The sequence below is a fragment of the Sceloporus occidentalis genome, unplaced genomic scaffold (genome assembly GCF_023333645.1).
Source record: "Sceloporus occidentalis isolate IW3139 unplaced genomic scaffold, rSceOcc1.0.p SCAF_14, whole genome shotgun sequence".
Lineage (NCBI taxonomy): Eukaryota > Metazoa > Chordata > Lepidosauria > Squamata > Phrynosomatidae > Sceloporus > Sceloporus occidentalis.
The window spans coordinates 315787-459965 of record NW_028316994.1 but is presented as its reverse complement, the minus strand read 5'-3'; the positions used below and the strand labels follow the sequence as shown (position 1 = coordinate 459965).

General features: G+C 39.6%; 11 protein-coding genes across 13 annotated transcripts in view; 3 read left to right on the top strand and 8 right to left on the bottom strand.

The window, feature by feature from the left end:
• The window catches only part of LOC149303375 (olfactory receptor 10AG1-like), a 3015-nt gene extending 363 nt beyond the window's left edge, over window positions 1–2652 (bottom strand). The window contains exons 1-2 of the mRNA XM_089480294.1: window positions 2570–2652; window positions 1–590 (exon numbers count right to left, since the gene is read on the bottom strand). The exon at window positions 1–590 is cut by the window's left edge and continues 363 nt beyond it. Coding sequence (XP_089336420.1) covers window positions 1–590; window positions 2570–2594 — 615 coding nt within the window. The 5' untranslated portion in view covers window positions 2595–2652. The remainder of the gene's footprint in view (window positions 591–2569) is intronic.
• Window positions 2653–6016: 3364 nt separating this feature from the next.
• On the bottom strand, window positions 6017–7268 carry LOC149303374 (olfactory receptor 10AG1-like). Its single transcript, XM_089480465.1, has 2 exons — window positions 7230–7268; window positions 6017–6958 (listed from the first exon to the last, which is right to left on the bottom strand). The coding sequence occupies exon 2, from the start codon at window positions 6950–6952 to the stop codon at window positions 6017–6019; it is 936 nt and encodes a 311-aa protein (XP_089336591.1). The 5' UTR covers window positions 6953–6958; window positions 7230–7268.
• A 3622-nt stretch (window positions 7269–10890) lies between these two features.
• LOC149303373 (olfactory receptor 5V1-like) lies at window positions 10891–11829 on the bottom strand. The gene has a single exon (XM_089479937.1). It carries the CDS (start codon window positions 11827–11829, stop codon window positions 10891–10893), a length of 939 nt encoding a protein of 312 aa, XP_089336063.1.
• A 4852-nt stretch (window positions 11830–16681) lies between these two features.
• LOC149303372 (olfactory receptor 2AP1-like) lies at window positions 16682–21778 on the top strand. The gene is made up of 2 exons (XM_089480668.1): window positions 16682–16760; window positions 20826–21778. The coding sequence occupies exons 1-2, from the start codon at window positions 16751–16753 to the stop codon at window positions 21776–21778; spliced, it is 963 nt and encodes a 320-aa protein (XP_089336794.1). The 5' UTR covers window positions 16682–16750.
• A 5061-nt stretch (window positions 21779–26839) lies between these two features.
• On the bottom strand, window positions 26840–45034 carry LOC149303371 (cytosolic phospholipase A2 gamma-like). Its single transcript, XM_089480667.1, has 12 exons — window positions 45015–45034; window positions 42914–43025; window positions 41304–41446; window positions 40841–41039; window positions 39572–39689; window positions 38514–38654; window positions 37652–37693; window positions 35690–35728; window positions 33316–33444; window positions 29589–29743; window positions 28471–28642; window positions 26840–26991 (listed from the first exon to the last, which is right to left on the bottom strand). Exons 1-12 carry the CDS (start codon window positions 45032–45034, stop codon window positions 26840–26842), a joined length of 1422 nt encoding a protein of 473 aa, XP_089336793.1.
• A 4996-nt stretch (window positions 45035–50030) lies between these two features.
• Window positions 50031–51002, bottom strand: LOC149303370 (olfactory receptor 6B1-like). The gene has a single exon (XM_089480666.1). It carries the CDS (start codon window positions 51000–51002, stop codon window positions 50031–50033), a length of 972 nt encoding a protein of 323 aa, XP_089336792.1.
• Window positions 51003–61191: 10189 nt separating this feature from the next.
• Window positions 61192–62181, bottom strand: LOC149303369 (olfactory receptor 6B1-like). The gene has a single exon (XM_089480665.1). The coding sequence runs from the start codon at window positions 62179–62181 to the stop codon at window positions 61192–61194; it is 990 nt and encodes a 329-aa protein (XP_089336791.1).
• An 8819-nt stretch (window positions 62182–71000) lies between these two features.
• Window positions 71001–95919, top strand: LOC149303368 (albumin-like). Its single transcript, XM_089481176.1, has 14 exons — window positions 71001–71100; window positions 74745–74802; window positions 76341–76476; window positions 77851–78062; window positions 78647–78779; window positions 80256–80353; window positions 84308–84437; window positions 86311–86525; window positions 89070–89202; window positions 89981–90078; window positions 90629–90767; window positions 92304–92527; window positions 93921–94838; window positions 95736–95919. The coding sequence occupies exons 1-13, from the start codon at window positions 71016–71018 to the stop codon at window positions 94231–94233; spliced, it is 1974 nt and encodes a 657-aa protein (XP_089337302.1). The 5' UTR covers window positions 71001–71015; the 3' UTR covers window positions 94234–94838; window positions 95736–95919.
• An 8570-nt stretch (window positions 95920–104489) lies between these two features.
• On the top strand, window positions 104490–127775 carry LOC149303367 (albumin-like). 3 transcript variants are annotated; one of them, XR_016271958.1, is made up of 16 exons: window positions 104490–104602; window positions 107042–107093; window positions 108579–108714; window positions 110254–110465; window positions 111051–111183; window positions 112375–112472; window positions 114369–114498; window positions 116150–116364; window positions 116647–116779; window positions 117344–117441; window positions 119701–119839; window positions 120558–120781; window positions 121697–121829; window positions 123274–123960; window positions 124030–124110; window positions 127718–127775. XR_016271958.1 is itself a non-coding variant. In XM_089480114.1 (14 exons), exons 1-14 carry the CDS (start codon window positions 104515–104517, stop codon window positions 123319–123321), a joined length of 1839 nt encoding a protein of 612 aa, XP_089336240.1. In that variant the 5' UTR covers window positions 104490–104514; the 3' UTR covers window positions 123322–124009. The 3 variants fall into 3 exon arrangements, 1 of the variants encoding a protein (XP_089336240.1); XR_016271957.1 differs by lacking the exon at window positions 127718–127775 and having other exon boundaries at window positions 124030–124487; XM_089480114.1 differs by lacking the exons at window positions 124030–124110; window positions 127718–127775 and having other exon boundaries at window positions 123274–124009.
• On the bottom strand, window positions 127639–128574 carry LOC149303366 (olfactory receptor 4M1-like). The gene has a single exon (XM_089480664.1). The coding sequence runs from the start codon at window positions 128572–128574 to the stop codon at window positions 127639–127641; it is 936 nt and encodes a 311-aa protein (XP_089336790.1).
• Window positions 128575–134911: 6337 nt separating this feature from the next.
• On the bottom strand, window positions 134912–135868 carry LOC149303365 (olfactory receptor 11A1-like). The gene has a single exon (XM_089480663.1). It carries the CDS (start codon window positions 135866–135868, stop codon window positions 134912–134914), a length of 957 nt encoding a protein of 318 aa, XP_089336789.1.
• Window positions 135869–144179: the final 8311 nt, after the last annotated feature.

Genomic DNA, 144179 nt, shown 5'->3' with positions numbered 1-144179 from the left:
GTCAGCACAAGCCAAATCAAGCAAAGGGGGGACATCACAGAAAAAGTTGTTGATTTCATGAGAGGCACAGAATGGCAAGGAAAACACCATGTATATATGCCCTGCATGCATAGGTATGTTGACAGTCAGTGACCCAGTAATCAGTCCTACACATAATGGTTTCTTCATAATGATCTTGTAGTGCAAGGGATGACATATAGCCACATAGCGGTCATAAGCCATCGCAGCCAGTAGCAAGCACTCAGTCCCTCCTAGTAAAAGCATGAAGTAGATCTGGACAGCACAACCAATGAAGGATATGGTCTGATCTTCCACTACTAAATTGACCAGTATCTTTGGGATAGTGACTGAGGTATAGCAAATCTCCAGAAAAGAGAGACTCTTCAAAAAGAAATACATAGGATTGTCAAGGGCAGGGTCAGTTCCCGTAACATAAATGATCAGTCCATTTCCTAATATGATGCCTGCATAAATGAAGAAGAACAGAGCAAAGAGCAAACCTTGCAGATTGAGAAGCTCTGAGTATCCCAGGAGAGTAAAGCCAGAAAACGCAGTGAAATTTCCCTTGATCATGTTTGGCTCAAATTTATCTACAGAGAAAGCAATAGCAAAGAAGACAAGTTATTCAACTCATAGAAAATTGTTATACAGACAACCAACCCTTCATCCACCCATTTCTGTTATGGAACATATTCATTCCCTTCTGGGTGAATATTCCTTGCCCCCTCTTTGTTTTTGGCTAGATAAAATGAAGACAATGTTGTTGAGAAGGCATTTTCCATCAGTGATGGTATTTTAAACTGATTCTTCTTCACTGGCCAGGTTGATTTTTTTTATTAGTTTAAATTGTTTTGTTTAATTGTTGATGGTTTCCTTTCAATTGTTGATGGTTTCCATGAGTTTCAAATGTTGCTGGCCAACTTTAATACCACTTTATTAAGTGTAAGGCAATATTCTGAAATATGCTACTTCAGATGCTACTAAAATAGTCATTATGACGTAAACTAATATATAGAAATATTCTCATTATGTCTAAAGTGACATAGAACCCAAACAGACAGGCCAAAATGAAGCTGCTTCAGGTCACTTTGGAGGTACGCTGCTTAAATGATGCATGTGTCCTAAGAGACCGAAAGCTATGCCAAAGCCACGCTCCAGACCTAAGAACTGGAGTGCAGCTTTGGCACAGCTTCTGGCCTCTTAAGATGCATTTAAACAGCATACCTCCAAAGTGACCCAAAGCAGCTTTATTTTGGCCTGTCTGTTCGGGCCCATACTCTCTGATGAAGTAGTTCCATGTTTCAACTATCCTGAATCTCACACTCATGCACTGACTGATCCTGGTTCTGATATTATGAAAGGGGGACACTTTTGGTCGTTTCCCCCTCACTCTAGCATGTCACCTTCATATAATAATAATAATAATTTATTTGTGTTTCCCCGCCTCTCCCAAAGGATCGAAGCGGGTTACAGACTACTAAAATCAATACATACAATGCAATACAATACACTATAAAAACACAAAATGGTACATCTATACAAACATCAGTCTTTGCACTTTATACTTATACTGAAGACAATAACCCTTCTATGCTTCTTCATTCATTTTAGAGTAATCCTTTTGGATTTCTTTCTTTCCTCTTTTCGCTTTGCCACTCTAAATAATTTTACATCATCTGACAACTTGGCCATCTATTGCTCACCCTTAGTTCCAGATCATTTACAAAGTTTAAAAACATAGATTTCTTCCTCCCCACTTACATTCTCAGACCATTGTGCAAACTGTTCATGTATATTGTGTGCTAGGGATGTATGAATCTACAAAGACCAGCTTTGTTAAACTTTTCCAACGGAAAGTAAATTTCAGTTTGCATTTAAATATGCTTGCAGTAAAACATAGTAAAGGAAAAGCTCCATGAAAGCATATATGCATTTTTGTTCATGTATTCCCTCACATACGTATTTTTATATCCACTTTTCTAGTGTGCACAAGTTTTGCAAACACTTTCCTCTTATATAATTCATTTCTCTGTGTGCTTTGCTTTAACATATACATGGTGGAAAGTATTTTCTTAAAAAAATACAGAAAAGAGAAATCAGGAAAATGAAGGATTTATAAAATCAGAAGGATCAAATCTGATAGAATTACAGAAAATTAGGATTCCTCTGGCTGTGTCTTGGAGCATAATCCAATGCACAGCAGTAATAGAAAGTTTGTTATGTCTACTGGGTAGACATATGTGGGACTGTACTTTCCATTTTCCCTTTTGTACTCTATTTTCTCCATATCATTTTAACCATGCACATGAGTGAATCAAACATGCAGAGTGGGAAAAGTATGGAACTGCGACAAGCTATGAACAATCTGCTTACAAAAGGAAATTATAGATTTTCTTAAGCCAGAATTTGAGAGGGAAAGATACACATGGCAGAGTGAACACAGAAAACTATAAATGAAAAGAACAGTAGGAATCTACTCAGCCAATTGCATGCACATAAAAAATAGAAGCAAAAAAATGCAACTGTACAGATAGAGAGATCAAAACTGAGATCAAAACTGATATTTTACCAGTGTAGTGAAAGAAGAGATGCATTCAGCCTTTTAGATTTACTTTACATAAGAATACATTGGTCTGTTGTCAGCATTCTCTTGTTCTCAATACTGGAAGGAAACTGTCTCATTCTGAAAGTACCAGTAGCCACTTATGTATCTGAATGCACTGAACAGAGCTTCTTCGGTTTATTCCCAAAGGCTGTTGTTAAAACTAAAGTAATTGTTAAAATTAATTTTATACATTAGAGGCAATGGCATATTTGTATTTGCCCCTGGGAGATTGTTTTACTAGTAACTGACCTTTGCTCCCTTTCCCTCCACATTAAACTTTGACAGACAGTTGTTTAAACAATTTTCTCTGATCCTTTGGTCTGACGATATGAGTGTTTGTGAAATAGGTTGCCCCAAAGTAAGGTGTCTAGAGTCAGCCGCAGCCTTGCATAGTATTAGAGAACTCTCTTAGGTTGGTAGAACAGTGACTAGTAATTCCTTCATTACCCCCTGCTCTGTCCCTTAAAAGATAGGCCTGTGAATGCCATAAAGTCAAACTGGATTATTTCTGCCATGCGGATGCAGCCTGTCTATAGGCAGGACATATTTTTCCCTTGCAAAATTGAATCGCTGTATCTTTTCTACCTCCCCACTCTTGATCATGAAATGTAACCTACAAAAATCAGTGGATACCTCAAGAGCCAAACATCCCAAATACAATCTGGAGTTTTAATGATCAGATATCTAAAAAGAATACTCTTCTTTGCACCTCTCTTATTTTAACTCTATAATTAAAAAGCGTTAGGTTAAAAAAAGCAGGGAGGGGAGAGGAAGGTGGGAGAGAAACACCACAAAAGAAAGAAACGATTATGGATTTGAGGAAAACCTTGTATTTAATTATTCAGGAGCCTAGCACTGTATGAGTGATACCCTAAAATTGCAAAGGGGTTCATTCCAGCCATTCCATAATATGAAATCATATTATGTAATCATTTCATATTATACACAAGATAGAAGTGGAAATAGAGTATTCTCAGTAGAGGAGAAGTTATTGAAGGTAGTAAAAATGTGCCCTCATCTCCCAGAAAGATTCAAAACACTTTCCTCCCAAATAGGACCATGGTGGGAGTTCACTTGACTTTAATGCCTAAAAATTCATGACATTCTGAATGGGCCTAAATAATATGATAAAATAATTATATATTATACAATGATATACAATAGGAAGCAGCTATGAAAGGACTGGGCTGCTTAAGAACTTTTGCCTACTATGTAAACAGCCCATTCTTGTCTCTATTCCCATTCCAATCCAATATGTCCCCCCCCCCCTTAGATCCAAAGCACACTACAGAAATAATCCCGTTTGAGACCACTTTAACTGCCCTGGCTTACTGCTAGGGAATTCTGGGAACTATAGTATTGTGAGACATTTGGCTTTCTCTGTCAGAGAGCTTTGGTGCCACAATAAACTACAATTCCCAGGATCCCCTGACACTGAGCCAGGGCAGTTAAAGTGGTCTTAAACTGGAGTATTTCTGCATTGTGTTTTGGACCCTAGACTTACCTGTTCTTCTGCTCCACACATTCAACTATCCTGATCTGATCTGGGTTCCCAAAAATATTACTCTCCCCATCCCTCCACTCTGTTGTCTTCCCAGATAAATCACACAGACTATGCTTCCAAGCAACACAACCACATGAGGCATTCTATCCAGTTTTAATGTTTATTCTCTTCCACTTGTCTTCTCCTGACAATGAATGAGATTCAAAATGAAACCAATCGGAAAAAGTAATTGCTGTTACCAATATGCTAAAAACAGTGCAAAGATGGCTCCTTAGCCGGAAAGCTGGAAATCAGTGGGGAAACTGTCCAGCCCAAAGTTTCAAGTGATTTCCCATACAAAGCCTGTGAGTTTTTCTTGAAAGAAGGTGACTGACTTCACTCTAAGAGTTAGTGAATGGACAAGTGACCGTGAAATGAAATCCAGAAGTGCCCCAGAAGTGGCAGCTCTTTAAAGTAAAATTCCTCTCATCCAGAGAGATGCAGCAAGCTTTTTTATTTTATTTTATTGATATTTAACAATAAATAATACAGTCTCAGTATTACTACAATTCATCTCCTTGTTACAAACAATCCACTCCCTTCCCATCCAAAATCTGACTTGGTCATTAGGTGGTTTAAATTTACCATTGACACAAAAAGTAACAAATGGTTTCCAAAAATTTTTCTTTCATATCTCCTTTTGCCAGTATTAATGTATAGGTTAACATCTTTGATAGGGCTATGGTCAATATCCTATTTAGCCAATTATTAATTGACAAATTCTCTAATGTTTTCCCATGTTTTGACAATTTCCACTCTTGCTACACATAACTTATATGAGGTCTTTATGAGATAGATCCTTATTCTCCCTTTCAAATTGAGATATCATTAGTAATGGTCCTCTAAAATAGATTTCCTTCCACTATTTCACTTATCCATGAAAGAAATTTTCCCCAGAATCTTTACATCTTTGAGCATAATAGCCACAGATAACTCTAATCCCCTATTTCTCCACACAAGATAACTAGTGATTGTGACCAATACCAAATGTGTATTGGAATGCTTAAAACGAACTGGCTGAAATATGTAAATCTAGAAATGACAAAATGTTAATTGATCTATTGACCAGAAGAAACAGCTACTGACCCTAACCAAAACAAGAGCTCAGCGATCATGACAAGATCAGTTGCTGCAACAATGAATAAAAAGGAGAAAGGATTTTAACAGCACCTTTAACACTAACTTTTTTTTATTTTAGCATGAGATTTTGTGGATGCAAACCGACTTCTTCAGCTGTAGTACAAAGTGATAAAGATTTCAGTTATAAATCATGTTTATACATCTGTAGGAGTTGGACAAAATACAATAGAAAGATGCCAGAAAGATGGCTGGGCAAGGTGATAAAGGTCTGTCAAATGCTTATAGTGCTTAGTTAGTGTTGATGTGTGAAAGCAAGAGATCAACTTACAAAAAGTCATTTCGCCTAGGTTCAAAAGTCTCTCTGAGAAGATTCATTCTGATAAATGTTCATCAATGAGAATTTTTGTATTACAATGTGTAGTACTCCATAAAGCCATTGTCTTTGCTCATATCTTTGATAATGGGTTGGAATTTGTGAATATAATTTGATTCAGCTATTCCTCTTTCTTGTTTTCCTTTGCAATTTCCTTGTTCAAGGTCTATGACCTGTAAATCCCTTACTGAATATCCAGGGAGCTTGAAATGTTCTGCAACTGTTTTTCAAGTATTGCCAAACCATTTGCAGGACGTTGTAGCCTTTACAATTCAGGAGCATGGAAAGGGAGCTATGGTGATAGGAAAGTCCATTTTTGCCAATCCTGTTATACAAACATGAATCCAAACCTTCAGTTCAAAGCTTTTCAATGTGAGAAGGGGGACATCCCATTGTGAATGAAGAATCTGACATTCTACAGAACCATTTTCCTTCTAAACAGCTTTCCTAGTGATACTTTTACTTCTTTATTTCTCAAGCTATATATGATGGGATTGAACATGGGCACTACAATGATATAGAACAAGGAACACAATTTATTAATCTCCACTGATTCCTTTGACCTAGGACTCAAGTAGACAATAGTTGCTGAGCCATAGAAAAGACATACCACAGTGAGATGTGAGGAGCACGTGGAAAACACTTTCTTCCGACCATCCACAGAAGAGATCTTCAAAATAGCTGAGATTATTTTCAAGTAAGATACAAGAATAAGTGAAAATGGGATGATTAGGAGAAACAGGGCAGCTGCAAATATAATTACTTGATTGATGTAGGTGTCAGTACAAGCCAACTCTAGCAAAGGGGGTATATCACAGAATAAGTTGTTGATTTCATGGGAGTCACAAAAGGGTAAAGTAAACAGCAGGTATAGCTGTCCCGCATGCATAGGTATATTGAGAGTCAATGACAGACTAAGCAGTCCTAAACATAGTTGCCTGTTCATGATGGCCTTATAGTACAAGGGGTGACATATTGCCACATAGCGGTCATAAGCCATCGCAGCCAGCAGCAAGCACTCAGTCCCTCCTAGTAAAAGCATAAAGAAAATCTGGACAGCACAGCCAATGAAAGAAATTGTCTGGTTTTCCACCACTAAATTAGCCATTATCTTTGGAATAGTGACTGTGGTATAACAGATCTCCAGAAAGGAAAGACTCTTCAAAAAGAAGTACATAGGATTGTCAAGGGCAGGGTCAGTTAATGTAACATATATGATCAGTCCATTTCCTATTATGATCCCTATATAGATGGACAAGAACAGAGCAAAGAGCAAACCTTGCAGATCGAGGAGCTCTGAGTATCCCAGAAGAATGAAACCAGAAAAGGTGGTGTGATTTTCTTTGACCATATTTGGCTGCAATGTATCTAAAAATACAGCAATGACAGAGAAGACAGGTCAGTCAGCCCAAAGAAAAATTAATAGAGATTTCCCCTCTTCATTCTATAGTTCTGCTAGGGTTTCAAGGGGCCCATACAGACAGGCCAAAATAAAGCTGCTTTGGGTCATTTTGGAGGTATGCTGTTTAAATTATGCATGTGTCCTAAGAGTCCGGAAGCCATGCCAAAGCCAAGCTCCAGACTGGAACGGGGTTTTGGTGTGGCATCTGGACTCTTAGGACACATGCATCATTTAAACAACGTACCTCCAAAGTGACCCAAAGCAGCTTTATTTTGGCCTGTCTGTATGGGGCCATCATTACTTATTCATCCCTGTACTATAGAAACTGAAGCACAAATCTTTTTGTGCATGCAAACAAGGAAGGACACCAGGTGCTTTTAGATTCATAACAGAGTTCTTTTAAATAAACGAATTATTTCATATTGCATTTCCATACAATTGCATATGAACTCAAATTCAGTAAAATGGTTTTTTTAAAAAAAAAATTAAAAGGTGCATACATTTTTGTCACATATTCCCTTGCAGAAGTATTTTTCCATGCATTTTACCTAGTGGGAACAACTTTTGCAAATACATTTCCATTTACATAATTAATGTCTATGTGTGTTTGGCTTTGAGAAACACATTGTTGAATGCATTAAATTACAAATCAGATCAGAAAGTGGAGATTTTTGGCATACAAGTGCATTTTTTGTAGCCTCAGAAAGGCTAAATTTTGCAGTGAGATACAAAAATTACAGACAAATAGGATTCAGCATGCTGTGTCTTGGATTGTAATCCAAATTCACAGTTTGATATGTTTATTAAAGAGACATGTTAAGGAATGGTGTGTAAAAGATAGCCTTTTTGTAATGCATTTTCCTCACATCATTTTATCCATGCACAGTGATGATGAGTGGAAGAAATATGAAAATGAAAACTGAACAGGCTACGTACAGTCAGATCAAAGAAGGAATTCATAGATTTTCTTAAAATGCTCTTTGTTTGGGGGGAAGGAGAGAAATACACAAGGCAGAATAAACCCACAGAATTATACATGAAAAGAACAGTAGAAATCTACTCTACCAAATAAAATGCACACGCACAAAAAGAGACGAGAAATGAAAAAGTCTCATGTTAATTGAAAGCCTTTTTTAAATTCAAATAATATTAAATTGAAAGTAAAAATCTATCAGATCCATTGGATCTTGGGTCAGCCCTGATGAGAGATTGCCAACAAATACCAGGTGCTGCAGGATAAATTTCAGAGGAAGGAACTGGCAAAACCACCTTGAGTTTTCCTCAGACACTAAGTAGAACAAAAGTAATGTCATCCTACCTGGGCAGTGAATGAAGAGATGTACTTCAGCATTTTAGACTGACTTCCTACAAGAATGCATTTCTCTGTTGTCTCTGTTCTCTTGTTCTCAATGCTAGAAGGAAACTCTCATTCTGAAAGTACTTACTACCAGCAGCCACTCACATATTTGCATGCACTGAACAGAGCTTGCTCAGCTTACTCCCAAGGGGTGATATGTAAGAAGAATATAATTGTTAAAATAAATGTAGGTAATGACATATTTGTATACAAATATATATTTCCAATACAATGCTTGTCATTCTCTAGGGAGGTTGTCTCAGGAGTAATGGTCTTTTCTTTCCAGTCTTTTCCTCATCATTACCCTTTGACAATAGACAGCAATTTCTTCAGACAACTATCTCTGCAGCTTTACTCTGATGGTATGAGCAGCAACTAAAATGGGCACCCCAAAATAAGGTGCCCAGAGTTAGCATTAGGGAACCATTTTAGGTTGGTAGATGAGTGATCACTGATTCCTACAGAGCTCCCTAGTCTTCCTCATAAAAACAGGGATGTGTATTTCACAAAGTCAATCCTACACCTTTAAAACATCCTGCTTCCTTTAATGATCTAACTGACAGGCCATTCAGTTATATATGTAGAACAGAGGGAAAGCTTGGCATTTTGTCCTTCATCTCAAGCAAGGCTGTTTCCTTTCCTACCCTGCATTTTTTAAATTGCCTGCCTAGTCAGCTTCAGTATATTGAATGGAGGTGAGCACCAACATACCTTTTGACTCAGGTAGCAAAATATATTGGACTAGGCCTAAATGTGACTTTAATCTATTTACCAAAAAATCATCCCAACCCTTTATGATTGGTTCAAGACATGCATGCAGTGTAAGTATCTAGTCCAAACTAAGTGAGAGCATGTTATCCTGCTAAAGCAGAGGGGAACTCTTTCTTGTTCAGTCCACAAGCTGCAAGCATATCCTGGTTTGTAGATATTTGTACAAGTGGGCCTTTGTATCCCCTGGGATTTGTCTGCCAGACCCCTTCTCTCATGGATACTAAAATCTGTGGATGTTCAAGTCCCAGTATATATAAAGTCAAATGGTGTCCCTTATATAAAATGGCAAAATCAAGGCTTACTTTGAGATTTTTAAAAAATATTTTCAAGCTGTGGATGGTTGAATCTGTGGATACAAAATCAATGGATACAGAGGCATGACTGTATAGACTGAACCACTAGGGTGAAACTTTAGATCTTAATAAATAAATACAAAAAGGAATGGAGATGTGAAAAGATTGAGCAAAAGAGTATATTTTTATACAAAACAGCCCCCCAAATCCATCATGTTTATTACATCTTTACAACAAACAAATTTATTATGACTTAGGTTTTGCTGGGCCCAATCCACTTCAACACATGCAAACTGGAATTGTGTTATGTGTGCAAAATGGATGCCCTTTCTCAGGTGCTGGCACACAATGCAATCAGTGCTGAGATCCACTGCAGACCTCCAGGAGTGTCAGTGCTGCTCTAATCATTGTGTGTCTGGCTATAGAGATGTAGCTGCAGAAGGAGGATCAAATCATAAAATGACATCCTATACAGAAGGCAAGACAAACTCTCTGTTCCAAGACTGTTTTTCTGGTGTCCATTATCCAACATGCTTAGATGTCTCTATTGCCGCAACCACTCCTACTGAAGCTCTGGATGGGAAAAACCGGGCAGGAAAGGGAGATTTCTGAGGCCATAGATCCTCTCTCCCCCTTCTGCTCTAGTTTCCTTCTCTTGAGGTTGAAATGGGTTTGTCAACCAGAATATCCACTCAATCTTCTCATGTGGATAAGAAGATGAACTCCAGGTCATGTTTCAGCCAGATAATAGCGACAACACCATTAATAACATATGGCCCATAGAGAGGGTGTTAGGAAGACTCTGGCCTACCACTGAAAACTGATTCCCCACCACTGCTATACATTTTTATGTGTGAGCAAGTCCTGCTTGTACTCTCTGAGGGTTTGGGAATATCCTTTAAACTGCTTTTCAGTTACACAGAAGTGCTGGTATCAATGCATACATAACAGAAAATGCATTAACATTTATTAAACTCAATATTAATTTTTAAAAAGTATAGCTCAGCAGAACTAACTTTACATTAATAACCTGACAAAATGAATACATTTCTTCCCAGTACTGCTGCAATGCAGATAACCTCAGACAACATATTCATGAGTTTAATTTCCCATATTGGAATGGCTATAAAGTTAAGAAGAGAAAGGGAGCCAATTCAGACAACAGATGCAGGGGATGGCAAGCGGAGCCAACAGGAGCTGGTAGAAACTGCTGCATAAGCCACATAGGGCTGGTTGTTTCCTCTAAGCTAACCTGCTGCCCTTGGATATGATAAAAATGCTTTCCTTCTGCCACTGTTGAAAAAACATTCCATTCTTAGTTTGCAAGATCCAATCAAACAACTTTAACAATACTGAGTTTATACTTTTCTTACACCTCCCTTCCTGGCCATCTTAAAATCTCCACATATTAAATATATGTCACAGTGTAAGAAATGTCCACTTTGAAGAAGCCTAATTTCACTTAGTCAGATGTTGAAATTAAATCCTTTTGAACACATCCTTCTTCTCAGAGCATCATTTATCTCCTTGCTTCTCAAACTGTAAATGATGGGATTGAGTGTTGGGGTGATGATGGAGTACAGCAGAGCTAGAAATTTATCATTTTCGAGACTGTAGCTAGACCGAGGTCTTAGATACATGGTACTTGCAGACCCATAGAACAAAATGATGATGATGAGGTGTGAGGAACAGGTGGAGAAGGCTTTTTGCCTACCCTTGGAAGTTGTGATTTTCAGAATTGTGCTGATTATGTGTATATAGGAACCAAGGATCAGCAGAGATGGAATCAGAGTAATTAGCATCCCAGCCAAAAAGACAGTGATTTCATTTATGGTTATATCTCCACAAGCAAGCCCCAAAAGTGGAGGGATATCACAGAAGAAATAGTTGAGCCGGTTGTCCCCACAGAAAGGCAGAGCAAATATCAAGCTTGTCTGTCCTAGTGAGAGCACCATCCCACTGACCCATGACCCAGCCACCAGCCAAATGCACAGCTGCTTACTCATGATGGACGGATAGCGCAGAGGGTTGCAGATGGCCAAGAAGCGGTCATATGCCATGGCAGCTAGAAGAAAACATTCTGCGGTTCCCAGGAAGAGAAGGAAATACAGTTGGGCAGCACAGCCAATGAAAGAGATGGCTTTGTCTTTAGAAAGAAAGTTCACCAGCATCTTAGGGGCCGTGACAGATGTGTAACAAATATCTACTAAAGAGAGACTGGCAATAAAATAGCACATTGGTGTATGAAGAGCAGAATCAAGCCTGACTGTGACACTTATTAAGGCATTCCCCAGCAGAGACATAGTATACATGATGAAAAATAAAATGAAGAGCACCCCTTGCATCTCTACGTTGCCAGTAAATCCTAGAAGGATAAATCCAATACTTCTGTTCTGACCTTCCATGAGCCTAGGATTCTTTACCTAAAAAAACAACAGCAGCAATGGAGGGAGAGATGACAGGTTTGTAAAAGTGGGTAACTTGGTTATGAATTTATATTAAAAAAATCAACTGATTGTGAACTTTATACATAATGCATAAATTATCTTTTGTTTCAATATATTTATTTTAAAGAAAGAGAAAAAGAAAAAAATCTATCCATCTGCCTATTTATTTCTTGACTGTGAAATCCTTTGAGAATCTTGTTACTGTAAATTCCTATAAAAAAGAACTGGCATGAATTCTTTATTTCTTCTATCTTCCAAAAATGCAGAATACTCTACTTGCTTCTGTCAACCTAGCAGTTCAAAAGCATTTAAAAGTGCAAGGAGATAAATAGCTGCCACTTGGGTGGGAAGGTAGCAGGGTCCCATGTGCCTCGGTGTTTAGTCATGCTGGCCACATGATCATGGAGTCGTCTTTGACAACACTGGCTCCCTCAGCTTAGAAAGAGAGATGAACACCACCTCTTCCAGTTGGCCATGACTAGACAATCACATCAAAGGGAAAACCTTTACCTTTTTACCTATTTGATCACATATTTTCTTTCATAAAAAGAAGTATTAAGGCTAGATGTATGCAGACATAATTTCTCAGTAACTCTCCCCTATCCAGTGTCCACCAAAATCCAACGACAGCTTCCTATATTACATTTCTCCTTCTGTGTGCTTTAGTGTGCTAATACAGAGTATTTCAGCTGTGGATAAACTTTAGAAAGGTTCTTTACAAAGATAAAGCCATCTTAAAGATGAAGCCACCTTTAAGACCATCATCAGAAATCTGGGTGAAAATAAAGTTTATGAAGTTCCTACTGTGGGAGCTTTGAGGAAAAGAAACCACATCCCAGCCCAAATACCAGAAATGACAGACCATCAAAAGGGGCAGATCAAGTGTTGGGAATAGAGAAGGAAAGACAACAGACCAGTAACCCATATGAGCAAAGATACCAGGAGAATGACAGGCACCAACCTATTATTATTATTATTATTATTATTATTATTATTTAAAAGCTTTATAAATTAAATAGTATTTTATTGGCATTTGATACAGTTAATAACTTTAAATATATTAGGTTATTTCTCCTATTATCCCAAACTCCAAATTCTGGCTGTTCAAAAACAGGCCTGTGTAAACTGAAAGAAATTACAAGGAAGTCCATGCTAAGCCTTTCTCATTCTAAGCTAGAAGTGAAGGATGGGAATGAGTGAAGAATCCCTGCCATGAAAGAAGGTTTATTCATCTCAATTTTGAAGACAAGGGGGGCAAGGGGGGGGGACCCTGGAACAACCAAAATTGATTGTTCATAGTTGCCAGCTACCCTAGTCAGATACAACATGCTCCATTCCTCATTGATTAGATTATCAACCATTCACTTGTGTGTTAATTAATAGCTATAGATGGATTTTTTTATCAGTAAACCTCATTTCTAAATGTTTTAATTAATGGCAAATGTCAGAAAGGATGCATGCAAAACTGATAGGCCATCTCTTTTGAAATAAACTTGGTTATCTCTTTTCGGTTTTGAGAAATTCATTTTCAGAGCACTAGAATTTATACATAGAAAACAAATGTTTAATATCTTTCAAAACTATTCCAATGAACAGACAACACTTTCCCTACCTTCTAAGCTTTGTGGAGAATTTCCAACTACATAATCATCGACGACAGCTTGTTGTGAGGAAGTACATAAAGGGAAAAAGTGTTTCTCACAATGCTTTGCATGGTACATTTATTGCAGGCATACTTATTATCTCTGCAAATCTAAAGGGAGGTGAAATTCAGAAGAAGGAGAGGAGAATACTGTCTTGGGGATTACATCATTCTTCTCTCTTTATTGTACAATTGCTCCACTGTAGACTGCTATCAATTTATATCCTGGGTAGGCAACTACGTTACTTCCAGATGTGTTTGATTGTAGGAGGCACCACTCCTATCTGCAAGGTTGGTTGCAAAGAATGGCACTGGGGAATCCTGTTCAGCCTCTTTGATATTGTGCTGAGGGGTGCCACATGGTTCCATTTTGCCTTCCATATCTACTTCTATATCAAGCCATGAGGAGAGGTTATTAGGAGTCTGGGCGCCGAGTACTATCTTTATGCTGATGACACTCAGTTCTACTTCTCCTTGTCATCCAAGTCAGCTGGGGCTGTGAAGGCGCTGCAACAGTAGGCCTGTATGCAGTAAAGGGCTGGATGAAGCTGAATCCCAATAAAATGGAGGCGGTGTGGATTGGAAATTGGGCAGATTATCTACCTGGATGGAGTTATACTTCGGCTAAGAGCAGCTGGGAGACGGGTGGTGGTTCTTTCATACAAGAATGATTCCGAGTATTTTGAGTTCCATGTTGGGAGAAAGGCAGTACATAAACTAAATAAATATCCTCCGTTGATGAAAGACATTATGATCAGTTCAGTGTAGCATAAATATCAACTGGTGGGTTTACATTAAACAACCCATATAGAATTTGAATAAAGCATTATGTAGATGAATCAGTGGGCAATGATCATGGTTGACAATCCATTGCGCAGTTGCAATGCACAAAGGAAAGACATAGAGGCAATGCACCCTGAAACACTACTGTAATGCACTATGACATACACAATGGTCCACAAGTGCAACACAGCTTATGATGCAGTCAGATGGATGCAAACATTTCAAATTGTCAAAAAATTCACTCCTCATACATAGCACAACTCCTATCTACATATATCATCACTAACAGGGTGCTGTCTATGTTTGAGATAATTGGTTTTGTGTAGATTTTCTTGGAAAAAAAGGTCAAATTGGGAGCTGGACAATCACAACATCAACAGTTTCCCCAGTGTGATATCTCAGTATACTGAGACACTATACTTGTGGCAGATGAGAAAATAGCTGAGTGTTTTGTAACTATCCCCAGCTTTTTATCACAGTCCCAATGAAAATTACAGCCACTTTGCTTGGGAAATGGATAACATACCCCCAAACTCTCCCAATTTGGCAGGGAGAGTGCCAATTAATCGTCTGTCATCCCTCTGTTTTTCCTTCCTCCTCCCACTTTCCACTCTGACCTTAATTCAGGCGCTGCAAGCAGAGTTCAAAGTGCAAAAGTAGTCTGAACTCAATTAACTGGAGAGAGGGAGGAAGGGGAAGAGAAGTGGAAATTTGCCCTTCCCAGTACGCTTAGACAAAATCGACCTTCTGCGGCATCTTCATGTTTATCCATTCTTTCTCATTAAATACTTTTGCCACCCACAAAATATTCTGAAATAGCATGTCCACAAGTGTCCTGGCTTTCATTTGGGAAAAGCTAAACAGATAGATGGAATATGTGGGATATATCATACAATATTAGTTAAATATGCATTACAATCTCTTCTATCCTATTTCTCCTTTGGAATACATTTCATTATATGGAATACATCATTTTTGATTAGTTGGTTTTTAATCTTATACTGTTTAATCTTGTTTTAAGTGGGGGGGGGGTACTGTGTATATATGGTTGTATTTTAACTTGTTGTATTTTAACTTGCTGTACGCCGCTTTGATTGCTCGGCAAAAAGTGGGATAGAAATAGAAAATGTATTATTATTAGTCTTTTATTTTATTATAAGTCTGGATGCAGCATTTAAACTGGTGGCAAGAACAGCAGGAGCAGCAGCAGTACAAAAAGATTACAAAAAGTAAAAGCATTTACTTTTTGTAAAAACAAAACAAAACACATGATTACTTCATGAATTATATTGTGCTATCCAATTTCCTTCAGTCTATGCAGCAGATATCAAGAAAGGTACTCTTGGTAGTATGTTCTCATTTAGATCGCTCTGTTTACTGAACCTGAGATTTGACCATTTCTCTTTCATTTCCCATATATTTTAGAAGGCCATTGTGTGTTGGCATCCTTGGACTTGGTAGCAATGGCTATAGATAAATAATTTTAGAAGGTAGCTGTGTGTTGGTATCCTTGGACTTTGTATAATAGGCCCTTTGTGGGCTTGGAACAGAACTCATTAAATTAATGAATATGTTCTCATTAACAATGACCCCTCTCCCTTTGTATGACTTCTGAAATGTGTTTTAGCAGAAATGTTGCAATTAGCACACTAGATTGTGGAGAAATAAATCACAAAGAATGAATATGTTGTTCACTTGAGAATTAATACCATTATATGAGGAACGGAGCCACCAAAGAACTTGTAATGGATTGAAGTGTTGCTGAAATGGGAATCGTAATTAGTATTTTGTTCCTTTACTTTGACCCAGTTGTCAGTCTCATTTTTCTCACCATGGACAAAACTGGACACTTAATAGCACAGGTTTATTTTTAGCTGGTGCTCTTCCAGTTTATTTTTCGTCTGCCTCATCTCAGAGACTTAAGAAGAGTAACATTGCCTCCCCAAAATGAAGCTGCCTCACACCTATCAAGATAAGTCAGGATTTGTGTAGCATTCCAAACATTGTTAGACTGAGTCTCCTATGAATTGGCTGTGCTGGGTAGGTCTGCAGGGAGATGAAGTCCATCAACATCTGAAGTCATAGTCTCAGAACACCTAGGCCAAAAGAAGTGACTTCCCACCACTTTGGGGGCATGACATTTAGATGATGCATGCCCCCAAAGCAACCAGAAGCTGCGTTGAGGTTGTGACAACTTTAATTCCTTTTTAAGGGGGGGGATGTATTATTATGCACCGTTTATTATGTATTGTATTAGTTTTGTTCTAATGTGTAGCCACTTTGATAGCTATTTTAGTAGAAAAGCAAGATACCATTAAAAAATTCATTTATTTATTTATTCATTATTTTTTTCCATGTTATATTTACAGCCCGTGTGATGTAATGGTTTGTGTGTTGGACTACAACTTTGAAGACCAGGCTTTGATTTCCCACTCAGCCATAGAAACCCACGGCATGATCTTGGGTGAGTAACACATTCTCAGCCTCAGAAACCCCATGATAGGTTCACCTTAGAGTTGCCATATATTAGAAATGACTTAAAGGCAGACAAAAACAAATAATATGTAGGTTCCACATTTTGTTGAATGAACTCAAGGTGGTAAATATAAATCTCACAACAGTACAAAGAGCACAAGATGAGGGAGAAAGAGAGAGACTGGTTGAAAATCCCCAGTGATTTTCATGGCTCAGTGGCAATTTGAACATGGCCTTCCTAGGTCCCACAGTTACACTATAGAAAAGTGTCAAACTGGCTGTCACTGTCTCAGAATAAGCATAGGTCCCTGCATCAAAGACCAATGCTAGTATGATGGGAGTCTTCATAAGAATCTTTAGTGAAGACTCTCAATATGCCTTAATGACTGCCTGCAGATGCCTCCACTATTCCAACCAAAATGGTTTTTACAACAACCATTAAAAATAATAAACACACACACAACAACAACAACAACAACCACAAAACAAAACAAAAGTGGTCCATATTTTATTAAGCTAGTTGACTGAATGTCAGCCAAAATAGGACAAAGTAGACATGATAAATGTGTTTGTTGTTGTTGTTGTTGTTGTTGTTGTTGTTGTTGTTGTCGTGCACCTCAAGTCATTTCCGAATTATAGTGACCCTAGGTGAATCCATCATGGGGCTTTCTTGGGAAGATTTGTTCAGAGCGGGCTTGCCATTGCCTTAGAACTCTCAAATATAGCCTACAGCACCTAGTATTCACTGGCAGTCTCCCATCCAAGGACTAACCAGGGATGATCCTATTTAACTTCAAAGAGCATGTCCCTTTACAGTATTTAGGCCTATTATGTAGGGTAAAATCTTGTGATGCATCATCTTTTTTGGTCCCAAGGCAATGGCAAGCCCACTCTGAACAAATCTAATAATCTAGTTTGAGACCGCTTTAACTACCCTGGTTCAATGCTAGGGAATCCTGGAAAATGTAGTTTATTGTGGCTTCTCTTTGACAGAGAAGGCTAAATGCCTTCCAAAACTAAACTTCTCAGAATTCCCTACCATTGATCCAGGGTGTTAAAGTAGTCTCAAACTGGATTATTTCTGCAATGTGTTTGAACCCAGATTAGTCTGGCTTTAGAGAAGCTTCTGGTTAAAGAAAGTTACCATAAATGTTATCTACATAGATGTGTATCTACATACGACAGCACCACTTCTTTACCTATTATCTTTCCATCCTATGGAATCCTGGTATTTATAGGCCTGTTACAGACTGCCAAAATAAAGCTGCTTCGGGTCTCTTTGGAAGTATGCTATTTAAATGATGCATGGGTCCTAAGAGTCCGGAGGTTGCGCCAAAGCCACACTCCATTCCTAAGCACTGGAGGGCATCTTTGGTGCAGCTTCCAGATTCTTAGGAAATAGCATACCTCCAAAGAGACCCGAAGCAGCTTTATTTTGGCAGCCTGTAACAGGCCATAGTTTAGCAGGGTACTTAGAATTAAATGCTAGAGACCTTTAATTTGACCTGCAAACACCACCCAGCCACCCTTCACTACAGCACTGGGCCTTTCTAGAATTGAATTCTAAATATTTCACAAAACTACAAATTTCAAGATTCTGTAAGTAAATCTTGAAATGTATGGTTTGGTGAAATATTTAGAATAGGATGGAGCCATGACACTTTGACCTAAGATTCCCTGAGTTCAGTCCGCAATAAGAAAGTCTACCAGGATGTCTTATGGGAGTTTGTTGTTGTTGTTGTGTGCCTTCAAGTCATTTCCAGCCTATGGAGACCCTAAGGCAAACCCATCATGGGATTTTCTTGGAAAGATTTGTTCAAAGGAGGTTTGCCATTGCCTTCTCCTGAGGCTGAAAGCACGTGACTTCCCCAAGGTGACCCTGTGGGTTGCATGGCTGAGGCGGGAATTGAACTCTGGTCTTCAGAGTCTCAGTCCAACACTCAAACCACCAAGCCACACTGGCTCTCCTTATGTGGAATAGCTTATAGAGAAGAGATATGCTCCATTTGGTTGCAGAGTGCCAGAGACTACCATGTAGAGGATATACTCTTTCTGTGAGTAAGAGAAGAAGAAAAAGAGAGACTTTATGTTAAATATGTAGCTTGCCATTTAATATTACTAAGATTTTTATGCACCGAGTGCTGGGTAAAAGCAATCCAGATTTGCCTGTTACATGCTGAGAGGTGCTAAAATTCCTCCCAATGCTCAGGCATGGTGGAGTGACTCAAATGGCAATTTTTCATTTCTAGACCCTTCACATACTATTTAATGTGTTGTTGTTGCTGCTGCTGTTTTCTTGTTAATGCTTGCTGAATGCTGAAGTGATATCACATTGTTTAATGCATGGCCAAATGTCACTACTCCATACATCAGGTCTTCAGGAGGGGGGGAGGCCACCTGAAAATTATTCTGACTCGAGGAATATGAAATATGAAAAATCTTATGCTCTGAATGCTACATGCAGATATAGAAATAAAGAGTTTGTCAAGCACCTTACAGTAGTTTTTCTAGATGACAACAGAATCAAAAATATCTCTCATGACAGCTCGGTATTTCAGCAAAACAATTCGGCTGAGATTTTCATATGTGCGGCTGATTGGGGTAAACTGTAGGGCTGATGGTGTATCAATTAGAATCATAGAATCATAGAGTTGGAAGAGACCGCAAGGGCCATCCAGTCCAACCCCATTCTGCCATGCAGGAAATCCCAATCAAAGCATCCCCATTGACAGATGGCCATCCAGCCTCTGCTTAAAGACCTCCAAGGAAGGAGACTCCACTATAATCTCCAAGGAAGGAGTGTGTTCCACTGTCAAACAGCCCTTACTGTCAGGAAGTTCCTCCTAATGTTGAGCTGGAATCTCTTTTCCTGCAGCTTGCATCCATTGTTCTGGGTCCTGTTCACCTCCACTATGCTACTATTGTCTATTGTATTCATATTTTTACTCATTTTTATATCTTTTTTATCTAACCTTTATAGAGAGTTCTTATACAGAGTGTTATACAGATTTTATTGCATTTGTTGTATTTTGAGATGACTCAAGGGCTAATCAATAAATTTTGTTATTGTTAGATGACAACAGTAAGATTGGCTTGAAATTTAATAAATGGTTTGGAAAAAAAAACTACAGAAGAAAGGCAGAAGGGGTGATATGCGGACTATGTCAGCTGAGCTTAACCCTTATAGAAATTCATCAGATAAATTGATGGTAAATTAAATTTCATTTATTTCAATAGGACTGTCATGCCAGTATGTTTCTCTGCATCCCAATCTAATCAGTTTTATATAATAACTACACAATGAAACAAAAGAGTAATGGCAACATAAAAGCTGATCCTTTAAAAATGTTATTAAGTCAGAAGTATTCTCAGATTTCCATATTTCTAATATATATTTCTAAAGATATCGTTTAGATGTTTACGTCTGCTCCTTAGTTACAAAACTTCCATAGCATCTCCTAACCCACACACACCCAATTCTGACTTACTGGACAGCAGCTACTCCAACTGACAGGGGTCTGTTCAATGAATACAGTTCAGTTATAACTGCATAACTCTAAGTTGCACATTTGTAACTGTGATTGTGAATTTCAGCCCATATTATCTTATACAAGCAAAGACGAATCATAAAAATATGGAAATTCTTGATTTTATATAAAAATGTGGACAAGGCATTAGCGATCCTTTATCTACTATATATATATATATATATATATATATATATATAAATTTTAAATCAAATTATTTGTGTGGGGGGGATACAAAGAAGATGACATAATATTGAAACAGCCCTTCCTCCTGATCTTGGTAAGATTGTCAATATTTGATGCTTTGAAAAGCATATGACTATAATGGTATTGGCAATTTAGTCAGTCTAAGGATGGGGACTTCTTAATGAACTAGGCTCCACTCTCATTTGGAATCACTTGATGGTTGACTGGATGGTAAACAAATAAGCAACCTTAATGAATAATTATTTATATTTTTCAAGCAGTTGAACTTTGAATGAGGATTTGAAATGAACCATGATTTTCCTATTGTTTCTGCATTACAGTTTCCCTAGCTAACGTGGAAATGAAAAATCAAACAACGATTACAGGATTTATTCTTCTAGGATTTGAAGATCTCCAGCTTCTACAGATACCCCTCTTCCTATTCTTCTTCTTCATTTACCTTTTGACAATGGCTGGAAATCTACTCATCATTGTACTCATTGTAATTGATCGACATCTTCACAATCCAATGTATTTCTTCTTGGGGAACTTATCTTGCCTGGAGGTTTGTTCCAGTACAACCATCCTGCCCAGGTTGCTGGCTAGTTTCCTATCTAACAATAAAGTCATTTTGATTAGGGAATGCATGATACAATATTTTTTCTTTGTTATCTTTACTGGTACAGAATGTTATCTTCTTTCTGTGATGTCTTACGATCGATATGTAGCAATATGCAAACCCCTGCATTATGCCACACTCATGAACAACAGGTTCTGCAGAAACATGGCATTTGGATCCTGGTTAAATGGCTTACTTGCCAGTGCCATTGTAGTTTCGTTAATGTCACAACTAATTTTCTGTGGTCCAAATGAAATCAACCATTTTTTCTGTGACTCATCTCCAGTTCTAAAACTCTCCTGCAGTGATACACATCCTGTTTCTATGGCTATATTCCTTCTCTCTTCCATATTTACATTTCCCCCTTTCATTCTTACTTTGACTTCTTATGTTTGCATTATCTTAAAAATCTTGAGAATCTCCTCTGTAGCAGGCAGGAAGAAGACCTTCTCTACATGTTCTTCTCATCTCCTTGTTGTGACTATTTTCTATGGGACTCTCATGACTGTGTATGTGCTGCCTGAAACCAATAGCCTGATCAGTCTGAAAAAAGTCTTCTCTGTCTTCTACACCATTTTGACACCTTTGATTAATCCATTTATTTACAGCTTAAGGAACCGAGAAGTCAAATTGGCCATGAGAAGAATGTTTTATAAGCTTTGGACCAAAGGTTGAACAAAAAAATCCCCAAGCAAATGGTGGTTGTGAGAAAGCCTGAACTGGCAAACAGTGTTATTCCATGTATACAGTTGGCCCTCCACATTCATGGGTTTCAGAACTGGACTTTTGAATACTTGCCATTTTGTAGCTGCTGCTTAACAAGGTCAATCTTTTCACACAAACCTTGCATCCTCCCCATTTCCAAAGACCTTTACTTTAAATCTGATGTTTACAGCCACCCCGTGAGAATCCAACTTGTCTCCCCTTCTCCTCCTTCACTTCTCTCCTGGCCAGACAAAAGCATCCCTTTGTGGGGATGGCTGCAAATATCAGATTCAGGGTGGAAAGACTTTGGAAATGAGGAGAATGCAAAGTTTGTCAACGTGGGAAGGTACAGCGTTGCTTTTGCTTGGCCTGGAGGGAGGGAAAGGAGGACAGAAGGTGGATCCTTTCCTGCTAACATCAGATTGAAAGTGGAAGCACTTTGGGAATATGGGGGAGGTTATGTGTTTTAAGCTTGCAAAGTGAATTATGGGTGGTGCTCTTGGTGGGAGAGGAGTCTTTATCATTCATATTGAGGGAGCTAATATATTCATGTGGGAGCTTTTTATTTCACTTTGGCCCCTAACCCCCATGAATGTGGAGGCATGACTGTATTCATATCAGATTGTAGCATTACATAACCTAGAGGAAATACTATCATTCAACTGCAAAACCTCTTAGCCTATCTGTGCAATATTAAATAAAATCAGAATTCCTAAATGCTTTTCAGTTTCTGTTTTTATCCGTGTCAGTTTTTCATCAACAGTGTATGTCAGGTTTGGAAAACATATGGACTTCATTGTATTGTTGAATTCATTCACTATAATGTCAAAACAGTGTAGTATAGTGGTTTGAGTGTTAGACTATGACTTTAGAGACCAGGGTTGACCATGTGAACCTACTAGATAACCGAGGGCAAGCCACATTTTCTCAGCCTCAGGGAATGGTGATTAAAAAACCCTCAGAAGAAACATGCCAAGAAAACCCCTAATCATGTTGCCTGATGGTAACAATAAGTCAGAAATAAGTTGAAAACACACAACAACAACAACAACAACAACCCAACATATCCAATTGAGAGTCATGAAAGGAGTTCAGTGCCGCCAACATCTGGAAGAACAGGGATACCCTCATTTGTGTCTATCAATAATGGATTGTATGCAATCCAATAATGTACCCTTCCTCTCCCATGGATGGGCAAAATCCTGCACAAGGGGAATTAGCTGATGAGATGTAACTATAATGTCTCTTCATCCTACCCACAAAAAGTCTACCTTTGAAGCCTCTCATACATCCACACAAAGCCATTTCCAAGACACTGGGAAGCAGGACAGTGTCCAGCCCTGTTCTGGTCATGAGGATTGCTGGGACAGACAGCTGCAGAGACCTCTGTAGACTTCTGTCAGGATCCTATTCCAGCTCCCTGTCTCAGTGTGTCCTGGACCAGCTTCAGGCAACATTCGTGTCATGTAAGCAGCATGCCCCCAATGCGACCTGAAGCCAGTCATTTTGCCCATCTGTTTTGGGCCCTGGAGAGGTTTGGAAACATCGCTGCTCACCATCCTGCTCTCAGGGACGTAGCCAAGGGGGGGGGGGGGGTTCTTGGGGTCTGGACCCCCCCTTCCGTTAGATAAAATGAATGGTGTGTGCTGCCACGCCGCCGCACCCAAGCCCCATTATAATGGTGGCACTTAGTCTGGACCCCCCCTTCCCAAAATCCTGGCTACGTCCCTGCTGCTCTCTAAAATGGCTGTATTAGAAGGTGAGGCTGAGAGGGTTCAAATGTAAGATTTGGGAACACTTGTCACCATTGCAATTCTGCAATGACTACAATTGTGAATTGGAATATCTAAAATGTCACATGTGAGGCTTGCAACAATGCAATTACTGAACAGGATTCTAGCCAATGTTTCAAGGACTTAAGATTTTTGTTTATCAAAAGACCAACACGATGTGAAACAGCCACCAGTGAAGACAGAAATTAGAACATGTTAAAGAATTCTGAGTGGATCAAATCCATTTGAAAGAATCTTGCCCCTCAGTTAAATATTGCTTACACATGACTCCCATCATTAATGTTATAAGGTCCTTTTTTGATCCCAGCAAATCCACGGGATGGAAATAAAATAATAATGAATGAATACGATTTTGGGTTATATGTGGTGCTGACCCAAAGATTCTTCTTTAGAGTGGGTGATCCCCTATGGCAAATATTAAAATAAGATCAAAGGCTATTCGGATGTCTATTTGCCATTTTTAGCTTTAAACTTTCAGACCATATTTGCTGCCATCTGGTGGACAAGTTGCTGTATTTCTATATCTAAGCATATAGCAATATCCAATGAATGCATTATTTATTGTATATTTATGAAGTTCTGGACTTCTTTTACATTGATTTCTCACATGATTTAGCTGATGGACAGTAGTTCAAATGACTTTAGGGAAGGATCCATTGATCAGTTTCACACCCTTTCTTCTTTTGCCCTAAGAAGAAACCACACAGATGGCTTTCCTTCTTCAGCTGAAGAACACTACCAATCCTTACAATGTTTTTTTCTTTAAAATCTTACATTTACATAATGTTTGGCAATGGAGTCTATAGAGGGTCATCACGATGGTGGGGTGAAGTCAGAGGCTGCAATGGCTTCAGGACCAGGTCCCGACAAACTCAAGAACTGTACCAAAAACTGCAATTCTCTTAATGTGTTGAAAGGAAAAAATCTGATGTCATAAATGTGGGGAAGAGCAAAACTGATACATGCTACTCCATTCTGATTGATAGCTGTGAGAAATCCTGAACTGGCTAAGAGTGGTATTCAGTGCATCAAAGAATTCTAGTTCATATTTGTTTGATGTTGTTGAACCTCAGTTTCCATTCGCTCAGAGCAACACAGCCAAGAAGGAAACATGAAGGGATCTGAAGTTCTCCCCGGCAACATCTGAGGGGCCACGGATCTCCCATTTTTGTATATGTTATTATTATTATTAACCTTTATTTATGAAGCGCTGTAAATTTATATACTGTATCAATAATGGATTGAGTGTGATCCGAGAAAATATGTTGCCACTTCCATGAATATTTTCAATGCTTAACCTTTTAGATAAAAGTTTACCAGAATCTTCTTAACTAGAACCAAATTCTGATAAAGATAGAAGTTAAAACACTCTAGACAGCTCTAAATGGATCGAACCTCTTTGTAAGATCCCCCCCCCCCGCCCCGAGATGTTTCATATATATGAATATCTTCATTAACCCCACATCCCAATTGGGCCTCAGTGAATCCATGAAATAGAAATAATATAACAAATATTAATACAATTTTGGGGTGTATGTACTTCTGATTTGGAGGTTACATTTGGGGCAATCCTCCCCACAGTTAAATACTGCTTACCTATAGATCACTTTATTAACATTATAAAATATATTCTTTATCTTGATCACAGAAAATCCAAGAGATGGAAATAAAGTACAGTCGGACCTTCTTATACACGGATTTTTTATACACGGATTTAAGCATACACGGTTTGAAAATGTTCCCAAAAAGTATAAATTTACCTTGATGTTCCATTTTTTATTAGGGACACCATTTTGCTGTGTCATTATACTTAATGGGACTTGAGCATACACGGATTTTGTTATACATGGGGGATCTTGGAACCAAACCCCAGCGTAGAACAAGGGTCCACTGTAATACATTTCGATAACCATATCTATACACTGCAGTGACCAGCCTCAGAGGAAGGCAAAGGCAGACCCCGCTTTGAACAAATCTTGCCAAGGAAGCACTGCTAGATTCAATTTATGATTGCCAGAAGTCAGAAACAATGTGAAGGCACACAATAACAGAAACACAAACACATTAATTAGGGAATATTTATTGAGTTCTAGAATACTTTTGCACTGATTTTCCATATAATTTAGCTGATGAGTAATAGATCATATGAACAGCAGAATTGGAATTCATCCATAAACTACAGTCCCTCAGCAATGGATTAAACAGGAATAATGGCTTCCTGGCTCACTACACACATTGCAACACTATCTGGCCCCATCCTCAGGAAGACATCCTACATTTATCTATTCTCCCCTTCTATAGACTAGTTTCCAAAGCCAAACTGGTCTTGCCTCTTCATTTCCATACACATTGGCCAGTTCCCAATATCTTTGTTCACTAAAAACCATCATTAAAACTGGACTTGCTACTTAATTTCCATACATAAAGGTTTTTGAATTTGAATTGACATTCTCACATATCAATGGCATACATAAGTCTGTCCCTGTTTTCCACTCTACTAAATGCATCTGAGGAAGTCGACTGAAGTCTACAAAAGCTCATGCTGCCAACTTCTTTCTTTCAGTTAGTCTCAAAGGTGTTATAAGATCTCTCTATACATGACTAAAAGTTGTTCAGAAATGAATTATCTCCATATTCTTCTAGTAACATCAGTTTATATGGCTTAACTTTTGTAGATGAGACAAGCTCCATCTGGTGGCCAACTTGTAAGAAACAGGAAAACACTGTTGAATATGGAGTGTTCCAGGGATCTAGACTACTTAGCAAGGATTTCTCATCTGCTTTAGTTAATGATGTGCAATGGTCATTTTGCTGGCTCCTCTATGTAATAACATAAGAATAGCCTGTCGCTGAATATGGATGTTGCAAAAATGCTCGGTTCTATTTCCTACAGTCATAAATCCACTTACAAAGTTGGGCCTGGACCTCCCCAAGTGAATTCTGGCCCTTGTTTGAAAATGGTTTAAGAGAAAATGTAGAATTGTCTTTGAACCTTTGAAAACAAGGAGTTGCATCCAGTTTTAGTCACGGATGCACTGACAGTAAGATTGCTGACGATAAAAAGTCCCACATGATTTTTAAAAAGTATGTCCTTAATAAATATGAATAATTTTGCATCCATCTCACAATATGCCAGATGGAAAAATTAATAACATGACAAATAAAGCTGAGCTGAGCTTATAAAAGGCTTAAGAAAACTTTGGCTATAATCCCAGGATCTAACTGGGATAAAACACTCTTAAGGAATGGATACAGTTTTAATGGCCTGCAGGATTGTTCCAGCATTGTTCCTCACGTTTGTTTTTGCTGCTTCTAGAAGATCTTTGATTTCCTCTTCCATATAAGAAAGATTAAGGGTGGAATATTTTTCTCTCCATTCATCTACTTTATCTTTCAAATAAGAGACAAAAAGAAAAGTAAGCAAGCACCTTATTATGCAGTTTGAAAAGTCTATTAGAAATCCCATTTCTAGTCCCAATTAGATATGCTGAATCATAAGCCATCATTCATATATGTCCCACCGGCTCAGTTGGTCTACTCTAATTGAAATTAGGAAGTGGAGTCACCACTTGGTATAACATTATATTTAAATGCAACATTATGTTATTAATCCCACATAAGTGTTGACAAACCAAGTTCCTTTCCTTCAAAGGTTATAACCTTATCTGATTAGTTTAGGTCAGAGTAGGAATTTTGTGGCTCTCCTGATGTTGTTGAACTGCAACTCCTAGCAGATCTAGACAGGATAATCAATATGTGAAATGCTAATAGTTGTAAGCCAACAATGTCTGGATGACTACACAATTCCCACCTTGACGTAGTTTAAAAGGGAAGTTCAACTTATCTGAAAAGATCACCGTTATCTTGTAAAGTATCTTTCTTAAAATTTCATAAGTCAGTTTCCCAACTTGGCAGGACCACAAAAACTTGCTTTGTACCTAAGTAGTTATGTGAATCATGGAATCATGGAATCAAAGCTAGAAACAATCCCAAGATTCATCTTGCCCATGCCTCTATCAAGGCAGGAATCCACCACTAAACTGTCTCTGAAAGAGGGCCATCTATCCCCTACTTAAAACCTTGAGGTAACATTGGTTCAGGTTCTCCCCTCTAAAGCAGCAAAAAGCAAATTTACTCTTTCAAAATTTTAAATATGATTTCAGTATCTCCTCTCAAATTTCTCTTCTCTAGGCTAAACCTGAGTAACTCCCTCAACCATTCCACACAGGGCTTTCCCCCCTGAATTTTTACCATTTTGTTTGCCATCCTCTGAACATAACCCAGTTTGCTGATATCCTTCTTAAACCATGATTTCCAGAAGAGAATACATGAGGTAAGATCTGACCAAAGCTCTTTTCCACAGAGTAGATCTATCACTTCCTCCTCCTTCTCCTTGCTCTGATCACAGTTCAACCTCCTCTACAATTCATTCTTTTTAGCCTCTCCTCCACAACCTCCTGGCCTTGTTCTTAGCTTTAGCCTTTCTGAATGCCTCCTGCAGAGTCTGGCTATCATCTATACTCCTCCACTTCTTGTATTTCCCCTTATAAAATCCTCATTGGAATTGTGATTCTGCCTTCATTATCTACCTTTACAAAATGCCCATCTACCAAGAACTCTGATTATTTTAACCATGGGATGTTATCCAATGTTCCCCTAAACTTACTGAGATCTACTTTCTTAAATTCTTAATAAAACCTGAATCTTCCGGGTTCAATCCAGAGTTAGACTGCACCAAAAATGATCCAGATTTAGCCAAGCTTAGAAAGATCCACTGAAATTAATTCAACTTAATTAGTAGTGACCATATTCAGTCACACTGATAAGTGTGTCACTTATTTAGGATATCCAAAACACTACGAAATTTACCTTTGCAGTTCACTTTATTGAAGAGTGGGAAATGCATGACAACTGGGGCATTGTTGCTTTGAAAGATGTAACAGTCAGAAGGGTTGTCTTGACTCTTGTCCAGCTCTGAGGCATCGATATCAGGAAAGGGAATCTGACTTTCCTTACAATAAAGAGCTGCTTGCTTGACAGTCTGTGGAAACAGGGAAATGTGGGAAAGTCATATTTACCTTTTTACCTTAGATGAGCTCACTTTCTAAGAAGACTACACTTCCATGCAAGGTAGGAAGATCTCTGGTCCTGCCACTGACACAGGAGGAGCCACAGATATCCCGATACCACTAAAGCACTCTCAAGAAATAATTGTGTGGTTGTCTGGACTACAAGGGCAGACATTTCACTGTCTGGAATGCAATATGCACCCTTCCCACATATCAGATACTACATAAACTACATTTAGGGAGCATCTAGTGCAGTTTGTGCAGTTTGACACCACGTTAAGAGTTGTCACCCCAAACTATGGAATCCTGGGATTTGTAGTTTTACAAGTTCTTTAGCCTTCTCTACCAAAGAGTGCTGGTGCCTCACAAAACTACACATGCCTGTAGGGTCTGAAACGGTAAACTCATTCTGTCAAATGGTAAGGCTAACCCTGGAAACATAACTCTCACTGAATTCTCACATACCTTGTGAAAGGCCCAGCAACACTGGGATAACAGCATGGTTTATGCATAAAAGTTATTGAGGACAAATACAGAAGTGAAGAGAGGCTGCAGCAGTTTGCTTTTGCCTGAGCAACTGGGATGGGCAAGACTCCCTCCCCTACTCCTGCTAAGTTAACTGTGTGCAAATTACTTTTGTATTTTTAACTCACTTTGCAGCAACTGAAGAAAAGAGATGGCAAAGGGGAAAAGTGGAGGAGGAGGAGGGAGAAACTGGTGTGGGTTTGGGGCTGAGCAAACCAGGAATTCTTCCCTGTCTTTTGTTTTAAATTGATACAGAAAATAATACATTACACTATTGATACTCATTGCTTTTCTGACCCTTTATGCTCATATCTGGGACTGTTCCTGGTGATATAGGATTACTAGTTAAGCAAGCAGCATAAATTAAAAATCACAGGATCACTACAAACCTACCTCAAAAGGATCTCCCTCACTGAAGTCAAATGAGAGAATGAGTTTGACCTCTCTCTCTGGACGCAGGACAAGAGGGTAAGCAGAATTGATGGCTAAGCCAGCATCCACCAGCTGAATGTCTTTCTGTACTATCAGATCCTTGTCATTAAGGCCACCTGGAAGGAGAGATTGCAGTATTTCCTTGAGAAGGTATTTCTAGGAATCACTTGAGCAAGGAATAGAGTCAGTCATATTGTATAATCCCTTCAGCAATGTCCTGTCCTGGGACCATTGTAACTACTACATTCAGCATGGTGTGTGTTCACTTAAAATACCCCTGCATTGTAATTTTCACATTCTAGTTTTCAGCCATCTCTCCTCAGCGCTCTTGCTACGTATTAAAACTGGACATCTGTAACAAATGGCCTCCTCTCGTCAAAAAAGGCTCTCTACAGAATAACATTTAAAGTGCAGTGTGTTTGTGTGTGTACATGTTTCTTACTGAATTTGTAGAGATAACTGGAGATGGTCCCCCATTTCCATTCAGAAATGCAAGTGATGGTTTTTCTCAGAATTCTCAACACATCCCATGTGCCTAAAGTAATTGAAATGAACAAAATAAAGGTAGGATTTATCATTCAAGATAAATGTGTTATTTAAAAAAAAAAAAAAAAAAAGCTACCCAAAAGAGAGACCCATCATGGCTGCTGCTAAATGCATAATAGCCTAAATCCTATTGCTGTTACTACAGCAGAAACATTTGAATCAACTGCATTGACCCATGTCTTGACTCACCATTCAACAGTAAACTGATTGGGTCCACTTGAGCTTTGTCTGTATGGACCAAAATGCCCATTTCCCCCTGTTCTGCCATGGTCCTATTTGGACAACGCATGGGGCAAACCCTAGTTCTAGTGCGAGCAGTCAGGAAAACATCCAGCATGTTCTGTACCTGAATTGGGGCATTACAGCCTTAAAATTTAAAATAATATATCTGTTTCTCTAGATCTTCTGTTTCTGCCACCATGGGTCACCCATTCAGAGGTCTGAACGAGGTGTTAGTATGATTTTAGTAGATGTAAGGTTGTTGTTGCATTATCTTGTAGAAGGTTGATGAATGATTACTATTGTTGGTTTGCTTTATAATGTTCTGAGTGATGTTTATTATTTACATTGAACTTATAATAAAGAATTTACTAATAAAAAAAGAACAAGGTGTCCAACATGTCACTGGGCATCTTTTTCTGACCTTAGAAGCAAGTCACCCATGATGGTGGTAGACATGCTGGATATCTCAGTGGGATGTGTGTGCAGACTGTCACTGTGTTATAGCAATAGAAGACCAGGTAAGGGAAGCAACTAACAGAATACTAGCCATCATAGAAGTGTGGTTTATCACATGGGTTATCCCAATTGCATAGGGAGTTGTCACACCACTATTGGTAAGTGCATATTATACTCTCATGGACACTCCAGTGATGAGACTCCCTTTCTTCAGTACTAAATGAACAATGGGATGGAGGGACTGTAACCCTGTTCTTATGTGCAAACTGTTTACAATAAACATGCATACAATAATGATATAGTAATGAATGGATTTGCTCCCAACCTATGCATACTCTCTGGATGGCCCAAATAATCTTTCTTTGTGTAATTGCCCAATCCTGCTTTTTTGGATTTCCCAAACAGGTGGAACAGAACCCTTACCACATACATTTTTAGATAAAGCACTTGGTACAGATATTAAATGTACACACTCAAGGGAGATTCTTCTGCAACTGTGCTGCTGAGGTTTGAAAAGGGCTGATGCAGTGATTGCTTCAAATGTATTTTGCATAATGAAAAATAAAGATATAGGGAGAAGAGGTGGAAAAAACCAATTCAGAGGATTAAGACCAAACAGAATTTCAAAAAGCAACAAACTGAAATTAAACCATTCCTTATAGGAACTAGGGGATGGTATATCACAGAAACCATTTTTAATATCTCAGAATCTGTTTTTCATGTCATCTCACAAGTACTAAATTCCCATTTCAGAGCCTGGATTTTCTGACTGCTTCACAAACAGAATGTTTCAGGCCAAGGATGCTTTAAATTGTATACTCACTTCTTTTTGTTTCTTCATGGATGATGTGTGGAGATATCCTAGCTATCAAAAACAAAATAATCATACAAAGTTAAAGGATAAAATGCACTGAAATGGCTACATTATCAGAAAGTGACATTGTCTTTCTTATACAACAAGAATAGGCAACATGTGGTAATAGGTGGGGTGTGTTCCTAAGTTGGGTTGCAGGTTGTTTTGCTGTAGCCTCCCACTCCAACTACACAAGTTGCCAGTCTCTATCTTGTACAAGTATAGAAATGTAAAACTTTGCTTATTTTTATCCCACATGCAAAAACAAAAGATTGCAGCATCTCTCTCACCTGCAGTGCAAGAATATGAGTGTTTCTGCCATTTGCGAGCATCATTTGTACTTTGGGACTTCATTGGGGAAAATTCATTTGTCCAAAAACACACATGACTTAACTCAGTCTGTGAAAAAGGGATATTCTTCCCATGATTTAAAAAGAAGGACTTTAGCTCTCCATTCTCATCATGCATGTTCCATACAAAATTAAATTCTTTTAAGTCTTATTGATTTCAGTTGGTGAGTTAAAGATGGACTCCTAGCTTTTTGGTTGAAATAAACAGAGGTCAAATATCTTTCACTTTGGCTGGGCTGTGTCCTCATCAAGATATGGCGAAAGATGGGGAAGTGGGGAGAAAGTAAAACAGTGAAGAAGAAATGGAAGACAGTGGTAAAGGAATAAATATCAATATTTTACAGCCTGGATTTTCAACTTGGATGTGTGCTTCTGGGCTAATCCCAAGGTGGGCATTTTAATGGGATTGGGAGCACATTGCATTTCCACTCCAGCATAGGCCTCACAACTTTTGATATTTGATTTGTGGAGCCACCACAGTTAGTGTTGAAATTCTTCATTACTCCGTCAGACTAGCTCAGACAGAAACCCTTATAGGACGATCTCCACTGCTCAACATAATGTAAAGGTTCTGCAGAAACAACTTCACTTTGGCTCACTACCCTAAGGACTCATGGTTGTGCTTTGATAGCCCCCCTGAACAGCCATACTGTGACTAGTGGGGAGTGTTAAGGGGCATTGGAGAAGCATCTGACTATGCCCCATAGCCAGATACTGACCAATATGATCTTCCACCAAGATCTGTCAGGGCCTTGGTGAAAAAAGATACCAACCTCCATAACAAACCAAAAAGACATATAGAGTCACCTTAGGGTTGCCATATATCAGAAACAACTTGAAGGCACACAGAAACAACAAGGTGGATGTACATGTACATATGTCACTAACAAATGGCAGACACATTATTTTGGCTGGACACAGTAGTGGTCCCATACCACCATATCCTCTTATTTACGATGTTCAGATCAGGGCCAGCTGTGTCCTGTGATTTTCAACTGCTTAAAGCAAGAACATGAAAACTCTTCACAAAATGTCTCATTCTCAGTGAGGCAGGATATCTTAGACCATTCAGATATTCTGTTGAGGTGAGATTGCAACAGAAGATTCTGTAATGCACTGTGCAGATATATTTTTATTAGCCCTATACCCTTTGCACATCTGTTATTACCTATGAACAGTGAGCAAAAGCCATTGGAGAAACTCTGCTAATGTGTAGGGGTAGGGTGAGATAATAAACACTTATTCCACAGCTGCTACTTGCCTTTTAGGAGCTCCATCAGATTTCTAATGTGTTCATTATAGTATTCATGTGTCTTCTTTTCTATGGCATGCACCAGAAGCTTTATTACACATGAAGCAGAACGACAGTGCAGACAATGACATCCAGAACCTTAAAAGAGAAAAGACAAAGAGTATCAGCCTAATGTTGTTAGATATGATGTGATATATAACAAAGTTTGCAGCTTCTGTTCTTTGACCAGTCTTCCATCTCCTTGATTTCACTTAAGAGCATTCCACCCAAGTATCTAACTTCCAGCCACACTCTCCTGGTACCATTGCCATCTTCTTTGGATGGTCATGGAATGATACTTTTGGCAGAATAGAAGCTCTCAAAGGTGTCAAGGAGCAGAAGACAACTGTATTAGGGGCTGTCTCCAAGATGGACAAAGATAGCTGGAGGTAGGATGCACAATTAAGGTTAAACATTTTTATAAGCTGAAATTTCTATCTTCATTTTTTTATAAAGAAGATACAAGGGAAGAAGAAGAATTGGAAGAGGTGGAAGAAAAGGAAGAAGAAATTGTTGAACATCCTGACCCATACTAGCAAGAGAGTGAGCAAAGTACTATTGATTCATAGGGCTGTGGTGAATGTGTCTGTTTCTCCACTTAATCCTTATGGTGATGCCCCATTCTAGCCTAAAGGCCTCACTTAGCCTGATCTCCATGTCTCAGCTCTCATCTGCCACCACATGGCAACTCAGCTTATGTTTCCCAGGCTCCAGCTACAACCAATGTATTATCCATAGTTATACAGTGGGCCCTCTCCATATGCTGGGATCCATTCTGGATCCCTTCGCATATGGGGAAAAACACGTAAGCTCAACCCCCATTGGCTGCAGTGGGGGAGTGCTTCTGTGTTCACGCATGTGCCATTAATTGCCTGGTGGCTTAACCTTCCACATAAGGTTAAAGCCGCGTATGGCCCACCTGCATATGGCTCAGGCGCACTGTATATACTATTATCTGCTTAATCCAAATCTGTCCTTTCCTCCTCTATAGCTCTTCAGAATATCATTGGTTGCTGAGTAAAACCAAACTGAGCACAAGAGATGGACTTCAAACCAATATATCCCACCAAAACCTATCTTGGGTACCCATAGCTAGTCCTGCTAGTTTCCCTAGCTATCTTCTTATGATTGGGTACAATTCTGCTTCTTTCTATAAGAGATAATGCAGTAGGCAAGAGATAAATGGATGTCTCTTATAGAAAGGTTTCTACCTTTGACCTGTGGGATCTGTTTTGTTGTTCACTAGAACTCTAAAGCCCACCAACTGGAGTGGGATGCAAAATAATGGTTTTAGAAGGTAGTCACAGAACTGTAAAACAATGTGTCTTTGCAGAACAGATACTTAGCCCAAGAATTTATTTTCAGTACCAAAACTGAAGTTCATACTAGGGATGACCCATAAAGTAGTCAAAAGACATGTTTCTCAAGAATCCCTGAAGAGAAGAAATCTGGACTAGTGAGATTCTTCATAGTTGAGGATTTCTTTTACACAAAAAGTGAATGTGGCTGTTTTTCAAAGAAAACAGCATTTTCTGTATAAGAAACTGCATTTTCTGCATAGTATAATAGCATTATCCGTGCAGAAAACAATAACTCTGTATAGAAATATTACTTCTATGTAGAAAATGCTGTCCCTTGCATAGAAGATGCTTTTTATCCCCAAAAATACAAGGTGCAAATTTTGTGCAGAATAAGTCTCAAATTTTGAATAGATTTCAAAGGCTGTGCAGTTTTCCAAGAGTTTCTTGAAGTCATAAGAATACTGCTAAAAATATCTTTAGAAGAAAATGGGCAAAGAATTACATCCCTAACCCACAGACTTATATATTTTATACACATATCTACTTCTGTCCTCAACTGAGTTTTCAGAAACCTAATTTAGAAGGGAAATGAGACTTTTTGCTGCAATGTACAGATTGGGAAGCCTTTGCTGATCTGTTGCAAATCACTTGAAGATCTTTATCCTCTGTGTTACCCAGTAGATTCCAATCTACTTTCCACTTACTCTTGTAACTGTGTGGGTGGATGAAGAGGACTGCAATGTTTCCATTCATCTATCTCTGTCCCAAAGTTATCTTGCAGCCTGTCAACACATCCCTGATAACACAATGTTTTCCTAACTTAAATATTGACCAAAGCTATATCCTTGCAAGTTGACCTTCCCACCTGTGACCCTTTAATCCATAACAGAAATATATTTACTATGCTAGCTACAACAGGCATAACCACATAGCTTTGCAAAATTCAAATAATAAAGGTCTCTCTCTCTCTCTCTCTCTCTCTCTTTCTGTCCCTCATTACCCCCCCCTTTTTTCAGAAATTTCAAGGAATGTGGATGTCTTACCTAAATTTTCAATTCCAGAAATCAGCTGCTTAATAAAATCTGAAAATATGATTAGTGAAAATATCTTATTGAGTAAATATTTCTTAGCATTATAACAGTGTGATATAAAGTTATAAGTGAATAAAGGGACATGGCCCTTGGTATAGATTCAATGCTTCAATGCTGCAAGATTATCTTTTAATTAGATACAGTTTAGATTGATTCTGGAACCTTTTTAATGTCATTGCCTTCAAGGAAAATAAGTCAAAATACATAAGGAGTGGGCAAGTGCCTTCCAGATGTTGTAAGGTTCTAACTTCCAGCAGAGTCAGCATTACTAATGATCAATGGGAAAAGATGTGCTATATTAGGTACGTCATGCAAATACATGGGCAAGTTAAGAGAAATGCATAAATATATAGACAAATTTCAGTTTGGGAAGTAAACACAGGATGTCTATGATCCAGAGAAACCCTGAAATTGTCACATTCCAGCAACAGAAGTAATTTTGTTACTGGATAAAAATAAAAGTCCCGCGAGTTTAACAGTATCAACAACTTGAAGCTCTAAAAGAAAAAGAAAAACCTGATATTGGGCCCATACAGACAGGCCAAAATAAAGTTGCTTCAGGTCACTTTGGAGGTATGCTGTTTAAATGATGTGCCAAAGCCACGCTTCAGTCCTTAGCAGCTTTATTTTGGCCTGTCTGTATGGGATCATTTTTTGTAGTTTGGGACATGATTCCAATGAGAATTCCTGTCTATCATGGAGCAAAAGAATGCCCCAAAACAACACAATTGGGAAGAAATTGTGTTTTGAAATACACAAAAATCCAGAGCCATACCTAGGACAGAAAGCACACTTACATGTGAAGTTAAATGAATATATACTATATATATCATAGGATATGTTTCTCTCCTGTGAGGTAATTGCACACCACCATGAAAGGCCACTGTTAGTATGACATAGAGCATTGCTCCTTAAGATATCTAATGTGAAAGACCAGAAGGCTTTTATCTCCCATTGTGTCTTGGACCAGCACCATAATTGTGCCCAATGACTGCAACTATTACTATATTGGCAGATGGTTGAATTTGATTGTAAATGGCAAATGGTTGAATTTGGAAACATAGAGATAGTACAGACTGGCACTTTGTGCCAGCCTGACTGTGTTCTAGGGCTGAAGAAGGGCTGAGCATTTACACACTCGAAACCCTTCTTCCTCTCCTGGGGCACCATCTTACCACATGTCTGTTTACACAGGGCATGCCACAATGACGTCCCACATGCGCCATGCCCAAACAGCATTGCATACAAGGGGCATCATAACTCCATGCCGTGGTGATTATCGCACCCCTTCTACAGCACAAAAATAAGCCCCTTTTCAGGGCTTCTTTTTGCTCTGTGCACAGGCTGCACCATGTGGTTGCCACGGCCTGCTTCCAAGGCTCGAAGGGGGAGTGTTGAGGCGCCGTCTGTCAAGCCTCATCGTTTTTATTATGCAAAAGGAAATATCCCAGAATGCCTACTTAGTAGATCTGCTTCTTTTGCTTTTTTGAACAGTAAGTGATTCTGGGGGACTGAAATGACCCACTGTAGTTTTTGTTCTAGGTTAAAATATCAAGTTGTGCCATAAATCTTGTGCAAGGAGAGGGAATTAACATTTATCTAAATTTATTAAACATATTTTTGTCCCACCCTCGCTATAGAAGAATTAGAGCAGAGAACATGAAATTTCCCACTGAAGTAGTGATCCGACTGAAAGCTTCACAGCTTAGTGGTGAATGATATTGCTTGTAGAGAAGTTGTGTCACAAATGGTGAATCCCACCCCATATAAACTGATGAAGAATTTTTTTCCCTTCCTATGGTTCTTCCTATCTCTCTGCACACAGGGTGCAAGGTCTAGTTCTCTCTCTGTGTGAGTGTGTCTTTCTCTCTCTCTCTCTCCCTCTCCACTCTGGAAGTATTAAATATCAAATACCTTCTATTGCTGTGGGACTTGCAATGGCACTTCCCCATAAACCTGAAAGAAAAGCAAGTTAATGTGAATTGCAAGAAAGTACTATCTTTAGAGGCAGACATGAATGTCTCATGCAGTAATGGCTTATTGAGTTTATTTTTTAAAAAATGAATCTAAAAGTTATAGAACAAATGTAAACTTGGGATAAAAACAGGGCATTGAGGGTCAAAGTTAACAAATGGAAACTTGGATTAAATTTAATTGAAAAAGTTTCAAGTTTTGCAGACATTCAGCAAAAGAGAAATAAAGTGGCTAGATGAAATGTCATACCATCCCCATTCCATGCATATGTTTAGAAAGACAGATGTAAAAATTACACATGGCATACTTGAGAAAAATAAATGAAGCAGACCGATTTTTTAAAGGAAAACATTTCTCAAATTCAGAGAGAAACTAATGAAATAAGTGAAGCACCACAATCTCTGAAATAGAATTCAGGCCATAATCATTAAGTAATGGATTTGATTCAGTCCAAGAGAAATTCTAGGCATGACAACTCAGTAGCATCACTGAAATAAATTGGATCACACTCTTTCAGTATGTAGATCCCCATAAAGGCTCTTGCCACTTACTAAGCAGGGATGTAACTTTTGTTCTCATAGACAAGAATGAATAATTTAGCCATTTTGTGCCTCACAGCAAGAAAGTTGTCAAATGTTTGAATATTATTTGTAGTATTTGTAGCATTTAGTCTGTGCTAAAGGATAAACTATACAGTTTATTAGAAGAGAAAGGGATGCATTCACTTTCTTGTGTTATGTATTTATACAAAGTTCCACTGATACTCCCATTAAACCTATTAAAGAATTCATTATAGAATTACCTCTCAAATAGGAAAGGCTTTTTTCCTCCTTAATTTTCCTCAGTTTGCCATTCTCAAACACGCTTCCAAATAGCCTCATATCCACAAATGCTCCAGAATGAATGAATCCGGCCTCATCAGGAGTAAATTCAAACCATATCTCTTTAGAAGATGGAAGGGAGAAGAGGAGGAAGAAGAAATAAATGTGATTGGGAAATTCCAGAAACCTTTTGCTTTTCCTGCATTAGTCTCTCTTTTCTTTGTCAAGCTTTTGCATTATATCAGCATGACATTATATAATTTCACTAATTGTGTTGGGTTTTCCCCCCTGAATCATTGGTCCAGAACAGATCGCTGCCTGGCACCAAAATTAGGGTTTGGGAGAACGGAACAACCGCACACTCCCAAACTCTAGTATGCACTGGTGGCCACCATGGGGGCCTCCATGGTGACGCACACACCGCACAGCATGCAGACATCGCTTGCAGGAAGTGGCATCATGGCAGCGCCCTTTCCCGTTTACAGCACCACAAAAAAGAAGCCATTCTAGGCACCTTCTTTTCGGCAACACATTGTTGCTACACCGTTTGGTGGCTGCAGAAACTATGCGGGCCAAAGACGGGCAGCACAGAGCCCCGCCTGTCTGTCGAGCCCCATTCTTCACATAGCAGTCAATGGTGTAGACACGTCTACTGTTTTTAGACAACTATAATAAACACAAAACAATATCACTGAAAGGGTGCAACACAGAGAGAGGATATGAAAATATACAGATATGATTCAAGCACAGTTAAGGGCTTTAAAGTCCTATAGATCTCAGTGGGAAAGTATAACATTGAGCCAAAACACATTGCATAAACAATCCAGTTTGAGACTACTTTAACTGCCCTGGCTCAATGCTAGGGAATTCTGGGACATTTAGCCTTCTCTATCAGGGAGCTCTGGTGCCACCACAAACTACAATTCCCAGAATTCCCTAGCACTGAGTCAGGGCAATTAAAGTGGTGTCCAACTGGATTATTTATGCAGTGTGTTTTGGCCTCTGATGACTAACAGACATATATAGGTATTACCATTACCTGGGTGAATTTTAGAATTATCTGCTAATTTGTTTGCATCCACTGCTGCATAGATGGGGTAAGGCACCTTCCCATGCGAAGAAACTCTCCTTTCTTCGGACAGCTTATGATCATCCAGCTGTAGAGAAAAGAACACATTAGCAATTGGAAAGTAGCAGGCTTTTGCCTCTTGATGCTAGCCCTGGGTGGATAATCTACAAAAACATGACAGTGAGGAATTTACTCCCAATAAAGTGAGTGGTGAAGACATAGAAATAATTAAAGATTTTATATATAAAACTGAACACTAAAATAAGAATTGTCTCAGCCATTGTATCCCGCATTACCATGTATGCATGCAAGAGCTGGACAATGAAGAAGGCGGATAAGAGGAGAATGAAAGCATTTAAGATGTAGTGCTGAAGAGGAGTGCTGAAGATGCCATGGACAGCTAAGAGGACAAACAAATGGGTCCTTGAACAAATCAAGCCAAAATATCTCTGGAACCAAGATTATCAAACTGAGGCTGTCATACTTTGGCCAGATCATGAGAAGACAGGATTCATTAGAAAAGACAATTTTACTAGGAAAGATAGAAGGCAGTAAAAAGAGAGGAAGACCACACACCAGATAGATAGATCAGGGAGGTCACGGGCATGAAATTTCAAGAACTGAACAGAACAGTGGAACACAGAGAGTCTTGAAGATGTCTGATTCAGAAGGTTATCATGGGCTGGGAACCACTCCAGGACCATTAAGAAGAATGAAAGTTTAGTCATTAATCAAAATAGAGACTGTTGGCAAGAAATCAGAAGAAGGTAAGATTTGGAAAGGCAGACATGAAAGAAGTAATTAAAATCCTTCAATGTAAAAATATATTATTAAATGTCAAGTTAAAATGATCTTTGGCATAGTATTTCTGATTTCTATGTATGACTGGGAAACTGGGAGGTGAAGAAAGCTGTCAAAATCAGCTCATTTGAAATGAAGTGCCATGGACCATCAAAGCCACTAATAAATGGGTACTTGGGCAAATCAAAGTTGAACCATCAATAGAAGTCAAAATAACTGAACTGACACTCTTGTACTTTGGGCACATCAATAGATACCATGACTCACTGAAAAATATAATACAGTAATGCTTGTAAAATTGAAGACAGTAGGAATGGACCGTATTAGTAAGGGACTGAGTCAGTCAAGGAAGCTATGGCCCTGAGCTGGCAAGACCAGAGCAGGGCTGGGCAGATTTTCCTGCAGAAACAACAGCAGGAATGATATGATATTACTCACCTCATGTACCATTCCATAGACAATAACATTACCCCATAGATCAGTCAAGGAGTATGTGTCATCTTTGCTTTGTTCTACCAGGGCATCAAGGGCTTTCTTGGGATCCCAGGCTGTATTTGTAAGTTTGTCACACAACTTCTTTTCCAAAGTGGGAAGCTGTGTCACCCATAACTCATGCTTGTAGATATATGACATGCACCTTGAAAAATACAAAATCCAACAAACAGGGCTTAGCAACAAATCTTTAAAATTACATTGGAAAGTACATTTGAAATTTGCTATGCATTTTGTATCATCACTGGCCACCTAAGCAAGACCTATATTACCTATGATGACTAGAACTTTTTAGAAGAATGTTTTAATGGACATGAGAGGCGATTTTATCAAATCATTGATTTCTTACTGAGTCAATCTGACATCTCCATGTGCCAACTATATGCCAAAATAACTCAGTTCCACTTACCAAGTAGAGCCTGATACTCCACAGAGATACATGACAGCATCCAATAAACCTTGTTTCTGAAGTTCCACCAGAACACCTTGCAGTGCAATCATGGCCCTCAGACCTCCACCTGAACCTAATATTGCAATATTGGGGACACTGCTCTGTTGGAAGAGGGAGAGAAAGAAAAATCATCATCAGCAGCAGCAGCAGCATCTTCCTTCTTCATCATTGTGTATGAGTAATAGCAAATATTTTTCTAACAGTACACCAAGCAATTAAAAATGATGCATTGGTTGAGTTCACCAATTAAAACTTTAACCATCATTGGGGTGAAGCAGATGGGCCAAAAGAATGGGACAGAGAAAAGATCACTGCAGCCCCGATTGCTCTGGGATCACAGCAGCCGGATGGCCTGCTCCCAAAGTGGGCTGCTGCCACAGTCCTGAATACACTGCCAGCAGGAGCAGCTTTTTGCTACTCCTTTTTCCGGCAGCTTCAGGCCACCATAACTGGTCTCAAACTGGCTTCTAACTGCTTCGGGGACATGCATCATCTACACACCGTGCCCCCAAAGTGGCTGGAAGCTGCTTTATTTGGCCCATCTGTTTCTAACATCTCTCTTGATAGCTTTTTGAGCTGCATTGCTAATAGATTATACTTACATCATGAATCTCAAAGCTATGAATATTCTATACATTGTTTTTCCACTAAAACAAAATAATACATAACATTATGCTAAACACATACATTGTTTAGATTAAATAGTTTGTCATATATGTATAAAATATAGATTTAAGACTGCATCCATGAGGCTCACTTATATTCTTTTTAAAACCATGTGAAATATTAGCCACAATTAACTTAAATCCTATTGATTTAAAATAAGAAACTCAGGCGGGATACAGACCGGCAAAATGTAGCATGGCGGCGGCAGCAGTAGGGTTCAGGAGCACACACCATTCAGACGCTCCCTAAGCCTAGTACGTACTAGGGTTAGCCTAGTGCATGCTGGTGGTGGCAAAATGGCAGCACCCCGTCTACACGGATGCCGCCATTTTGATGTGACGGACACTTTTTGCCGTTGGCACACTGCGACGTCTTTGTGGCTTTTTGCGGTTCCTTTTTGCTGCACAAGGGAGCCATGTGGTTTGTCCGCTGCGACTCCCTCACACAGCAAAGCAAGACGCCGGCAGACCACCCTTTTGGGGTGGTCTGTACCCCGCCTTAGGGAGTTAAAGACGGCCATGATCAGACCAGGACATCAGCAGCCACACAGCCCTCTCCCAAAGCAGGCCACTACTGCAGGCCTTAAGCTGCATTGCCAGGAGTCAGTTTAAATTGACTCTTTTTTGCTCCAGTTTGTGGCACTGGAGTGGCTTCAGGTTGCATTGGGGGCATGTGTCATCTAAACACCACACCTCCAAAGTAGCCAGAAGCCACTTTTTGGGGCCCATGTGCTTCGGGCCTTAGTGTGATTTAATCTAGATCTAATTGGGTGAGTTTCAGTATTTGGATTTCTTTATTCACTGGCTAGGGATTTCATATTCATAATCAACCTCATTGGCACCACCACATTCTTTAGCATAAGACACATTCATTGGGTGAATACATAGACTGTAGATTTTTACCATAGTACAATTAACTCCAAGCTTCTGAAGACAATCCTGCACATTGGCTTTTCTTCTGCCAATTGTTGCTTTTTCTTTGTCTGATATATCTCTAGAAATCCGGATTGTATCACTAGGTTAAGGAGAAGGAGGAAGGGGAGAAAAAGAAGAGTTAGCATCACCATCATCCAGGTGTGCCTTCCACCACAGTCATCTTTCAAAGGTGGGGATAGTCTACTTGGAGACTTCAATTATTGTAGCAACCCTGAATAAAAGTACATTTTTTGCTGTTGTTAAGTGGCTTCAATTCAACTTCTGTTCATGGCAACTGCATCGGCACAAAGTTTTCACAGAGGGTTTGCCACTGCCTTCTTCTTAGTTTCTGAGAGTGTGCCTTCTCCAGTCATCCAGTGGGTTTCCATCCTTGAACGGGGATTTAAACCATAGTCTCCTGGTTTCCTAGACCAACACTCAGCCCAGTACACTATGTGGGCAAATTTTATTTAGATAGTAAAATTACTAGGGAGAGATGGAGAGTTGCAGAGATTGACTATTTGTGTACAACTTACAAATGACATACTAAGTCCATGCATCAGATGTCTATTTCTTCTCCACTGTCAGAACAGAACTAACTGCAACTAAGCTGGGAGACCAGTGGATTGTAAATAAAACAAGTAAATAGGACAAAGTGTGCTTTTCAACCAAATACAAGAACAGGTTGCAATGTTATGTCAGAAGGCAATGGTATGGTTGCATATTGACAAAAGCACTAACTACAACCACTGGGTCCGTTTCCTACATGTTGAGGCTATCCAGAGAATACTTCCGATGTTAGTACAATTAATCTCCTTACAGGAAATACTTAAGTTAGTTCTTGCTTTGCACAAGGACAGTCCTCAGTTTCTGCATGCAGCTACTGGTTATGCAAGAACAACTCTGGTAATCATTAGTTAGCAAACAGCATCTGGATAAAAGTAAGCTTTTGTTTAAACCAGATACACATAACCTCTGCCCTTTAGTGTTGAATCCAAGCTAACAGCTATGTTTAGCAGCTCAAGGAAAAACCCAGTCTGTGGTCTTTTTTAAAAAAGGAAGGTTGTTATGTTAGGCACTCAATAATATAATATTTGCTGCTAATGGACTCTATTTGACTCAATAGGCACAATGTGATTTGGCCTGAGTGAGAAAAACAAGAGTACTATTTAATGATAAAAAAATTTAGATACTTTGCTAATACTCTGGTTCTATTGTTTCATAAAGTACCTTTCCAGTGACTACCTACTAGATTCAATAGGGCCGGAGAAAACTAATGGGTATCCTTTGTGAGATACCTTGTGCACTATTCAGACATTAAAATTTGTATCATTTAGATGGTATGCAATTATCCCCAAAGTATGCATGTCCACTAATATTAAAATCACTCCGCTAGCTACCAATTAGTTTTCAGGCAAAGTGCAAATTGTTGGTTATTACCTTTAAAACCCTCATGGGCTTGAAGAATGCAAAAAAATAAAAAGTCCCCTAATCTTGCTAATGCGGAGAGACCATTTGAAATTTTCCATTCTTGTATGACAGAATGAAACAAGCAAATTTTCAGATCCCAAGTCTACAAGTGGCAATCCATTTCAAACTTCATAATACACATGGAGTCAGGTATAAATGGAGTTGGGTATAAATATAACTGGAACAATGGTTAGGAAAATATTTATAGCCCTAAACAATAATTGCTGTCCAGTTTGGACTCTCCCATGCCTAGAGGTACAGGAAAAAATGTTAGCATATCTGTGTGAGGAGGGTGACTTTTTCTAGACAGCTACACATTGATTTAATTGTGTTTGTGCACACTTCAGAGTTATATGCAGTTGTCTTTTGAATTTTTCATGTGTGTGCATACTGACAGAATCACAGACAGACATATTTTCAGAAAATGTAATAAGAGCCCTCATGTATGAATTTCTGATTGCAAATTGTATTTATTTATACATCTGGGTTTAGAAACTGAAGAATTGACAGGCATGTACAAAGAGGGGGAAAGCTGGAAAGACTAAATTTCTGACTCATCTCCAGTTTCACGTATGTTAATCAGATGGTAAGATTGTAGCACATTTTTTATTTACATTACCTCTTCTTAAAGGCCAACATGTCTTCATTAAGAGTCCCATTTTCCTTTAAAAATATGAAAGATAAAAATATATGATGAGGCTCAGCTATCCAATTTGTGTGGCACATGATCATTAAATTTGAATCTGGTTTTAAATTGTTCAGTTAACTCTTAATTCAATTGGAGTGACGTCATCTGATTGGGTATAAAGACGCGGCACAGACCGCCCCAAAGGAGCCGCTGGTAGCCGCTCCTTTTTCCGCTGGATTGGGGCCAGGGCAACCTCACCGGCAGCCCTGCAGCCCCAATCCGCTTTATGCCCCCAGACACCCCTGGCCCTGCAGAGGAGAAAGGGGCAGCCGCCGCGGCCCCTTTCTCCTCTGCATCACTGGCACGGCCCTTTGGTTGCCACGCCAACGATACGGAGGCCCAAAAGTTGCTCCGTTTCAGAGTTCCTTTTGTGCTTCCCTCAGGCTGCTGTAAGCGTCCTGGAGTGGCACAGAGACATCACAAATGCATCATTCCCTTTGGACGCAGCGCATGTATGATGTTATTGTCATGCACCCCGTGTGGATGGCGCCACATAATGATGGCATCGTCCACACTACTAGGGTTAGGGAGTGTGCGGTTGGTGCACGCTCCCTAATCCTAGTATCATGGGGAGCACGGCGCATTTGGGCGGTGTGTACCACACCAAATGAATAGATATAAATATGAAGTCGTTGCATGCAGTCTCAAGTCAGCAATGTCATTTTCCAGATGTTTTATTCAATTTGCTCTCCCTTCTTCTTCTCTCTTCCTCCAAATCAGTCAGCATTCTGTGACCACTCCTCATTGGATTATTTTTGGGTTCCTTTATAGCAACTACTACTGCTATTACTACTACTTATTATTATTATTGTATAACTTTTAACACAAACTAATTCACAACTAAAAACATAAGTATTCAGAAAAAAATAAAGAAAATGAGAAAAATACAAATAAAACACAAATAAAACAAAATACATGTACATATATAACCAAAACTAAGCTAAACTAAAATACATATTTACTAAAACACAAAAGGGCTCTGATCTCCTGCTCCAGAATGTAATATGAGGGGAGGGAGGAAAAGCAAGACAACATTTATTATTCTACTATTACAATTACAGCTAGATAATCTTATTAAATTTATAGTCGGCATAGCCACAAATTCATGCATTGTTACATTTCATGTTCCTCAAAAAGTCCAAAGTTTTCAGTCTTTTTTTTTTTTAATTCAATTGCTTTGTCTTTTAAAACCCACATAAGTTTGGGAACTTCAGATAACTCAGCAGCCTTAACTATCCATATACTAACATTGTGGTATCCCATGTCTGTTGATGACTGCATGAGATGGCATTTTGGCTACCAACCATCATTTCAAGCATGAGTTTGAGATTAAGATATAAGACTTTACTCTCTCCCAAGTTTTGTGTAAGTAAGGTAGCTATTGACGGACTTGATGCAAGTTTTATTCTTAGCCACCATTTTGATTTACAAAGGTAGCAAACAAATAGTTCTGTCATAAATAGCAAATGAGGCAGAATGGTCCAGCTTGTATGGATTTCTTACCATTTCTCTTCCTGATTTTATTTTCTTGAGTAACTTACAGATTTCAGATGTCTCTGTGAGAAAGTAGAGAACATTTTCAAAAACTCTCCCATTGTGTCACTAGACATAATCATCTCAGCAATTCCCAAATTACAAATTGTGTGATGATGGTTTGCCCAATGATCCTTTCTGAGTTTGGAGCAGAAACAAAAAGTTAACCACAAACTGCAATATCACACTGCTATTTGGATTTAACCAAAACCAGGCTTATTATCTAATTACAAAGTGCAAATCCCTACTATCTGATTATCTAATGTATTGCTATAAAACCTATGGATATGGAAATGCGAGGACAGGGTTGAACATCACTGCTAGGACAGCCAGTTCTGTGCTCAATAAAATATGTGTCGATTAAAAATGAACAGCATTCAGAATCCTTTAAAAAACCTGTACACTTTAATATTCCAGATCAACATGACCAAGTCCCTTCATCCCAAATAGCCCAAATGATCCCCTGCCAGCTATAAAATCATTTTCTGTGTCACCTGGAGCTGTTCCTACTCAAAGTCCCTATTTGAATTTACCAGTTTACTAATTATTTAGGCACCTATATTGGTCAATGTGTGGGTCTACCAAAAACATAATGGGGAAAAAACCTAGAGCATTCCCCATCACTGTCTGAGGCATCTCCGTTACCCAGAATGTAACTTTTCCTCTGCTTCCTCCAAGTTCTAATATCTTTGTGTGAAATTTTTTTTTAAATGCGCAGTCCAAATTTCCCAGTGTCGTATTGTCAGTTATTCACGGCCTGCATTATATAACCATATCTTAATCATGATTATAGCCTACTCAAAAAGAAAGACAACAACCAGAAATAGAACTACTCACATTGTCCTCCTAGGCAGAATTTTCTCCAATATGGCTGAGAGGTCTGAATGCTATGGAATATATGGAATGGCAAAAGACCCTAGTCATTTTTATTCTCACCAATGGTTGTGGTTTCTTTCCATATAAGGCAAGTTGTTTTGCAAACATTTCAGAAAAGCAGTGAGCTACGTCAAAGGAATGTTTGTGCATATGTTTTAGTTGCTTTATCAACCAGGGACAGTCCCTAATTTTATGGCACCTCTTTAGTAAAATGCTGACGTTACATTGTCAATGCATGTGGCTTTATCTGCGATGGTTCTTTTCAGCTGCCAGACTTTCAGTTCGAGGACTCTCACCTCAAGGTTGTATATGAGGGCCATGTGCATCTTCTCTCATTTGAATTTGTACCTACTACTTACCTCACACAAAAAAGTCCTTAGTATGGTGACATAATTTCTTCCAGGTATACACTGAATGGAGGTGATACTATTGGTTTTGCATGGGAAACTATCAAGAAAAACCTCCCCTACCAACAAGGACAGGAAAAAAGTAATGGATTTAAATAACCCATAATGCCTCTAGTTTCAGCTTGTCCACTGAAACCAGTAGGTTATAATAGTGCAATCTCTTTTTCTCACTCTGCAAAAACATCGATTGATAGTCTCTGAAAGACAAGAGGCCAGAGGTCTCATGAAAGTGGCCATGTACAGGAGATGGCTAGGAAGATATTTTGATACAGATAAACAGTTCCACTCTGGAAGATGAATGAGAATCTTACACTAGAGGATTCCTGGTTTCTTGATATTACAAAATTCAGTAGTTTCTGGGAAGATATCACAAACGGGCCCTTCAACAAATGCTCAGGTGGGCTTTTATGACAGAGCTGATCTGGTGATGGCAGTGGCAGTAGCAGCAGCACACATAATTCCTCAAAATACTCTAGACCTACGTTGTGTAAAAAGCATTGTGGGGGAATAAAATTGCAACATTCAGAGGAATGATGCCAAAACCTCAAACCGCTTTGTACCGGGAAAAAGGCAGGATAAAAATAAAACAACAACAACAACAACAACAACAAGCAGGAGTGAGATCTACCAAGAGCTGGGGGCTCCTGAGTGTATTCTATGCTAATATGAGCCCTAATTTCTTCAAACTGGCACCATAAAAACTGCAAAAACAGCAATAAAATGAGAGACTTTCAGAAGCTTATTCAGATCTTCCCAGCAGGCTGAATTCTATTGTTACTGCTTGGTTAGTCTCCTTTCTTTTTTCTGACATGTTATTATTGACTATTGTTGCCTCACTAGTCAGGTAAATGTGCATGGGATGGAGTACACAGATGTCTGCATTAAGTAAATGTATTTTATTCAGGTATTTATTAAAATATTTACATCCTGTCCTTTATTAAAAGATCTCAGGGTATCATACTATTAAGATCAGTTTAAAGGGCTTCAAACAATGTAATATTTAAAAACAAAGCAATAATTTAACTGATTAAAAGCATTACACAAGTTAAAACAGGTCAAACAGATTAAAACAGGCAAGCTACCTTGGCTCCTGTGCTGATGAAAGCTGGGATGTTATATCAATCAATCAATCAAGCTTGAGTTGAATTCATGGAATTGATTTCATGCCGATAAAAGATGCATAAAGGAACCATCCAGTTTGACAGTTGCATTGGTCAACCATCACTTGACTGGATATTGAAAACCACTTGAAACTTATAACATGTTATAGGCTACTGTTGAAATGGGAAACAGAAGATGAAACAATAAAGCACAGTATGGTCATATGGGCACAGAACATAGGAAACAATATTGAGTTCCAAAAGTGGGAGAATATATGAAGCAAGAATCTGAAGTACATCACAAATCAGGATATAAAAGAAAATGTTTATAATATGATATATAGGTGGCATTTACTTAGTCTTATATATAAAAACTCTAAATCTAACTGTTGGAAGTGCTCCTATGTTACAGGTTCATATTTCCATACATGGTGGACATGGTCTAATAAGAAAAAAAATGATAAACAGGATGAATATAAAACCTTTTAAAAAAAAAAAAAGCCCTAAATCAATGTAAATTTACTCAAGGATAAATACAAAGATGGTTTAAAGGAAAATAAAAAAGAAAACTAATGTAAAAAATAAGAAAAAACAAAATTATTGTAAAGTTTGTGGGAATAATTGTCTTAAGATAAAAGAATAAAAATCTAGAGAGAGAGAAAAGTGAGTAGAAGGATAGAAGAAAGCGACATTTATGTTATATGTCTTTTAAGAATATAATGTAGGTCTTTAATGTCAGATATGTATACATTTATGTGTAATGTGTATATTCCTTATCTGTCTGTGTATGGTTTTGTGATGGATTGGAAATAAACATTAAGTTAAAAAAAAACCTTCAAATTATGGAATGGCCTTTAAATATGTTGAACCTGTTTAGGAAAACAACAACAACATCATCAGTTTTAGTGATTACTCTGAAAGCATTATGAAATTACAAATCTCACAACAATTACCTCAAAACCTTTCTATTGAGTTTGGTGGATCCTCTCAAGAGGAAAGTACTTTGCAGTTCATTATGGAAGCATTCTATTTTATTGAACATTGGTCCCTTGAATTCTTCTGAAATGTGGAAGGTTGCCAATTTCTTTTCTCAGGGCTGCCTTAAACTCTCTGTTTCTCAGAGTATAGATGAAAGGATTGATCATAGGAGTCAGGATTGCATAGAAAACAGAGAAATTTTTGTTCAGATCCTTCATTGGTAGGCTCTTTGGTAAGATGTACACAACAATGAGAGTTCCATAGTAAATTGTGACTACAATAAGATGAGAAGAACAAGTTGAAAATGCTTTGCTTCTGCCAGTGGTTGAAGGGATTCTTAAAATGGTACGGATGATACAAACATAGGAGATGAGAGTCAGCAACATTGGTGGCACTGTGCATGTGGAACCGAGGACAGACATCAGTGTTTCTGTCTGATGGGTGTCACTACAGGAGAGCATTAACAATGGTGTGTAATCACAGAAGAAATGGTCAATTTCATTGGGACCACAGAATGTCAACTGTGAAGCGAAGAATGTTGTAAATGTGGTAGCTACCATGCTTATTATCCAAGAAGTCAAGGAGAGCTGAATGCACAGCCTGCTGTTGATGAGGGCAGCATAATGGAGTGGTTTACAGATGGCTAAATACCTATCATAAGACATAGCTGACAAGAGAAAACACTCAGTACAAGCAAAGGTACCAATGAAATAGAACTGTAGGAAACACCATGTGAACGAAATCCAATTGTACTCAGTTATAAAGCCAACCAAAGCCCTAGGAAGAATTGTTGAGCTGTAGCAGGTCTCTAGAACAGATAGGCAACCTAGGAAAAAGAACATGGGCTTGTGCAGGTGATGATTAGTGAAGAGTACCATTGCTATGAGGATATTTCCAGCCATCGTCACAACGTAGATGACCAAAAACACAACAAACAGCAGAATCTGAAGTTCAGGAACAGTCCTGAATCCCAGGAGGATGAATCCTGTCACCATTGTTTGATTAACTGTTTCTCTTTGTGCCATGGGTTTTTTGTCCATTCAGAAATTGCTGGAAAAGAAGTCACAACTGTAAACATTTAATGAATGCCAAGCCTACCAAACCATACATTTTCAAATTTGATTTGTAGCCCTGATTGATGGCCAGAGTGCCCCAGTAAGGTGTGTCCTTGGTGAATTTTTTTCTGGTGCATTTGTGAAGGTTGATTTATGAGAGTCAATGGGCTGGATCTAACAGACCTTAAAGGATCCACTGAAGCCAATGAGACTTAATAATAATAATAATAATAATAATAATAATAATAAATGTTTATTTATAAACCGCATTTTCCAACGATCAAAGCGGTGTACATGTTGTTAATCAAACAGTAAAAACAGTAAAAAAGAGTCTACATCATAAAATACATATTAAAATAGAATTAAATTCAAACGACAGTAAAAGCATCGGATAAAAAACTGTTAAAAACATAACAATCTATTAAAACCAAACTGCAGAAACAATAGGGGAGGTAGAATCTTAGATGGAATTGGGAGGATAGGCTTGTTGAAAGAGATGAGTCTTTAAAGCCTTCTTGAAGGCTTCCACCGTTCCACTGTGGCGGATGTCTTCAGGGAGGGCATTCCATAAGGAGGGCGCTACAGCTGAAAATGCCCGTTGCTGTGTTGTTACCAATCTCACCTTAGGGTGGTCGAGTAAACATTTTACTGTAGTTCTGAGCGTGCGGGGAGGATTATGTAGGGAGAGGCGTTCCCTCAAGTAACCCGGGCCCAAGTCATTTAGGGCTATAAAGGTAATAACCAACACTTTGTATTGGGACCGGAAACATATAGGCAGCCAGTGTAAAGATTTTAAAATAGGTGTTATATGGTCGGACCTCGGTGTCCCCGTAATTAACCTGGCTGCAGCATTTTGAATCAGCTGCAGTTTCCGAACCTGATACAAAGGTAGCCCCATGTAGAGCGCATTGCAGAAATCCAAACGAGAGGTTACCAGCGCATGTACTACCTTTTCTAGGTCCCTCCGGTCCAGACAGGGACGTAGTTGGCGAATCAGCCGGAGCTGATACCAAGCACTCCTGGCCATCACATCTATTTGAGATGATAAGTGTAGGGATGGATCCAGGAGTACTCCCAAACTACGTACTTTATCCTTCAGGGGAAGTTTAATCCCATCAAGGACAGGATGACAAATTTCCCTGCCCGGGCTAGGGGAGCCTATCAAGAGTACCTCTGTTTTCTCTGGATTCAATCTGAGTTTGTTTTTCCTCATCCAGCCCATTACTGCCCCCAGGCAGGCATCCAGAGGAGAGATGCCATCCTTAGTCACTGTTTCAGTCGGAGACATGGAGAGATAGATCTTGGTGTCATCAGCATACTGATAACACCGAGCTCCATGGCTCCGGATGATCTCTCCCAGTGGCTTCATGTAAATATTAAATAGCATGGGGGACAGAATGGCACCCTGAGGGACGCCCGATGTAAGCTGTCTTTTACGAGAGCAACTGTCCCCCAGCCTCACCATCTGGAACCTACCCAAGAGATAGGATCAGAACCACTGGAGCGCAGTGCCCCCGATACCTAATTCTCCCAGGCGTTCCAGAAGGATACCATGGTCGATGGTATCGAAGGCCGCTGAGATGTCCAAGAGCACCAACAGAGTAGTATCTCCTCTGTCAGTGGCCAGACGGAGATCATTGACTAAGGCAACCATGGCAGTCTCAACTCCGTAACCCGCTCTGAAGCCAGTTTGAAATGGGTCAGGATAATCGGTTTCATCCAAGACTGCCTGGAGTTGAGAAGCAACTGCCCTCTCAATCATCTTGCCCAAAAATGGTACAAGGGAGACCAGTCTATAGTTACTCATAGATAGGGGATCAAGGGAAGGTTTCTTCAATAGAGGCTTTACCACAGCCTGTTTCAATGATGGTGGAACAGAACCTTCCCGAAGAGATGTATTTATAATTAGATGGAGAGGGAATTTTATAACATCTCCTCCCTGCACGGTCAGCCAAGATGGGCAAGGGTCAAGGGGGCAAGTTGTCTTTCTCAGACCTCCAAGGAGCTTGTCTACGTTCTTGGTACTCACAAACTCGAATTGATCCAGAATAACCTTGTTACCAGAGGCGCTGGATACCTCTACTGATGGTTCTGCTTGAAAACTGACATCCAGATCAGCCCTTATCTGAGAGACTTTGTCAGCAAAGAAGTTGTTAAAAGAGTCACAGCAGGCAATAGTTGGTTCAAGCAAAGGGTTCTGGGTGGCAGGGGCTTGAGTTAATTCCCTGACCACCCTGAACAGCTCTTCTGTCTTTGGTGATGCTTTGACTCTGACTGCCACAACATGAAATGTTCCCCAACAAGCCAACACTATTGGAAAAGGAAATAAATATTTGGAAAATCAAACTTCTCAGCACTGTCTCTGACTGGTAGCATATTTGGTGGACTGATGAGGTACATTTTGTTTTCTAATGTGAATGTAGGTGAAGAGTATTTTTTTTTTTTTGGTAGCTTATTAACAATTAAGCAAATATCTTAACTCTCCCCTACTAACTATCCTATCTCTGCAAACGTCTTGTACTATCTCTGGCCATAAGTACATTTTGCACATTTCCCTGCACTTTGATGACATTTGGATTGAACTTTCTGACCAGATGTATTTAAACATTTGTTTCTACAAGTCAGAGTAGGGATTCTTCCATGCTAAGTGGGATATTAAGACAATGAAATGAGGTATGATAATAAAACAACAAAGTAATGAGGCATGTATTAACATCCATAAATCTATGAAACTGTATATATAACTCAATATAAAATGAAAACTCAGTAAAAACTCAGTATAAAATGAAAAATCACAACTTTGTACCCCCAGAGCCAGATCAAAATAGCTTGCTGCCTTGGACCAAGATGCAGGTCTTACATATTTCCATGCAAAGCAGCTGAACAAGCTAGCAACTGAATCATAACATTGGCAAAGAATGGTGCCTTCACTACATATGAGGAAAACAGGCTTCCTTAGGAAGAGCACAGGGCCGATAATATGGCACACACAGTTCTGTCCTTCAAAACTTCACTGCTGCTGCAGCTACAAATTCAGCCTCATGCCCACTTACTATATGCTAAGACAAATGCTGCAATGCAATAGTGATCCAGATCCCCTCCAGTTTGTGTGAATATTGCAACACATGTGCATAATTCCTGTTTGCGTGTGGCCTTGACTGGCTGCATTCCTTCCTGCTCAGTCAGAATCTGTTTCCAGTAGTGATTTCTTTAATGCATTGGAAGAAAGCAGATAGACAAGACTTAGGAGCTTATCGAACAAGGCTTTTAGAATGAGACCAGAGTGGAACGAAAGGGGCTAGGAAGGGAACGGAACAGGGAAAGTACACATATTGCCACACGGGAGAATACCGCTGATGCTGCCAGAAATCCCCAATCCATTCTCCATCTGTCCCATAACAGCCAGTTTTCAAGAATGATTCTGAACAGTTCTTGAAAATCCGCTGCTGTGAGACAGATGGGGAACAGATTGGGGATTTCCAGCAGCATCGGCAGCATTCTCCCATGCAATAATATGTATACTTTCCCTGTTCCCTTCCTTTCCCACCCCCTTTCCTTCCGCTCTGGTCCTGTTCTAAAAGCCCTGTGCGATAAACTTATTAGAAATGGTTCAGGCTAGCAGCAAGCATTATCCAAAAGAAATGGTGATTTGGTGGTGCTTTCTGTTATCTGCTCCCAGAGACAGCTGCCTTACTTTCACTAATTATATGATGATCCAGTCAAAGTTACCTTTGACTATGGAGTTACCAAGTCCAGTATGGCTATCTACACCGGTTAGGATTTCAAGAAGAGACTTTTCTAAGTTCTGCTTGTATATAAAATGATATGGACCATAGTAAGCATGGATCTATAGAATAAATTCTACAGCTCAGATTAATTCCATAAAGATTTTTGTTCAACATTATTCCTTGAAAGATTTTGAGAGGCCCATTACCACGAAATCAGAAAAGTCCCAAAAGAGGTCAAGCTCTCAATCCACTGATTTTGTAATACCACTAAAATGTTCTCCCTGACACTCTCTCTTTCACACATGCACACACAAACCTTCGTACCTTCAAATAAGCTTCCACCTTTGGTGCTTTGACCTCTTTCCTCAGCATATCAGGAGAACTAGATTAGATATGAATGGATCCTATAGTATTTTTCCATTTCTTCTGCAGAACATTGAACAACAATTCTTTAATAAACGTACATGGTTTTCCAGCCTGTAGTCTCCAGCTACAGTTTATATATATATATATATATTCATCCTTCATCTGAGAAGACAATCTCTCTGGATATCTAGTCCACGGGGAATTCTGTTACGCATAGAGGGCATTCATTTGAATCAAAAGAATTATGTAAGAAAACATGGACCTCTTTGTGCTTAAAATAACACAAGCCACACTTTAAGGGACACAAACCCAACCTTTTAAATATCTTTTTATTTTATTTTTTATTTTCCTCTCTATAGATGGCCGGAGGGGGGGGGGGGGGTCATGTTAAATGTGCATGTTGCCATACCTACATTTTCCCAGTGAGAAAATAACAGTCAGTAACAAGAGTTATATCTGGAAGTTAAAATGAGACACTTATTTGGTGTTTGCTTTCCTAGAACGTAAAGTTATTGAATGGAATTGATAGGCAATGGGTTTGGCAAAGACATGTACTTCCTGATACATTGAAAAATTCAGTTTCCATACCTTCTCAAATATGAAGAAGTGATGTGTTAAATCTGAGCCACACTGTATTTAACTATTTACAACAGGTGTGGGAAACTGTCATTGGTTAAGCGTCAACCATTAGAGGGCCACTTGCATTACCACATAACCCTACTTTTTCTTCAAAATTCCCTCAAACACTGTCTATGGGATATCAATCCAACTGCATCCCCACTTTTTGACGCCCCCCCCCCCCCTGGGCATTTTTAAGCCCAGGAAAGGCTTTTTTTCCCCAAACAGGACGTCATCCGGAAGAAAACTTCAAAATAGGTCCACCCTAGACTAAAATGCCCTTGCTGTTGTTGTGCCTTCCAGTCATTTCTGATTTATGGCAACCCTCAGGTAGACTATCAAAGAGTTTCTTGGCAAGATTTATTCAAAGAGGCTTTGCCTTTGCTTTCCTCTGTGGCTCAGAGAGTGTGACTTGCCAAAGGTCACCCAGTGGGATTCCATACCTGAGCAGGCATTTGACCTCTGGTCATCAGAGTAATAGTCCAATGTTCACACCACCACACCCTGCTGACTCTCAAAAATGGTCAGAATGTGGCATAATTTTCCCCATAGCTGATAAAGAATATTAGGTGCATTTGGAGACAAAACAATAAAGGAAATAAATGGGGGGGGGCAGTTTCTGGAGTCACAGTATATCTCTGGGATGACATGTGATTCTCAGGCTTCATTTTCCCCATCCTGGCTTCATTTTTCCCACTCTGTCCTGCAGTGGGGTCTTCTTTAGTCTGCAATGCGGACAAAGCAAGAGGTCCCTCCCCGACTACTTCTCCCTGCAATGGTCAAATCAGATAGATCAGCCTTTATATCAGACTGTTGGATTTTTTGTTTTGTTTTGTTTTTAACAGTCTGTCACCTGCTGGCCATATATCCCAGGGATGCCAAGTGCTCATATTTCTCCTCATACCCTGAACTTTAATGGGAAATACATGCAGGGCTGGCTCTGATTCCCAGGTGAGCAGCAAGCATGGCAAATTCCTTCATGTGCCTGCTTAGTGGTCATGGAAAGGGTGAAAATCTCAGGATTTCAAGGACAGAAATATGGTTCTCTTAAGCTTCACTGAATTGCTCCTTCTAGTTTATTTCTGTTGCTCTATGGGTAGGACAGGGGAGAGGTGGGGGCTAGCCATGCTCCAGCCTTTTCCAAATGGTGACCTGCAGGAGGTTTTCACTACCTGCAGGGTCCACTTCCCCATCTGAGAATGAAGACAACTTGGGTGGTGCTCACCTGGGATCATTTAGCAGGCTCCTTATCCCAACACACACACACACACACACACACACACACACACACACGGTGTCATGTTGGCTTCTGACTGTTATGTCAGAACAGAAGCAATACGTATGACTTATCTGCACCACATAGTTCTCAGGATGAACTCTAATCATGCTGAAGGCCTAGTTTATTATATCCCTGGTACTATTTCATCCCCTAGCCCACTGGAAGTGAAATTTTGCAGCAGTGGGAAGCCACACCATGCAGTCAGCTACTGTCAACTTTCATGTCTATCCACTTGTCTTCTACTCTGACTGGAACATTTATCACTGGCAATGCAACATCCTGAAGTTAAACCTCTTAGTGATGGTGCCTTACCACCAAGAAAAGATGGGCGCTATTGCAGCTGAAGGGAGAAATACTACCGTTATTGCCACTGTAATATCCTATGCTGTGTCTTAGTTGTGTTCTAGTCTGCTAGGCCTCCTCCCCTAGCTTTAAATTGGCATTCTCTTCTGATGATGACCAAGAAACCAAGAAGGTTGATGCTGAAGCATGCCAGCATCTAGTTCATCATGAGGCTTATGTTTACATATGCTACTATGCTGTGTTTATTTGTGGCATTGATATGGATAAAAATAGGTAATTTACATGTAATACTAATCACACTACTGGTTTTTATTGGGTATTTTATTTTGCTCCCCCCCCCCCTCAAAAACACTGAATTTTCCATTGGTGAGGTCTCTTATCTTTGTGCTCTATGATGTATTGATTTTTTTTACCAAACAGTGATAGTCTTCCAATTTTTAAAAATCTATTACCTTGTTTGTTTTGTCAGTTAAAGATTTGCTAGATAGACATAACGGACTTATATAATGCCGTGTAGGCTGCTGGTGCTTGAATCAGTGGAATGGGCTGTTACACTGGTGTGGTTTGCTTTTTCAGGTCTGTACACCCAGGCAGGAAGAAGGCAAAGAAGCCGATATTGGAAAAGAAAGCTATATTACAGGATCTTCAGCAGCTCAAAGGCTTGTAGGTAGTTGTCTTTCCTGACAGTGGTATGTTTTTTTTCCTTTGCCTTTGTTGTCACCGGTATATGCATGGCCATTTTGCTGCTGCCATTTCCACCATGATCACATCATTGCCATGATCTATGTCAGTATGGCTATGTTCACCAACAGGATTTTGGCTTTGATGTTGCAGAAAGTCCATTTTTAACCCACCTTTGCCCTCTGTAATACACGAAACAGCAAGCTATGCACTATCTTGTGTTTTTATGTTTATACATACTTAGCTGTAAAATGTATGCAATGTTGAAGACAAAATGCAAGCACATTTCAGAGTTTTAATATATGAAGAGTTCAGAGAAAGAAGGTTGAAGTTTGAAGCATGGCAACTCTAGCAATTTGCACTGACATTTTTTTAAGCAGATATTTAAATAGACTTCAGTTCCTCATATGAAAGAAATAAATTAAGATAGAAATTAAGAAAAATAGGTGCTGTTCCAAATAAATAGGCACAAATGAAGAAAATGCGCTGGCCTTACAAAGCGACAGCTTAATTTAAATTTGCCTACAAACAGTGCATTTCCCCCACACTTTTAGTCTTATTGCCCAGAAAGTAAAGGAGAAGATTCTGAGTGATTTTGAATACAAAACATTGGCCCAAAATAGACGGGACAAATAAAGTGGCTTCCAGCCACTTTGGGAGTGTGGCATTTACATGATGCACACCCCCAAAGTGTCCAGAAGCCACACAGAGGACACACCGAGGCAGCAAGAGCCAGCCCAAAAAGGAGCAGATTAAATCTGCTCCTGCTGGCAGCCCATTTGAGACCACGGCAATGGCCCACTTCGGGAGTGGGCCATGTGGTCACCATAGTCCTGGCATGATCGGTTCTGAGGGAGATGGAGGCCGCTCCTTCTGGGCCATCTGCTTCAGGCCATTGACAACACTGGGCAGTCCTGCAACTGACTATCTCAGTTCCATAACCCTGTAGCAATCACATTGCAGTTATGAACAAAGATAAAGATATCTGGAAGTGGAGCTATGCATGAACAAATCTCACTCCTTCCCCCCCCCCCCCCCGGTAGCACAGACTAATCCCATCCTATCCTACTTCTGTATCAGTTTCCTTTTAAAAAAAACACTCAAAAATTTACACACATTTTTGTAGATGGTCTTGCTTAATATACATATATTTACAAGGTTTTTCTTAAAATATGTGGCCTTTTATTTTAAAAAAAGGGGGAGGGGAAATAAACATAACAAATACCATTTTTGTTGCTGCTGCTGCTGTTGTTTTTGTGTACCTTCAAGTCATTTCCAACTTATGGTGATCCTAAGGCAAACCTATCACAGGATTTTCTGGGGCTGAGAGTACATGACTTGCCCTAGGTCACCCAGTGGGTTTCCATGGCTGAGCAGAAAGTTGAGCCCTGGTCTCCAAGGTTGTAATCCAATGCTCAAACCACTACACCATGCTGAGTCTAGATGCTTTTTTGTATGCAATTTCGCCTAATATGCACATTTTGTAAACAATAATAAAAACAGAAAAGAAAAATAAGATGTGAAGAAAGCTCAACTCCTTTGATCACTTTGCAAACTAAGATTTAGCACAATTGATTTGTTTTCTCATAACCATTTTGAAATATTGGACCAGGCTGAGATTGTGTACTCTACTGCCCATGGGAACTAACAACACCATATAGTCCCATGGGCATTCTTTGAAGTACTATCAGGATGCAGTTTTAAGTGAAAAAGCCACATGATGCTGCCGGTATCTGCAGAGCTGCAGGAAACAGTTAAGAAAGACCTCTGAGCTGCACCATGGAATTAACAAGAGAAGCATCCCACATGCTTCCTTACATATGCTAAAATTCCTTTTAAGTTTCATTTCAGCAAAAGCAATGAAAATTGCATTAGCTTCTCAGAGGATGAATAGACCCAGACCATTAAGGAACAGGTTTTATCTCAGAAGTAATATGAGCCACATTTCTAACCAAATAATTTAATTACAATACCTCACTGGAGTTGGGAATGTGGGAGAGCAGGTTTTTTCCCCCTGGTGAAAACCAACTAGCTGTCTTGAGGACTGATACTGTATATCATATGCCGTTTTGAGGTCTTCTGGTAGCAAAGACTAATCCCATCTCATCCTACTTCCGTATCAGTTTCTTTTAGTATATCCCACTATTCTTCCACTGTATCTCACTCACTTTTCCACAAAAGAACTCATGGATAATGTATATGATTTTTAGGCATTCCCCGTTCAAGCTTGGACCATTACAATATTAACTTAAATTCACCTAGTTTAGTCAGTTATGATCATTTATAAAGTAGTTGAAGGGATTCTTAATTGTAATGCAGTTAAAATAATGCAAAGAATGTCCATGTTTTATTTATTTATTTATTTATTTAAGTTTTTAATCTCTTTTTTAATAAATCAAAGCAGTTTACAATATTGTAAGTAAAAATGATACATATAAAATCAAAGGCTAAAGCCATACAGTGGTAATGAAAAAAAATCATCAAAAGCTCTTGACTCGTGAGAGGTAAGGGACTAGGAAAAGACCTGGGCCAAGACAGTTATTGGGGGCCTATCTGGTCTCAATGAAGAAATTGTTCCATCCGGTGGATGTCAGAATAGAAAAGTCAGTCTTCCATACCATGATTTTGGCAAATGAATGCTGGCTTTTTCTGTCATATTAGCAGATGTTTACTTGATGTATTGCATACTTACAATTCACTGGCTACATATTTAACTAATTTTGAGATTAGACTAACAATGGGATGAATTTCTAAATATTCTCATGCATAGTTCTAGGTACTTTCAACTTTATGCACAGGATAATTGCAATGTCACACGACATCGTGTGATAATCTTTGCCAAACTGTGTGATATTGACAGGGGCATCCCACTATGCTCCCATTTTTTTTGCCGGTGTGATAATCTCCATTGTTGTTTATTTGGCCATGATTGAACAAACAGCTTTCCAAATAGCTAAAATGTAAGATTCTGATCCCTTTCACATCTTTCTGTTTGTGTGGGTATGTCTGTGGGTGCTCTATTTAAGGAAACATTAAAAATATTATTGCTCACCTGCAATCCCCTCTACAATTTCAGGATTGTACCTCCTTGTTTTCACTTCACAATCTTTGATGAATAGATATGAATTGATTTCACAAGGCCTTTTGAAGATGAAAGTGGTCTGTGGTTTTAGACCATAGATCATTACTGGGATATTCTATTTTGTTGACGTTGTATTCCCTGAGTTATTCTCAGTGGCACAAGTTTTCCAATCATTTTCCTCAAGGCATCCTTGAACTCCTTGTTTCTGAGACTATAGATAAAAGGGTTGATCATGGGAGTCAGGATTGTGTAGAAGACTGAGAAAACTTTGTTCAGATCCTTCAGAGTGCTGGTTTTTGGTAAGATATATACAATGATTAGGGTTCCATAGAAAATTGTGACCACAATAAGGTGAGAGGAACAAGTAGCAAATGCTTTACTCCTGCCTGTAGTTGAAGGGATTCTTAAAATAGTGGTGATGATGCAAACATAGGAAGCCAGTGTCAGCAGCAATGGAGGCATTGTGCATGCAGAGCCCAGGACCTTCATCACCATTTCTGTCTGCTGAATTTCACTACAGGAGAGTCTTAACAATGGTGTGTAATCACAAAAGAAGTGGTCAATTTCATTGGGGCCACAGAATATCAACTGTGATGCAAAGGATGTTGTGAATGCACTAGCCACAATGCCAATTATCCAAGACACAAAGGACAATTGAACACATAATCTGTTGTTCATGAGGGTTGCATAATAGAGTGGTTTACATATGGCTAAATACCTGTCATAAGACATTGCAGATAGGAGATAACTTTCAGCTCCAGCTAAGAAGGCAAAGAAGTAGAACTGTATAAAACATCCAGTGAATGAAAGACCATGATAGTTAGTTATAAAACTACCTAAAATCCTAGGAAGAACTGTTGAGGTGTAGCAGGTCTCCAGAATAGACAAGTTCCCCAAGAATAAGTACATAGGCTTGTGCAGATGATGGCTAGATAAGACTACTGTTGCTATGAGGATATTCCCAGCCATTGTCACCACATATATCACCAAAAACACAACAAAGAGGACAATCTGCAATTCAGGAACAGTCTTGAATCCCAGGAGGATGAATTCTGTCACCATTGTTTGATTAATGGTTTCTCTTTTTGCCATTGATAATTTCATTCAGTAACTGAAAAAATGCTGGAAAAGGAAGCACAATCATAAGAAGTCAGCAAACATCATCCACACAGACCCATTATAATTCAAATATAAATAGTGCATTTGCACCTCCCACACTATAAAGAAAAAATAGAAAATAGATGTGATCCAATATATTTCTTTGCAAGGTCATATATTGATAACAGTCACATGGGTTGCATTTTATATGAGGATTCCACTCCATCCCCTCTATAATTAAAATAAACTGTTGAGAGCTATTACGTGAGAGACAGAACATGAAAAATTATACTACAGAATATTATTAAAATTGTTTCTGAAGTCCAAAATGGTGCACTGCTGTATCCTACCTTATAGATATTCTGGCTCTGAAAATCTCACAATGGAATTTGCATAGTGCTTCTGTAAAACTAATGTAAAGACATACCAAAATATATTTCTTTGTAGTATTAAGACTATGAATACCTATAGTAGGTATTGGATGAGATTTAGATCAAATCATCTGACAAGACAAGACATGACAAGACATGACAAGACAAGACAGAGTGTTATCTCATATTGGTCAGAATCCAACTGGTGACCAATGCCAGCATCAGGCTACCGCAGGGTGCTTTGTGGAGTGTAGAAACAACAGGAGAAGTGGGGACGACAGAGAAGGTTGTTCTGTTGACTCCTCAGCTGTTCAGAAGCTAGCAGAAGAGTTTCCTCTCCTGAAGGAGATTGCTATCTCTGCTGCCCTCTCCTCATATATGCCATTTTAACCTAACTGCCTATCTCACCTATGCTGGTGAAGTTATGGCAGACAACAGGACCATAGCCATTTACAGTCATGGAGAAAAGTTTAACTCCAGTGGAGGAAGGAGCAGAATAAGTTGAATTACTTGATTGTCTTACACTCAAAGCAAGTAATGACAATTTAAATATATCAATATAGTCTTGAGGTTTGCTCAGATCAGTGATATATCTAGCCTGCACTAGCAGCTGATAGCTTCCCAATGGAAAAAACAAAAGTCCTTTCATATCCCTGTCACTCCAGGCTGTTTTACATGGAAAAGCAACAGCCTGAATGGTCTGAACCACAGACTGTCTGCACAAACAGTACTTTCTTATTGTTTGTTTCCAGCTGCGTTCAGAGAGTAGAGTTTAAATGACACATGCCTCAAATGTGGCCAGAAACTGCACCGATGCTGTTCCATCACCAAAAAGGATCAGGAAGAACTGGTCCTTCCTGTGGCCTGGTTCAGGACCATGGTGGCTGTGGTCCTTTTTGCCAGACAGTTACAGGCCATTGTGAAAGAAGACCACCTTATTTTGAATATGTTCATCTACATTAACTAAAGAACTGCTATTCAAAGAGAAAGTCCATGTACCAGTGCCAGTCCGTGATAAAAATGCAGGATGAAAAGTAACAACTGTAATCAAGGGGAATAAATATTTTGCCAGCCCTGTACACATGTGCTCACCTGACAGCTGATGATACTACACTGATCTAAACAGTTTCATAAGTGTTTCCAGTGGCAGTCTTAATTTAAAAAAAAAATTCAAGGTGCCCATTAAAATGTCATGCAATTTCAGATGACTATTTGCGAACTGTTCTGAGTGAGGATAAACTCCTAGTATGCAAATTCTCTCTCCCTCTCTTTCATGCACAGAGAGAGAGAGAGAGAGAGATCTTTGTACCTTTAAACAAAATCCTGACACTCCTACTTTGAATTCTACTCTCTACATATCAGGCACACTGGACATGAATCCTCTGGTACCTTTCCATTTTCTGCATGCAATGTATCTCTGCACAAGGAAAAACCATGTATGATATTCCAGCCTGGTGACACCTTGCACCTATTTATCTTTCTTCAAAGAAAATGTATCTCTCTGGGAACATTTGCTGCAGGGAATTCTGTTAAGCATGCAGAGAACTCATTTCCAATCAAGAAAGGGAGAAAGGAGAGAAAGAATTTTTGTTTTTGTTTTTAATTAACATCTTTGTTCTTTAAAAGACTGTGATGCAGTCCCTGAAGGTATTCACTGGCATATGGATGTTTTCAAAATAAACAAACTCAGATGAGTTCCATAAAGGTTTTTGTTCAACATTCTTCCTTGAAAGATTTTGAGAGGCCCATCACTATGAAATCAGAAAACAGAGGTCAAGCTCTCAATCCACTGATTTTGTAGTACTACCAAAATATTCTCCCTGACACTCTCTCTTTCACACATGCACACACAGACCTTCGTATCTTCAAATAAGCTTCCACCTTTGGTGCTTTGATCTCTTTCCTCAGCACATCAGGAGAGCTAGATTAGATATGAATGGATCCTATACAACTTTTCCATTTTCACTACAGAACATTGGACTACAATTCATAGAATCATAGAATCATAGAGTTGGAAGAGACCACAAGGGCCATCCAGTCTTACCCCCTGCCATGCAGGAATTCTCAATCAGAGCATCCTCAACAGATGGCCATCCAGTTTCTGTTTAAAGACCTCCAAGGAAGAAGACTCTACTACACTCCAAGGGAGTTTGTTCCACTTTCGAACAGCCCTTACTGTCGAGAAGATCCTCCTAATGTTGAGGTGGAATCTCTTTTCCTGCAGTTTGCATCCATGGTTTTGTGTTCTAGTCTCTGGAGCAGCAGAAAACAAGCTTGTTCCCTCCTCAACATGACATCCCTTCAAATATTTAAACAGGGGTATTATATCACCTTCACTTCTCCAGGCTTAATATTCCCAGCTCCCTAAGTCATTCCTCATAGGGCATGGTTTCCAGACCTTTCACCATTTTAGTTGCCATCCTTTCGACATGCTCCAGTTTCTCAACATCCTTTTTAAATTGTGGTGCCCAGAACTGGACACGGTATTCCAGGTGGGGCCTGACCAAAGCAGAATAGAGTGGCACTATTACTTCCCTTGATCAAGACACTATACTTCTATTGATGCAGCCTAAAACCGCATTGGCCTTTTTAGCTGCTGCATCACACTGTTGACTCATGTTCAACTTGTGATCTACTTGGACTCCTAGATCCCTTTCACATATAGTCTCGTTCAGCCAGGTGTCCCCCATCTTATATCTGTGCATTTCATTTTTCTGCCCTAAGTGCAGTACTTTACATTTCTCCATGTTGAATTTCATTTTGTTAGCTTTGGCCCAGTTTTCTGGTCAATTCAGGTCATTTTGGATTTTGATCCTGTTCTCTGGGGTCATCTGTAAATTTGATAACTATGCCAGCAGTTCTGTCATCCAAGTCACTGATAAAGATGTTGAATAGCACTGGGTCCAGGACAGAAGATGTAATCTCTCTGGGCACATTTGCTGCAGGAGATTCTGCATTTGGAGAACTCATTTCCATTCAAGAAAGGGAGAAAAGAGATGAAGAAAAATGTTGTTGTTGTTGTTGTTTAAATCAACATCTTTGTTCTTTAAAAGATTGTGATGCAGTCCCTGGAGTATTCACTGGTATATGGCTTTTTTCAGCATAAACAAATAAACCATATCTTTGCCACCTGTGGTGGTGATGGGGGAAGAGGAGAAATGTATGAATGACATAAACCCAGTTCAACTAGACTTAATGGCCCTTGCGGCCTCATCAACTATGATTCCATGAACTATTGCTGCAACTTTACTGGGTATAGCTTTGACAGATTTTGGTGCCAAATAATGGAATGATCCCATGAGGGGCAGGATAGGTACATTATCCCCTTAGCTGGTCAGATACCTGAAGAGTCCTAACCCCAGCAACCTTTATTGTTTACTGAGGCTGGCTAGTGGGGCATAAGCTCCCCTGGCTGCTGGTTCATTTCGGGCACAATTCTGGGCAAACATGCTTGTTATGACCTTTATAGCCCTATCATGCTTAGGTCCATGTTATCTAAATGTGTGTGTTCTCCCTTAACAGCTTATCCATGCTTTTAAATCCTCTGAAGATTATTTGGGGGGAAAATGGTCAGACAACATGTTTTTTGAATGTCAAGAAATCCTGATGAGAAGAATCCTGGACTGATAAGAATCTACACAGTTATGGGCTTATTCTATATAAAACTTTGAAGATGGTTGTTCTTTCACAGCAAACAGCATTTTATGTGCAGAAATTAATATTTCTGCATTAAAATATTATTTTCCATGTAGAAAATGCTGTTTCCTGCACAGGAAATGCTATTTTCTGCACAAAATGAGCACAAGTGAATTTTACACAGAATCGATTCTGAATAGTGAATAGCCTTCTAAGACTGTATGGTTCTTCGAAAATTTTATCACTGTAGGAAGAAAATTTCTGAAAGAAACTAGGGCCCCAAACAGATGGCCCAAAGGGTGCACTGTGCACTGACCCAAGGGTTGAGACATGCACATGGCACATGCCCCTGGATAGCTCTAAGGCTGAGCGGAGGACATGCTGGGGCCACCAAACACCGCTCTACACCGGGTGCAAAAGGAGTGGTTTCTTACTGCTCCTTTTTGTGACCCATTGAGAACAGTGACAGCAGGCTCCCTTGGGACCACGGCATCTGGTTGCTGTGGTCTCATGGTGGTCCTGGGGAGATCGAGGCAGAAGTAGCCTCTGGCCACTCCTTTAGCCCTGTCAGTTTCGCTCCTTGGCAAAGCTCACTGCATTCTTGTGTAATGGTCATTTTGCCAACTCTGCCCTCTACTGGATATGGATGTTACACAACTGCACAATTCTAATTCTCACAGATGCTCTCTTTGTAAATCTGCTTACAAAAACATAACAGGATTCCAGCCACTTTTCCACTTTCCTATAAGTTGTGTTAATGAGCTCTGGCACCAATTAAAGCTTCTCTCCCAATGAAACTAGTAACTTGGGGAGCTGACTGATTTTTCTTAGGCATTTTCTCAGGAGTGAAAGAGTGAAATGTTCTCTCCTCTAGGGATACAAATCTTCACTTAATTTGAATTACAAAAGTTCCCCTGGATGAGACTGAGAAGCATTTTTTAAAATCAATTACTGAATGATGAATCAACACATTGGTAAATCCTATTGATTTTTAATGGGTCTACTTTAATTGGGACTAATGTTAGGATTATTATTATTTTCTTTATATCAAACTTTTTACCCAGTAATGGAACTCAAGGTGGCTTATGTCTTATTAAAAACAATGCAGATTAAAAACTATGAAAAACATCAATAAAATTATAAATATCACAGTTTAAAGGTTAAAATATGAAAGTCTGAAAGCCCATCACAACTAGTTTCTAGTTTCAACTAGTTTTGCTGGCAAAAGCAGAGTAAAGAGTGAACCAAAAGTAAGGAGGGACACTTTTCTATGTTCTTTCACTTTGTTGAATATTTGTTTTTTAATGTTTGTGCCAGAAATATTGCTTTTGTGGGAAAACAATGTTTTATGCAAGACAATTCATTTCTTTGCAATTTGGGAATGGGCATATGCAACATACTTTACTGAATTTTATGGGACTACTCTCTAATCATGACTAAATCTGGCCAATCCAATCTTTAGTTGCATACTGTAACCCAAGTGTTCTGGTCTGATAAGATGTGCCATGAGAAATAGAAATTGTTAGAAGACTTATGTAGCGTTGTATATTCAAATTAGTTGTGAGATTAGTTGCATGAATGCAACTTGTCTGCAGGAATGGCAATTGTATAAACAGCATCTGAAAAGAAGCTTCAGCAGATTTGAACCTTCAGGATTATGTTTTGGGATGAAAGGGGAGAGATTTAAGTCTTTCTTTTTCCTTGTCACAGGGGCTGTTCAGACAGCCCTGAAGGGTTGGCATGGAGCCCCTGTTTCAGCCAGATCAGGGCCACAGCAACCACACACCGCAGCCCTAATCTGGCCTTTCCAGGGCACAAAAAGGAGCCACAAAAAATGGTTCCTTTTTGTGCCCTGGAAAGGGCACCATAGCCATGTTGCCATGGTTTGGCAGCACTCCTTCGGCGCTGCATCATATGGATGTTGTGCTGGAGGAGCGCCATGATGCCACGCGCCATGTGGAGTGGCATGTGTTGTCATGGCACCCTGGAGGCAGAATCAGGGTGTGTATCATGTGGACATGATGCTCCAACCCCACACCCAGGCCAGTCTTAATGGCTGGTCCAAACAGGGCCACAATCCCAACAAAGATCCCTGCTCTGAAGCTACATTTGTGATCTGAGGGAAAACCTCTGTCAGCATGAAGCCAGCATGGCATAGTGGTTTGATTGCTGACTATAGGCCCATACAGACAGGCCAAAATAAAGCTGCTTCGGGTCACTTTGGAGGTATGCTGTTTAAATTATGCATGCGTCCTAAGAGTACGGAAGCCACATCAAAGCCACGATCCAGTCCTAAGAACCGGAACGCAACTTTGGCGCAGCTTCTGGAGTCTTAGGATGCATGCATCATTTAAACAGTATACCTCCAAAGTGACCCGAAGCAGCTTTATTTTGGCAGTCTGTATGGGGCCTATGACTCTGGAAACCAGAGCTTCATTTTCCGCTTGACCCTCGGTGACCTTGGGCAGGTCACATGCACTCAGCCTCAGGAGAAGGCAATGGCAAACCTCCTTTGAACAAATCCTGCCAAGAAAAGCCCATGATAAGTTTAGGGTCTTCATAAGTTAAAAATCACTAGAAGGACACACAACAACTCCAGCAGCATCAATGGAAACTTCCTCTGAAATAAAAACAATAGCTTTATTATGAATATTTTTTGTTCAGATTATGACAGGCAGAGAAAACTGATTTTTTTCTCTTTTAACTTCACATTTAGTTTGTCACTTGGATGCAACCCTAGATTTTTGAAAGACTTTGCCAGGCCTTTAACCTAGTTTTTAAAAGATAGGCTGATTAGTAGAAAGTGTATCTGTGGCAGGATGTCAATCTTAACTGTAGACACAAGGCCTTTCCAAGAGAGATTGAAGCTGTAATCCTGAGAATGAGCCATACTGAATCCAATGGGACACACTTCTCTGGAGTTTATCAGGCAAAGGAAATTGGAAGTATAATCCAATGGCAATCCAAACGCAATCATGGGGTTTAACGTTATTGCGTGATAGACTACCACACGCAATTTCAGGCAATGGGAAGTCAGTCTGAACGCAATCATGGGGTTTAACGTTATTGCATGATAGACTACCACACACAATTTCGGGCAATGGCAACCTATTTTCGGGCAATGGGAAGTCAGTTCAAACGCAATTTGAATTCACATAAATTCGCTGAACTAGCAAATTCACATGAATGCATTCTGGGCCCACTTTCTTTTCATTCGAAATTAAGAAAAATTCCTCCTGTGTGATAAACTCCTCAGAGAGATATAGAACATTTCAGTGTTAGATTGTAATCCTACTTATATATCTGTACCAATCTGTTAAAGAGTAGTGTAGTCAAAGGACTAGAGTTAATGTTCTGCATATGCTTATTCAGAAATACATTCCATTGGACTGTAGTCTAAAAGTGCCGTCCTGTACATATCTACTCATGTAAATGGCATTAAATTCAGTGTGGTTTACCATATGTAGATACATATAGTTGATTGAGATCCTCTGTAACAGATTTATATGCTATGTTTTGTTATTGATGTTTATTTCATTATCAAAATCATGATTAATTCCAGCATCTGTTTTCAGTGGATCATTACATTCATCTGCTAGTTTATGATGACATTACAAATTCTTTTAATTCCTAATTGAATAAAAATGACTTTGTACCTAGATAGTGTTACAAAATCCCTTAGTAGTGACATAGCTTGTGTATCCATTGAAATCAAAACAATATTGTCAACACATAGTAGGAATCTGGACTGATTAAAGCAGTGCTTAAAAGCATTGTTGTTTCAACCATTTAGGGCAGAATGAAAATGTGACTAGACCTAGGGAGATTAATAATCAAACGAGAAAAAAGCCTGTAGAGCTGTATTCAGTGAAAAAATGCAAAAGCTGCATCCACATTGTGGAAATAATCCAGTTTGACACCTCTTTATCAGCCATGGCTCAATGCTATGGAATTCTGGGAACTGTAGTTTTGTGAGACATTTAGCCTTCTTTGTCAGAGAGCTCTGGTGCCACAACAAACTACAATTCCCAGAATTCCATAGCATTGGGCCATGGCAGTTCAAGTGGTTTCAAAGGAATTCCTTCTGCAGTTGTTTGTCTTTTTGGCTGCCCACAGTATCCTTAGCACTCTTCTCCAGGGCCATGTGTCAAATGAATTGATTTTCATCCTATCCGCTTTCCTCACTATCTAGCTCTTACATCCACACATGGTAATAGGGAATACAATGGCTTGGATGATAACTTTTGTGCTCAGTTGTATGCAGTATATTTGATAAATCTAGTAGTACTATTTTAGTGAGGAATATAGAACACTAGCTGATTTCTCCTTGATTCTAGTTCAGGAGTCCCAGATCCATTGCAAAATATCAAATGTTTACTCATAAGCAGCCTTGGAAACGAACGTCACAGACCTCCAGTCTGAACTTGAGGTCTTTAACTTAACCATTGGTCATCTTACATAAATTCAATTCACCTTTGGCCAAAAAAAAAAAAAGTGAGAGGGGAAAGGTTTGTATATGAGTTATAATGTAACGAAGAATACAGTTTGCTTAACATCTTTGAAGTATGATAAGTCTAATGTCTATTTGTCCTATTTCTAGGGAGAAATGACTTTTGCAAGCTTTTGTGACAAGATGCCCCCTTAACAAACATAATGGTCAAATATTTTATCAAAGTAATTATTAGCAGAACTATTTGTATCCCTCCTACGCATACGACGTATGATGGGTGGTTATTAACCCAATGCGTGTCTGATGAAGTATAAAAGTTCTGTCTTCTCCTTTGCTCTTCCTGCCTTGTAAGCCCCTAACAATTCGGAATCATGAAGTGGGCAACATTCATTTCTTGCCTGTTCTTAGTAAGCTTTGCTGTATCAACACACCTGCCCAGAAAATACCGGGATGCAGGTAACATTTCTTTTAAAAAATTACACCCAAAATAATAATGTCTCTTAATTTATTCCATTTCTAGTGTTTAATGTAGATTATCCATAATTTAGTAGCAATGTCTTGAAATCACAGAGTTGTGTGTACTCATATTATTGTATCCTTGTGTCAGAAACAACTCTGTGATATCAGGACATAGATGTGTTACATCAGACATAACAAAAGAACAGGGGAAGCAAATATGCATTTGAAAATATTTTGCTGGTGTAAAAGATGAAGCTTTAAACTAGATCATAATTACTGGAAATATATTTTATATGGAATCTATGCATCATGTTTTGTTGAGGCATTTCATTGACTATTTGTGTGTGAAACCTGCCAAAAAATGAAATAAAGATTTTAAAAATGTTGCAATCTATCTTCATGTTCTAACAGAAATGCTTCTGTTCTGGATTTCCAGCCAGTGATGCCTTCTCCAGGATATTCCATTCTGTTCTCCTGCCTTCTTGATGTTGTGTGCTTTCAAGTTGTTTCTGACTTATGGTGACCCTAAAACCTATCTTTAATGTGGTTTTCTTGGCAAGAATTTTAAGTACTTAGAACATGCTGATGCATCCTTCGTTTTCATCAGAGGCCCTATTTTTCTCAATCCTCTTGTCTTTCATCCCCTGAGTTTGTTATTAGAGGAAGTAATATACTGTTGCACAGCTCCCATGCTTCCTTGTTCATAATGATGATGGATAGCGCGCACACACACCCATATCAATATGGATATGAATCACACCAGTTCTTAGTTTGCACTTTAATGAAGCTATGCAAGCTGTTGAAACATGTTTGGGAGATGGAATGCAGCACCTTGGTGTAGCTTCTGTAAAAGAAAGAGTGTCTGTATTCACCATTCCATTGAGATGGAAGGCAGCAACTGCCACTGCTTATGAGCATGCAAGTATTCAGATATTTACTCTATTTCAAATCCAGTAATCGGAATTACATTTCACAATGTGAATTTAGGATATTTCTAGCCACTTAGTCAAAGTGAAGATGAATAGCTTTGTGGAGACATGTATAATTTATGCTGGTCAATATGGACTGGGATGGGGCACAAGTTTGTTATTCTGGTCACAGATGATGAATGATCCAGATATGAATGTAATATGTATACTTTGATGCTTTGTACACAAATTCACTGAACAATGGACATGGTTGAATGTTTGCTTCTTTTAACATGTTAACCTCCCCCCCATCCCTTTCCCTTTTAAAATATTATTTGTGCAAACAATTGCAACTCTTTTGTCTTATATTTTGGCAGTCTTTTAGGCCTGAATAGTTGGGATTTTTGTAAAAAATATCTTTAGTGTCTTCGTTCAGTGTTGGATCCATTTAATCTGTTGAACTACCACAACATAGTATAGCAATGTAAAGTGCAGCTTCACAGAATTCATGACAGTTCTATTTAGATGGTGTCTGTTATGTTATGTGATGGCAACCAAAATGGTTAAGTTTTTGGAAACCAAACTCCATAATTAACATCTTAGGGAACTGGATATGTTTAGCTGGAAGAAGGGGACACTGACAGGTGATATGACAGCCATATTTAAACATAGGGAGAAGATGGAGCAAACTTATGTTCTGCCACTGCAGAGACTAGGACAGTGATGGCAAGCTTTTTAGGCACTGGGTGCCCAAACTAAATGGCCTTCCAGCACTGGATGTTACCATGTGCCAGAGGCAGGACTTTTGGGGGGAATGGGCCTTCTGGGGTGGGGCTTCTGGCCTATGGGAGCAGGACTTCCAGGGCAGTACATCTTACCCCCTGCATCTACCCAGGCCTTCAGCTGCCTTTCTAGAGGCAGCTGAAAGTCAGGGAAGGAGGAACAGGTGCGTCCCTGTTCCTCCTCTTCCCCCGCATCTTCCCGGGTTTTCAGCTACCTCTCCATAGAGAGCTGAAGGCCTAGGATGGCCAGGAGGAGGAGGAACAGGTACACACCTTTTCCTCCTAGTCCCCTCTCTGTGTGCCAGGGAAAATGGCTTCGTTTGCCCTCTCTGGCATATATGGCATAGTTATGCCAACATGGGACTAGGACCTGGACCAATAATAATAATAATAATAATAATAATAATAATAATAATAATAAGTTTTATTTGTATTTTCCCACCTCTTCCAATGGATCAAAGTGGGATTACAACCAATACATTCCATACAACAATAATTCCAATAACAGTTATCTAAAATCACATTTTAAAACAGTGTGCTATCCAAAAACACTACAATACTACAATGGATTCAAGTTAGAAGGGAAAAGATTTTGCTTAAAGACAAGGAAGAAATTCCCAACAGTATGAGCTTTTCAGCAGTGGAATAGTCTGCTTTGGAGGGTGACTGACTTTTTTGGGGGGCGGGGAGCAGTCTTTAAACACTGGTTAGGTGGTTATCTTTTAAGAGTGCTTTCATTATTTATTCCTGCAGGGCAGTGGGTTGATAAGAGATGATTTTTGCAGTTCCTTTCAACTCTATGATACCATATATCTACTAAATCTTATTTGAAATTTGCTTGCCACAGAAGGTGTTTTAACATTCAGAAAATCTGTATGAAAATCAAGGTCTTATTTGTTGCCACACTCCAGTATTTCAACCACTAGAGGTCCAGTATTGGAAAGGTGATGTTCATTTGCTTCCATTATAATTATGCTCAGTGACTTGGCAATGTCTTGACAGTAAATAACCAAACAAGACTGCCTAAACCAAAATGCCCTTCACAATGAACAATGAAACAACACCTATTACTGGTGTCGCTATTTAACCTTTCAAATATCTGGTAGTCAAGAATATAGGGCATATTGTCATCTTTATTTCAAATATATACATTCTGGTAGTGAAGTAAATTAAATTGAGATGAACCCTCATGTTGTCCATGTAAATGCTCATCAGTTCCCAACAACAGTTTGACAGAAGCATCTTTCTGCCTACATCTCATGTTTTTGACCAGGGCAATCAATATTCCCAGAAGAATACAGGCTAATTCTAGGATAAAAATGGGAATTGTTAGAGCCAGCATGGTCTGAGAGCTGGACTAGAATTCCAGGAGACCAAGGTTCAAATCCCATTCAGGCATGGAAATCCATTGAGTGGCCTCTCTCAGCCTAAGAAGAAGACAATGGCAAACTTCCTATGAACAAACCTTGCCAAGAAATCTCAATGTTGGGGTTAACTCAGGGTTGTTATAAGTCAGAAACTATTTGAAAACACACAGCAGCAACAACAGCAAGAATTGTGCAGAGCTCCAGAAATTGTTGGGCTGCCATGTCCAGCATTGTGAGCCATCATAGCCCATTATGAGGAATGTTGGGATCTGCACTCCAACAACATATAGTGGGCCACGTGATTTTCACCCTTCTTATGAAGTAGATTCTAAGAATTACCCTATTTGTTTTATATAAAGTTGATCAAAATGCAAGCACCTATTTCTTTCCTTCTGTAAACTCCATCACCTTCTGTTGTTCAATCACTGGACCTTCAATTCTATACACATTTATATAAGAGTAAGCTATATTGCAGTCTGGGGTTTTGCTTTCAGACAGGTATGTATAAGACCATATGGTAAGAAAGTTTCTAGTTATTACAAGAACTGTTGACTTAAAATATAATCATTTTTTTGTCTTTACAGAAAGTCATGACACCATCAGTCGTGCCTCTGAACTATCAGCTGACGAATTTTCAGGCGTGTAAGTCTCTCAATAAGGTCTTCTTCTTCTTTTATTTAGGAGTGAGATGCTGAAATAAGATATTGTAGGATTCTCTAAGTGTTTGTCACTATATGTTGGTTCTCTTTCTCCCATGAGTATGAAATTTAAAATAATTTTATCTGGGGTGTAGCTATAGATAGAATGAGGATAAAATGAGGGCAAATAAGAATGCTGCCCTCCAAAATGATCCCCCCCCCCCGAGCACCCAAATGTCTAGCATTGCAGAAATAGAGTTCCAAACCACACTGCAAAAATAATCCAGTTTGAGACTGCTTTAACCACCCTGGCTCAATGCTAGGAAATCCTAGGAATTGTAGTTTATTGTGGCACCAGAGCTCTCTTATACAGAAAGCTAAATGTCTGACATTACTACAGTTCCCAGAATTCCCTAGCAATGAGCCAGGGCAGTTAAAGCAGTCTCAAACTGGATTGTTTCTGCAGTATGTTTTGGACTTGAGACATGGAAAATGGGTTTGCTTCTAAATTTATTTAAATATCTGTCACAATTGTATCCCCCGTTTCAATCTACAGTGTGCCCCCGTCATATGCGGGCACACCATCTTTCATCTTACACTGAAGCTGTGCATCGGAAGTGGCAATGGTGTGCACACCTGTGGCACCGCATGCACGAGACCCATTGTTTTCAATGAGGCTTGAGTATACATGGTATTGCCCTTATTGGGGGGGTCCAGAATGGATCCCCCACATAAGGGAAGGGCCCACTACACATCAGAAATAATGCAGTTTGACACTACGTTAGCTGCCATGGCTCCATGCTATGGAATTCTGGGGTTTGTAATTTTCGGAGTTATTTAGCCTTCCCTGTCAGAGATCTCTGGTGCCATAACAAATTACAAATCCCAGTATTCCATAGCATGGAGCCATGGCAAAGTGGTGTCAAACTGCATTATTTTTGTATTGCAGATGCAACCTAAGTAGCTGACTCAGAAAACAGTTCATATAATTTTATTTCATTTATTTTAAAAAAAAACCACACCTCTACGCTTATTCCACTGAAATTTGACAAGCTTGGACCTTTCAGAAGTAACATCCATTGTTAGTACGTTTAGCTGAAATCCATCAAATGCTCTCTCTCTTTTTTAAAATGTAGTTTTATGCAGGTACAATATATTAATTTGCTGGAACCCAGCAGGCATTACAATTTGTTAAATTTGAATTTACAGTATCCCTCTTACAGTAATGCACCAACAGCTATTGCAACAGTTGGAGTCACATGGCTAATGCCAACTTGTCACATACCTGATCATAAACTCATGTATTGTCAACACAATGCTTCCATGCTGTTCAGCCTCTTGTCTCATATCCCATTGTTCGAATATTTCCCATCTTACTTTTTTCAAGTAAAATTTTTCCTTCACCATACCTTCCATTTCTTCCAAACTCACACGCTCTCAAATACTTTTAGGGGTATACCCCAAACTGAAAGCACTGCTACCATATTTACCTAGTTATGCACAGAATTAATTTCTTTCTTAATCCTTTATTCCTTTTTCTAGTGCCATTATCCTATTCTCTCAGATGGCACAGAAAGCCACATATGAGGAGGTGCATAAAATGATGGACGATGTTGTTGCACTTGCAAAAAAATGTGCTGCTGATGAACACGCAGACCCAGAATGTACAAAACATTTGGTAAGCTTTTGGAGGAAGATATGGAGAATATGTTTAGAAATATTCTAAGTATAAAAAATAGCACTTATCTGGTCAGTCATGGCTTTATTTAGTACTTAATATGAATACCAGGTGCTGTAGGCTATATTTCAGAGGAAGGAACTAGGAAACCGCCTCTGCATACTTCATGTATAAGAAAACCTTAAGAAATTCATGTGGTGACCATAAGTTAACCAGGCGACTTGAAAGTGCGTGCAGGCACACACACATACACACACAACCAACAAAAAATGTGGCCAAAGCAGACCAAAGGCAAATAATTTGGATTAAAGTGTAGGATATGGTGTGACTTTCTGAACAGGAAACACTTTTAAGTACACAGTGTTGGTCTCCTTGGAGCAGATGAAGGCTTATCTAGTATCGAGAGTTGTAGTAAGATGCTAATAAAATATAGATTTGGTAGAGCATTGGTAAACTGTTGGCAAGATTTCCAACATTTTAGCAAGACAGCAATAGTTATTATTTTTTAAGATTCAACCTGGAAGAACAGAGAACAAGTTGAAAGAACAGGGGAAAATGGGGATAGGGCTCCTGTAAGTTTAACCATAAACAAGTCATGGAGCAGGATAAGGTACCATAACGCTCCATCACACCAGAGGAATGTCCTCTCTTAATTTCCAAACCCTAACCTTCAGCTGCCACTATCCCTTCTCAATAGGACTAGTGCCTCTCTGGTACAGGGTATAGAGGTGCCAGTTACAGAGTTAAGTGCTCCTCCATGCCCTCTCCTCTGTCTCCCTTACAAAGCAATAGCCATGTTGAGAGTTGCAGCTGAAAGTTGGGATTTGGAAGGTGAGATAGGACAGGTATCTTTGTCTTCCATGATGGAGTTTTATGATATCTCATCCTTTTCCAAGATCTATTCAAGGCTGCAGTTGTAAGACTTCTGCCCCATATCCCATCTGGCAACCCTAGCTCTAGGTACTATAGCCAGCAGACAGAACATACTGAATAATTCTTTATAGTAACTAAGGGCCAAAACACACTGCAGAAATAATCCAGTCTGAGACCGCTTTAACTTCCCTGGCTCAGTGCTAGAGAATTCTGGGAAGTGTAGTTTTGTGGCACCAGAACTCCCTGACAGAGAGACTCACAATACTACAGGTCCCAGAATACTCTAGAATTGAGCTAGGGCAGTTAAAGTGGTCTCAAACTGGATTATTTCTGCAGTGTGTTTTGGCCCTTTGTTTATTTCTATAAGGCACTGTTGACATTGGATGATAATTTAAGGGCCATGAGAGATTTCCAACAACATATGCGACTTTGCCTGCTGCGAATAAGCCACTGATTTCCATTTCTCACGAGTTCATGCAAGATTTTGTATCTGTCCACCAGGGCACTGTTTTCCTTGATGAGATGTGTCATGAACAGGGCTTTGCTGAGAAATATGGATTTACTGATTGTTGTGCTAAAGTTGATCCAGAAAGAAATGAATGTTTCTTGGCCCATAAAAATTCAACTCCAGGATTCATTCCACCCTATCAAAAACCAGACACAGAGGAGGCCTGCAAAAAATTTGGAGAGAATAAAAATGAGGTGTTGGGCCAGTAAGTAAATCAATTCACTGCTGCTGCTTTGAAGAATTTTTCAGAATGTAATGATGTAACATGCATGACTTTCTAATGCCAGTTGCTCTTTCTAATGCAAGATAAATTCAAATTCAGACTGTTTTCATGTCAGCTGTGAAGTGCCACGTGAGGCCTCTAACAAGTCTGTCTGCTTAGACTTTTGCCTACCTATCCTGCAATATATTCTCCTTTCTGAGTGTAAACCAGTCCATCCTGCACTCTTCTTGGTTATTCTAGTCCATCTCTTCATTTCATTTCATTTTATTTCTTTAACTTCATTTTCATTTTCAGATTAGCACCTAGCATCATGTTGCCAAGCATGCTCTTTTTTAGTTATTCTTTTGGTTTGTGTGAACATATTATTGTTTATCATTCTGGTGTTTTATTGTGTTGGTCATCAGATTTTAGCCCCTAAAAACCTTACAACTCTTCCAAGCTCCCAAGGTCTGAATCCTATTATTAGTTTAAACTAGAGTAAATATCAGCTTTTCCTATAGCACTGGGTTCTTCATTTATAAGAAAGTGCTGCCCAGGTTATTTGATTTGTCTTTCTCTTCCTACAGATACCTCCATGAGATCAGCATTCGGTATCCCAAAGCAAAGGTTGTCTCAATCATGAAAGCCACCCATGGTTATGACCATGTCATGACTACTTGCTGCCAAGCAGAGGACAAGGGTGCCTGCTTTGGCGAAAAGGTATGTCACTATAATCCAAATCAAGTCTTGAAATTATTAAACTGTTAGACAGCATCCTCTTCTCTTGTTTCTTTAATGTCTGCTCACTGTGATGCCCAGGTGAGCAAGTGGTTCTTCCCCATGGCAAGCTTGGCCCAAGAAGTTCATAGAGATAGCAATGGCAATAACAATAATAATGCTATACCACTTCATAGTGAACTAAGCACTCTCTAAGTAGCCTAGAATGTGTAAACCAGTTGTCCCCAACAAACTGGGTACTCATTTTACCAACCTACAAAAGGCTTGAAAGCTGAGTCAACCTGGGATCATACTCACAATGTTGTGGCTGCAGTACCAACATTTACCCACGGTGCCATGAGGGCTCTATTAGCATAATACCAGCCAATGAACTTTATTGCACGGACCCAGGAACGGCCCGTTGCGTTCTAAAAAAGGGGTGTTTGGGGAACGGAATGGGGCTTAGAACGCAGTTTACCGCACTCTGGAATGCCGCCACTGCCACCGGACCTTCCAATTGCATCCTACATCCGTTCTAGGGGGCGCAATTTCTCAGAACCCTTTGGAACAGTTCTTCAAAATTGCGCCCCCTGGAACAGATGTAGGATGCGATTGGCATGTCCAGCGGCAGCGGCGGCATTCCAGTGTGCAGTAAACTGCGTTCTAAGCCCCATTCCATTCCCAGAATGCCCCCTTTTTAGAACTCAACAGGCCTGTTCCTGGGCCCGTGCGATAAAGTTCAATGAAACATTAATCGCCACACACTTTGTCCTTTATAAATGGATAGCAGGAGCAATAGCCAGTTTTTGTCCAGTAACAATGAACAGTCCTCTGTTCATATCTACTGGAAACCTCTTGTTTCCCATTCCTTGTTTACAATTTATAATTTGAAAATGATTTTTAGAACAGGAACTTCAACCCACAGTTTCCTTGATCCATTCACAATGCTCCCCTATCATCCTACAAATCTTATTTACATACACAAGTGAAACAATGTACAATAGCCAAGATTTTGCATAGGGAGACATATATTTCCATCCAGACAGGACTTCACTCTGTCTTCCCTCCAGTGGGTTTCAGCTGTTGTCTGACATAGCCATTTACTGGCCTATGGAGTGAGAGCGGGGAGAGAAAAGCATCTAACAGTCTCACTATAGCTGGAAACACAATGACAAAGGAATCCTCCAGGACCTTCCAGAACGTGCTTAAGTATACAAAGTTCTATACAGCTGTGGAATATATGGGCACAATCCATCAAAAGGCAGCCACTTTGGATTCTTGTGGATTTGTGTCTTAATCTCATTGAGGGAAATTAATAACATTTAAAACTACTTTGACTTTCAATAGAGTTACATAAGCACTTGTAAGTTACTCATCAGGAAATTCAGCTTTTGCTTTCTTCTTCATTCCAATCTGCTAGTGGATTATTGAGCTAAAAATTTACCTCACTTACCTACATCAGTTTTCATTTTGTCACAGGCACCAGCTGTAAAAAAGCAAATGATGGAAGACATGGCTATACAGAAACACTCTTGTTCTGTCATGAAGAAATTTGGAGACAGACCACTGAAGGCAATGTAAGTCCACTTACTATTTTTTTAAAAAAAGTTACTTAGGGAAGGTCTTGATGCTAGTATTAGAGTAGATACTAGAGTAGAGGTCTCCAGTGCCTCCGTGGACTCGATTATACTGGATCACTCTGAGGATGTGGACAAGATCCTTAGAAGTGTTAGGAAAACGACTTGCTCCCTCAATCCCTGTCCCTCATGGCTAGCGGCTCAGGGGGGGTACGGAAGTAACTTTTATGTTACACCATATAATTAATACATCACTGAGGGATGGGCAATTTCCATCTAGCTTGAAATTGGCCATTGTAAAACCCTTGCTAAAAAAGCCCTCCCTCGACTCCCTGATGCATAATAATTATTGGCCAGTATCGCTGGTGCCATTTTTGGGGAAGGTGATCGAGAGGGCGGTTGCAATCCAGCTTCAATCGATCTTGGATGAAACAGATTATCTAGACCCATTTCAAACTGGTTTTCGGCTGGGTTACGGGGTTGAGACTGCCATGGTCTCCTTGGTCGATGATCTCCATCTGGGCATTGACAGGGGTAGCGTGTCCCTGTTAGTGCTCTTAGACATCTCAGCGGCTTTCGATACCATAGACCATGGTATCCTTCTGGAGCGCCTGGAAGAGTTGGGAATCGGGGGCACTGCGCTCCAGTGGTTCCGTTCCTACCTCTCCGGGAGGTTCCAGATGGTGCAGCTGGGGGACGTGTGCTCCGATAAGAGGGCGCTTACATCTGGTGTCCCTCAAGGAGCTATTCTGTCCCCCATGCTCTTTAACATTTACATGAAACCTCTGGGAGAGATCATCCGGAGGCATGGGGCGCAGGGTTATCAGTACGCTGATGACACCCAAATAGTCTTCTCTATGTCTCTGACTGATGCAGTGACCAAGGTTGGCATCTCTTGTGGACTGCCTGGAATCGGTAATGGGCTGGATGAAGGAAAACAGACTCAGCCTGAATCCAGAGAAAACGGAAGTACTCGTGATAGGTTCTCCTGGCCCAGGGATGGCGGTGTTTCCACCTGTCCTGAACGGGATCACGCTTCCTGTGTACGCAGTCTGGGGTGCTCCTTGACTCGTCGCTCCACCTAACATCTCAGGTGGATGCAACGGTCAGGAGCACCTGTTATCAGCTTCGGCTGATACGCCAGCTGCGTCGCTATCTGGGCCGGGGGGGCCTTGAAACAATAGTACATGCTCTGGTAGCCTCTCGTTTGGATTTCTGCAATGCGCTCTACATGGGGCAACCCTTGTACCATACCCGGAGGCTGCAATTGGTGCAGAATATGGCAGCAAGACTGGTCACTGGCACATCCAGGGCCAGTCACATAACACTTAAAGACCTTCATTGGCTGCCTATTCGCTTCCGGGCGCAATACAAGGTGTTGGTTATCACCTATAAAGACCTAAATGGCTTGGGCCCAGGGTACTTAGAGGACCGCCTCTCCCCATACAATCCACCCCACACACTCAGATCTGCCGGGAAGCTTTTATTGAAGGTTCCAGAGGTCAGATTGGCTACCACCACCCAGAGGGCCTTCTCCAGCTCAGCCCCAAAACTCTGGAACTCGCTTCCCGACGAGCTCTGCTCGGCCACCTCCTTAGACTGCTTCAAGAAGGGGTTGAAAACACACCTTTTCGAGCAGGCATACCCTGACTCCTGACTCCTGTGATGCTTCCCTTCTCCTCCAGACAGCATTGTTGAGCTGTCATGTGTTTTGGTTTTTATTGCTATTGATGTTATTGTTGCTTATGAGATGATGTAGATGTTTTTAATGTTTGATGTTGCTTTATTGTTGTGAATTGCACTTGTTGTTAACCGCTTTGATTTTTTAGAAAAGCGTTATATAAATAAAATTTTTATTTACTATTTATTTATTTACTTATAATGAGTTTCTGAGAATTAATATACATGGCCCAGAATGATTCTCGCTCATCCAGAATTCTGAAAACTGAAATATTCTAAAAATCAAAACTTTTTTTCTTGAGTGGCTGAGGTAATAACATCTTTGCTTTCTGATTGTTCAATGTACACAAACTTTGTTTCATGCACGATGTTATTTCAGAAAATATATAAAAAATTACCTTCAGGCTATGTGTGTAAGGTGTATATGCAACATAATTTAATTTTGTGTTTAGTCTTGGGTCCCATCTCCAAGATATATATTTACGTATGTATATCCAAATACAGGATTGCAATAATAATAATAACAACAACAACAACAACTCCAAATCCAAAATACCTCTTATCCCAAGTATTTGAGATAAGGGAGACTCAACCTGTAGCAGAGTAGAGAGATCATTTCCCATTCCACATTTTCTGTAGCCCTTCTTGCCACCATAAAACCTTTTCTGGGAGGTGTTACAGCCCTCCAGACAGGATCTTTGTCTATGTGGGGACTTGCACAGAAGAAAAGGAAATAACTGAATCTGGCAGAAATGGTGGAAAGAATCTTGAGAAGAAGGTTTGACTGCTCACTGCACCTCTGATTTGCCTCAAAATCTCATGACAAGGAACATCTTTTGGGGGGTTAGGGAAGCTCCCACAAGGGATGGAAAGAATATTCAGTAATATACGTACAAAGGATGTATATCGGGATTTGTAAAAGTCATGGGCTGTTTTGTTTTGGTTTTTTACATAATAATGGCAGCCTGATAAGGAAATTCGAGAGAACTGAGTTATGATTTGCAGGTATTCAGTCAGAACTGAGTTCTGAAGAGTTTCCATGTCACTCTACACTTTTCTACAGTGGCCATAAATCTGAAATCCCTACTTGTATTATACAGTATGACTCCCATATCTGAGGGAGATACATTCCTGGACTTATTATGGAAGTGTGAAAGCACAGATAACAGAAAATCCTATTGGAATGAGTGACTTTCTGTGGAAGTTGACCATAAAGCTGTGCTGGATGACTTATAAGTTTATCACACTAGCGAAATCCCATGGGCAAACATGATTTAGATGTGATTTAACATGAAGGAAACCCAGAAATGCCCAAACTTTTTCACATGATGTTACAGTTAATGTGCAATAATGCAAAGTTAATCCACAGTTGAAGTGGAGGAAAACGGCAGCTTTTCAAATTTGGTTGAGATCCAAATTTGAAAAGCTGCTGGCTTCCTCCATTTTAACTGTGGATTAACTTCACATTATTGCACTTCAGTGCCATTTTGGTGTGAAAAACTAAATGAATTTACAGGTTTACTTTAAATTCGAATGTAGTTTAACTCCCGTTTAACTCCCATTTGCCCACAGGATCTTGCTAGTGTGATAAACTTCCTAGAGATTCCTAGAGAGTAACTCTTTAGACATTTTAAGCATGACTCTATGGTCATCCTCCACCAGAAAAATGCAACAGAATCACCATGGAAGACCTACAAAATGTCTAGAGAGAATGTAATTTTTTTCCTGAAAAAAGAGTAAGTGTAAAGTCCTGCAGATACAGGGGCTATACTGTTCTTCTCATCCAGGAATAGAAATCATCATCATCATCATCATCATCATCATCATCATCATCATCATCATCATCACTGTTATTCAGTACTCAAAGAAGTAGATTTCCCATTTCTTTGAAGAGATCAGGCTAGGATTGCAATTTTTGTCCAGCATCTACACATTCTGAAGTGTTTTGGGAAAACATTATTCCAAGAATACTACATTTGAGGGGGGTGTGCATGAAGATTGGGGGGTTTGCTTGTATTTCTTTCATGGAATAATTGTCCCACAATGCTACAGGATGGACAAATGCCAGACAAAAACTGCAGAGAAGTATTTGTTTCTCCCACACCAGAAAGAAAACCAAGGAAATTGCATACAAAGACAAAATATTCAGAGATTTGCATCCCAGTTCTGACCTGGGACTCCAGTCTTCTTGCCAAAAATATAGTCAGTACACTGTAGATGTGACACTGAATCTCTTTTAAAACAATCCTAATCTTTCATTTGTTATTGCTCCAGGAAACTTGCTTACCTATCCCAGAAGTTCCCAAAGGCTGAATTAGCTACACTTGAGAAGATAGTTCATGATGTTATACACATCTATGAAGAGTGTTGCAAAGGTGATACACTAGAATGCATGCTTGACCGGGTAAGAGTTGTTCACTTTATTCCCATTACACCAAACATACAGCAAATTAATTGCTCAGAAAAATCTCCCATTCTGTTCCTAGTTTTTGATATCCTTTGGACATTAGTTGAATTTCCTGGTGAAATCTCCATTCTGTTTTTCAAATCTTTGAAAGAGGATCTGTTACACTGAAAACAAACAAACAAAAACTTTTTATCCTTTTTCAGAAAATTGAGAATATCATAGGAAAATTCAGTTGATGATGAAGGCTTGGCCTAGACTCAACCCCTTTTCAACTCCTGAACTGAACTTTGTACATACAGTAAACATATGGGGGGGGGGGGTGAGTGAAGACTTCTGTGGCAGACCCCACCTCCTGCCATTGTATACCTCAGTTCCATACCTATATAAATATAATAACTGTGTTTGTACTTGGGATTTTCAACACAGAGAGAACACCATCCTATCTCAATCATATGTATATGTCAAAGGAGTGGGCCAGGCCTCTAAGAAGAGTCTGGGATATCAGGGGCCAGATTTTGCCTGCTATATGACTTTGGCTAAATGATATAGACCTCTGAAAAATGGTCCATACATACTCCACTATTTTGATGGGGGAGGGAATCCCAAAATGCCCATTTTGCCACATTTTTCCCCTCCATTGCTATAAAAAAAAACCTGGAAGTGACATGAATGAGTTATTTCCTATCTGGGGAAGAAAAAAAAATTCCCTGGTCTAAAGAGGAGGAAGAAAAAAATAGGGAACTTGCCTAGAGGGCATTGGGAACATTTAAGGAAGTGAAGTGGAAGGGAGTCCCCCCACAAAGATCTGATGAGGTGCAATGCATCCCACGCCACACAGTGCATTCCCCTGAGCCTATGACAACTTTTGTAACTGGCTCCAGGAAAAGAAATGAAATGATGGTAATGCTGTGCAAAGTTTGCTCAAGGTGGGAGATGGTAACTCCAGACTATAGAATCCTGGGATTTGTAGTTTTACAAGGCCTTCTTTGTCAAAGAGTGTCAGTGCCTCACAGAAACTACAAATCCCAGGATCCTGTAGGATGGAGCCATGCTAGTCAAAGTGGTGTTGACCTGCATTATTTCCATAGTGTAGATACACTCATAGATACATTGAATGTTTGTTCATGGTATCATTTTTACATTGGTTTACCTGACGGGAAACCTACGTATGTGCCTGTGAACCTGTGCCACTCTCAAGAAATTTTGAGCTACTGTATGTCCTAGGCAGCACACACTCAGGAATGAAACAAATGGCCCCGAAGGGGCGGTGTGATGCCGCCCCTGAGAGAGCCAGATCGGGACCATGGGAACCGCATGCTGTGGCCCTGGTCTGGTTATTTGCCAGCTCAAAAAGAGGCAGCAAAATTCTGCTCGTTTTTGGGCCAGCAAAAGGGCACCCTTTCTGCCGCAATCACAGCTTTGCAGTACTCTGGCAGCATGTGGCATCTAAACACCGCATCACTGGAGGGCCATGAAGCCAGCCCATGTGCGGGCAGAGGGGGTTCCAGCTGGTGTTGTGGGGGCATCGGATTTGTGCATTTGCACCCCATGCCCCCATGCCACCCACAAGACAGCTTTTAGTGCCAGTCTGTACCGGCCCTCAGTTTATAGCAGATTTTTTTCCAGATCATTTGGACCTCAATCTCTTGTAGCTTCAAACAGGTTACAATGCCTTGCATCTTTACATTGCAGGATAAGTCGTTATCAAAGGGAGGGCTTCTAGCTGAGGGAAAGAAGCCATGAAATGTAGGGTAAGATCTGTTTGTGAAGGATAAACTTCTAAAGAACTCCTGTGCAGGCTTTGCCAGGCTACAGTTTGAAAGTGATTCCCTTCAAATAATAGATTGTTTGTGAACTTTCTTTCTTACAGGAAAAACTGACAAAATATGTCTGCGCTCACCAAAATGAGATCTCTTCGAAATTGTCAACTTGCTGCGAAAAACCTGTAATGGAAAGAGCAGAATGCATTGTTCATGTGGAGAATGATGACAAACCTGCAGATCTGTCAGAAACAGTCAGAGAATTTGTGGATAACAAAGAAGTGTGCCAGCATTATGCCGAAAATAAGGACAAACATCTGGCAAAGTAAGGCACAGGAAGTTCAGATTAATCCCTAGTTCCCCCTGTTGATAGCGATGCACTGTAGAAAAATTATTTGCATATTGGGGTGGATACTGTATGTAGGATGGTCAGTGTAGAGATAGTCACTTGCAGTGTAATGTCTGGTGTAAGAACATCAACCAAACATAGAAATGGAGCAGTATGCAGAAAGAAGAAAAGGGAAATGAGAAATACGCAAGATCAGAAGGCCTGCAAACTGTGAGATCCATAAAGAAGGGGCAATAGGAGGAGGAATAAATGGACAAGACTGATGGAATCTGCCTATTACACTCGAAAAGACAAGAGCCAGAACAGATGCCCCCAAAGGGGTGCTTGAAGCTGCCTCCACCTAAGGAGAATTAGGGCCACAGCAAACACATGCCATGGCCCCAGTCTGCCTTGAATACGTCCCAAATAAAAGCAGAAAAGATCCGCTCCTATTTGGGCTGGGAAAAAGCCATCTTTCCCAGTCCCGCTGCAGCCCTAGGGTGGCTTCATGATGCTCTGGCAGTGTGCGGTCTGTAAACACCGCATCACCAGAGTGTCTTGTAGCCACCCACATCTGGGTGTCTGGGTGGTGTCCAGGTGGTTTCCTGACATCTTCGATGTGTGTAGCATATAAATGCCAAGCTCCCAAGATGCCCGGAAGCAGGCTTTAAAGGGCCGTCTGTTTTGGTCCAAATCTAAACAAAGTTGTTCCACAGCAGATTTGCTTTTGAGAACTCTTTCTCAGGCTGCAACTAAAGCACAAAAATAATTCACTTTGATACGGCTTTAACTGCCCTGGCTCAATGCTATGGAATCCTGGGAACTATAATTTGTTGTGGCACCAGATCTCTCAGAGAAGGATAAATATCTCAGAAAATCCCAGAATTTCATAGCATTCAGCCACAGCAGGTAAAGCAGTGTCAAACTGCATTACAGTGGGCCCTATCTACTGGGGTTTGGTTCCAGTACCCTCCATGGATACCAAAATCCATGGATGCTCAAGTACCATTAAATACAATGGTGTAATAAAATGGTGTCCCTTATATAAAATGGAAAAATCAAGGTTTGCTTTTTAGAATTTTTATATTTATTTAATATTTTCAAGTAATGGATGACTGAATCCATAAATAAACAATCCATGGATATGAAGGGTCAGCTGCTACTTTTGCAGTGCAATAGCCTTAGTTTCTTGTTCATTTGTTTTTGTTTTGTCATACATAATAATAATAATAATAATAATAATAATAATAATAATAATTTTAATTCTTACACACTTATCCTCATGGCTCGAGGCGGGTTACGACATAGTTAAAACACAATCCTTACATAAAATGTTCATATTAAGCAGCATCTCTACTCAGTATTTATATCACAATACATAGGATAATAATTAAATATAAAATTCAGGTTTAAAATTCCTGATTAAAAATATAAGATGATGATGATGATGATGATGATGATGATGATGATGATGATGATGATGATGATGATGATTATTTGTGGGTACAACATTACAAACATGTCCAAGACTAAAGGACACAAATTAAAAGAGTAATAATTTCAAAACAAATCAGTAAAACTTTATTACAATATATATCAACCTTAAATGACAAAATATTAATACAAAGTGAAACAGGGCAACAAGCAATCAGAAAAGCTGAAAACTAGTGAGTGATAATAATGACTATTCCATAAAAATGCGCACACAGAACATGCCAGGAATTAAATTTTGCTTGCAGACCTTATATATCCTGGGATGGGAGTTCATATACTTTATATGTTCTCAGTATGGGTGAGAGCTATTGGATCCCATATCTCTACAAGGCACCAGTACCTAGCCAGCTAAATTAGTTGTCTTGTTATTGGTATCTGCCATCTAAACTGTATCCACCCTGCAAAAAATAATCCAGTTTGACAAGATTTTAACTGACATGGTTCAATGTAGTGGAATTCTGGGAACTGTAGTTTGTTGTGGCACCAGAGCTCTCTGACAGAGAAGGCCAAATGTCTCACAAAACTACAAATCCCATAAATCCATAGCATTGATGCATGGCAGCTAAGTGGTGTCAAACAGGAGTATTTCTGCAGTGTGGATGCAGTCCTAGTCAACTTTGATTTACAGCAACCCTATGAATGAGAGATCACCACCCTGAGTCCCAGCCATCAACAATCCTGGTTAGGTCTTAGAAGCTAAGGGTCATGGCTTCCTTGATGGAGTCAATCTACCTGCAACATAGCCGTTCTCTTTCCCTACTACCTTCCACTTCCCTCAGTAGTATCAATTTTTCCAATGAGTTATGCTGTCTTATGATATGTCCAAAGTATAACAGACTCAGTTTAGTCATTTGGGGTTTTAGTGAGAGTGCAGGCCTGGTTTGTTCAAGGATTCATCCATCTTTGTAGCAGTTTGTGGTATCCGTAGACCTCTCTTCCAGCATCACATTTCAAATGAGCTTTAAACATGCTAAAAATGTGCTACTTTTAATTGATAAATTGTGATGACGGGGACAGTGTACTCACAAAACCTTTTACATGTTACAGTTTTATTAATCAGTATGGAAAGAGACATCCTGAACTCTCTCCACAGCTGCTTGTCAGATCTGCCAAAGGGTATGAAGAGTTACTGGAGAGCTGCTGTGCCAATGAGCATCCTGAAACATGCTTAGCAAAAGGGGTAAGTTGTGATTCGTCTTCACCATATGTAATCTTGTCTCTGCGTGTCACTTTAAACAAAAGATCACATTTTACAATAATCATCCAATTGTTCATGAACATTTTGTATGATGATGAAATGGGATCTGATAAGAAAAGGGAGAAATAAAAACAAAACCAACTGCCAATAATTTCAGACACTTGTGAGATCCCTGCAGTAACTGACTACTTATATTTCAAAATACATATTGGAACTTGCATTGCTGTTATTACCCTGCTCTATCTCTAATAAACAGAATGTCAATGGTTTGAGGCACCAGTAGGGAAATGTGCAACATACAACACAATGATCTTAGGAAACATGATGCAAGATTGGTGTTGCATTGCAAAGATTCATATTCACAAAAAATAAAAGATTCATAAAACATTTTTGTTTGCATCAAATACAAACTTTTCATGCCAACCCCACTGAAAATGAAAAGCAAAACATCATTTTTCACTCTCACTCGAGAACATTAAGGTGGCGGAACCGGACGGCCCTTGTGGTCTCTTCCAGCTCTATATTTCTATGATTCTAAAAAAATGTCTTGCAGCAAATGACAAGCTGACAGTTGCAACAAGACAACTTGTGAACATTCCTCAAGCCTTAATAAATATCAGTGAGTTTTGAAGAAGGCAGTTCAGTCTTCTTCCCAAGATCATCCACTGTAGCTGTGTTGTTGTTGTTGTTATTATTATTATTATTATTATTATTATTATTATTATTGTGGATCTTTGAAAGTATTTATGTTTTCATTTAGGAGGAACTACTGAAAAAACACATTGCTGAAACCTTGGAACTGCTGAAGACCCGCTGCGACCAATATGGGCAACTGGGAGACTACCTCTACCATAATGAGTATGTGATTCTCATGTGATTCAAGTTTGCAAATAGGGGCAGGGTAGTCGGTGGCCTTTAATATTTTTTTAAACTAAAGATATGGGTACAATTTCTTTTTCCCTCACATTTGAGACCAGTGACTTCTTCATCATTTCAGTTGCCTCATTTCTTTCATATACACTCAACTAATAAGAATCAGCAATAAGTTCCTTCTTTGGCTTGGCAGCTGCCAGGGTCAGGGGAGGACACACAGCTGCATGGGTCAGGTCTTACACCTTCTTGATCCATCATCTCAGCTTATATATTTGCATAGAGATATATACTAGGGGTATTCATAAATGTGGATACCTCTTGAAGTAAAGTTCCAGAGATTTTATTTCTGTAGTCCCAACAATGGATATCCACATAAGACCTTTTTTTCTCTTTTTTCTAAACTCCTACAAGCTCAGCCTTCAGTTTGAGGGGATCCTTCCCTCAGACTCCTTGAACACTATCACTAACTACTTTTACTGAGGATTACACTTTGTTTCCTCTCTGACTAGCACCCACTGGGTTATCTTTGCTGCAGGCTCCTTGTTCACTACATCAAGAAAGCACCACAGCTTACCTTTAAAGAAGTCTATAAGTACACAGAGCAATTCAAAGGTATTGCTGCCAAATGCTGCAAGATGGATGATGCCCACAAAATGACATGTGCTGAAGGATATGTAAGTATTGTTTCCTCAGTATTAACGTTTCCTCTTTCCTAATTTAGCCCAATATTGAACTAAACATTCTGTGAAATACCCTGCAGCCATATCTGCTGAATCTTTAAACATAACAATTATTTTCAATTTTGCTTGGAAACATCAATATGTTAAATACAGATGAACTAATCTCAGAATACAGTGAGCCCTCCCCTTATGTGGGGGATCCATTCCAAATCCACCTGCGTATTGGGAAATCAGCGTATGCTCACGCCCCATAGGAAACAATGGTGTGTGTGTGCACGTGCGGCAGCACAGTGGCGTGTCTGCCATGGGCACACACACCATTGCTTTTATTGTCATGCAGCTTCCACAAAAGCTGGAAGCCATGTATAGTGCACCCACATATGGCGTGGGCACACTGTACTAGGCAGAGCTCTCAATAACATCCCTTCTGACAGCATTTGCAATAACCAACGGATTTAACCCTATCTTTACTGGGATATGACCAAATCATACATGACAGTAGCCAGATCTGACCTAAGTAGGATGACAGCAGCCCTGCTTGCCAAATGTGTGCAAAAATAGAAGTAGACTCACCTGCAAGCTAAACCCAGCCGCATCTTCAATTGTGCATGGAGCCCTTCAGACAGAAGTGCTACTCCATCTAGAAGAGGTTAAGCAATATTCAGTCCTCAACTGGCTGTTGCTCACCTAAAAACACTCAACTAATGTCTTTTTAGTTTATTGCATGCATTTTCTTTTTTAAAAAAATATTTTATTAAGTATTTCAATTTTGTTTATACCATACATACCCAAAATTTTTTAAAAAAATACAATTGCAAATACATAATCTTCTTTTGTCTTCTTTTCCTTTATTGCATGCATTTTCCAGCCCGGCCCATGCACTGGACAGGATCGGGCTGGAATGAGGAAAAATGGGTTTTACTGCAAATGAAATTGCTGCTGTGCTGCTATCTGACCATGATCCATCCCCAAGCAGTGCTCTAGTGGCTGATTTTGGTACTGTGGAAGCTTTCTGTTTTACCAAAATCAGCATCCAGAGCACTGCTTGGGGATGGATCATGGTCAGATAGCAGCGCAACAGTAATTTTGTGTGCAGTAAAACCCATTTTTCCCCATTCCAGCCTGATCCCATCCAGTGCACAGATCAGGCTAGAATATGCGATAAACATCTTAGTGATGTTCACTGAGTTTAGTGTTGGACTGGTTAATGCAGTTCTATAAGCCCTTTTCCCATATGATTTGATTTTGGGGTCTTATTATGGTTCTTTGTTTCTATTCTGTCCTTACATCTTTAGTATTGCAATTTTATAGCATTGAATTAAACTGAACACATACTGCTCTCAACTGTTTGGCATCGCCTAACTTTGAGATGCTTAACTTGGATATGCTCATAACTAACTTGAAATGTTACACAAACTGTGTGTACCTTTGAACATTTTTTCAGTTGAAAAGTCAGTTCCATTTCTCTCTCTCTCTCTCTCTCTCTCTCTCTCCCTCCCTCTCTCCCTCCCTCCCTCCCTCCCTCTCTAGACGGAGCTAGTGATAGGAGCTATTTGTGACAGACATGAAGAACATCACATCAACAAACAAATTTGCAAATGTTGTGGTGACTCCTATATCCACCGCCGGGAGTGCTTCACTGGCTTAGGACCTGATCCAGAATATCATCCTGGCCCATTTAATCCTGCATTGTTCTCCTTCCATGGAGATTACTGCAAGGCTGAACTACCAGAGAAGCAAAAAATGAAACAAGAGTAAGAAACCAGAAGCACCTGGGCTGATTCTTTCCAGTCAACCAATGCATGAGCCTGTGTTTACAATTATTCTATCTATACATACTTATACTTTATTTCTTAGCCATATCCTTCTCCTTTAAATGAGGGTGTAGCTATATTGCAGAAAGAGTGTAGTTTGACACCATTTTAAGTGATGTAGCTTCATCCTATGAAATTCTGGGGTTTGTAGTTTTATAAAGTCTTCAGACTAATCTGCAAAGAGTGCCGGTGCCTCACAAAATTACAAACCCCGGGTTTATTTCTACAGTGTAGATGCACCCCCAGTCTCAGTCATTCAGTAAGACCACTTATTTGAATGATCTCTGAATTGCATTATCCTACTCTCTTCTCAAATCTCTACCTGCTTCCTTCTTGGTGGCTTGCTTTTCCTATTTCTGTTTTCCTAGACCCTGCTCCTGACCAGTCAATGCAAATATATTCCCAACCCTTCCCACAGCCAAGATGTTATGGCCACTCAACCAATATTTTCCTGACAATCATCATAAACCTGACAGCATATTATAATGAGGACACTTACCCCAAGGCCACACTTCTATCTCATGTGTAAAGTGAGCTCTGATAGGGAGACGCCTAGCTTGCTTTCCTCTTTCTTATGATTCAGATCTAGCAGCCACAGTGGCTTTTTATAGAAGCCAAACCACCAGCAGCATGGGATGGGAGAGAAATGTTACAGCATGTCATTATATCTGTGAAAATGTCTGACTGAGGTGACCAAGCTAAGGATTCACCAATCCTCACTACATTCCCTTGTGGTTTCTACCTCTCCTTAAAAAAATGCAAAAAACCACCCCTTATTTAGCTCAGTTAGTCATTCTCATTGAGACACGCTGGGGTTGAACAGACGGGCGGCTCCATGCCGCCCATCTTTGCCCCAAGTCAGTGCTGCAGCAGCCACACGCTGCAGCACTGACACACCGCTGAAAAGAAGCTGCCTAGAGCGGATTCTTTTTTGCAGTGCCACAAATGGGAAAGGGCACTGCCATGGCGCCACTTCCTATGTGTAATGTCTACACACTGTGCAGTGGTGGTGTCATCATGGCAGCTCCCATTTGGATGGGAGGCCGCCATCATTGCGGTTCCGTTACATGCTAGGGTTTGGGAGTGTGCGGACGCTGCACACTCCCGAACCCTAGAATCAGCATGAGGACACCACTTTTGGCCATTTGCATTGGGCCACTGTCTTGATGCAAAATGTTCAAGTTGCATGTTCATTAATCCCCATCAGATTTTTTGCTTCTAGCACAAGACTGAGACTAAAGATGTTTTTTTTAAAAAATGCCATTTCTACATTTTGTGTAGAATGTTTTTGGTGGTAGACAGACAGACAGAATAATGTTTTTTCTCATTGCAGGCTACTTTTCAACTTGATTAGCTACAAACCCACCATCACAGAAGAAGAACTTGCAGTTGCTGTTGTGGATTTTGGCGCTGTGGAGACAAAATGCTGTGCAGCTGCAAACCCTGGACAATGCTTCGCTGAAGAGGCATGTATATTTTTTTTTATGAAGGAAAAGAACCTAGGGCTTTTTCACCCTCTTAGAATTTGCAGCCCCATAAAATATATTTACAGGGTTTGTTTGTTTTTATATGTTCATAGAGATGTAGTTGCAGGCTCTTGGCCTTCTTTTCAGAGGCAGAGTGGTGTCTGGCACATGTGTGTATGAATGCCTGTATATCAGTAAGAAGCTGGTCCCCAGACCAGGGCCATCATTAGGGGGGTGTGGGGGAGTTCAGACTGCACCAGGTGACACTCTAAAGTGGGTGACACCATTGCCTCCCAAATATCTGCCTTTCCACAAAAATGGGCTGTGGTGTTCAAATGCCAAAACAATTTTGTGAGTGGGGCAAGGCTCAGTGGGAGAAGAACGGAGAATGGGGTGGGTTTTTTTAACTGATTAAATTTTATTTTTTTAAAAAAATGAAATTATTATTTTTTAATTTTCTTTAAAAAAACATCACATTTCATCAAATTTTTACTTTAACCACACATCATCATCAATAGCCAACAAGAATGCAGGTTGTTCGTATATGGAGAGACGCTGCAATGATTAATGGAACAGATGATAAGACATATAGAGTGTGTGTGAGAGAGAGAGAGAGAGAGACAGACAGACAGACAGACTGTAGAACCTGCCTGTCTACATTATGCAAACTTGTAAATATAGATACAGGCCCAAGATATGATCTCAAGTATGTGTGTCTTTTCTTCTAGGGGCCAAAACTGATTGAACGGACTAAGGCTGCTCTTGGAGAGCACTAACTATCTGAGGTGAGCTGGTGTGAAAATATGGCTCATACCAAAGGAAGGAGCGCATTCTCAGAAAATAACTTGTTAAAAATGAATCCATTACTCCAAATTTGCTGCTTTCAAACTATTTTAAAAGTAATTTTAATCATGAAAAGGCAACTCATTCAACAGACATAATAAGAATTTGTTTAACATTTGTTTAATTTCCTTCTTGGAGGTAGTGATTTTGAGGAGATTAGACCATTTTTAGTATTTTTAAATGAGTGTTTATATTTCCAAAAATGAATTAGTTCCTTTTGCCATCCCTATGAAAATTATGATAAATTAATTTTCAAATTCATGTTAGTGATTACAATTCCAGCCATAATCTATAGCTCACTAAACCTGAGAAATCAGGTGAACATGTTATGTTCACAAGTCCCTAAGAAGAATTTTCCCCACTCGTTCTAGGGCAAAATTATAAACCAGCCCTTTCCCTCTCTGCCCACCATCATTTGCATGCTTTGAAAAACTAACAGATAGCCTAGGTCCAAAACATACTGCAGATATAATCAAGTTTGAGACCACTTTAACTGTTCTGGCTCAGTGCTTGGAAATCCTGGGAATTGTAGTTTATTGTGGCACCAGAGCTCTCTGACAGAAAAGGCTAAATGTCTCACTAAACTAGAGTTCCCAGAATTCCCTAGCATTGAGCCAGGACAGTTAAACTGGTCTCAAACTGGATTATTTCTGCAGTGTGTTTTGGACCTTGTTTAAGCTCTTGGCATTTTTAGATGTCGGTTCTGCATTTACAGTCAGATATGATGACACAACGTCATTGTGTGCCTTCAAGTTATTTTTGACCGTTTGTACTGGGCCTTAGATACATGTTCCCACTTTCACTCCTGCATACAATGATTTATTCTTATTTTCTTTCAGCTCAGCAAAGGCAGAATGCTGGAGATAAATTTCTAATATGCCAACAGGCCTCTGGTTGCTTGCTTTCATATCACATGCCAACTTTCTGAATGAAAGGAAACAAGGATTTGATTCTTCTGTAACTTTCACCTCTCATGACAGTATTACTGTTGAGAATGAATAAAATCTTTAAAGAAAACTCTCATCTATCGTGTGTGTGTGTGTGTGTGTGTGTGTGTGTGTGTGTAGAGGTGGGGTATGGAATGGCTTGTTGTGTCTTTATGTGTGTGGGAAAGCAGGGAGAGAGGAGAGATAAGGTCAGAGAAGGAGTACATTGACTTGGGGAGCCAGAGGTCAAGTAGTAACCGATGATTGTTCCTCCTCATGAACTAGATTACTCAACTTAACTCTTTCTCCTTAATGAAGGCCTCATTCCCACTATCTTTTACACCAGATCATAATTTGGTTGAACCGGTTCAAACAACCCTGGTTCCCACTTAAATCGATTCACTGAAGGAGGCCATGCACCAGACCCATTTAACCCATGTCTTTTTTCTGCATCTTTTCCACCAAATCATTCAATGAAAGTGTGAACCAAAAGCGGATCGGAATCGATTCAAATTTGCCCTTCAGCTAGCTGGAGCCGAATCATTTTAAATTGATCCATTTGTGAATGCGAACCACAAGTGGGTTATTTTGGACAAGCATAGTGTAAACCACAATCCGATGTCGAATTGATTCATCAGTTCGGATAACACGCCAATTCATCTTTTAGTGAGAATGAGGCCAAAGAAAGTGGTGCAAAGGAGACTAGGTTGTATCCACACTGCAGAAATAATACAGTTTGACATCACTTTAACGGGCATAGCTCTATTCTATCGAATCCTGTGATTTGTAATTTGTTGTGGCCCCAGAGTTCTCTGACAGCGAAAACTAAATATCTCACGAACCAATAAATCCCAGAATCCCAGATCATTCAGCCATGGCAGTTAAACTAGTGTTAAACTGCATTAATTCTATAGTGTAGATGATGCCTAGGAGTGAGAGAATCAGCAGACCGGGGAAGGAGGGTTGTGTGAAGCTGGTGGGAGGGCAAAGAAAAATCAGCTCTGTTGAAATCCTTTATGGTGAAAGTGAAAGTGGAAGTTGAGGTGGAAGTTATTGGAAGCTGGGAAGAGACTTTGGACATGGATTGAAAAAGGGCGCTAAGAGTGACAGAATGTGTATGAGAAGTGGGGGGACTGGCATCACTGTGGCAGATTCACATCTAAACAAGACATGGGGAAAATCAAAGAGCTGTTCAAGATTCTATGAATACTGAAAACTACTCCCATTTCTGTAGAATAAACAGACATCTTATATAGTTTTCAACTTAGAAGTAAAGAGAAGCATTATTTCCCATGGGAATGGGGAAATGATTTAACAGCATGGTTCTCAAACTGTGGGGCAGGACCCCTGGGTGGGCATGGGAGTTGCTTAAGGGGGGCACAAGACTTGGAGGCCCTGATCACTCCCCCTTTTCTTTTTCCTAAAAAAAGTATGTATAAAATTTACTCATACATTGAGTTAAATTTTGAATTTAATAAAATTGTTCTAATTAGGACCATGTTATTTCCTTATAAAATGTTAAAATATGAATATACATGGATGTGCGAGTGAAAATATGTTCAATAAATAAAATATTTTAATTTTTAGACAACGTGGAGTGGGGGTGCAACATCCACATATAGATGTAAAGGGGTGGGGTTCCAAGGATAAAAAGTTTGAGTACCACTGATTTAATAGCATAGATATAACATTTCTAAATTAACCACATCTCGGGATCTGACATCAGCAAAACTAAGGGGGAAAACAGACAAGGCAGAAGGGGCAGCTTGAAGCTAGCCCTTCTGAAGATGGATTGGGACCACAGGACCACAGCAAACATGGCCTCAATCCACCTTGAAGCCAGATGAAAAAGGAGCGACAAAGAACCAGTCCTTTTTTGGCCAGCAAAAAGCCAGGTTTTTACACCACAGCCCCACAATGTCTGAGGACACTCCAGCAGTGTGTGGCTTGCAAATGCCACTCCACCAGAGTATCTTGAAGCTGCCCATGTGTGGATGGCTGCCTGGCTTCTGAGTGGCTTCAGGGCATCATCGCAATGTGCGGCTTGTAAATGCTGTGCAACCATGATGCCCTGAAGGCATCCTTTTTGGGCCATCTGCTCTGGCCCTGAGGTTTCCTAAAAACAAAAACAAAATCTTTGCCTGAAACCAGCCATGCTTTATGCTCCCAGAGGTGTGTAGTAGAAGCTAAACATCTGATTTACTCATAAATAAAGCACTTTGAACTTTGCTATCTGGTTCATGAGCGATGAAGTCGTGTGTGCAACTTTTAAGACCCCAATTCAATATTGAGAATTCTATAGACGTACAGGCACAAGTCTGTGAACCTAAGACTTACTTCTGAGTAGACCTACTTAGGATTACATTGTTAGCTGCAACAAGAATCAAAGGGTCTTACTTCTGAGTAGCGGAGATTGCAATTATATCCCCAATTAGCCAGGAAACTTTTACTTGTGAATAGACACACATCTTTCCTTGTCCTGAACCCAAATTGCTCTCTCTCTCTCGATGTTCTTCTGATTAAAGTGTCATTGCTTTCAATGAGAATCAGGTTCTCTCAGACTCATGAGCACCAGACATACATTTCCATATCACTACCTTAGCTTCTATGGCACATGGGAATCCTATCCACACAAACAGACGGTGGGTAAAGAGCAGTTTGCTGCCACTCCTTTGCTTGCCCGGTTGGGGGCACAGCAACTGCACGCCATGCCCCCAGCCTGGCGAGAAAGCTGCTCCTTTTTGTGCCAGGGAAAGGGTGCATTTGCCATGGCAGCAGCTTTTTTCAGCATTTTTTGGTGCTGTGTCACCGAAACATCGTGGATCCACCACATGTACAGTCAGTCGTGTGGCTTTCCAGTGGACTAGGGATGTGCTGCTGTCTGAACACCACGCCCCCAGACCACCATCTGTTTCACCCCTTAGTTGGGGAACTAGAGTCCAAAACACACTGCAGAAATAATCCACTTTGAGAGCACTTTAACGGCTCTGGCTCAATGCTAGGGAATTCTGAGAACTGTAGTTTTGTAAGACATTTAGCCTTCTCTGTCATAGAGCTCTGGTGCCACAATAAACTACAAGGATTCCCTAGAACTGAGCCAGGGCAGTTAAAGCGGCTTCAAACTTGATTATTTCTGCAGTGTGTTTTGGACCTAAGTCCCATTGCACTTAATGGGATTTACTTACAAGTAGACCAGCCTAGGCTTCTGATCCCAGAAGTGTGCATTGTAATACAAACAGTTGGTTTACTGATAAGTAAACTGCTTTGGACTTTGCTATCTGGCTAGTGAGTATGAAAGAATTGTGTAATTTTAAGATTAGAGTTCTATGCTTAGGAATCTAAAGATTTATGAGTGCAAATCTATGGAACTAAATATTTATTTCTGAGTAGATCTACATAGAATTGCATTGCAAGCTGCAGCAAGACTCCATGGGCCTTACTTCTCCTTCTCCTTCCTCTTTCCACTCTCTCTTTGACCATAGTAGTGGTGGGGTTGCATATCACATTCCCTTCCAGTATGGACAAGGCGGAGGAGGGAGGATTTTTTAAAAACCAAATACCATCCATCACTATGTATTGGTGTGAGAGCTGGATGGCAAAGAAAGCTGATAGGAAGAAAATCAACTCATCTGAGATGTGATGCTGGAGAAGAGTTCTATGTATCAATGGCATCACTAGGGTTGGTGTCACCCCATGCAGTAAATCTTGGTATCACCTCCCATTGACCTCCTCCTATACCACACCATACAGAATCATTAGTAATGTTTTTTGTACTAATGTTACTCATACGTCATAGTTCCCATGTAGCACTGAATGTAATAGTAATTGTTGTGACATAAACAACTTTTTGTTAATGGTGTTGTTGTTAACTGCCCTTGAATTGGCCCCAACTCATGGTGACCCTCTGGATAAGACACTTCCAAGCTTCCCTATCCTCCACTGCTCTACTCAGTTCCTGTAAACCCATGCCTGTGACCCTCGCCCAATTGAGTCCATCCATCTTGCTTGCAGTCTTCTCCTCCTTCATCTACCTTCTACCTTTCCTAGTATTATTGTTTTTTTTAGTGATCCATGTCTTCTCATTATGTGGCAAAGTATGGCTCAATTTGATCATCTTGGCTTCCAAGGAGAGTTTGGTTTTGATCTGTTCAAGGACCCATTTCTTTGACTTTTTGACTGTCCATGGTATCCTAAGCAATCTTCTCCAGCACCACATCTCAAAAGCATTGATTTTCTTTCTGTATGATTCCTTCACAGTCAGCTCTCGCATCTGCACATGGTGATGGGGAGTACTATTTCCTCCCCAGTTCTAACTTTAGTGCTCTGTTGTATATCTTTGCGCTTTAAGATATTTTCTAATTCTTTCATAGCTGCCCTACCGATTCCTAGTCTTCTTATTTCTTGACTGTAGTCTCCACTCTGGTCCATGTTTGATCCTAGGTATGGGAATTCTTTGACCATTTCAGTTTCCTCACTGACCAGATTGAATTTATGTATTTCTTCTGTGGTCCTTGTTTTTGTTTTATTTATGTTCAGAATTAACCCTGCCTTTGCACTTTCATATTTGACCTTCCTCAGTAACTGTACCAGGTCTATGATGACTTCTGACAGTATTATTGTGTCATCCACATACCTTAGCCTATTGATGTTCCTTTCTCCTATCTTCACTCCTCCTTCTTCTTCTAAATCTAACTCTGCTTGTCTTATAATGTTTTCAGCATATAAATTGAACAAAGAGAGTGATAGTATGCAGCCTTGCCTGACCCATTTACCAATTGGGAACCACTCTGTTTCTCCCAATTCAGTAAACAACTAGCACAATTAAAAACATAAACAACTAACACAATAAAAAATATATTTTTAATTACAATATCATATGCACAGCCTAAATGTATTTATGTATACTGTACATAGTTTAAAGTGAAAATCTGGTAAAAATGTGATTTTTTAAAAAAGAGAATGAAATACATTTTTAACAAAATTAAAAATTAATGTTTTGCAATTTGGGAAATTTTATGTAAAAAAACGGGCATCTCCTTTCTCCTCCCACTGAGCTTCACCCCATTCACATAATCTCTTCAGCATTTTAATGGGACACAGGTGAATGCCACAGCCCATTTCTGCCAAAACGCAGATGTTTAAAGAGCAATGGTGTCACCCCTCCTTAGGGTGACACCTAGTGTGGTCCATACCCCAGGGATGCTACTAGTGTGGATATTGTGGATGCATAAAAAGACAAGAGCAAATTGGATCTGAACCTTCCCTAGAAGCGAAGAGGACTAAATTGAGGCTATTGTACTCTGGCCACAACATAGGAAGATGTGACTCACTAGGAAAGATAGTGATGCTAGGACAGGTGGAAGGCAGTAGAAAGAGACCAGATGGGTAGAGTGAATCAAAGAGGACATGGTCCTAGGTCTTCTAGAACTAAGCATGGTTGTTGAGGATAGAGTATACCGGAGATGCATCCTTTACAGTGCCACGGTCGGGAAGTCAAAGTTGACCTGAAGGCAGTTAACAACAAATGAGGTTAATCTACCAAATACTTATCTTGATCTTCCATGGGTCCTTGTAGTGATCAGATCAGTCTTCTTACTCCAAAGATGTTTTATTTAAGAGTACAGTTCATTTTCAACTCAGCAACTGAGAATCAATAAATCCCAGGTTTTCAGTGAATGGTTTTTGTGTAGCATTTTTGTGGCACCCTGCCAATACCCCCCTTTCTTCTGTAGAAATAAGAAATCTCATTCTTTGATGGTGCATGAAGGCAGGAAGATGATGTTGTGCTACAGTTCCAGTCAGTCTTAGGCTGCATCTGCAATGCAGAAATAATGCAGTTTGACAACATTTTAACTGCCATGACTGAATGCTATGAAATTCTGGGAACTATAGTTTTGTGGGATATTTAGCCTTCTCTGTCAGAGAGCTCCCATGTCACAACAAACTACAAATCCCGAGATTCTATAGGATGGAGCCAAAGTGATGTCAAACTACATTGTTTCTGCACTGCAGATAGGATTACTAGGGGGCTGTACAGATAGCCCAGTAAGGGGCAGGTCTGTGCTGCCCCTTTTTGCACTGGATTGGGGCTAGGACAGCCTCACCGGCATCCCTGCAGCCCCAATCTGGCAATTTTTGGGGCCATGGAAAAGCAGCAAAATGCCACTTCACCATGGCCTGGAAAGGGGGTGTCCTTGGGGTTTCATGCCCCCAGACACCCCAGCCCTACAGAGGAGAAAGGGCAGTCCCTTTCTCCTCAGGACTGTTCCTGCGGCCGTATGGCCGCAGCTCTTATGACGTCACTTCCCTGCGTGGCTGTGGGGACACTGCGCAGCAGCGGCATCATCATGGCGGCTGCCATGTAGATGGCATACTGCCATGATGGCAGCAGCGACGCATTCTAGGGTTCCAGACCAGGTGGTTGCTGCATAGTCTTGAACCCTAGAATCAGTGCCTCCACGCCACTTATTGCCCGTGTGTATCGGGCCTAAGTTTACTTTCTTATAAAGGATGTTCCTTGAAAGCAGGGAGGATTGTCCTTTATGTAGAATGGACAGGACATCAAAAATCCTGTATTTTGGGGTATTGGCCCTTTAAGAAACTATGAGACCAAATTACAATATGAGACCAAATCAATGAAACTCATTGCCTATGCAGATCATTACTTTCCATCTCATCCTCTTCTGCCTTAAAACTAGTTCATGACCAAGTAAAATGGGTGAGGGAGAACCCTGTTTGGCCTTCATATACAGACTGCTTTTTTATCCTACCAACAACGCTGTGGAATAGGTAAAGCTAGAAGAATGCAATTGGCTCATGATAAACTCATGAGCTTTATGAAGAAATTGGGATTTGAATCTTATAATTACATTCCATTACTCTATAGAATGTTAAATTTGCTAGCATTCTTTGAAGTGCTAGAACGCAACCGTATTGCAGAAAAAATCCAGTTTGACACCACTTTAACTGCCACAGGTCAATGCTATAGAATTCTGGGAATTGTCATTTATTGTGGCACCAGAAAACTGTTTTGGTGCCATAACAAACAACAGTTCCCAGAATTCCATAGCACTGAGCCATGGCAGTTCAAATGGTGTCAAACTGGATTATTTCTGCAGTGCAGATGCAGCCCTGGTGTCTTTTACAGCCTATTTTGAATTGCAACAAAGTGACTCTCCCCCAATGGACATATGCATATGAAAATGTTGGACATTATTTCTGAATAGGCCTCTAAGTCCCTAGCTATATAATGAGGTCTCTTTTATAACTGAATTGTGGGAACTCTAGTACATTATTATTCATAGATGAACTTTTTCTAAGGTACGATAAATGCCAGAAGTGTTAAGGGGTGCCCACACTTAGAAATAATGTACTTAGACACCACTTTAAATGCTGTAGCTCCATCCTATGGAATCCTGGGACTTTATAAATTTACAAGGTCCTTATCCTTCTCTGCTAAAGAGTGGTACGTCATAAAACTACAAATCCCAGAATTCTGTTGAATAGAGCCATTGTAGTCAAAATGGTGTTGAACTGTATTATTTTTACAGTGTAGATGAACCCAAAGTGTGACGTTGACCACTCCTGGGATGTTGTTCAATTTTTTTTCACTATGCTCTAAGTCTCTAAACTTCCATAGGTGGGAAATAGCACAAAGTCCAGTTCTGCAAGTTATACTAAATCTATCAATTGAGGGACATAAAGCCAGCCAGCTTCATCAGGCCTGGCCTAAAGTAAGAAGACAAGCCCTCTCTCTCTCTCTGCCATCTGAAATCATCCGGCCTCAGAGGGAGAGAAAGGCTGGCCAACTTCATCAGGCCTGGCCTAAAGTAAGAAGACGAGCCCTCCTCCAGTCCACTTGCCATGGTCTTGGCCTCAGAGAGAACAAAGAACTGCTGAACCTATTCCCCCTTCCCACTGCCTTTCCCTTCTCCTTTTGCAACAGGTCTTTTTCAGACTGTAAATCTGAGGGCAGGGAAATGTCTCATTAACTATCTGTAAGCCATGCTGAGAGCCTTTCTGGCTGAAGAGCGGTGTATAAATACTGCAAATAAATACATATTTAACAGCAAGTGTGTATAGCAGAGGTGAGCAATTATTTTTCAGGTTAGAGTCCTGAACTGGCTATCCTGCATTCTTTCAGAGATTGCACCATCCACCTACAATTGCCACTGCTGCAGCTACCACCAACATTCAATGACACGAGAGGCTTCTAACATTATCACAGTGTTTGGTGCTAGTCATGCAATTGTCCCCATATCTTTCACTTTACATAAAAAAGGTTTTTTTGGCGAGTTCATGACTAAGGAGAAATTTCCAGCTCAGTTTCTTTTTACTTCACCCCTGACAATATGAAGTTAGAAAGAGTTCTTATATCAGTTAAGAGGTTAGAAAAATGCAGTTTTCCAATAATCTTTCTTTTAGCATCATAAGGCCAAAGTCTGATTCTCCCTATTTTTAAGCAATAAGTTTGGCAGTCTTTTGGGGAACATGTGTACTCTTAGCAAACATAATGAGTATCCTTTTTAAGGTGAATTATTAGCTGAGTTACTTAACAAATCATACCATGCCCTAACAGGCTTGTTATCAGCATGCCCTAACTGATAATGTCAGTACAGAATATAAAAACTCCTTCCACACCATTGCTCTATCTTCCTTGCACAGACCAGCCTATGATAAAGCAGCTTAAACCATGAAGTGGTTAATATTCAGTTTTTGCCTTTTCTGGGCAAGCTTCGCTGAACCAGAATCCTTGACAGAAAGACAGCAGACATTATTAGGTAAGATGATGTGATTTCCTGCATGGCAGAATGGGGTTGGACTGGATGGCCCTTGTGGTCTCTTCCAACTCTAGAATTCTATGATTCTATGATTTGGGTTTCTTTTCCCCAAAAAAGGCATTAACAATTGAATTGGATGCAATATATGTGACTGTCAGAGCTGAGGCACTTACTGTATATACTTGTATATAAGTCTAGAAATTTTAGTCAAAAAAATGGCCCCAAAAGACTGGATCAGCTTATCTATGGATCAATGAAAGTACTATACTTTAACTCTTATTAAAAAGGGGAACAATCCCTGGTGAAAGGCAAGAGCACAATATCTCCTGGAAGCACTGATTCCCTTCTATTCTCTCATCCATTCAATCTTTAGTGTGAGCACAAAAGTTATGTCTGCTGGAATTTTGTAAGTTATTTGGCATTGCATTCCTTTGCTTCATCCTTTAGATCGTTTGTTACGTGCCCCTCGGGTTTTACCCTTGACTTATCCATGGGTCATATCAAAATCTATAATTTTGACCCCAAATCCTGCTCTTGGTTTATACATGAGGTTGACTTATAATTGTGTATATACATAGAAAATCAGTTTATGATAATCTCAGTGCAAGGCTATGCCCCACTCTGCTTACAAAAACAAAATACTAAATGTGGTTGCTCCTCAAACATGGTGGAAGGGGCAAGGGAGTTCATTTTGCTAGACTGAGATCCTTAAGGAGCTCTCTGAGGCAATGAACACATGTATGGGAAGCAATCATATTTTGCAATCCCAGTAGTTCCTCTGGTGAAGATAGTATCAGTATTTGGGGGTAAGAACAGAGTAGGAGAAAGCAGAAATGCCAGTATGAACTGATGTTTCCTCTGTTACCTCCTCACTGTCCCTGTAAATTTTAAGCAATGGTTCTTAGTCCCTATGCAGGAGTCCCTAATCTAGAGCTTAAAGGGGTGGCACAGAGCCTCTCCATTAGGGCCATATGTTCTGCCTCCTCCATAGGGACTAAGAACCATTGCTTAAAATTTACAGGGACAGTGAGGAGAAAAGTTCAAAATAACACAAAATCTCAGTGAATGTCTCAACCAAAAGAATCTAAATCCAATATACCACCATGCTGCATGGAACTAAATGGTTCCTCTAGGTTGCAGGACATACATTTCAGCAGAGAACATTTCCCATCATACACATACACACACACACACACACACACACACTTCCACCTACTATATAGTAATCTCCATATTCATTTACTATATACAGTACAGAGAATAATTCAGTATAAGACACTATGGAGTCAATATGGAGTGGGTGATTGCTGGTGAGAGAGAGATCGCATTGATGTCCACAGGATTGTGAGAGAGTGCACCCCCATTGTCACTTCCTCATCTACACAAATTGGGAGAATAAATTGTGTCCTCTAAATTGCCACTAGCACCTACCCAAATGTCTGTGGGGTGCCACTGAACATCTCACCATTTGGACATTTGAAGCATTTCTTACCTCTGTTAGGGCTTGAGAAGACACTGGCCTAGCAAGAAGCCCATTTACTTCCTGTTGCAAGAAAGCCAAAGGGAATCATTTAGAGGCCTAAAAGGTGTGTTCATTATCATCTGAAATGGCTTGAAGGAGCTATTGACCATCTGGGGACAAACAATATTGCTCCCCCAATTTGGAGTGAATCAGAGGTGACTGTAGTTCCTTGTGGGATCATAGGAAGAGTATTCAGGAGTTATATGTAACCCACAACGTATTGGTTGCCACATACCATGCTAGATCCAAAACAGTTTAGTTCCTATTGAAATCAATGGGTTTTATGTTACTGCCTGACTGATACGATTTCAAGAAGATTTAATTTACTAATAATGAAATCAGCTTCAGAGATCTGCTTTTGCCTTGCCACATTCCTGTATCTCTCAAAGGTGAGATATATTGGGTGCCAGGTACATTTGAGCCTTCATTTATATTGCCTAATTTACCTGGCAGACTTGATCATCACACTTCCATGTGCTCTCTAATTGAAAAGGCAGCTTCACAATACCAGTCTTATCAGATTTCCCTTAAAGCAGAAAGTTCTTTTTCTTTATACAAGGAAAATATGAGATTCCTTCCTTCCTTCCTTCCTTCCTTCCTTCCTTCCTTCCTTCCTTCCGTTCCTATAATTGGGATTGAAGAATTGTTGACTTGACTTGGATACGGAAGTGACCACCATAATGCATGCTTCTATCTTCTTCAGCTGAAGCACTGTTCCACCTTTTTAGACTAAAGAAAATGAAATATTCCTCAAAAGGTACATAGCAACCTGTAGCAATCTCTTCTGTTGTCCTTCCTAATCCTAGCACTGTCTGATCATATCATTCTCAATACTTTGGGCATACAAATAACTCACTTTCCTCTCTCCTTTTTGTGCATTGACTAACTGATAATTTATTGACTTGTCTTATTTATAGAAGTACGTGACTCCCTCACTCATGGATTACCATTTGATGAATTCAGACATCTGTAAGTATACCAAAGAACAATATTATTGGAAATGACCTTTACTGATTTGAACTAAACATTTACAGAGGGATTATAGTGAGAGACACAATAAACTACCTGGATAATAATTACAGATGCTGATAACACCAATAATATATTAAGGTGAGTAAAGTTAAACAAAGTGAAAAATTTGTTAGGTCACTAGTAATTTGCTAATCACTTATAGTGCAGTCCTAACTCAAAAGAAGACTGGGAGAAGTGGGTTAGGATGAGGCATATGGCACATGTGCTAGCTGAACTGGTCTTAGGTTGGCTGAACTTCCCCAGTGCCATATAATTCCATTGTGCCGTCTAATCACAGAGATCAGCTGGCACAAGAGCTAAGATCAGCCATCTGAAGAGCCAAAAGGGGAGTGGAGCAGGGGAGGAGCTATGTCACATCCAAATCTCACTCAACTCAGAGGCACAGACCTTGTGCCAGCGCAAAGTCAAGTCAAGGTTAGGGTTGGCCTAACTAATTTTCTACACATGGAAATCAATGGGAACTCTTCCAAAATAATATTCTGGATCTCAGTTTACCAGCCAGTGCCATACCTATCTTGAAAACAATGAGGCTTAGATACAGCACAACTTCAGACAGTGTGATATCGACTGTGCTGGCTGTTGACCCACTTGCCAAGTTAGGATTGCACTTTTAGACTGGTTGATTAGGATGTTTGATCAACTAACAAGATTCTGTTGCCAATGAATCGGACAACACTCTTAAAATTCCAATATTTAAAAACAGTATAAAATAATGCTATTTCCCATCCTGAAAATCTAAATCAACTCTGAAATTTTCATTGTTGCAGTTCACATTCTGAGAAGAACCTAGCTTTTTCCAGTTGGAATGCTTTTGTTCCTATAACTTACTCAATTTTTGTTCCTAAAGAATGTCAAACCTACTTTACCTTAGTATATTTCTAGCAGCTTGCTGGATTTCTTTCACACAAGGCCCTAGATTTTCTTCTGGCCATTTCTGCCTCACATTTTAAGAACACTTATCATCAAAACATTCTACATAGATCGTGGGACTGAGAATATTGTTTACTTACCCATGTTTGAACAATCCTTGGGAGATTGCAGTTGCAGTGCAGTGCAGTCCAATAGAAGTAAAAGTGAAGCCGCAATTCAAGCAGGAAGGAAGGGTTCAAAAGAGTACCAATGCATCATCAACCAACAAAAGGTGGGGAGAAGAAGGATAACAGTAGTAGATGAACACAGCGTCACTGGCAGCAATATAATAACTGGTATATTATTGAAGGAACAGTAACAAAATATGGATCCACACACAGTCTGCCAGTTATCATTGCATTTCTGTCAAAACAGGATTTTTTCAAGAACATTTAAGTCCACATGCTCAAATTCAGACTTGTTCCCTTAAATAAGAATGCAGTTGCTTGCTTTCAGCATTCATATACCATATAGTAACCATCTGGTTAATTACATATGACTCCTTTTTTTTAGTTCTGAAGCCTTGATTGTCCAGAATGTGCAAAGAGCCACATATGAAGAGGCGATTAAAATAAACAATGATATTTCAGAACTTGCAAAGAAATGTATTGCTAATGAACAATCAGACCCAGAATGTGCAAAGGCTTTGGTAAGTTTTGAAGAGCGAGCCCTGTAGAACAGGACAAGGTTTTGTACATTTATTACTTTATCTGGTGGCTTGGTCCATGAGAGTCTCATCTGATGTTTCTCTAATGTGCAAAATGGCTAAAACTGCAATTCTCATATCCCCTTCAGCCTTTCTCATACTTATAGGTCAGCAATTGTGGCTGCTGACTTAGCAAATGTTGGCTGGGTTTTTTTTAATCTAGATGCCATACATGGTAGATATTCATCATCATGGAGAACTGGAAATATTGACCATTTAAAACATTTCAGAATGGTAAACAAATGGGCAAAGTTATTCTGTATAAACAAATTAAGGGCTTTGCTTTATTGGACAGCAGTAAGTGCAGTGGTCTAGTAGTTGTTTTAGGGGTCATTCTCACTGGCAGGATGAATCGCTTCATGATTTGCTCCTGCCCCGGTTTGAAAAGCAATTTCAAAAGACCCCTAGTTCACATTATGTGTGATCGGGGTTGTTTTTTTTTTTTTTAGGGGATTGTGGTTCCTACTGGCAGCACTGCTTTAAACTCCCCTGTCAATCATCTGACGTAAGCCCAGCTTGGAAATTGGGGGGGTGGAGGCTGAGAGAGTGTGTTCTGAGGCTGAGAGAGTGTGATAAGGAGGATGGCAATGGAGCAAGGCAAGGCAGGGGGAGCAGAGAAGAGGAAGAGGATGAGATGGAGGCAAGGCTGGGAAGGGAGCTTGGGGGCCGGAGAAGGGACATCACCAGGCCAAGAAGGGAGAAGAGGAGGAGGAGGAGGATGGAAATGGAGGGCACCGGGACCCAAGGAGGCTTGTGAGAGGAGGACAGGGCATTTTTTCTTTTCTTTTCTTTTCTTTTCTTTCTTTCTTTCTTTCTTTCTTTCTTTCTTTCTTTTTTGTAAATGCAATTAAGCACTTAAGTGACCGAGTGGTTTAGCACCTTTGCAAGTAGTTGCTAAACCATTCTGTCACTTAAGCACTTAGTGTTTTTTATAAGAAAATAAAAAAAGGAACCAAACAATGACAAGACAGCACTGGGGGGGGGGGGATGACCTCTCCAAAAAAATGGGGAGGGATGGTAAACACCCCTCTGCCCTTAGTCCCTCCCCTCCCAAATGCTGCGATTCCAATCTTTCGTTCCCACTTGCTGGACAAGTTTTGGAATCGTATTTTTTCAAAAGAACCTCTTTTCAGCTGGTGTCTGGAAAAGCCAGTTCTTTTGCCTTTGCCTTGCTGCATCATGACAGATTCAATCACATTGTGACAGGAACCGGTTTCAAATGGGAACTAGGGTCATTTAATTCGCTCAGCAATCTGATTCTTTTTATAGTGGGAATGAGGCCTTAGCCTTTTGTCCTCTTCATTATTTCTCCCAACTATTTCATTTCAATTTATTTTGGGTAGGTAATGTTTTGGATGAGTCTTCCTTGATCCTTTCAAAATATATTTAGCCCATTTTAGATCTTGGATCCTTATAGTGATCTCAATGAAATCCCAATACATGCCTAATAAATTGAAACATTGCTTTCCTTCTGACCATTAGGACACTGTTCTCTATGATAAACTTTGTAATGAACAAGGACTTGGTGACAAATATGGATTTACAGAATGCTGTGGCAAAGTCAGTGAAGAAAGAAAGGATTGTTTTTTATCCCATAAAAATGCAACCCCAGGATTCCTTCCTCCTTTTCAAGAACCAACATCAGAAGAGCTTTGCAAAGTGTTTCAAGAAGATTCCACAACAGCAATGAGCCAGTAAGTAAATCAATCCATTACTACTAGCTTCAATGGCTTCCTATTGTGAAAACTGGAAGTTATTCTAATACAAAATCTATCACATTTTGCTAGAAGTATTCTATCAGCTATTTGTTAAATACCGACTTATCCTGAATATAAGTTGTCACATTTCCAAAACACTGACTCTTCAACAAAATATTGTAATGTGGAGTGGTCCATTTTAGGGTTCCAACCAATCATATTGTCTTCCAAAATATTATATTCTACTCACCTTCTTTATCAACCATCACTCAATATCACAGAAAGATGTCAAATGTTTTTGAGGTTTGCACACAAGGTTACAAAGATGATGATAATTTTACACACAAAGTTACAAAGATGGTGGTTCTTCCTGGGTGTGAGAAGGTTATGACTACATAATCAGTGCAAAAGAGATCAAATGTCAGGATATTTGAAAGAGTTGTGTGGTTGTCTAATAATTCAACCATTTGCTGCCACAAACCCATTAAAGACACATGCCGCCATAAATAACTCTCTCTCTCAACAATATTTTCTAGTGATAAACTGTAGCTAAGAATAATGCAATTAACCTTTCTTTTACAGTTATCTCTATGCAATTGCCAGAAGGAATCCTTTTACAAGTGTTTTCATCCCCTTTACTATTATCCATGAGCTTAAGAATGCCCTGACAGCCTGCTGCCAGGAAAGCAGCCAAAGTGCATGCTTGGATGAAAAGGTATTTCACTCAAATCCAGACCAAATCTTGCAGTTTCGTGCAGAGGTCCTTACATAATTTGTTTGTTCCATCTTCAAAGGAATATGAGAAGTTTTTCTAGAGTTAGACAATTTATTCCTTTATCCCAGCACAATCTGAATGGCACAGATAATTCATACTGCTTGATACCAGGTCCTTTTCCCCTGGAGATTTTAGGTTTCGGAACGGAAGTAGTATTTCATTTCAGTGTTTATTCCTGTATGACTGCAACATAAAATTGATGAATTGTGTGTATTGATTTGTTAAATGCTACTCTGTGATCAAGACATCATAAAAACTGGGTGTTAGGAATAGTAGCTATGAATGATATGACAGCCATCTTTAAATATAGAAAGGAATGTCACATAGAAGATGGGGAAATCTTGTCTTTGGCTGCTCCAGAGGCTAGGCCATGAACTAATGGATTCAAACTGCAAAAAAGAGATTCTACCAAAACATTAGGGGGAAGTTCCTGACAAAAACTGTTATTTCTAAGTGGAACAGACTTCCTCAGAAGCAGTGGTGTCCTCATCCCTGGTGTCACCCAGTGCAGTGGGACTGCTGGTGGGAAGGGGCAACAGTGGCCAAAAGGGCACACTTGGCCCTCTCCTTTGCCTCAGAGGCAGAGGTCTTCCCATGAGGAAGACTGCACCACCTCAGTAAGCTGGCAGAGGGAAACTCAACCATTTCATTTGCTGCAACAGAGGAGGTGTCCTCATGTGTTATCGTGGCAAGCCTGGAGAGGTGTACTTGATCCTGTACTTTACTAGAAGCCAGCAGAGGGATACTCAGACTCCTTTTTTTGCTGTGGCAATGGTGGTCTCCTCATGAGGATGCCTCCGCCACTGTGGCAAGCCAGGAGACCCTGATCAGGTGTCACCCCTACTCTGGGATGTCACCCAGAGTAGGCTACACTCCTGCACCCTCTAAGGATGCCACTGCTTAGAAGGTAATGGACTTTATTTATTGGAAATATTTAAACAGAGGTTGGATAGTCATAATGCAAGGTGCTTTAGCTGGTTTATTCCTGAAGGCAAGAGATTGAGCTAGATGGCTCTTGAAGGTTCATTTCAACTCTGTCATTACAATGAGCCTACTCTAAACTTGACAGAATCTGCATCCAATGCACAAATGTGATAAGGTGTCTTAATTATAGTTTATGTTTTGTTACAGATACCAAGTATCAGGAAGAAACTGTTAACAGACATTAATCTGGAGAAGCACTCCTGTTCTATCCTAAAGGCCTTTGGGAAAAGAGCTATCATGGCCACGTATGGTTTGGGTTTAAGCTATTTGTTGATCAAGTGATGAGAATGACAAAATCATTTCAGAAGAAAGTAAACCTATCCACAAAGATTTGGAATCTGTTTGGAATTTAAGTTTTGAAAGAAAAGTAGAGGTTGAATCTCCCTTATTCAGAATTCCAAAATTTGAAATATCCCAAAAACCAAAACTTTTGGAATATTTCCAAAATAGGTAGCTGACATAGGGAAACCTTTGCTTTCTGATGATTCAGTGTACACAAACTTTGTTTCATGCACAAAATTATTTAAAATATTATATAAAATTACCTTCAGTGTATGTGTATATGAAACATAAATGAATTTTGTGTTTAGAGTTGGGTCCCATCACCAAGCTATCTCATTATTCAGTGGGCCCTCCTTATATGCGGACTTGGCACCTGAGCATTTCAACATCCATGTATGGCAAACCTGTGGGGGGGGGGGGCAGAGGAGGAAAAGGAAGAGAATGAGGAAGGTGCTGCATGGTGGGAGGAGAAAGAAAAGGAGGAAGAGGAAGGTGAGGCAGTGGGAGGAAGAGGAAGGGTCAGTGCAGCATGAGGAGAAGGAAGAGAAAGGCAAGTCATGGTGCGAAGCAGGAGGAGAAGAAAGAGGAGGAAGAGGAAGGTGAGCTGGGAGGCAGATGAGGAAGAGGCAGTGCATTGAGGTGCGAGGAGGAGGAAGATAGGTGATGTGAGAGGGGGAAGAGGAAGGCGAGGCACGGTACAAACTGGGAGGAGAAGGAAAAGGAGAAAGAGGAAGGTAAGGCGAGAGGTGGAAGAGGAGGAAGGGGCAGTGTGGCACAAGGAGGAGAAAAGGAAGGTGAGGCAGGAGGAGGAAAAGGAGGGAGAGGACAAGGAAGGGGCAGTGCAGTGCTGTGCAAGGAGGAGGAAGAAGAGGCAGAGCAAGGCGAAGCACGATGCAAGGCAGGAGGAGAAGGAACAGGAAGGAGAGGTGGGAGAAGGAGGAGGATGACAAGGAGGAGGCGGCCAGGAGGGGCATGCCTTGCCCACAACCACAAGAGCTGGCCATCTAGCAGTAGCCCTGGAAGAAGCTGGGACTAGTGACAACGGTAAATATATAGTAATTTATAGTAAACCAAGGGCCAAAATAAACTGCAGAAATAATCCAGATTGAAACCACTCTAATTGTGCTGTCTCAGTGCTAGGGAATTCTAGGAACTGTAGTTGTGTGGGATGTGTAGCCTTCTCAGTCAGAGAGCTCTGGTACTACAACAAACTACTGTTCCCAGAATTCCCTAGCATTGAGCCAGGGCAGTTAAAGCAGTCTCAAACCAGATTATTTATGCAGTGTGTTTTGGTCCCAAGAAGATTCTGTTCTATGAATTCTGTTTGAAAATGATAAAACCCAAACTCTGAGCCAGGAATTTATGGGAACTATACCAAATTTAGATTAACAAGCAATGAACACATTTGTTTTTTATATTTCTGTTGGTGGGAATCAATGAATTCTGGAGAGTTCTAGCTTCTTGTCTCATTAAATGCTCCTAGTTTTGGATTATCCAACAGGTCTTGGTCATTTATCACATTTTTTTTTTAAAAAAAGGCAAAGCACTAAGAAGGGCTAAAAATCTGTTCATTCTAGAATGTGGAAAGAGTGGAAAGGGAAGGAAAGGAAAGAAGGAGTCAGAAATCTAGGATCCTCAGACCCCTGAATTTTGCAACCCAATTTCTCTCGAATTCTTGCCGGTGTGAATGCATATTTCAAAAAGTGAATGTAGTCACACAAAAGGGCAAGACTTCAAATATACATTGCATTAAAAGCATGAATGCTTATCTAGTTATCCTGATGATATTGCTGAGAAGAAATCTGATTCTATCTTAAATCTATCTTAAAAGAATCCTATTTGTTTGTTTTTCTGTCCAGAAAATTTGTTCAGCTGAGCCAGAAGTTCCCCAAGGCTGAGGTTCTTACCATTCACAAACTGGCTGGGGAAATTGCACACAGCCAGGAAAAGTGCTGCAAAGGTGATACACTGGAATGTTTTCTTGAGAGGGTAAATACTGGATTTCATTTCAATTAAGCAAGCAAATGATCTGCTGTTGGTTAGAGATGTAAAATCTCAAGTCCTTTCCCTGTAGAAACAGTTCTCTTTTCCTGGTTTCACCTGAAGAAAAAAAGCTTTAATTGGGGGCTAATTTTGTGTTAAATTTGCACACGGTTGATTTGCACTGAAAACAGCATTTTCTGCACTGGAATTAACATTTCTACATTAAAATATTGTCTACATAGAAAAGACTGTTTCCCATGCAGAAAATGCTGCATTCTATGCAAAACAACAATGTGTGAATTTTGTGCAAACCCCTCCCCCCAAATTACAGCTTCTTTATAGAAAAACCATCATTTTATGTGGTAGAATTAATATTTGAGCATTAAAATATTATTTTCCATGAAGAAAATGTGCTCCTGTATAGAAAATGCTGTTTTTTGTGCAAAACAACCACATGCAAATTTTGCACAGAATAAGTCCTGGATTGTGAATAGTCTTCAAAATTGGTGCGATTTTCAAAACTTCTAACAGTGGGAATAAAACCTGCTGAACTTAATTTGTTGCTACCTTTAAACTTAATGAAGAATTAAATCTTCCTAGAAATATGGTTGAGATGAAAAATTCCCAGGAGATTTCTCCATTTCCAGCTCATATCCTTATCTTAATTACCTTCCATTCTACATCCTATAAACTTATTTTCACTCTGCCTTATTATTGTTATTATTATTATTATTATTATGAAGAAGAAGAAGAAGATGATGATGATGAAGATTTATTTATATTCTGCCTTTTCCTTGCGGAATCAGATTACAAAACAAAGGCATCAAAAATACAAAATACACCAACCATCAAAAACATCACAGCAATATTATAACAATAAAGTAATTATACAAAAAAATAAAAAAGAATACAGAGTACAAGATCCAAAATACATAGCACAATACATAGCATCATGACTGAGGCATAACATAGCATAATAATTTAATCCCCAGCACTTCCATGGCCTTAACGCAAAGATTTCTCCATCTACTATTCTAGCAATACCTTTTGGAATTTAGTTTTCTGAGAAGAATAGAGTTGTAGTATGGTGCAGGGTTGAAGTTTTCTAGAGAAAAACCCAACAAGAGAGTAGAATTGGAAGTTTCTTCTTTCACATAACCCTGTATACATTGTTCAGCCCACCAAGATACTGCTGGATATCACCTGTATATCTATAATGATTCTGGGGTATGTTCTAGAGCAGTGGTTTCTATGTTTTGGTTATCCCAATGTTTTTAACTTCACTTCCAGAATTGTTGAGTGTTGGCCAAGCTGGCTGGGGCATCTGGGAGTTGAAGTCCCCAAACACCTGGAGAACCAAATGTTGGGAACCATTGTTCTTGGGCATATACACAGTTTATGTGAGAGTCTGTCTTGATCTCTTGGTCTCACTCTTTATTTAACAGTAAAGAAAAATTCACTTGGGGACTCCCTGTACCCTGCAGACAAGGATTGATAGCTAAAAGTGAACCCCTTTCCACAAAAGCTTCTCTGTAATTACTCATCTGCTTATGGAGATAACTCATAAACTTTCAAAGAATGCCAAGGTTCCTGCACATTATAGTTTGAATGTTATTAACCTTCATGTAACCTGGGCTGCTGTTGTTTTTCCTTGCAGGCAAATGTGATAGCCTATATCTGTGACCATCAAGGTGCTTTATCCTCTAAACTGAAACGCTGTTGTGAAAAGCCCTTTTTTGAACAAAATGCATGTCTGGTGACTGTGGAAAATGATGATAAGCCTGCAGATTTGTCTCCGGCTCTCAGGGAGTTCATGGACAATGAACAGCTGTGTCCACGTTATGCTGAGGACCAAAACCCTCTCCTGGCAGAGTATGACATAGCTATTATAGACTTGAGACCTATACAGACTGGCATTTTGTGAACAAATTTTGCCAAGAAAACCACATGATATGTTCACTTTAGGGTCCCCATAAGTCAGAAATGACTTGAAGGCACATAACAACATTACTTTAACAGCACATGGCATGAAGGATTATCTTAGTTTATTGGGTTAAGGAAATTGCTTTGAACATTTTATCATTTTGTAACTGTTAATGTTTTATTGTTGTTTTTATTGCTTTTGTCCATTTATGAAATCTTCCTTTGTTACAGGTTTGTTTATCAATATGCAAGGAGACACCCTGAGTTTTCTGTACAGCTGATTCTAATGCTTGGTGAAGACTATGAGGAATGGTTGGAAAAGTGCTGCAAAACTGAAAATGCCAAGGAGTGTCTCAGCCAAGGGGTGAGTTGTTTTACTTTCATAAAATGGATGGGTAGGTTATTGATGTTTTACCCTAATCATAAAGCAAAAATTTAGTCATTGATATCAGAGTGGAATGGAGTCTTCCAGTAAAACAACCATAAAGAAAGAAACATATCTTCTATCCTAACTCGCAATCTGATGCCATTATCCCCTTTCCCCTTTCATAACATCTGTTTCAACATATGTGTCTTTCTTTATTTGCATTGAGCACCTCCACACTCACATCAATGGTTGGAAATGTTGTGGTATCAGGTATGGTGAAATGCTTAGTAAAATGACCATGGGAGTGGAGAGCCTGGAGCAAGACAAATTACACGTTTGAGAAGCCTATTTCTTCTTATTCATTCACTCATGCAATTTATACTCCACCTTTCTCCCACAAAGAGATGAAAATGGCTTAAATTTAAAATTTAACATTTAGAAGTTGGCTAAAAAGTTACAGTATTATTCAGGATTCCTCCCAAGGAGGTCTACAAGTGTCTTCTGGAAATACTAATATTCAGTTTAGACATTTAACAACAATTTTACCTATTTTTTTTTCAGGAAGAACAGCTCAAAAAACTTATTGCTGACACCCATGAAATGATTAAGAAAAATTGTGATCTCTCTGAACAAATGGGAGCCTATCTCTTACACAATGCGTATGTTGTTCTTCTCAGATTCACACTAGAAGATCATAGCTATATGCTCAATGCACTGCTCCGTCTTTGCTAAATAACCAGGCAGAGGTTGCTCTGTTGTTGCTTGGGGAGGCAGGTTGCAGCAATGTTATGGTTAATTTATAGTTTATTTCATCTCTGGATGTCTCAAAAGCTGTTGGAGATTATTATTTATCTTATTATTATTATTATTATTATTATTCATCCTGCCTTTCACTCAGATGAGAACCAGCATGGTGTAGTGGTTTGAGAATTGGACTACAACTCTGGAGATCAGGGTTCGATTCCCTGCTCAAGCATAAAAACCTACTAGGTGATCTTGGGCAAGTCACACTTGTCTTGCTTCTGACTTCACCTCATGGCAAGGACAAGCCCTCTCTGAAGAAACTTGCCAAGAAAACCTTGTGATAGGTTCATCTTAGGGTTGTCATAAGTAAACAAAATGACTTGGAGGCATATAACAACAACAGTACCTTTCTCTCAGTAATGAGACTTAAGGCAGCTGACAGCATATTTGAAACATTACACATTAAAAGTATGCAAAACATTCAATAAAAATATAAATCTACAAGTATTTTAAAACAATTGAACATCGTATAAAGTTAAAAACAAATTAAAAACAGAGAATCTTCCATTCTCTGAAGATGCCAAAGCCACAGATGCTGGTGAAACATCAGGAATAAACTCTTCTAGAACATGGCCACAGAGCCCGAAAAACCCACAAAACACTATGGATGCTGGCCATGAAAGCCTTTGACTTCAAATTTATTAAATGACTACACACAAACCTTAAAAGAGCAGCACACAGCATTAAAAGCCCATCTCAGTCAGTTTCTAAAAGCCTGACAGTATAAATGCATTTTAACTTGCTGACAAGAGGAGACCAAGTATGGGGCCAACCTGGCTTCCCTAGGGAAGAATTTCCAAAGTCTGGGAGCAGCCAGTGAAAAGGCCCTCTCCCTTGTTCTCACCAAATGAGCTTGAACATAAGTTTTTCCAAGACAAAATATTATACTGCCATTTCATGTGGGTAAGATTGTCAAGGGCAACTGCGAAAATGGTTTTCAAGTTGTTTGATATCTTTTGTGCTGTTGAAGGACATTAATGAATTTCCCTCTATTTCTTTTAGCTCATTGCTTCCTTATATCTCAGATACTTATCCAAGCTCTTGTGGCACCTTTGACACTAACTGAAAGAAGTGGGCAGCATGAGGTTTCATAGACTTAAATTTGGTGTAAAATATCATTCAACATTAAATGAGTTTAAATCTTCCCAGAGATAGTTTTATGAGACAAGCTGTAGAAGAGGCCAGTCTCTTCAGAGGAAGGTGCAGTGGAATATATTCTTCATTCCAACATGCACTAATAGCATGGAGGATTTTGAACTGGAGCCTATCAATTTAGTCCTTCACTGGATTAACAAAAAAGAAGGTTTTTTTGAGTTTTCCACAATGCTTTGTAAGAATATGTATTAGCAAAACACATTGTAGAAGGAGGGGGAGACAGCAGAAAATCTAAGCAAGATAGTGAAACAAACAAACAAAAACCTACAGTGCAAAATGTAGCCTAACCTCTGCTAAGTAGACTAATCTTTACTAAGTACACATGAGTTGCAGGCTTATTCATCCCAATGCTGCTCTGCTTCCATAATTTGAAGGGCTGTTCCATATTTTGAATATACAACATTCTAGTTGTATCTAGCAAAATCTAGCATTGAATTAGGGTTGCTAATCAATTCTAATTCGCTACTAACATGGTTAAATACACGGAGATTCTAATCATATGCCCTACAGTTTGTTTGTTTTTCTTAGATGCTCCTCATTTTTAATATATATTGGGCAAGTTAGTACAACACGGACATCAACATATTGGAAATAGCTGTATGAATTGAGTTTGGTCAGTGCAAAGGGTGGCAAATTCTGCTTTCATTTTTGAAGAATTTTTGAAGTATTTTCTTCAGCAATCTGAGGTGCAGAAAACATTTATCTGTAAAAGAGGTTCAGCATTTTAGATAATACCTTTAAAGTTCACACTGAAATCCAGAGTGGCTCTACTGTCCAACTGTCATACCCTTCTTAAAGCTCCAAGGATTTCATTTCTATAGTCCCTCCAATCCATTTCTCAAAGCCTCTGAGCTCAGGGCCACAATGTCTCAGACTTCTTGGGCACTAATGCCTAATTTATCTTAGTCAAGGATTACACTCCTCTCTGACTAACATCCACTCGATCATTGTTGTTGCAGACTTCTTGTCCGCTATGTCAAGAAAGCACCACAGCTCTCCTTTGAGGAGCTCTGGGAATACACCAAGAGATTCGTAGACATGGCTGCCAAGTGCTGCAAGATGGATGAGCCTCACAAAATGATATGTGTTGACAGATATGTGAGTATTGTCTTCCCCTCTCTTTTACTATATAAATTCTAGATCTGTTATATAGCAAATCAAGGCTTGCCACATAACGACAATCACTTTCTGCTGATCTTGGAAATTACTAGTGTTGGAGTAACAGACAGAGACCCCAATGACACTCCTTCCCACATTGAACACAACCTCACCTAGATATGGCCAAAGGATATAACCATAGACTTATGTGGGTATGACTAAAGTCTGCACCCAGATTTGACATCTATAAATAGAGTCTTGGCAGAAGTACTAGCCAAACTTAGTAAAAGCAGTTGTAGTCTGGACTGCATGTCAACCAGCAAACTGTGCATGGAATTCTTTAGCCAGTAGAAGTCTTACAACATCCAGGAAAGACTAAACAATAATTTCTGGATTGGTTGTTGTTCACCTGAAGTCATGAAATTTGTGTGTTGGTATTAGTCTGGATTTTTCGTTGGCCTGGACTGTTCTGTAAGATTTCCACTATATTTATTTTGATTTTAGATTCATTTTTACTTTGTTCTGCATGTTCTAATTTTATAAGACTGAAATCAATTAAACATGTGTGGTAACACTGATTTAGCATCAAGTAATAACCATGACTTGAAATTGTTCTTGATCTACATGGATAGGATTGAAACCACTGATGCATGTTACACATGGAGCTCTTTAATCATTTTGCATTTCATAAATGAGCTCATTTTCTCTTTCTTTTCAGGCAGATCTTGTGATAGGAGGTATATGTCAGCGACATGAAGAACACCCCATCAACAAACAGCTTGGCCGATGCTGTGAGGACTCCTACATTAACCGCCGAGAGTGCTTGGCTGGCTTAGGAGTAGCTGAAGAATATGTTCCTCCCCCATTTGATGCTGAATTGTTGGCCTTTGGTGGAGATATCTGCTCAGCCAAACCAGAAGATCAGCAAAAAAAGAAACAAAGGTAAGAAGTAAGATTTGTCTAACAATTGATCCATGAGTTGACTGGTTATTTTTGTTAATCAGCATGTGAACACATCTCAGTTCTGCTGATCACAACCACATATGCGTATGCTATATGTAATATCTGATGCTTTAATTCTCTGCCCACCTCAAGGATAGATGTGAAAAATCATCAGGCTTATTCTAACTATATTTTTGAATTTCTTTCCAGCATTATTCTTTTTTCTTCCAAATATAAATTTATGTATATTTTGGTGCACTTTCTCCCAGCTGTTCATGATTTTCCTAGCATTTTTTCTTATCTCTGCAGCTTTGTCCATATTCCTTATTGAGCGTAGCATGTCTGTATGCATGTTTCAAATGTATATATTTTGGTTGTGTACTTTTAAAAAATAGAGGCACATTTTTGTTGATTTTTTTCTCTCCCTAGAATCAATCACAAGTCTCACAAATTTAAGAACTTCTGAAACAAGATCAATTCCCTTGATAATTTTCAGAGATGCAAAATTTGTATTGTATTTCTCAATGGAAATGCAATTCCGATTAATTTCTTTCTCATTCTTATTGATCTCTTTCTTTTTCATTCCTAATCTTACTGTCTCTTACTTGACATTCATTCAGCTCCCTTTCATAGGAGCATCTGTTGTTTGCTATGTTCCTCTTGCCTCCTTCTTTTCTGGGAACCTGCTTTATATATTCCTTATTTCCTTGGCTTTGCAACATGCTGTTCAATGATGAGAAGATCATATAAAATCTGATGGCTGGGTTTGTAATTCCCATATACTAAAAATATACATTTTCTTTCATTAAACTTCTCCAGCTTCCTTCAATAAGGATACTGTGTTCTTTGGCTTCAATGGAACGGGAAAGCTGCCTAATGGTTTATCCTATGGCTTAATTGTTGTTCTTATTGCAGGCTGCTTGTCACCTTAGTTAAACTCAAACCCACCGTCACAGATGACCAACTTGCAGCTTTGGTCAAAGATTTCTCAGACATGGGGATGAAATGCTGTGAAGCTGACAACCATGAGGAATGCTTTACAGCAGAGGTATACTTTCATGAAGGATAAGTACATACTGTCATTTCCCCATGAATTGACTGTCTGAAGTCTGTAAAAACATACTTTGGATGTGACTATAGGTCTCTGACATCAGCCATAGTGACAGAGTTTAGGGTGATTTGACTCTGTGTGCTGTTGATGTCTATGTATCTGTGTGTGTGTTTGTATGAGAGAGAGAGAGAGAGAGAGAGAGAACACACCTGGACAAGTAAGTCATACAGATCTAAATGGAATTTACCTTTGAATATATATATTTAGGTCTGCACTCAATAGTAGGGCTGCAAAAATATTGGGAGTGCCAACCCACAAATGGTAGGCTCACTGTAATAACCTAGTTATTTAGACCATGTAATGCTATTGCAGTGAGGAGTGTATAAGCACCATATCTGGTAGCATGTATGTGTGTGCTGAAATGGGCTACATAAATCATAAGCAAGTTCCAGTTGTGGGGGGGGGGGGTTCTGAAGATCTGAAGCACCAATGGAAATAAAACTGGGAAACACATCATATGAAGAAAGGCTGAGGGAGTTCAGTATGTGCAGCCTGGTGTAGGGAAGATTGAGAGTTGACATGACTGCACTCTTTAAATATCTAAAGGGATGTCACAGACTGGAGTGTATATGTTTCTTTCAAAGGGTAGGGTCAGGTCTAACTGTTAAAAGGAACAGGAAGATAGATTTTCATGGAAAACTTGAAGGATTTTTTGGCAGAGGAACTAAATATCTAGAGGGGGGGTCTCTTTTTCCTGGTATCTTCAGAAAGAGGCTCTAGTCTACATGCTGAGAATACTGCAGCTGCATTTCCTCCAAGTGAGTTGGGTTTTGGACTAAGTGGCCTATGAGGTCACATCCAACTCCATGATTCTGTGATTCATTAACAATATTACACTAAATCCTCACCCAGATCAGAACAAAAGCAGTCCTTGTGTTCTGTACTGGCATATTGGAAAACATCAAGGAGTAAAAAGAAGACCAAGTACCCACCCACTGAATGACCTTCTTATCTCAACATGGTGTTTCTGCACCTGGCTCCAGTTCCTATCTTCACATGTTTCTTTTCATATGGGTGCTTGTAGTAGGTGCTACACTGAGTGTGCAACTATTTTGAGAGAGAAACTGACTTCTGTATATCTGTATAGACATAGATGGAAAATATGAGATCTCTTTTTGGCCTACTTCTCAGGATTGTAGCTGTGGAAAGGCAGTGTTCATTGAATAGAATGTTCTAGAAATGTAAAATTCCATTTTTTCCCTTTCTTTCTTTGTTCAAAAATTAGAGTGAGGCAAGGGATAAAGTGTGTGACATTTTGATAGGGTACAAAAGCGGGCCTCCTAGAATTAACATGACTAAAGCATTCCCATGGATGGAGATCAGTTGGGAAATCATTGCCTAATATTTTCTCAGAGTATGTGTTTTATTTTGTTTATTTCAGGGTCCAAACCTAATTGAGAGGATTAGAGCCAGTCTTGGAGAGAATTAAAGGGAGCTCATGTGGAGATATTGTTTGTTTTAAAAGACTGCAATGTCAATCTTGCCAAGAAGACCCTATAAAAGGGTCACCGTAAGTTGGAGTCAGCTTGAAGGGATGCAACAGCGACAGTAACAACAACAACAACATTCTATTAATAGTCAGACATAATGATATGATAAGCATCTGCACCCAGATTAAGATTAAAGTCTTTAAACAAAACACACTGCTCTCAGAATAGAACAATTCAGTTTATTAGAGCTAAAACCTATGTGCTGTATGTCCTTGTTTGCCTTAAGGATGGACAAACTGGTCTGTTCTTAATTTTTCCATTCTTACACAAGCTCCATTCTTACCCAGGTTCCAGGGTCATCTTATGTTGAAATAAATTTAGTCTTAAAGATGTACAAGATTGCTTTCTGGTGTTCACGTTAGTTTGTGCAAGTATGTTTGTATATTTCCATTGATGTCCACGTTAAATTTTCAACATTTTTCTGTATGCATTTCTCCTTATATATACATTTCTTTCTCATTTCCATAATGAGAACACTGGTCTGCAGCAATTCGTAAGCAGCCAGAAGACAAGCAATATTTGGGGGTTATTTGCCCCATGAATGTGTATTTTCTATCCAATTCTCCCTCCCTGCTCAGGTAAGGAACAGAACAGACCAGGATAGAGGATTTTGCACATGGTGCCTGGAGAACATTTTCTTTTTGCAGATCTCTGCCTGCAGCAGCTCAGCAACCTATTTTTGCACCTCCTCCCTTTTTTCTGGCAGGCTCCTCAATCTCATCAGGAAGGTGGGTTCAGTATGGTCTTCTCCATGCTAACAGAATGAACGTGAGATTTTTACAAACAGAATATAGGGGAAACTATCCATCCTTAGGTTCAAGTAAACCTGCCTTGTGAAGCATGTATCTACTCTACATATACACTTTATTTTCAGTTTGATTTGAACTGGATGGTGCTGGTCCTCCACAATTGCTATTTGAGAGCAGCTATAAAACCATCCTGCTTACCTGTTCTCCCCCGAGTCAAAGATGAAGGAAGTGAATAAAGTGTGATTTTGTCCTTTGATACTAACCAGGGTGGTGACTGTGGAAAGGATGTTTATATAAAGCAATGCTAACTTTCTTCCAATGCTTCTTTTACTACCAAGATTTTATTTTTAGTCTTCACCATCAAAATTTAAACTAACATAATACAAGACTAACTAGACACTAGTAAGAAAACAAATAGGATTTCTGAGGGAGAAATAGGACTTTTTAAAAAGGCTGCTCTTCCTGATTGGTCCTGGAAGCGATCAGCTTCCTTTTCCTGTTTCTTCTGTGGCAGAGATTCAACCGGGGTAAGGTAATCATGATGCTTTAATTCAAGCTGAGATTCAAAATCACACATTCGACCCTATCTCATGGGGTTAACACCCTATCTTACCCTTCCTGAATTCAGTGCTAATTCAGGAGGCAGCCAGGTCCTATCACACAGAAATCACTGCTAAATTGCCACCCAGGTCCATCCGAGATGCAGCCTGGGTCGACAGCCATTTTTAGAGATCATTCCAACTTTTAAAATTGGCCACCGAAGTGGCTTACAGGACCCAGGCTGCATCCGCAATGGACCTGAGTAGAGATTCAGTGGCAGTTTCTGTATGATAGGACCAGGCTGCCTCCCAAATTAGCACTTAATTCAGGAAAGGTAAGCCAGAGTTTTAACACCATGCAATTGGGTCATCTAAACATTATCCTGCTAGATTTTTATAGCTGGGACAAAACAGCAGCTGTTGCCTTCCTGGATCTCCAGCAAGATTCCAGCCACAGTCTAATGTCATCTGGCCATCATGTTCCCTCCCCTAGTTGCAAATGGCTTCCCCCTCCCACAACCACTAAAAGCCTGATGAAGTGTGTGAATGCTTTTTGAAGCAGGCTTGCATGGGAAGGAGAGGCATCGCATAAGGTGGAACTAGATATCTCTTTGTGCAATGAATTTTAAAAAACCTATGCATGTGTAACCTCCAGATGACATCTGTGTATGTCACCAACAAAACTCTGACTTTAATATATCATATACCTTGTGGTTACCTGGTAATCTGGGGTGTGAAAAGGTAGGTCATGCTAGAAAATCAATGTCTCTGTAGCCAAAATGTTATTAAACTATTGTGGAAATGTTGAGTGGATTGAAATTAAGTTGCAAAAATGTTATGGAAGGGTTTTTGCCTACAGTCAGCTATAAAGCCCCGTGGTGCATCTCAGGTCCAAAACACACTGCAGAAATAATTCAGTTTATGACCACTTTAACTGCCCTGGATCAATGCTAGGGAATTCAGGGAACTGTAGTTTTGTGAGACATTTAATCTTCTCTGTCAGAGAGCTCTGGTACCACAACAAATTGCAGATCTCAGGAATGCCTAGCACTGAGCCAAGGCAGTTAGTGGCCTCAAACTGGATTAATTCTGCAGTGTGTTTTGGAGCTAAGAAAACGTTTGGGATTTCACCCTCCCAGTAATAAAGCCTGTTTTGGTCTGCATCTCATTTTAGTATGAGTAAAAATGGTGCTCTGAGTAAACAGCAACGATTCCAAAATACAATAAATTAGATTATTTTCTCCCTCTCAGGTCTTTGTTCTGATGTGCATGTATTTGTGGGGAAATCCTAGCCTTTAGCAGAGCTCAGTTTTAGACCTTGTTGCAAAAGATTAAATATTGACTTAATAGCTCAGAAACTAAGGTTATAAACTTCTTTAAACACTGGGCTGTGTACATTGATTCTATTGACCTCTGTATAAATGAGATTGAGAGAGTTTGTTAAAAAGTTATAGGATAATATGGAGCAGGCTCTTCTTTATTTACATTATGTTAACTTGATGTACCAATATCTATGTTGCTGGGTTATACAAATGTAATCACTTGCACAGACACACCTGTTAGTGACAGAATTCAAGGACACTCGTTGTTTGCCAGGTTGTTCACTCTTGGGTAGAAATTTTTAACAGACAGATGGCACCAAGAAGGAGGTTTTTGAATGAGATTATAGCACAGAGAAGAGAACAATGTCATTGTGTGCTTGTTATGTGTCCAATTGGAACTAGCTCCTTGAAATCCCTATTTTCAATCAGTAAAAAGGACTAGATGAGACAAACATTTGTGGCTAGCAAGAACACTGATGCCCCTGTGGCACTGGCCTAAAAAAGATGGGAACAGCCAGTTGTGCTGCTGCTCCAAATTCATCGCCTATCACCAGTAGCTCATCTTACCTTAAGTACTCATAGAATAGGCCCTAACAGTCACTGTAATGATTAGTAGCCATTATCTCTAAAGTCTTTCTTATAAAAAACTATGGAATGATGGATGGCTATTACATTAATGTCTTTGCCTTAAAGTAAAGCTCCATCCATCTTTTTGGAATTCATTCCATCTGCCAAACTATTTAGAACTACAAAATGTGTTATTTTTATTTGTTGTCATGTGTGTAAATTAAATCAATTTCAGACACTGCACTGGACATAAAATTAGGTCAAACTGTGTTAGGAGCTAATCTATGTGCATTCAGATTATTGTTACTATCACTATTACTATTACTATCTTTCCCCAGACCAGAATTCAAGGCCGCTTATAAAGATCAAACCATATAGAGCTAGAAATTCATATAATACTTTTAAAAAATAATTAAATTAACTATAGAATCCAGAGCAGTTAAAAGCATGACCATGAAAAAGAAAGCAACGAATAAACAGTACAGCACATTCTAAAAGGACTTTTCCCTCTGAGCAACTGGATTTCATAGGCCTGCTGAAAAAGTACAGTAAGGAGGGTGCCCATGAGACCACTCTAGGTAAGGAGCTCTACATCCTGGGATCAGGCCCTGAGGAGGTCTTCTCATGTGTTCCCTTCAGATACACCTGTGAGAGTGGTAGGACAAGGAGAAAGACCTCCTCATACGCTTTCAAAACATGGACATGTTCATATTAGAGAATATGACCCTTGTGACAATTTGGACCTGAGCCATATAGGGCAGTTTAGCTCATAACTACCATTTTGAATTGGAAATGGAGCTGTTGAAACAAAGGAATTGTGGGCTCCCTATAGCCAGCCCTAGTTAACAATTTGGCGGGAGGTGAATTTTCTGAACACTTTTCAAAGACAACCTGACATTGCAATAATCAAAGCAGGTTTGAGTAAGGCATGAGTCACAGTGCAAATGCACTTCTGGCCACTGCTGGAATCTTGAGCTTCCAAGCTCAGGGTGGATTCCAGAAGTACACTTTAGGATTTCCGGGATAAAGAAACAATTGAATCTGAGCTCTATTTTACAACTACTAAGTTTCTTTTATTTTTAAGGGGTAGCCAAGAATATGTGCCTTTTGATTAACTTCTTCATAGAGCTCTTTATTTCTTTGTTCCTCATTGTGTAGATCACCGGGTTTAATAATGGAAAGATCACAGTATGGAACACAGCCACCACCTTGTCCATGGGTAAGGGCTCAGAAGGTCGTGTGTAGAGATAGGTTGCTGGGGTGAACATCACAAAGATAATGATAATGTGGGTGACACAGGTGGATGAAGCTTTGCTCTTACTTTGTGTAGCACTGGTTTTTAGTCGGAGCAACAGGATTGCATACGAGACTAATAAGAGTATGAAGGAGGTCAATATAACAAGACCATTGTTGATAAACGTAAGGACTTCCACTCTATAGGTATCAGTGCAAGCCAGTCTGATAACTTGATGGACATCACAAAAGAAATTATCCAGGGCATTGGGACCACAGAAGGGGAGCTGATGGGTTAAAATGACAAGAATAATAGCATGAATAAACCCCCCAGTCCATGAAGCCCCCACAAGGATACAGCATACATGTCTGCTCACAAAATGTAGGTATTGTAGAGGTCTACAGATGGCCATATACCTGTCATAGGCCATGGCCATTAGAAGAAACATCTCAGCTGCTCCCAAGAAATGCAAGAAAAAGAGCTGGCACATGCACCCGCCATAGGAAATAGTTTTATGTTGACATAAAAAATCAGCTAGCATCTTTGGTGGGATGACAGAACAGTAGCAAATGTCAAGGAAGGCTAGGTTGGCTAAGAAGAAATACATTGGGGAGCCCAAGTGGTGATCCATCCAGATAGTAACAATAATAAGGATGTTTCCAGGTAAGATCAATGAATAGAAGAAAACAAAGGAAAAAAAGAGCACAAGTTCTACTTCTTTAACCTGAGACAGTCCTAGCAGAACAAATTCAGACACCTCAGAAATGTTCTTCTTCTCCATGTTTATGTAATACACTCTGTTGAAACAAAGAGGGTTTTTTTAAAGGGAGTTATCGGAGAATCAATAATATGCAATATATTTCTATGTCAGTCAGTCAATCAACTATTATTAGGCATATTACAACATACAGTGCACCCTTTCTTTATGTGGAGGATCCGTTTTGGACTCCCCATGTAAAGTGAATTCTGCCTATGCTCGAGGCCCATTTAAATGAACGGGGCTTGTGCACGCAGTGGCACGGTGGCACAGCAATGCACGCACACCATGGGTGCATGCCCCATTGTTCCCTATTGGAAGCACCGCCCCTTCTCCCCACATGGCTTTCAGTGTATGCTGAAAGCCACGTAAAGCACACCCGCATATGATGCAGGCGCACTGTACGTTTACAATAAAACTTCAGGATCATTAAAATTTAAGCCATAATCTTGTTGCCTCCACCAGAAAATTGGCCTTTCGCCTGGTAATATGTGGGTTCCAATCTTCCAATAAGTATTCCACTGATAACCCGTCCAAACAGATATTTATTTCCAATAACCTTCTTAACAATGTTCCTTCGGAATTATATACAATGGACAAAGCAATACAATATGATGGAGAACATCTGGAGCTTGATCACAGTGACATACACGATTCAAAAATGGGGTCTGCAAATATTTGCCCCTGGTCACATTTGAGGGGTGTATATTCAATCTTGCAAACAAAAGGGCCTTCCTCGACACCAGCAGTTAAAGGATTTGAAAATAATCTGGAATCCTACCCCACAAGGGGAGGATACTGAGCATCGCTGGAGAACACACCCGGAGGAGTTGGATAAGTCAGTTGCTGTTCTCTCGCTGCAAGGCCGACCCTAATAGATTCAAGACACTTCTTTTTGGTTAATAAAAAAAAAAAGAATCAAAATTTAAACCCACAGAAATTACTTTTTTTTCCATAAAATTTTGCCCAAATTTCTATGTCAACTTTCCCTTAATTTTTACACAAAATGGCATCCTGTTCTGGGTGCGTCAGCTGTGATAGAAGGGTGGATATGCTTTCCATGTTGGAAGAAAGGCAGGATATAAATTCAGTAAATAAATAAATAAAACAGATTACTAGAACAGAGAAAGCAACTAATGGAGATTAATGGAGAATGCGGTATGTAACCCCATCTCTGCCCCATTCACATTGCACTCTCAAACACCTTTTCTTATCATCTGTAAGTGTAATTTCACCGTAACTCTGTGTTTTCAATCTTCATCCTTACTACTGAGAGCTGTTAGTGCGACCATCAAATGAAGTGATGCAATGAGGAACCCCTGACAGCTGCATGATCACACAATTGCCATCTACTTTAGATAGGATATAGCTGCCTTAAGCCAAAGGCAGTTATTTCTAAAAGTCCCCTCTGGGGATGGAAACAGTATTCAAAAATATTCTAAAACATACATACATACATACATACATACATTTCTTGTTAGGGTTTCTTGACACTCAAGGAATATCTATATTCATAGATAGACAGACAGACAGACAGACAGACAGACAGACAGACAGACAGACAGACAGACATTGAGTTTCAAGAAACCCTAACAAGAAACATCCTAGAATGATACAAATCTTCAAAATTGGGATTTATTCCTCAAAAATTTCCCATATGGTTGTTTTGCTGAGAAAACAGCATTTTCTGCACAGGAAGCAACATTTTTGAACAGAGAAATATTTCTAAGAAGGAATATTATTCTGCATCAGATATTTCTAAGACGGAATATTATTTTCTATACTGAAAAAGCTGTTACCTGTTCATAAAATTCACAGGAATTGGGGACATTGCATGCAAAATGTGCACATATCTGTACAGAGTAAAACATCTTTTCCAACTTCATAATACCTCAACAATCATATGCTACAGTAACTCCTTTGCAAAGTGAACAAATAAAATAAGTGCTCCCATGCTTAAGCATTCACAGTTTTAAATTGCTAAAGCAAATATTTGTTTACAGTGTCTCACTGGGTGGGTAGGAGCCTATTTGTAGGTAGTTGTACTGGTAGGAAAACTTGTGTTTTCTACTCTCACAAAAACTTAAAGAAAGGATCAAGGAAGGAGTAAAAGAGGGAAAGCTAATCTACCTGGTTACATATAGCTTGATCCAGAATCTGCCTTTTGTGAGTCAAAACTCATCATCATTTGCTTAAAGAGCTTCTGGTCAATTTTCAGTTTGTTGCACTGTCTGTCCCATTTGTGAGCTCCTTCCTCCAAAACTGTCTAGCAGTTTAGAGATCTGATACAACTGCGAAGGGGAAGAAGAGGCATGGAAGTCTGCTTCTGTCAGCTCCCTCATTTGAGTGTTTGATAATATCAGCAAATATATTACAATTCTCCATATGCGTTTGAATTTGTCTATCTGTTCTACAAGTAGCACTGCTCTGCTAACATAGTGCTACAGTTATTATTATTATTATTATTATTAAGCTTTATTTATATAGCGCTGTAAATTTACACAGCGCTGTACATACAATTTTTTTTATTAGACTGTTCCCTGCCCTCAGGCTTACAATCTAAAAAGTTATCAGTAATCAAACAAATACTCACCTTGTCTTCACTTTGTTGTCTGGTGGAGAACACAACTCTGACTTCAATGGAAACACCTAGAGTCTGGAGACTAGGCAGACTATTTCTTTACTTGAGCAAGTAACAGAGAGACAGAATAACAGAGATGGAAAACCTATATTGCTTAAATTCAGTAGTGAGCAGCTCCTGTGTCTGGAAAGTATTTCCTGTGCAATGACAATTGAAGAACAGTATGGAAAGCTAATTTCTCTGAACAAGCTTCCCTTGCTCACAGTTGCTTGAGTTCATGAATCTGTGTTCACTCACAGGTAAGCTGTGAGCTCAGGCAATGCTTATGCTCTGTGAAATTGAGACACACAGAGTCTTGTCCTTTAGATTCTTAAACTATCAATGTTTCATCCCATTATTCATCAGGTATTCTAGACTTCTAGGTAACAAACAAATAATACATATGTCTCTATAGGAATATCGCCACCTACATTTATTACTCCCTCCCTTCCTCTCAGGCTTCAATTTTAAAGAAGTGCCAAGGAACCACAATATATTATCGAAGGATGTCTTCCAAACAACTGTTCTTGCAATAGAACAGGGAGGATCCCTTAGCAGAACAGTGCTGAACTCACAGGTGGAATGGACTCCCTAGAGCTCAAAACATCCTTGCGAGTTGTTTTGTGGTTGAACTCTTTATTTACATTTGTTATTCTCCAATATCAATTACATCATCATTTTATGTTCATTTGTTATAATTGTTCAATTATATTTATACTGGTTAAGAATTTCTGTTGCATCTTGTTATTTATTATCATTCGTATTTAGTGATATATAGTATACCCATTTTTTGTTTGCTTTTTTTCCTCCTATGTTTGACTACCTTCAGTGCATGGGACACAAACCTAGGAAAAGTCATAGCACCCCTTGTTATCAACAAAAACTCCATCCAGTTAAGGTAGCCTACTGGAATGTATATGTGTGTGAGAGGAGGGGTAATATATATATACTTTCCAGTATTCCCTGGTAGCATTCATGATAATGTGACACTCATTGGCCTTGCTTGTGAAATCCACATATTTGAGGCAGTTATCTGAGAAAGAGAGGCTTATTAATGTACATTATGTACACATTATGTACACAGAGAAAGGCAGTTCCTGATCATGTGGAAGTCTGGATATGTGGTGATATATCTATAGGTTGACCTTTTTTGGATGGCCACACTAAACACAAGGATACCATGAGACAGCTGAGTGGCCCATTTGCTATGACTTTGGAGATGGGGAGATGAGCTTCATCTCTTTGAAATAATTCATTTCTGCCCCTAGCAGTGAATGGTGAGCAGGGTGGAGGCCAGGGTAAAATATACACAATCACATACTTATACCTTTTTTTTTTTTAGGGAGAAGGTGCACACTTTTTATTGAATATAGTTGTAGAGGCTTGGCATGGTCCAGGATCTGGAAATCCTGCCTAAGTGTATGCCCACCTACAATGGGGGACCATGGAATGATAGGAAGAGGAAGGCATATACATATAAGCCACCCCACAGTTCTTCCAGGCATTACTCTAATATACAGCTGGACACATTTTGTGTAGTATGAACATAAAATGTGCCATTGACAATAGGGACTCAAAGCAGGAACAAGGTTATTTCTTAAAACAAAGAGATGACAAAAAAGATAATTAAAGTTACTACTATTCCCTTTCAGTCATCACAACCTTATGTCAACAATTCATTATTGGGACCAACTATCAGACTGTTCTATCTGTGACCAAGGAGGATATATTCATGAAAATATGTCTCATTGAATTAGATCAGGGGTTCCCAACCTAGGGGTCGCTCGACCCATTCTCGGGGGTCACCAGGTTGGGATTCTCCCTGCCTCCCCCTCCTCCCCTTTTCCCCGCGGGGGCCATCGCTGGCACCGGCACCCGCGTAGAGAAGGGGCCAGGGCTAGGGCTGGGGCTGCCTCCTCCTTTTCCCCTTCTGCCCACGGATGCCGCCGAAGGCACCCGCAAGGAGAAGGGGCTGGGGCTGGGGCAGCCTCCTCCTCTTCCCCTTCTCTCTGTGGATGCTGCCGAAGACACCCGTGAGGAGAAGGGGACAGGGCTGCCTCCTCCACTTCTCCCCGCGGGTGCCAGGCACCCACGGGTAGAAGGGGACAGGGACGGGGCTGCAAGCCCCAGCAGCCTTTGTGTCCGGAAGTCCTGCCCCTTCTTCAACGGTGGCCTCCCTGATTGGTTCAGATGCCAGGAAGGGGCGCGACTCCGGCTGCAAAGGCCCCTGGGGCTTGTGGGTGGCTGAAAGTCCCGCCTCTTCCTGGCCTCCCAACCAATCAGGGAGGCTGTGGGCTGGACTTTCCCTGCAATGGGGGTCGCGGTCCAACAAAAGTTGGGAACTCTGCATTAGATCCAACTGTGTTGCTTCAGGTATTATCAACTTGATCCAGCACTCCATTTACACAGTGACTGCAAGATTCACTGTCACCTAGAAAGTCCGGCTTTTGCTCACCAAATTTTGTAATGACTTCCACCATTACACAATTTTATAAATCCTGGTTTGATCTACAGTGGCATCACACCTCAGGAACAGTGGCAATGTATCTTCAGTGCTGACAGAATAGATTGGGTTTTTTAAATTATTATTTTTATACTTAATATACAATAAAGAGCTCATAGTTACAGTCAGTGGAGGAGTTTATCAGTTCCCCGGTTATCTAGTGAGTGTCTGCCTTAAACCTTCCTAAGGGAAGAAACTTAGGAAAAAATAACAGGACTGGTGATCTTGCATTATCACTGTGGCCTGACTGGCAGAGCTTTTTGATCATTTACATTTGGTAGTGCCAAACATTTTGTGCATTGTGCAGCCATGCATCTGCTTGGCTCCCTGGAAACAGAGAGATTAAGGGCTTTAGGATGACCATGAAAATCACTCTTCTAAATACACAATTGTCATTAGAGAACCCCAATAGCTCACTCCCTCCCCATCTGCAAACACTAACGCCCAACTATCTCAGCTTCTACACAAAATAATATATGATACCAGGCAGATAGAGAAGAAAGTCCTCCTTGGTAGCAATGTAATTTGTCACTAATTTTCTTCTTAAAGGAAGCAATAAGTGATTTTAGCAATTTTCTCCCCACTGCAAGAAAATGATGACTTTGAAAACCATGAGACCTATTTGCATTTCAGGACTTAGTCTGGGTAAAATTCATATGTGGTTATTTTGCACGGTGAACAGCAAATTCATTAAAGTAAAATGTCTTTTCGGCACAGAAATATATATCCGGTGCAGAAATTTCTGTTTACTGTGCAAATCACCATGTGCGAATTATGTGTGGAATTTCATGCACAAAAAAATTGGTTTTCTATTCAGAAAATGCTGTTTTCTGTGAAAAGCTATGTATGAAGTTTGCATGGAATTAATCTCTAATTGTTAATTGTTTTTGCTCATTTTTTTTTACTTTACAATATTCTTTCTAACCCTGCTCCTTGGTGCCTGGCCTCTGGTTTCTTGCATAATAGAGGAGGAGAACTTTGATCAAACACTGAGCCCCCCTTTCACCTGGAAGTTAAATAGAACTCATTGCCATAGGGATGGGTATATCCCTCACCCCAAACTGGTGGCAATTATAACAAAAATAATCAGTAGCACATTGACAGAAACAACCCAAAGGGCTTTTCATCCTTTCATATAATCCTGATGAGAACCATGACAGTACTTAGGTACATAGAATAATGCTTGCAAATTCTGAATATGTGATAAAGTTTATTGCAAATGTTTCACATGGACAGCCTCACATTATATTTCTATTAGTCTTACATTTGATGACACATCTTTTCCAGGCCTCTTTCACCTCTTTATTTCTTAGGCTATATATAAGTGGATTTACTAATGGTGTTAGAACAGTGTAAAAAACAGAAAACATTTTGTTCAGGTTCTTCAGTATTTCTGTTTTGGGTAGTACATAAACAATGATAATTGTTCCATAGAAAATGGACACCACAAAAAGGTGGGAAGAGCAGGTGGAGAAAGCTTTTTGCCTACCCCTCACTGAGGGAATTCTTATAATGGCATTTATAATATAAACATATGATGCTATAGTTAACATAAATGCTGGAAATGTGCAAAAGGATGCTAGGAGGGTCAGTGCAAGCTGTGCTTTATGGGTGTCAGTGCAGGACAGCTGCATTATAGGGATAAAATCACAAAAGAAGTGGTCTATTTCATTGTGACCACAGAAATTCAACTCAAACACAAACAAGATCAGGATGGTGTTTTCTACAAAACCACAAACCCAAGATGCAACCACAAGCTGGAGGCATACTTTAGTCTTCATAATGGCTGTGTAATGCAGGGGTCTGCATATTGCAACGTAGCGATCAAAGGACATTGCTGAGAGGAGGTAGCATTCTGATGCTGCTAGAGAGCCAAATACCCAAAACTGCACAATGCAACCATGAACAGGGACTGTTCTGTTCCCAGTCAAGAAACTAGCTAACATTCTGGGCAGAATGGTTGAAGTATAGCAGATCTCCAAACAAGACAAGTTTGTCAAAAATAGGTACATGGGAGTGTGGAGATGCTGATCAGTCAAAACTAGGACAATGATGAGGATATTCCCAGTCATGGTCAAAACGTAGATGACTAGGAAAGGAAAGAAAAGAAGAATCTGCAACTCATGGAAATCCCCAAATCCAAGAAGAAGAAATTCTGTTATGGTGGTTTGATTTTCCCATTCTAATTCATCCATGTATTTTCCTAGATTTAAAAGAGAATGCAAGCAGTCATGCACTGATCTTTATTTCATGCAAATTCAAACAAACATACACCAACATGTTTGACATAATTGTGAGCTTTACTTATCAATAAACCAATGGTCATGTCGCTTGCGTTTAAAGCACTGTCCTTATAGTGTTCTATCAAGCTCACCCCTTGTTAATTATGGTTTGCCAGCAAATCAGAAGTGGAAATCATGCAGTACTCCAGATATTGCTAAAATGAATATCTGTTCTTACAATGAGTGCATCCAAATGGCACTAAGCCAACAAACTCCAGTCAGACTGAAGAACTGAGCCAGGTTGTAGGTTGTGCAACCTTTCCCTGTCATTTTAGAACTTTCATAGAGACGAGAGTCATACTAATTTCCAATTTCTCATATATCCACAGCAATTAGCTGGTAATCATTAGTCCCAGGTCTTATTGTCGTCAATCCTCTTCAAACAAGAATGGAACAAGTCCGTTGATTCCTGCTGCTTCCCTCCCCAGTAATTTATAATTGATACCTTTTGTGGGAGAAAAAGACATTTTGAACATGATGTGATCTGTTAAAACTTACTGATACTATAAAGAACAATGGATGATGCTCACCTGAAATATAGGTAGCCTGTAAGGATATGACCAGGTGTGTCTGTGTCAAGTTGCAAAGCTTCTCTCTAAAACATAAATAAAACACATTTATATCAGTTGACTACTCTTTGCTGATACCACTTGATTGTCTCCTCAGTTTCATAGCCCCGATGTTTTAATCTGTGCTCAGGAGATATTCCTCGAAAAGCAAATAAACATTTGTTACCTAATGGGTCTCTTGAGGCAATACAGTTCCAGCTCTTTTATTTACCTCCTTGAAGAATAGATGCCTCTGATGCAAGTGATTAAGAACAAAGGATTTATTAATGGCCTCCAAATTCTTTTTGGTGACAAACAAAATATTGAACCTACAAAACATGATTGTGGTTACAAATGATTTCTTCTTCTTCTTTGAAATGTTTATCAACTGGAAAGAATCCATTCGGTATTGATCAGATCAAATCAAGATGATTAATGTGTTGCCATCAAGATGTTGTTGGACTACCTTCATAATACCTCACTACTGGTGGTGCAAGTAAGATGTCCCATTCCAACAACATCTGGAAGGTAAGACATTCTTCATCTGTCTGTCATGTTTGCATTAATGGCAGAGCAAATTTACTTCAGTTCATTTATAGAAAGTATATATTGAGTTGATTTCTGGATCTCACCAGGAAAAAAAAACCCTCAACAGAAATAAAAGGATGGAAAACCTGCAAAAAGGATGGTAAATGTCTTTAGAAAATAGCTGTGAGGGGGAGTAATCCTTTCCTCTACTACTACTGTCCTGGTGATCATCCCTCTCTTACTCCCCATCTTTGAATTTGCTATTGCCCCTGAGAAGGGTTCTCCCTTTGGATGTCTCTCTACTTCATGGTGTCAGAGGTGAGAGGGAAATTGTTAATTCTCTAACTTTAAGAACTGGAGGAAAGAGGAGTGCAATGAGATAGAAAATACACAAGTGCCACACGACATCAGACTCCAGAGAAAAAAAGATATATAAATTTGAATGAATCAAGGAATTGGATAGAAGCAGTGCACATAATTTGCACCCTATATTTTTTGCTCAGGAAACAGAATTTTCTGCACAAAGAAAATGCTGTAGATGTTATTCTGATCAAAAATTACAGTGCACAGAAAATGATAGCTCTATTTGGAAATATTATTTTTGTGCAGAAATTATTGTTTCTGGTATGAAATATGCAAATTTTCTGCAGAATAAAGTTTCTCATCAGTCCAGGATTGTCCTTCTCATAGAATCATAGAGCTGGAGGAAACCACGAGGGCCATCCAGTCCAACCCCCAGCCATGCAGGAATACACAATCAAAGCACACCCAACAGATGGCCACCCAGCCCCTAAAAACCTCTGAAGGGGAATCCATCATTCTCTGAGCAGTGTGTTCTATGGTTGTATAGCTGTCACTGTCAGGAACATCTTCCTAATGTTTATGTGAAATCTCTTTTCCTCTAGTTTGAATCCATTATTCCATGTCCTAGTCTCTGCAGCAACAGAAAACAAGCTTGCTCCATCCTCAATATGACATCCCTTCAAATAATTAAACATGGCTATTATGTCATCTTTTCTCCAGGCTAAACATACTCACCTCCACAGTCTCATTTCCAGACTTCTCACCACTTTTGTTATCTTCTTCTGGACATGCTCAAGTTTCCAACAGTCAGGAAACACATTCCACACTCAATCTTACTTTCCAAGTTAGGGTATGATTTAAATCCCTCATTCCCATTTTTATTGTATTAGAACTTGGAGATGCAGTCCATCTTATACCAAGCTACTGCCATGGGCATGGGGTGGGGAGGGGGATGAGATACCAGTAGCTCTGTTTCTAATGTCTCACTTTAATGAAAAATGGTCCAGTGAACCTTATGGTGTGGCTGAAGTTGCTGACTGCAATTAACTGGACTTATTTTCTTCCCACTTATCCCTGCTGTTTTTTGTCAAAGAGGTGTGTGCGTGCGCACGCTTTCAGTGGTGCAAAAAGGACCCACAAAAAATGGCTCCTTTTTGTACTCTGGAAAGAGTGCCATATCTGCCGGTGAACAGCTTTTCTGTGCTCCTTTGGCACTGCATTATGGTGCATGGCGTCATGCCACCATGGGGGCAGAGTTGGGGCATACGTCATGTGTGCACCATGCCCCAACTCTGCCCCCAGGACAGCCTTAATGGCTGGTCTGCACAGCCTGTCAGTCCACTGAGCTACCTAAGTGCAACAGCTCTAACTGAGCATGAAGAAGAAGAAAGCTTTCACTAAGTTTCTGGAATGTTTTAGTGGGTTGTTATGTGGTAGACCAAGGCTTCCTGTCCTCACTCAATGTACCAAATACAAAGGCAAAGGTATATCTAATATTGCCTTCCACAAAGAGAAGTGGGGGCACAATACTACCTAAGGCTAATATCTGGGACATTTGGCTGCTTTGTGGATAATGATATGTGAGTCATTGCACAAAAATAAGTCTTTTGTTTATATGTTTCTATGGCATTGCAGCAAACAGTGATTGACTGTGCTCTGGAGAAAGAAAATGTAAAGTATCGTGGAAGGCTTTGAGAGAGATTATAGGAGATTTCAGTGACTTAAACTCAATATCCACAACTGGTTTAAGTACATTAATATAGGTGTAATATGCACATTTTCCAAATGGAACAGAGGTAGATAAAAGCATTCCATTTTGGATTCCAATGCCAGCCTTTTTTTATAAATTGTCTATAAAGATCACACCAGTTTCAGCTGTGTTTTTGACAGAAATACTAGGCAATGCTGAAGGGAGAATGGCTCAAGAAACTGACTATGGATACACATCATTATTATTTTTTCACGCAAGAATGATCAGAATCAATAATTTTTCTCACAGGGTGAGATTTTGGATATTTCTGATCATTGTTTTACACACTACATCATTTTCCACAAAAAAGAAGAAAAAAGACTTTATGCACAGAACATTGTGGGTTTTTCTTCCACCCAAACCTCTTCGTGAAAAGGGCTCTTTTTAAAACCAATTACGAGAACGCTTCCATGATTAAAATGGAAGCGTTCCCCTTTAATAGCTCCATCCGCGATCCCACCAAGGGGCTCACGTCGCAAATCAATGATGCTGGGGCAAAGGGAGCATGGCAGAACTGAATGTGTGTGATAAACTCCATAGTGTTTTAACACCACTGTCACCATGTGATGATTCCTGGGGTCCAAGCAGCCACCCTGTTCTCGGCCGTTAGCCCCAGCAGATCCCTTTAATTTCCCCTAGAGTTGCCTGGGTTGTTGTTCCCACTCCCTCCTGAGCAGAATGAGTCCCCTTGAGATCCTCTAGTCAAGCTGCCACCACCCAGTGAATCTCCAATGAACTCTCCTTAGCACACACTGGGACTTGCTAAGGACTTACGTTCCTTCCCTTGCTAACCTAAGCAAGCAACAACTGAGCTAAGGCATGTGTATAGGAGTACAGAGTACAGAGACAGCAGATACTTTTAAAGAAAGACAGAATAGAGCAATAAGGTATTATTCACGCAAGGCCTTGCAGGTACAGAATACATAGTTACAAGATGTTCATTTCAGGCAAGCCAAAAGATAAACATAACAAAAATCTAGATGTACTAGCTAATACATTTCCTAAGCTACTCATACAGAGATGGGATTTATAGATGGCCTTTCCTGAATAAAAGTGCCCGGCCACAGAATGACTGCCCCCCACATAATGTATTAGCCCATGGTGGCATGACGCCATGCACCTCGTTGTATTTTTTATTGTGTTTTTAATAGATATTTTAATTGTAACATGTTTAATCCTGTTTTAAGGGGGGGAATTTGGAACATAATTTTGTAAATGTGGATTTTAATGTGTTGTGAACCACTTTGATTGTCTTGACACAGAAAAGCGGGATACAAATAAAAGTTTAATTACTTTATTATTTTATTTATTATAGTCCTTGATGGGTTTTGGATGTGAGAGGCTGGCTCCCATTGCCTAGCTCCAACCGCATCTCTTAAGCCTGCCCTTTTGGCACAGGCCCAACAGCTGGGCTTCCAAACAAAAAAAGGCCATAAGACCACATGCTCTCAGAGGTCTTTTAAAGACCTCTGTTGGAAGGGTCTTGAAACTCCCGGTCCTGCTCAGCTGATTGGTCAGTTGGGCCTTAGATCAGCTATGATGTAAGTTCTCATTAGCATGTACCTCTCCCCAGTTTAACCCTTTGCTATCTGAGAGAAGTCCTAAAATGACTGGTGGTCCAGTCATTACAGGGACAAAGAGGACGATATCTCCACTGAGAAGATACTAGGTAGCCTTTTCCATCTATATAAGAAGTGTCACATTCTTTATTCCTCACAATGCTGAATGGTTAGCTATAGTTAAAATTGGGCAAGCACTCCACAGTCATCGTCATCATCGTCATCATTGTCATTATCACCATCAATAAAGTAAACTTCTCCTTATTTTTGAGACCTTCAGCATCCCAGACTCAGTTTGTGTCCAGCATCTACACACCGATGGATGGTTGAGGATGCATATGAAAAACATGCACAGAAAAGCATGTGTAAAAAGAAACATATATTTCCAACATACACAAGGATGATCAGGATCAATAATTTTTCTCACGGGGTGAGATTTTGGATATTTCTGATCATTGTTTTACACACTACATCATTTTCCACAATTTTCCACCTTTAGTTAATAGGTAGAATACTTTCAAACAATGTTTAAAAAAACACAAAAGACAACAACCCACATACACATATATTTGAGAAAAATAAATAGATAAATAAATAAAGATAGCATATGCAGACATACTCAGACACAACTACGAAAAGATTCGACATGGAGATGGAAGAGGCCATCTGAAAATGAATACTTTGTAAGTGTGAACATTCCTAGTTATATTATGCATTATTAGACTTTCTAGTAATTATTGAGACTTACTTTGAAACAGACTTGCCAAGACTCATCAGCAAATCTGTTAGACTTAGACAATGAAGATTTCCACACGACATCGTTATATCATTCCTTTATCGTCCCAAAGTGTAGTGGAATTGTCAGATAGATTCCAAAAGATTTTCACATGAGGCTCTTGGTGTTCTTAAAACGTTGATATATCAGAATTCAGCAATAAATGATTACAAAACGATTTCAAAACAGTTGAATTGCTGAATTGTAATCATTTTGTAATCATTTATTGCTGAATTCATATATATCAACGTTTTAAGAACACTAACAGCCTCATTTGAAAATCTTTTGGAATCTATCTGTTATGACAATTCCACTACACTTTGGGAGGATAAAGCAATGATATAACGATGCCGTGTGAAAATCTTCTATCTTCTCCCCACCTCCAGTCTAGTCTAGTCTGCTTCCCCCATGTCTGCTTTACTCCCTCCCCATATCTGGTCTTGTATTTTAGGGTTGTTGTGAGTGTGCGTTTTGTTTGTTTGTTTGTTTAAAAAAGGCAAGTAGTAGGCGTGTTTTGTACCATGAATATTTTGTGCCTGGAACAGGGCATTAAGATAAGAGGGACAGCATGCATTCTGCACTATGCAGCCAAAATATTCCAGGGACATTATGAAACCTTTATCTTGATTTATGTATGCTAATAACTGTGAAGGAAGAAACGATCAAGTGGTATATAAAGATTAGAGGACTTCTTTTAGACTTTTGTATTTGCTTGAAAAGAATTCTTCACACAAGAGCTATATGAGTGAACGAAGAATACCTTCCAAGACAGGCCATTGCCTTTAACTGGGATGATATTCTTCTGGGACATTCTGCAAGCTGCCCATTAGTGCATGCGATGTCTGTTTCTGTCTGACCCACCATCTTTGCCTATAAACTCCAGGTAACAGGCAAATTAACTTTGGGATTATTATCTTGCTATTTCCCTGAGGTAGACATGATTTTGAGGAGGCAAATATATTAACTTTAATTCCTTTTCTTACTACTTCTGTCTTTGTTACTGTAAAAACAGTATCTCATTCAGACAGTATTTCATTGCTCCTTCTATAAAGATATTAGAGCCTCATTAATAATTCCCCTTATTCAAACATTTCCAGGTAGACAGGATAAATTCTATGTAGAATATCTAAATGGGCAGATAAAGTGGCTAGATTCTGTGCAGCTGCTATGGTTTGTCGCAGAGGTATATTGAAATAATGATCAATTATTGGTTTTCTTTCTCCCCTCTACTCCCTGTTATAGTAGATGAAGTGCTGGTATATGACATTTGGCCAATTGCCTTCTATTTTGAGTATTGTATAGATTATACAGATTAAGCAGGTAGATGCAGAAGAGTTAAGATATGTTGATACTACAAAACGGGCATATGACTAGTCTGCAATACTTCTAAAAAGTCTCTACAATCATGAGTGGAAGTGTTTAAACAGATTATAGTCTAATAATATGGTGACTGTGAAGCAGCTTTTCAGCTTTTTTTGAATAAACTTAATAAAGCCCTTTGAGGTAGCTCTTAGTTATGCAGACTATAAATCACTTATGCTCTTGTTTGTATTCTACAGGAAGAAGTGGAAAAATAAGATCCTTCATAGTACTATGAGAACAGAGTTTAGTTTACTATGCACCACGCTACTACACTTTGGGGCCAGTTTCCCATATGATGCACTCCCGATCAGTATGGTAGATGTTGCTTGTGAGTATGAAAAGCAGAGACATTTCTTTTTCCACAGACTTCCAGTTGCAGTTTACAGGTCAAGATGACAGTTACTAAGTCTCCTGAAATCTAGGGTTTTCATTCTTTGAAGACTTCACTCTTCAAAGAAGCAATGGGTAATTGCAGCAATTTTCTTCCTGACGAAAGAAACTTCTTTCAAAGCTGTACAGTTTTTGGAGACTATTTGCACTTCAGGACTTAAAAGCAGCATTTTGTGTGCAGGAAACTGCATTTTCTGCATGAAAAAGAATTCCTTCAGAGACATTGTTTTTGTTGCAGAAAATATTCTTCTTTTCACAGCAAAAGCTGTTTTATGCACAAAAAACCCACATGCACTTTTTTTCACAGGATAGGTCCTGAACTGGGCAGATTTTCACCAGTCCAGAATTCTCCTCATTGGACACATGTGAAACACTTTTTATTTCTTACTGTTACCCAAATGTGTTCAAAAAATCATTACAGTTTTACCAAAATTTCAGTATATCTCCCAAAACAGCCACTGATCTACCATTTTGTGGAAAAGATGCCGTCAAGCTTCACCATGGATAATATAAGATGAAGAAAAATATCTTAAGAGAAATTAAATGGCACTATTATTTAAAAATCAGACATGGAAATAGCACAGACTGGGCTTAGAGATGAAAAAAGGAGGAAATCTGCACAAATGGATTTACACATCTGCATATATATTACTACCTAGCATTGGCATGTCCTCATTAAATGATTCTGTCTTCTTTTCCTGATAGCCCTCTTTTTTCCCACTAGACTCACATAGTTACCCAGCATTTATGGGTTATGGGGCTGACGATTCTTCCACAACAGCTCTGAAAATGGACATCCAGCTGCTCATGCTGTCAGATGCAACCCTCTACATTGGTGCTAGGTTGGATTCTGAACAATTTCATTACTTTTCTGAATAGTACTGACTCCTCTAAGTTGGCTTTGGCTGATTGTTTATATTTTAATTTCTTTGGTTGTCTTACATGCTTCTAGAAAAGGTTGTCAGACAACAAGCCACAGAAAACTGAATTTTCCCTTAAGTGAAGGGAC

Bases quoted from the DNA above. Each gene is read 5' to 3' on its own strand.
- LOC149303374 (XM_089480465.1), bottom strand. From the start codon at position 6,952: ATGGTCAAAGAAAATCACACCACCTTTTCTGGTTTCATTCTTCTGGGA.
- LOC149303370 (XM_089480666.1), bottom strand. From the start codon at position 51,002: ATGGCACAAAGAGAAACAGTTAATCAAACAATGGTGACAGGATTCATC.
- LOC149303371 (XM_089480667.1), bottom strand. From the start codon at position 45,034: ATGTTGGCCTTTAAGAAGAG. The intron at 41,447-42,913 runs GTAAAAATCTAC...CTCTTCCAACAG, and splicing joins TTGGAGTTAATTGTACTATG to AGCAGTGTCCCCAATATTGC. The intron at 37,694-38,513 runs GTAATTCTATAA...CTTTTCTTTCAG, and splicing joins AAGCCTTTCCTATTTGAGAG to GTTTATGGGGAAGTGCCATT.
- LOC149303368 (XM_089481176.1), top strand. From the start codon at position 71,016: ATGAAGTGGGCAACATTCATTTCTTGCCTGTTCTTAGTAAGCTTTGCT. The intron at 76,477-77,850 runs GTAAGCTTTTGG...TCTGTCCACCAG, and splicing joins CAGAATGTACAAAACATTTG to GGCACTGTTTTCCTTGATGA. The intron at 92,528-93,920 runs GTAAGAAACCAG...TTCTCATTGCAG, and splicing joins AAGCAAAAAATGAAACAAGA to GCTACTTTTCAACTTGATTA.
- LOC149303366 (XM_089480664.1), bottom strand. From the start codon at position 128,574: ATGGAGAAGAAGAACATTTCTGAGGTGTCTGAATTTGTTCTGCTAGGA.
- LOC149303365 (XM_089480663.1), bottom strand. From the start codon at position 135,868: ATGGATGAATTAGAATGGGAAAATCAAACCACCATAACAGAATTTCTT.
- LOC149303369 (XM_089480665.1), bottom strand. From the start codon at position 62,181: ATGGCAAAAAGAGAAACCATTAATCAAACAATGGTGACAGAATTCATC.
- LOC149303367 (XM_089480114.1), top strand. From the start codon at position 104,515: ATGAAGTGGTTAATATTCAGTTTTTGCCTTTTCTGGGCAAGCTTCGCT. The intron at 104,603-107,041 runs GTAAGATGATGT...TCTTATTTATAG, and splicing joins AAGACAGCAGACATTATTAG to AAGTACGTGACTCCCTCACT. The intron at 117,442-119,700 runs GTATGTTGTTCT...TTGTTGTTGCAG, and splicing joins GCCTATCTCTTACACAATGC to ACTTCTTGTCCGCTATGTCA.
- LOC149303373 (XM_089479937.1), bottom strand. From the start codon at position 11,829: ATGGAAGGTCAGAACAGAAGTATTGGATTTATCCTTCTAGGATTTACT.